Source organism: Acartia tonsa, chromosome 11 (genome assembly GCF_053477335.1).
Source record: "Acartia tonsa isolate MP-2025a chromosome 11, ASM5347733v1, whole genome shotgun sequence".
NCBI classification, from domain to species: Eukaryota; Metazoa; Arthropoda; class Copepoda; order Calanoida; family Acartiidae; genus Acartia; species Acartia tonsa.
Genome location: NC_137270.1, coordinates 5114371 through 5222574, shown reverse-complemented (window position 1 = coordinate 5222574; position 108204 = coordinate 5114371). Strand labels below are relative to the sequence as shown.

General features: G+C 34.5%; 3 protein-coding genes across 3 annotated transcripts; all 3 read left to right on the top strand.

Annotated features, from left to right (window-relative positions):
• The first annotated feature begins 336 nt into the window (after window positions 1-336).
• On the top strand, window positions 337-60665 carry LOC145331469 (pickpocket protein 28-like). Its single transcript, XM_080176149.1, has 24 exons — window positions 337-449; window positions 919-993; window positions 1675-1720; window positions 2578-2663; window positions 7486-7520; window positions 8128-8222; window positions 10513-10579; window positions 11598-11659; window positions 12625-12708; window positions 17748-17816; window positions 26220-26347; window positions 33651-33727; window positions 35932-36008; window positions 39446-39509; window positions 41185-41237; window positions 44019-44101; window positions 44455-44566; window positions 45067-45171; window positions 45769-45874; window positions 50106-50171; window positions 52921-53021; window positions 53737-53822; window positions 54444-54499; window positions 59944-60665. The coding sequence occupies exons 1-24, from the start codon at window positions 394-396 to the stop codon at window positions 60081-60083; spliced, it is 1929 nt and encodes a 642-aa protein (XP_080032275.1). The 5' UTR covers window positions 337-393; the 3' UTR covers window positions 60084-60665.
• A 13482-nt stretch (window positions 60666-74147) lies between these two features.
• On the top strand, window positions 74148-97178 carry Tbp (TATA binding protein). Its single transcript, XM_080176148.1, has 8 exons — window positions 74148-74340; window positions 74734-74852; window positions 76140-76321; window positions 94755-94834; window positions 95362-95492; window positions 96042-96101; window positions 96453-96516; window positions 96966-97178. The coding sequence occupies exons 1-8, from the start codon at window positions 74210-74212 to the stop codon at window positions 97105-97107; spliced, it is 909 nt and encodes a 302-aa protein (XP_080032274.1). The 5' UTR covers window positions 74148-74209; the 3' UTR covers window positions 97108-97178.
• Window positions 97179-98817: 1639 nt separating this feature from the next.
• LOC145331467 (uncharacterized) lies at window positions 98818-106977 on the top strand. Its single transcript, XM_080176145.1, has 12 exons — window positions 98818-98939; window positions 99387-99499; window positions 99809-99898; window positions 100514-100591; window positions 101877-101969; window positions 102432-102500; window positions 102776-102880; window positions 103557-103607; window positions 103918-103969; window positions 104694-104787; window positions 106164-106287; window positions 106471-106977. The coding sequence occupies exons 2-12, from the start codon at window positions 99410-99412 to the stop codon at window positions 106573-106575; spliced, it is 951 nt and encodes a 316-aa protein (XP_080032271.1). The 5' UTR covers window positions 98818-98939; window positions 99387-99409; the 3' UTR covers window positions 106576-106977.
• The last annotated feature ends 1227 nt before the right edge of the window (window positions 106978-108204 follow it).

The following is a 108204-nucleotide window of genomic DNA, read 5'->3' as shown; positions in this document are numbered from 1 at the left end:
TTTATTCATATTAAAATTTTATTTTAATATTTTCAAATTAAATTCCTGCAATTTTGATCTTTAATATTTAGAAAGAATAATGCCTAATTTATTTAAAATTTTTATATTGCAGTGTGGCTTTGAAACCGATTAACATCCGCTGGATTAGAGCCGGTTCTCAGCCTTACTGAAAAATCAAGTATAGGATCTTATTACAAACACTTTTTCTTGAATATTAAAAGAAAATTTATAAGATTTGTTAAACTTTATAATTTTCTTATTAATATCCGCGAAAATCTGTTTATCTGTTTACAATGCGATAAATAACTATTAAAGTATTAATAAATTCATCAGGATGGTGTCCTAGGCACAAATGCCACCAGCACAAAGTTGACTAGTAGGGAAAATGACATAATGGGTGGATCTACTTGCCGACAACATCTACTCTCCACTGCAGAAGTTGGAATAGGAAAGAAAATTTTGCAAAACATTTTCAAATAATTAATCTAATATTTCTATTTCATCTTTTAGATACTCTAATCAATATTAAACAAAAATAGCTCAAACAATTTTGATGAAATGGTAAATAATAGTTCAAATTATGAGAATATGTTTACGGTAACTCTTCGAAACCAATCAATATATCCGGTGGATTAGAACAGGTTCTCAGCCATTCTGAAAAATTATGTATAACATCATATTATACCCAGTTTTCTGTGAATGTAAAAGTGTACAAGCTTACATTTAAAATCAGTTTTTATCCGAGGAAAGTTGTTTATGATAAGATGCGAGAAATAACTATTATTACATTTCACAAAGCTAATATTAGAACAAATAAAATCATAAGTAATTTTAAGCCTTTTACATTAACCTTCAACACCCTAATTTTACTGTAACATTTAAAACAAATAAAATCGAAATTTTCTTTGTAAAAACAGGTAGTGATGCCCATAAAAGATCACTACACCATCAACAGAGTGCTTTTACAAGTTTGGATTGCTCCAGTGATATAAGGTAACTATCAATAAATTGGACAAATAATTTTTATTTTAACTAAAAATAATTTACCCATCCACAGTTCTTGAATTATATTATTGATTGAGTAAAACATGAACAATAATATTTTTATTTATTAATCTCATTATATAAAACGAGGTTTTGCATAGAACACAAAATATGAGTTCAAATCTTTGTTAGATTAAAACCACAGCATAATAAGACAATAATAATTTTTGTACTGGCTGCCCTTTTCCCTTCTGCATTTACTTTTAAAAATTGGAATATTCCAAGGACTTTGTTTGGGTCTACTATGTTTTATGTTATTGTTTTTTGTGATGGGTGTCTCCTCACCCCACAACAAAATAGCCCAAAACCACTACAAGACTTGAAATTATATTTAGTAACTAAACCAGGCAAACTTATTGCAATGCATTGGACATTAATGACTTCCAGACAAAGGTTTTGCATAAACATTTGTTGGCATAAAATGTACCATAGGTCATACTATATAGATTCTTATAAACAACAAGAACAACCCCCCCTCCCCCAAAAGTTTAAATCATATAACTGTTTATTTATTTTCTTACTTGTTTCTATCCCTGTTTTATTCATGTATGTTAGTACTTTGAAAATTCAGTCCAAAATGCTTTGAACTTTAATTTGTTGATTTAATGTAAACACGAACTTTAATTTCAGTGATATGAAGTTGTCCTCCAATAACAGAAGTCAGTATGTACGTCAGGTATATTGAATAAAGGATTATTTCATAATCATAGCTTTTAAATAATTTTATTATATCTATTCAATTTAATTTTCTATTTATGAACGATTTCCACGGGGAACTAAAGGGATAAGACAATAGCCGATAAATTTATGTACAGTACATCCCAAATGACGATACACAAAATTACCCCTTTTGTATTTTAAAACTCAACTTAATAATCAAACCAATCAGAATTCAGTAAAAGTCCCCAAAGTTGTTAAGCCAGTGAATAAGGAAACGTTAATATGAAACTTTTGGGGACATTTTGGCCCGTCTCTTTTTTAATTAACAAGTAGGGAGGGGAATGGGATGGTATTGAATTATAAATTGAATGGTATCCAAAGTTTTATAAAGACAATCTCCCATTGCTTGGCTTCGGGTACTCTTATTAAATCCAGAATGGCACTTTAAAGTACAGAAGGGGTAATTTTGTGTATGCTAAAATATAATTTATATTTTGTTTAAATTCTTTAAATTATTTTTATAATGTTTTTTTTGAAATATATTTCTTGTGTGTTTTTATAGAAAGTTGTCTAAGGATACTCAAAAAAAAGTGCTTATTGAAACGTATTAATATCCGCCATACTGAAAAATCAAGTATCGTATCGTACAAAAAATACAATAAAAATCATAAAATCAATACTAGATTTGTTGGCCCCCTAGTTAATCTTATAATTTTGTATTTGACTATCCTCAGAAAGCTGTCTATAATACGATGCGATAAATAACTATCAATTAACTTTTCTATAAGACCATACTCAGAACTGGTTTGTATCCAGTGGAAACTAATTGAATTAAGAGCAATGACTGTTAACATGATATTATTGTTTGTTTAGAATTCTGGTGATAGTTTTGGTTGTTGTAATTGTTTGGTAGAGAGATGTACAGGCAGAGGCAGGCAGCAGGATAATTCTCTTTACAGGCAATCCAAGTCAATTTCATACCTGATTTTTTACCTAAATAATCTTTAGAGGTGGGCTGGGGGAAGGATTTTATTTGGCTTATATTTGTATTATTTTACAAGTAGGTGTTCAACAAAAAAGCTATTTTAAATATTGTCATGTTAATAACTTTTAAAATTTCTAAGCAACTGTTCTTTTAAATTTGTTATGGTTAATATCATATTAATAAAACTTTATATAGTTATTTCATGTAGATGCTAATAGAAAACGCCTTAAAATCAACTAGAAACAATCTCTAAGTTGTTAAGTTGTTTATAATGTTATTAGTAAACTTAAATAGATAAGAGAGAAATGAGACAGTGACAAATGTATCATCCATTATTCTGAGCTGGATCTTTAAATCATTTCAATGATGCGCCAAATCGGGGTGAGCCAACTTTCCACCAATGAGAGCACAGCATTTTACGAAATGCCGCGCTGTGATTGGCTGAAATTCAGCGCACCCCGATTTGGCGCACCATTGAAATGATTTAAAGATCCAGCTTGAATCCGTAGATAAACTAATTTTCTATAGTAAGAAAAAACGTTTGTTATTTTAACACACTTTCATTTCTATAAATGGCAAAACTTTTTTTCTATTTCTTTCAGAACATGGAGATAAATTCTTTAATTAATATAACTTTGTCATTCCACTTTCCATAGAATTCAGGGAAGGAGGGGCATTTGGCTGTTTATTACTAATAGTCCCCAATGTTTTTTTAATAACGTTTTCTTATTTGTTGGCTTAGCCAATTTGGGATACTTTTTTTAATTTTGATTGGTTTGTTCATGATGTGTTTAAATGTTTCAACCACTGATTTTAATCTACAAAAGGGGTAATTTTGTGTATCATCATTGGGGATGTATATCAATTTATAAGTCGTTGTCTAATTCCTTTAGATCCCTGGATATAATTATATTTCAGTGTCCTTTCTCTGATAAAGTGAAAACCTAAATTTCTTGTGAAGATTTCTCATTGTCAGGTTTATTTGTGGAAATATTATTTATATGAGGAAACATAATTTACTTAGCTGTCAAATAAGAGATTTTGAAATTTCTTTACAAGCTACTTATGATTTTGTTTCTTTATTTTTATCACTCCCCGTGTAAAATAAAATATAAGACGTCAACATGAAAGGATATCTGCTCAAATAAATTTAATTGATTAAAAGTGACAAGTGCTAAGTGAACTCAGAAATACAGAGATAAGACAGTGAAAGATAAGATTATCTTTGATAGAGGAAGAATAGTTATTTCTCGCATCGTATTATAAACGGCTTTCCGCGGATATAGAATGTACAATTATAAGATTAAAACTAGTTTTTTTAGCCCCGAGGTGCCGAAGGCACAAGCTAAAAAAACTGATTATGATCTTATGATTGTACATTTTTATATTCGTAGAAAGCTGGATATAATTCGGTGCTAGACATAGTTTTTTCGTATGGATGAGAACCGGTTCCTATCCACCGGATTCGAATGAATACGAGAAAGGCTTTTCTTGTTTTTCTTTTTCCTGAAAAATAAGAACCATATCTTTATTCAATGTTTGATTTCAACTTATAAGAAAATTTTCTTTTCTAGTTTTTTTTGTAGGGGAAATGTTCTATAAATAATGCCTTTCATATGTCTGTCTATCTCTTATACATCTATTTACTGCGCAAGTGTTATGGATAAAGTTAACCTCTATAATCAATAAAAGAAGTAAGTTTTTCTTTAAACATTTCCTGCAGAATATATAAAACATATTACATTGTTTTAACATAAGTTATTAGATCATTTATAATCTTACAGTCCAATAAGAGAAAGGGGACAATGACCTGTTTGTTCCACTAGTCCCCAACGTTTTATTTTAACGTTTTCTTATTCGTTGGCTTACCATTTTTGGATTAGTTGTTTGATAAATAAGAATGTTCAAATGTTTCAACCAATGATTTTGACATTTTAGATTTATAGATATTGTACTTTATCATTGTACAGTAATGTACTGAGAAAGATCTATTTAGGTTTAATATGTACTTTATGTTAAGTGCTTCATTTCATATTATTAAAAACCACAGGCTGTTCAACATTTGGCCTTCACATCAGGGTTAGGAGAATAAGTAAATAGACAAATAAAAAAAGATAATTTTGTTTGTGAAAGCAGAACAGAAACTGAAGTTTTTAATATCTAATCGTGAAATCAACATAAAATATTTTCTATTGATAGGTTCTGTAAATCTATAAGTCAACTATGGATTTAATATCACTTGGATCTGACACCAAATTTTCATGTTTTCTGATAAAGTGAAACGCGCAGCGGGCTAAAATAACAGTTTCTCCTTTCTACAACCTTATCCTTTTCTACGTAGTGGAAAAAATGAACTGACAGGAGAAATGGCATTCCCTATCTTAATATCCTCGTATATTTTACATCCATTAAGTCACATCAACAAAAACAGCTAGGTCTAAATTACTATATATAAATTTTTACCTATATTTACGGCTAGGGGAGCCGTCAAACGTTTTCTGGAGGACTAGATAATCAGCACCCTAAGGATCTTACCTGGAACCGAAAGTCATATCAATGCTTAATACAGCCATAAAAGTCTTGCTTTGTACCTTGATGACCCAGAAGGGTTTGCTGGTGTCCTGTGTCCTCCTGGTTGATGATACTTAAAAGATTTCAACTCCCAATTGTGCTTAAATAAAAAGTCAGTACATTTTTCTATCATTTGAATTGAACTGCCATTAATTGAGGGTATAAACGTCAATTAAACATTACTTACTTTACTTTTTCTTTATTGTTCTTTTTAATTTTTTTATTGTATGAGGTGTCAGTTCTTTTTCATGTCAGATCTAACTTTATTAAAACATTTTCTCAACACAGAATATTAAATACAGTGTCATATAATTTCAGCAAAATGTTAGCAGAACTGAATAGTACTACTTAAGTAGGGAGAAAACATTTGACTGGTTATTTTATGAGAACTTTTTTGAAAGCAATTTTACCCCACTTATAGTTATCAGAATTTAATGATTAATGGCTTATTTTCTTAGTTTTTTAATGCAATTAATAGAACACCAAAAAAATATATAAGTTTTCATTTAAAAAGTACGGTAAAATCTAAAATTTAAAACTTAGGTGTCAACATCTAAAAATGGTTTTAGCGCATTTTTCTTATGCCTAAATCTTCTAAGAAAAAAATTAGATTTTCTGTAGTTGACTTTGGGGGGCCAGTACTCCCTCCCTGGTTGAGATATGTCCTATCTGTATACATTTTTAGCTCTATATCTAAACTTTGAAGTGTTTTGCAGCCATTCATGCAAAAAGTTAAATATTTGAGCATGAGAAAAATGCGCTAAAACCATTTTTAGAGTTGACACCTAAGTTTTGAATTTTAGATTTTACTGTTTTTTTTTTAAATAAAAACTGAAATATTTTTGTTGTTCTATTAATTGCATTAAAAAGCGAAGAAAATAAGCCATTAATCATTCAATTCTGATAACTATAAGTGGGGTAAAAATGCTTTCAAAAAAGTTCTCATAAAAAAAACACACTGTATAATAACGAACAATTGGCTGAATAACCTTGGGATGTTAATCTGTTTATTGGTTAATTTGTTATCCTTTTAGATTCCTAATCACTTACTTTGAATTCAGTCTAATTCTATTGTCTTTTTGCAATTATGAAAACTTTGCAATTTGCAAATATGTACAGTATGATACGGAAGTTATTGCACATATGTTAAATATCTCCCATCCCAGTACAACTGTCCTATTGTAATGGATATAGGATATTCGTGGATACTATAATAGGAGAAAAATTGTCGTCAATTTAGCTTGCTAACATGGAACTCATTTATAAGACTCTTCGTTCATCCAATTGGAAGGAAGGGGATGGGGTGAAGGGTTGGGAATGTTTGAATCGCTATTATAGCCCACTGCGTGTTTCACTTTGTTAGATAACATGAAAATCTGGTGAAAGTAATAATATATCCATCCCAGTAAACTGTCCTGAAGAGATGGACAAAGCTTTGCCGATAAAGTTAACCAGTAAGTTGCTTTCTTGTCAAAATACTAGCATATGATGTCTGAGGTTGCAAAGCAGATACGTGATTATTGGTTCATTTTAGCTACAATTTAAACAGGGATGTAAGGGGATAAGAAAATGTCAGATAAAGCAATGAACATTCTCAATGATGATACACAAAATTTTGTTGAATTTGTTGTTGAAACGTTTGGACACCCAACATAATGAACCAACCAAACAAAATGCAATAAAAGTCCCCAAAGGTATTCAGTCAACTAATAAGAAAATGACCACTCCCTTCCTGGGTATATTTCTGCTGTATTCTAAATATCAAATTAAACCTTGGTTTTACTTTTATTGTTTTAATATGTTTAAATGGGCTATAATATGGATTTGTAAAAAGAAAAGTGCAATTTTGCGGTAACCTGGGGAGGGAGATGATATTGGCAGAAAAACAATTTTTAACCCCCAATACTTTTCCTAGATAATACTATGTGAGAGTTTTTAATTCTATCTATTGCGGACAAATAACTATTTGATTGCAAGGTTTTTATCTAAATCTTGTAGATGAATATGAGTTGCACCTGTTTTTAATTAAAGACATTCCCTATACGCGGACTTTGCATAAATGATTAATTTTTAACCTCTTTTGTTATTACACGGTTTAAGATTTTGGATATTTTACAATTGTAAAAAGGTATCAGAAAATAAAATCAAACTTTTTTTCCATAAAAAAACATACAGATATCGTATTACTTTGAAATGAATGTAATTAACTTGGATCCGTTTTCCAGAAATGTGTTTTGGTCCGTAATTGTATTTGCTTCAGGTAATTTGCTTTAAACAATTATATAGGAAGTGCAGCTACTCTATAGTTTTTCTTATATTTCTTCTGTGTTCTAAACTTATATAACTATTAGAGTATTAAGGTAGATTTAAACCTGCCCGGGTCTACTTTTAAATACTACTTCACTACATAAGGATTTACCTTTCCTTGCTGTTAACCTTTCAGTTTAAGTAGCATCTCCAATTTCTATTTTCGTCTGACTGTAATGCGTTTAATAAATGAGTTTTATGTGGCTTAAGTCCACTAAGTTTACTATTGTTAGGTGGTTACTCCAATGTAAATATATTAGCGGCTAATCCGCTAGAGGCCTCTAGAACCATTTAAGTAAGTAGGGGTGGATCATCCACTTTATATTTTAGTTAAGAAAAGTAAAAAAGATTGTGGGTTCTTTCTTTCAAGGGTTGATTTTTCTTCTGATGGAGGTTACCCTCCCCGAAAATAGTTATTAACCTTACCTGGACCTATGAAAGTCTCACTGTGAAGGAGAACCATTTCGGTCGAGCAAGATCCTTCGATGCAAACAAAGGCAAACAAACATCCTTTAATTTTATATAAATTTAGGATACTTAATGGTTTATATTGTTTATAGTTGTATCTGGTGGATTTTTCCTGCATGACAACACAAGTGAATTCTTAAAGTCAACTGTTCAAACTACTCTAGACTCCATGGTGCCATTATCTCAGGTAACAAACTACTCTAGACTCCATGGTGCCATTATCTCAGGTAACAAATACTCTAGACTCCATGTTGCCATTATCTTAGGTAACAAACTACTCTAGACTCCATGGTGCCATTATCTCAGGTAACAAACTACTCTAGACTCCATGGTGCCATTATCTCAGGTAACAAACTACTCTAGACTCCATGGTGCCATTATCTCAGGTAACAAACTACTCTAGACTCCATGGTGCCATTATCTCAGGTAACAAACTACTCTAGGCTCCATGGTGCTATTATCTCAGGTAACAAACTACTCTAGACTCCATGGTGCCATTATCTCAGGTAACAAACTACTCTAGACTCCATGGTGCCATTATCTCAGGTAACAAACTACTCTAGACTCCATGGTGCCATTATCTCAGGTAACAAACTACTCTAGACTCCATGGTGCCATTATCTCAGGCCATTTTCAACGCCTAAATGGTCTTTTAAAACCTAAATTGCTTTAAGTGACTTTGTGAGTTCAACTATATCATTCAACACTTATTAAATTCTTATAATAAACATTTTTATTAATAGATAGATGATTAGTTAAATGAATAAATAGATTCTTAGGCATAGTGATAGGTGGAAAATAGATAGATTAAGATTATTAACAAGGATGACAACATCCATAAGTAGCGAAGACATCCGAAAAATATGAACTATAGAGCAATGTCATAAGAAATATTAAACTAAAATAAATCTCGAAACCTCTAGAAATGTATAACGTTAAAATCTAAGAATCGATCCAGCACCCCAACCATTAAGTAAGTCTTAATGAAACTTTGAAATTTCAGCAGACTATTTTGAAAGGAGTTGGGAAAATTATGAAAACTAGGAATCGAACTAGCATTCCAATTATAAGCAAATCTCGATGAAACTCTTTAGAAGTATGCAGAATTTGAACTGAATTAAAACTGAAGCCGTCTATTTTAAATAGGAGTTAAAAAACATGAAAACTCAAAAATCTAGGAATAGACCTAGCACCCCCATTAATTGACAACTCTTAATGAAACTTGGTGAGAGTGTATAGAATGTTAAGTTATTCAACCTCCGAAAATTTCAGGCGTCTATCCTAAAGAGGAGCCGAGAAAATTACGTTTCCCCAATTTAAACTTTAACAGAAGGACAGACGGACGGACGGACATTTCGAATTATAGAGTAACTTCGCTACTAAACCTGGATTATGATTCTTAGATATGATTATCATGTTTTTTATGTTTACTATGAAATAAATTATAAATTATTGAAAAGAAATTAATTATTCAATCAAAATATTTTCTATAAAGATATGCTAATCAAAACATATTTTTATTTCTTAATAAATTAGGTAAATAATAGGTTTTTTTCCAAAATAAAATAAAAATCAAAAAATTAATTTAATCAAATAGAAAGGTTCCTATGAAAAATTACGTCATACTGGCTAACTATTGGTCAATTAAAATGTATACTTGCCTGCCATTAGTAATTTAGTCTGAGTATTGGCCTATCATTTGTCATTTGTATTGTATGACATCATTTTTTATAGGCACTAAAAAGAGCTTCCGTCTGGATTGTTTTAGAACTGTTTTGAACATAATTAATCTTATATTATCATAAATGATCTAATAATCCATAACAGGGTTAAAAATAATTTTAATATTCATTAAAATTTATGATAATAAGTTAATAATTTATGTTTAATTAACATAAATTATTAACTTATTCTAGTTAGAATCTGATTCAAGGTTTCCATTTAACTTTAATAAACATAACTATTACGTTTTAAGCATTAATTAATTTCAAGTAAAATTTATATAAAAAGACTATTTATTTCAGGGATCGGAAGCCTCACGTAAGCCGCGTGTAAGCCTCAGTGAAATCGTGATTTTATCACAATAAAATTCAGTTGGATGTATTAAACGGCTCTTTAGCAAACAATCCTTCTTTCTGAAATTTTTTTTTCTGCTCACAAGCAGGTTTAAATTTGAGGCTTATGCGCGGCTTACGTGAGGCTTCCGATCCCTGATTTATTTCGTCAAATTTGGAGATATATACTCGCTCATAAAGTAAAAAATGAAAGGAATTATTTGTGTTTATTGGCTCCGGGGACCATTTGATATTTATTTTTTATTTCTTTGGAAAGTCATCTATAAATTGATTCGAATCGTGATTTTTTTTTCAAATTAATTGGATTTTAAGCCATACTGGAAATGGGGTTTAAAAACTTTTGGTTCAATATTTTTTTTAATCGGATTAATTTAAAACAATTAACATATTTTTAATTTTTAGGTTTTATTTCCAAGCGTTGTTGTGTGTAATATCAACCAGATAAGAAAATCTTTCTTCAACGAATTAGGTGAATTATTTTTATAGCAGGTGCTAAGCTACTCTATGATTTACTCAGTTGCAGTTGAACCTAAACGGCCAGGATCCCCCAAAACCAATGTCCAATGAGTATCTATAACAAGAACTAACTATATTTTAACGGATGGAAAAGTTTAAGGCATGATAGGTTTTCTTCAGATACGTTCTCTCCGGTTTATTTCTTTAAAATGTACTAGCGGCTTCGCCCCTAGCCTCTAGGGGCTTTGCCCCAAGAGGTGATCAAAAAATTTTTCTGGCGAAATTCGAAAAAGGACCAAGAAAATCTTCAGCAAGAAAAAAATGGACAAAAGAAATCTTCAGCAAAAAAAAATGGGGGATTTTTTGTTTTTGGGGGGGTAGGGGGTGTCCCACCTCAAGAAAAAATCCTAAAACTACCACAGAACCAGTAGGTATATTCCCTGAAGAGTAGAATCCGATTGGTTCAGTGGTTACCGAGATCTTAAGGGACGGACAGACTGACAGACATCATTCTACTTTGTATTATAGATATCAACAGTTTTATTCCCTTATTAAAATTCTGTGGACTTTGATACATCCCCACTAATGATGAACAAAATTACCCCTTCTTTACATTAAAATTGTTAAAATGTTTGGACACCAACCATTATGCGGTTTTAAAACTTTGGATACCTATGTAATTTACAGTCAAAGGTCCCCTCATCTTTACTGAATGTTTAAGGTACTAAGATTAGCTCCAACCTAATTCTGGTGAAATATGCATTTTAATTTTGGGAAATTTTAAATGGTGTTTCTGTAAAAAAAAAAATTCTGTAATAATTTGAAAAATTACGATTTTGTCTAATTAAAAATTTTATTTTTGCTTTTTTTAGTAAGGTTTTTTCCAAACAAATAAATAAATCTGTTTTCAAACACATTTTTAATTGATTAAACCCTTATATCCATCTGACCAAAATTTTTTACAGATTGCTATAATTATTTTTGTTGCGTCATAGAAACTCCTTGCTGACGTTGCTTATTTCCTATTCTAGGATTTTTTGAGAACGAAACCCTGGTTCGAATCATGTATGAAGATTTCATCAAGGGAACGAAGGTACGTTTTTATACAGTAATAGGGCAATAGAAAATAATTTATGATTCTCCTGAATATTAATGATTTTATTTTTATCATAGCTATAAAGATCGATGCGAAGTTAGAGTACAAATGTTATGTCAATAATTAATTTTAATAAAAAAAGCTTTTGTATTGACTACTAAGAACAATAACAACGTATGTCCATAAGTAACGCAGCAATAGAAACTACATTATCGGGCAACAAACAGTATTATTATTTTTTTTTTTTTGGGGGGGGGGATCTGTTTTCCTTCGAGGGATTTTTTCTTGGAAGAGTGGAGATACTAAATTAGTTTTAAATCTCCCCTTAACCTATAAGAATCTTCACTGTAAAGAAAAACCATATCGGTTAGTGAGATCCTTCGCGCCACAGACAAAAAAGCTTACTACTTTATATAATTGGACTAGCGGATACGCCCTTGGAAGACTCTAGGGGCTCTTTAAAAAAAAATCTTTTTAGCCGGGTGGTATTTTTTATTGGGAGGGTGGATATATCCTCCTCAGATATAGTTAAAAAACCTTCACTGGACCTATAAGAAGCTTCTCTGTAAATGAGAACCATAAACGTGCAGCGGTTAGTTAGATTCTTTGAAACAGACAAAAATCTTACTAAATTATGAAATAGGATGAAGTAAAATACTATTCCTTAAATAAAATTAACAGGATGTTTGTTTGTGTGTCTGTCTGTGCCGAAAGATCTAGCGCTCCCAAGAGATATCAACAATAGAATTTTTTTATTGTCTTAAACCTATAGTTAAAAACGATGGGGTCCACTAACTCCTTCCACTAAAAGTGCCCCTAGAGGCTTTTAGGGGGCGTGGACGCTGGTATTAAATACAATGTTAACCTTTCGAAATAAAACTGTAATGATATATTAATAGTACATTTTAATAGTACTATTTCATCCTTTTTAATGCTAATTACAAATTTAATTAAATTTACAGGATAATTCCGACTCATCTAATTATACTGGTCTTGGTACGGAAAATGACGAACAGCATGATCTTAAAAGAAAAGAATTTTATGAGGTAACATTTTTACAGCTTAGCTCGAAACCGATGAATATCCGCTGGATTAAAACCAGTTTTCATTTACATTGAAAAATCATGTATAGCATCAAATTACAGACGAAAAATTAAACAAAAATCATAGAATTAATACCAGTTTTGTTAGACCTAACAAATATATTTTTTTATTTTACTATCCGAGGAAAGCTGTCTAAAATACGATGCGATAAATAACTAATAATATTTTCATGGCTGAGAATTTTTAGGCCTTGAAAAGAGTGTTTGTTAATCATTATTTCCAAACAGAAATAGTAATTGTTTTGGAGATCTTTAAATTAATAGGGGGGGAGGGCACTATTATTATATGTCTGTTTGTCTGTCCCTTTAGAATATTGGTCATTTTTTATTTGGTAATTAAGGATTTAAGAATGTATACAAATTAAATCGAAAAGATCAATTATGCTCTGATATGCATACATAAAAGAATTTTTCTATTGTTTTTTTTAAATCAAATTCTGTCTAGAATGCTGAAATATCTTAGACATGTTAAAAGAAATTTAATTTTATATTGCTTAAACTTTTTCTTGTCTATTAATACTAAAAAACATCTACATATAAAAGCGAAGCTTAACAAATCAAACAATTATTAGCTATTTTGATTAACTATTAAGTCTTTAAATCTTTTGCTAAAAGTGCAAGAAACCCGATGCAAGGTTTAAAATCAATAGGGCGATTCTAAGATAATAAATTTATCATAATGCCTATCCGTTCCATTTCAACCCTGCGAGTGAATAAACTTACCTCATATGTAGAAAAACTATGCACTAAGAAAGTTTTGTTTATAAAAATGCAATAAAATCCATCAAAATGTCGTATAATAAAACTTAAATTTTCTTACGGTGTTTCTTCAGGGAGGGAGGGGACATTTGGCTGTTTATTACACTTGTCCCCAAAGTCTTATAATAACATTTTTTATAAGTTGGCTTTAACTACCTTGAGGCCTTTTATTGAATTTTGATTAGTTGTTTCATTTAGTTTAGTGTCAAAACGCTTCAACCAATAATTGTAATCCACAAAAGGGGAAATTTTGTGTATCATCATTGGGAAATTAATTGAACATCAATTTATCGGCTATTGTCTTATCCCTTTAGATCCCAGATGTGTCTGACAATTGACAGATAAAGTAATATAATTGAAAACACCAATTAAGAATATTTGAAAATAATAGTCATTGAGGTTAATATGTCATACTAGAAGCTACGCCCCTAGAGACCTCTAGTGGCACTTTAAATGTTTTTTTTTTCTTTCAAATATGTCTATGTTGCGTTGAACTCTCTACGCAAAATCGAGTATAGTAAAAAATCTTTTGATTTTTTGTAATTTTCTAGGGAGGGTGGTGGTACCCTCCCCCAAAATAGTTACAAACCTTCCCAGACCTATGAAAAGCTATCATGTTAAGGAGAACCCGATCGGTTTAGCAGTTAGCGAAAACCTTCGGTTCAGACAAAGAAACATCCTCTTACTTTATTATAAAGATAATATTTTTTTTTAAAATACTTTCCTGTTTGATAATTAAAATTGAACACTGAAGACAGACAGGCAAAATTACGATTAAGAACAATTTAGAGAAATCTTGCAAGTAATTTGAAAGATTAATCTACCAACCTTAATTTTTTAACGTGAAAGGAAATTTGTATCAGGATTCAATTTAGCGGAGAAAAAATAACAAAGGATAAAGTAGAGACTTATATTAAATTCGGGAAATAAAAAACTTTGGAAATTCTATAATAGGGTTACCCGACCAAATATGTACCCCCCCCCCCCCCTGATATAAAGGATAATGGACCAAATATAGTCTTTTCTCTCGGTCCTACTCGGTCATGTTGGAAGGGTGACGCAAATTTCAGATCCCAAATTTTGCGATTATAGAAAAAATTATCTTTATATTATAGCGAATTAAATAGCCTTGCAAGCATCGCTTTTTTCTTACAGAGAAAAATGGTAAATCAAATTTGAAATAAATTAAAGTATGATCAAAAATAAAAGCAATACTGTATAGTTAGAGGATGAACTTTTGTTGTGTAACTTTTCAGGAATATTAGGTATATGGATCTTAAATTAAGCTTACATATTTTCTTTTTTATATAAAATTCTTACAATGTAAGCTGGTAAATATTCGGGTAAAGATTTATTTAACTTGTATTTATCTCTCCCTTCCTGTTAGTTTTGAACCTGAAAGAAAACAATTAGTTTGCATATTTAACAACAACAAATATTAACTTTTTAAACATTATTCAACTTTTTGCTAGACAAGGATGACAACATTCCTAAAAGCGAAGCCCTGAAACGGTAGGACAAACGAATATTAACACTTGTAGATTGTCAAAACTGAAAATTAGAATATAAATGTATAACAGTTGAAGCAATATTATAAGTAAATTTGTTGAAAAACTGCTTAAATACAGAATATTGTTTAAGGACATACATACATATTTTGTACTTGATTATAGAGATGCTTCGCTTATAACATTGTACTTTGTTGTTAAAAGATTAAATCAAGCGGATTATTTTATCACATAAAAATAAGTTGTTAAAAAAGTTAAAAATCAACATGTTTAAAATGGACGTACGGACATTCTGGTTACAATTATAGAGCTGCTATGCTTTCTTAATCGTACCTAACTACTACAGGAATTACCATGAAAAGTTTGAAATCAAAGGATAATTATAACGAGCCTAAATTAACGTAAAAAGCTATCCGTTACAGACGTTAGGACCGACGGTTTTACGGACGGACCGACCCTAATTATAGAAAAGCTTCGCTTTCAAAAACAGTGCCTTTTCCATAGCCTCCAGAGATATTTTTGCATTTATTTTCTATGACTTTTTATGGTAATTATCTATAATACAAAGTAGAACGATGTCTGTCTGTCTGTCTGTCCGTCTGTCCCTTAAGATCTCGTTAACCACTGAACCGATCGGATTCTACTCTTTAGGGAATATACCTACTGGTCCTGTGGTGGTATTAGGCTATTTTCTTGGGGGTTGCGTGGGTATCTATTTTTTCACAATTTTTTTTCTTATGGGGAAGTTTTTTTTTAAATTCCTCTTAGGGCAAAGCCCATAGAGGCTAGGGGCGAATCCGCTAGTTTAGAAAATAGTATATTGATTTTGGTAAGGAAAAATAAAGAAAGAAAAAAAAATGCAATACACATAAAGTACTTAGATAGGGAATAGTGATTTGTTATTCTTTTTTGTTATAGCATTAGTGGTTTTCTAATATATATTCATATTATGTGTTTTACATACAATTTATTCCTTGCACTGTTATATCAAAAACTAAAAAAAACAAGGAGGGAGGGTATTTATTTCAGCTGTTCCCAAAGTTTTATAATAATGTTTTCTTATTCGCATTTTTAAGAACTTTGTGGACTATAGCTAAAAAATACAAATGTTGAAAATATGTTTAATTTTATTTCTCCTCAACTTTAATAAAAAGGTTAAGAAGTAAAACTCTTCTTTTCTAATTAAAACTTTTAAAGACTTTGATCTGAACATTTTATCCACCAAAAAGTTTCATCAATGTACAACAACAATGAATTCAATTCATTTTTTTTTGTAATGTTATTCTTTTAATTCTTTTGCTATGCATTTTAATGGACTTGAATGTTTAAAATTATTTTTTTTTGTGAGGTCACTCTTTTCTAGGGGCGATTTCTCTTGGGAGGTTGGTTGTACCCTCCACCAAAATTGTTATGAACCTTCCCAGGACATATGAGAAGCTACCCTGTAAAGGAGGGCCATATTGGTTCGGTTGTTAGCGAGATCCTTCGGGACAAACAGACAAACAGATACACGCAGATACATAGAGATCCTCTTATATTATTATAATGATGAGGCCAAAAGTTACGTTTTTTTAAATTGCAAAAATGTTAAGATAATATAGAAAAGAAAAAAAATTTCATTGTAATTTATAAGACACATAGATATATTACAGTATTTTAGATTATTTGTATTTTTGTTACTTATGACGTCAGCTGTTTGTGTTTGTTGGCTGCGGGTTCGAGTCTGGAATATTGAAACGTATATTAAATAGATTGATTAGTCTGTATCTATGTCTATTAAGATATATAAGTTGGAAAGAATTTTAATGTTAGAGGGAGATTTGAAATCTGCATCAAATTTTAAGGATTTTTTATAAAATTCATTTTTTGTATAATTTTTTATCTGAAAGCGGAAATACAATTTAAGATAATTAATTTTGACATCTGTGATTGGTGGATTGAAAATTATCTTCGCTCTGATTGGAGAATCCTAAGTGTCGCACATCATTCAACCAAATAGAGCGCAGGTTTTTTTCCAATCCACCTATCCTATTGGTCAAAATTTATGAACTTAAATTGTATTAAAAAAAATCCTTAAAATTTGATGCAGATTTCAAATCTCCATCTAACATTAAAATTCCTTCCAACTTATATATCCTAATGTCTATAATGAAAAATGTTGTTTTCCTTGGCAGCACGGAGAGCTATTATAGAGTTTTTTAGTATTGAAGTAACTCTATAATTTCAAATATCCGTCGAATTATTGGCCCCTAATAGGATTTGGATCAATGGAGAGAATTAAGATGGGGGGGGGGGAAGAGGTATGAAACCCCCCTTAAAATTGAAATTTGGAAGGCCTTCTTTCTCTTTTTTACCCCATAATGATATTACACCCAATAATTTGTTGGTCAATATTAAATTTGCAAGCTTTATGCTCGTATATTTGTATACTCGCTCCAAGGTGTGGTTGGGGTTTTCCCATCCCCCTTACTTGTTTTTTCTTTGGAAAAGAAAAAAAAATTGGGGGGAGGAATTTTTCTTTTTTGGGGGGGGGTTGAGGGTGTCCCACCCCCAACAAAATAGCTTAAAACCACCACAGGACCAGTAGGTATATTCCCTAAAGAGTAGAGCCCATTCAGTTCAGTGGTTACCGAGATATTAAGCATCAGACGGACAGACAGACAGACATCGTTCTACTTTGTATTATAGATATCTTAAAATTTAATTTAATTTTAGGTATTGAAGAGTTATCTGATATCTAGAAATATTTCTGTCAATAAATCCATTATTTGGCAATCTCACCAGGTAACCGGTTTTTGGCGCATTTTAATAGAAATTTTTAAATATTTGTATATATAACATGGCTCGGCAGCCGCGCCACAGCCGCGTATAAGCCTCAAATTTAAACCCACTTGTAAGCATACATTTTTTGTCTGTTTTTCTATTTTTTGTCTGATAGATAGTCTGTTACAGGAACAGTTATAATATGACGATTTCATTGAGGCTTACACGCGGCTAACGCGCGGCTGCCGAGTCCTGGTATATATTATTTCTAGCTTGCCTTTAATCAGATATTGACGGCAGACATAGCCGCTAATATAAGCGTCAGATAAGATTGAAAAATCAGCCGCTAAAGTCGCATGATAATAGGAAATATAAATTTCATTCGCTAACAGCTAAAGACAGTTTTTTTCTCAAAATTCTTAGTCAAACACCTGACCCACCTGCCTTCCCTTATCTTGAAATTTATTGAAATTAGAGGGAGGTTAAATTTTCCTGAGTTATTATAGGTCATACATTTCAATGTGGCCACAAAAAGAAAAATGGCACCGCAGTGTTATCACAAGAAAGGAAAAAAATTGTATCCTTACTTTCTAATGCAATGCAGAAAAAAAAGTAAAAAAGTAAACAATATTGTCAATAACCTTTTTTTCTATATATCCTTAGAATGATGTGTACTTTTTTATTATAATTCTCATGGAGAGAGGGGACATTGGACTGTTTATTACACTAGTCCTAAAAGTCTTATTATTTTTTTATTCGTTAGCTGAACAACTTTGGGGACTTTAATTGAATTTTGATTAGCTGGTTCATTTAGTTGAGTGTTCACACTTTTCAACTACTAAATATAATGTACAGAATGTGTATCTTCGTTGGGACTGTATTGTATATTAATTTATCGGCCATTGTCTGATCCCTTTTAATCCCTGATAATTCTGAATTATATTGTGGTATCCGCCGAGGATAAATGGCAGACACCGGAGTTCAATTAGATTACGGCAGTGTGACAGACGTGGACACCTTACTATAGAGAAGCTACGCTTCTCTAGCTTTCACTAGATAATGATCAACATCTATTTTCAGTTGTCACTTTATTGAAGGTTTAAAAGATACTGAAGCTATATACAACAAACAATAATTACATGGATAGGAATAAATAATCATAACATCAAAGCATAAATAATACATATACAATGGTCAGTTTGGGCAATAATGATCCCCCATCCCTGAAAAGGGTGGGGGAGAATTAAGAATACAGTTAACCATAATAAACATGACAGATTCAATCATTAATTCTAAGCGTAGGGAGGGGGTCACTAGACCCCTTCCCCAGGACTCGGGGGAGGGCCATTGACCCTCCACCGAACCCCAGATCAGGGGTGCCATAGGCATGGCTCACGGTTGCCGAATACCACAACTCTCCCCTCGGAAGGCTGGGAGGTGGTTTCCCTACCAGACTTCCGACAGTGGTTGAGGCCTTCGGTCCGCTCCTTAGGGCTAAAATGTATACAAACGATAATGATTCAATGGAATCCTAGTGGTGAGTATCTTCTTAGGGTTGATGGGCTCCCAATGTGGGATAGAAGGCAGAGGCTGGCTTGGGTTGGACACGTTGGTCAGCGCCGGCAGGTATCAGGTTTGCTGGTGGCACAGTGGTTGCTGGAACAGTCAGCAGTGGGGCCTGCTGGTTGTTGTTGGCAGCGGCTGGGGCACTGGCTGCCAGGTTGATCGTCTGAGCAGCGGCCTGTCCTCCTGAGGGGCCGCGGGGTCTGCCAGAGGGCGGTCCTGGCCTACCTGGGCGGTCATGCCCGCTGTCAGTTGATTTCATAGACACCATTTCCTCGGCTGCTTCCCTGCCGATGGGAATGGCATCCCAGTCCACTGAGAAGTCCCGGGACTTGGCATGGTTGAGCCTGGCTCTAGCCAGCGCTTTCCTATATAAAGCTGGATGGTACAGGAACACTTGTGATATCGCATTCAGGGCTGCTCGGACTCCTCCTTGTGCTGCTGCCAGGGAAATGATGGTTAGGTCCCCCAGCAGTTTGAGGATCAACAACAGTAAACACAGTATGGCTGCGCCATCTCCCCACTCGTGGATGGCTTGTCTAAATCCAGCCCAGACATCCAGGGCTGCCTCTCCTTCCTCCGCCAGTCGGTCAATGTTGTAGGACACTATCCCATGGTCTCCTGTGGCCGAACAGCTGCCTTGCTGAACGCAGGAGCCATAGGATAGGCCGGTCAGCATGGCACTCTTGTATGCTGGGAACGCCAGCAGTTGTTGCCAGTCGTTCAACTCAGCCTGCGAATACAAGCCACCTGAACTGAAGTCATCTAAGGGTTCTGTCAACAACTGTGTAGGCGGATCCAGCGGGGGTGGCCTCTTCTTGGGAGCGGGGGTTAACTCTATCCAGCCTTCCTCCGCGTGCACAGTCAGGGGGTAGGTGGAGGAGCAGGGAATCTTGGTGGCGTGTTCACTGTATACCCGTGTCACAGCGTCTACAAAACCTGTGGGCTCTACTGGCACTTTGTCCCAACACTCCTTGTGTTCGCGGACAACGTACTTGTGACGTTGGCAGGTCAGCTGCAGCAGGATGTCTCCCCTCAGTACCGAGAACGTGCTCCCCTGGACACGCACCGGGTGGGCCGGGTCTAGTTGCTGGAGCTTCCAGCAGTTGGCCGCTACTTCTTCTGCTGCGGTGCTTTTCATGCGCGTTTCCAGGGTAAACCCAATATAACCTGCATGTATCTGTGCTTGAAGGGGAACGTCAACATCCCTGGCCGACACTCTGGGCAGCGCAGCCGCGGCTGGGTCAGCTGCCACGAACAACGCTGGATGGTTTGTGGCATGGGCCTCGAAGTCGCAGTTCACAATCGAGGTGGGGTTGGTCATGTTGATGAAAAACTGGGCCTGATGGTCAACCAGATATGCATCCATCACCAGGCTGGGCTGGAGGCTGCGGATCAGCCTCAAGGGGCAATCTCTTCCCAGGTGGTCCCACACGTAGGTTGCTTCCCCAGTGATGCAGGACAGCTCAGAATGGGGACACTCTAGGGTCAGGTGGTCAGACTGGGACTCCACCCGTCCATCCTCCACCACATAGGTCTCCTCCTTGACCAGCAGCCGTCGCTCCTGGAGCACTAATTCGTTGCGGTATAGCTGGCCCTCAAAGTGGACGTCCTCCCCCTCACAACCCACCCCCTCGGGGCTGTTGACGAGGGCGCCCACCATGTCGATGGTGAAGAACAGGGGATGGTTCAGCTGGAACGTCAGTGGCTGGGTCTTGCCTGGCAACGTGTAGACTCGGTTCCTGGCCAGGTCTCGGCACGCTTCTGGGTCTATCTTGGTTGGCCTCATGAGGGTGGGGACCGAGGTCACCTTGAGGTGACCCCATACTCCACACCTGAATGTCCACTGGGACACGGTGAGCTGACAACTGTACCCAGTGGTTTCCCTCACCTTGACTTGCTGCAGGACGTGTACTTCATGGCCAAGGGGCACCTCTTGGTGTAGGGGCTCCGTGTTACACATCTTTTCTTTATTGTAAGACGTGACATGGGTGGGGTTGGCACAGTCCCACCCCACCAGGACGTAGCTGGTTGTAGGCCACACGGCTGCCAGCAGGAGGCCCCACAGGACCATCCACCAATGGGAGAGGCTTCCAGGCAGCCATCTTCCTCGTACACGCGGCTGGGGATCTTCAGCTCTGGTCACGGCTGCTTCTTGGGACTGGACACGGCTGGGCTGCTCCTGGCTAGATACAAGTTTCCATTGAGCGTTATCTGTATGCGGCCGGGGCACCCCGATACCCTCCCCAATGACAGACTGGCAAGCGACTGGCACTTGCCTGGGTGTCGGCTCCCCTAGCCCTAAGTGCTCCCTTCCCTTGTCCAAAGCATGCCCAGTGGCATGGGGCTGAAGTGCATGTGGCACAGGCTCGCCCTTACTCACTTCCCTCCCCTGCCCTAGGAACTCAGGTGCATGGGGCACAGGCAAGTCCTTATTTTCCCAAATTTCAATCTCCCCAGCCTCTGGTGCAGGGGGCACAGGCAAGGCTGGGTTTTTACAATATCTTGGATACAACACATTTAACAAATTCAACTTATCCTGATGTTGAGCAGCTGGGTTCCCTTGGCTGGCAGGGGGCTCTGGATGGCATGTAGCTGGGCTCTCCCTGCAGGCTGGTGGCGCTGGCTGACTGGGGGTGACGGGTGTCACCCCTTCCTCTGGGACCGCTGGCTCGTTCCAGGACTCAGGTCTCTCGGTGGCGGCGACGGTTGTCGCCCCAGACATCAGGTTGGAGGCTGGCTCGTTCCAGGATCCAGGTATCTCGGTGGCGGCGACGGTTGTCGCCCCAGGCACCAGGTGGGAGGCGCTGGATAGCACCCCCCCATCATCCCAGGTGGCGACGCCGGGTGGCGTCCCATACATCGATGCAGAGGTGCTGGCTAGCACCTCCTGCCTCTCCCGTTCGGCGGCTGCCAGGACCTCCCCATACACCGTCTCAGAGACGCTGGGCAGCGCCCCTCCACTCTTGCTGGGTAGGCTCAGTCGGGCAGGTTCCATCATGTTGAGGCTAAAGGGCTGGGGCCTCAGCACCTCTGGCTCGGCTATGTTGTTGGGCTGTATCAGCTCTGGCCCCAGATGGTTAAGACTGAAGCCTAGGCCAACCCGGTTGGGTTCAGCCGCGCCGCCCAGTACGTTGATCCTAGCTGGGACAGTCCCAAACTGCGGCATCCCATCGGCTCGGTCCGCAGCTCTGGGGGCGGCTGCTTGCTGTGGTGGTGCTGGGGGCGCGCTCCCTTCCATGTGGGCCACTCTGCTGGGCTTCCCTGGAGGGGCACCCTTGTCGGCGGTGCGCCTGCGGCTGGCTACCTGGGCCCAGTCAGCTCTACAATCGGCCGCCGTGTGACCGTCATAGTGGCAACGCTCACACTTGGCAGAACGGTCACGGCGTGGCTGGGTGCGTCTCTCCTCTAGGCTAACTTCCACAGGCGTTGGGCAGTCTCGAGCTCGGTGGCCTCTCCCCTGGCAGCGGTAGCAGCGGCCTGGAACCTTGTCATCTGGAGCGACCTTCCCCATCTGGTGGAGACCCGGAGCCAAGGAGCCAATCTCCATTGGCTCCGACTCGTCATATTGGGGCAACTGGATGCAGGCAGATCCAGTCAGCCCGTCGGTCGAGTCCACTAAGCACACACCTTCCTTCAGCTGCTTAGTAACCATGGTCACGGTGAACATGGCCTTACGAGTGTACTCAGGTACACTCGTAATTTCATGGTTCATCATGAGGCGTTTTACATTGGCGTTACGAATTCCACGATTTAATTCGTCCACCAACAACTCAAGATCCTCATGGTTGTAGGCGTCCCTATACAAGGCGCACTTAGTTGATATGTACGCTTGTATAGGTTCTGTCGAGTGTTGCTTGTAATCCCTAAACGCTTGTTTAAGCGTTTGGGATTCAAAAGCAGGGCGAAATAGCAATTCACACTCGGTCTTGACCTGTTCGTAGGTCAAGGCTTGGCCTGCCTCGCCAAACAGATGGGACGCCATTTCCGCTGCTTGCCCTACCAGTGACAGTAGTAGGGCGTTGCGGCGGTTGAGGGAATCATGAGGTGGCACGCGGTAAGCCGCCCATGACATCTCAAGTCTGCGGATATGTGCCGACCAGGATTGCTTGGGCGGCCCTCTAAACTCCGGCAGATTGCTCAGCATCAGCTTGCGGTACTCGGCTGGGGCCGGCTGAGGGTCATCCTGGAGCCATCCTGGGGCTTGGTCACCTCCTGGGGCTTGATGCTGGTCCATTGGGTCAACGGTGAAACGGCGGGCACAAAGTTATACAGTACTAAAATGAATGGTTTGTCACTTGAGGCTTCCTAGCCTAACAGCCAACACTGTTTGTATCACTAGGTTGGGAGTTTAGTTGCAAAGATATAACTTAGCTGTACTTATCACTAGTTAGGTGTTGAGGTTGTAGGGTAGGCTGGTAGAGGTAGATAGATGTTGAGGGTCTGAACTGCTGTCAGGAACTGATTGGGTTTTCCTTTATCACACTAGAGCTAGAAGGAAAGAAACTTGCAATTCTTTATTTGCTAAAAATACCCCTGTTAAATGCTATGGAGTAGCTCCGCTCCGGTGTGAGTGTGTGTGTGTGTGTGTGTGTGCGTGGAATCTCCTGTCCTTGTAACGCGCGTCCGCGCCGTCAAATCCGCGCACACGGGGAAAACGCGCTCTCACCCCTCAACTCGCTCTCTCATTGGTCCGCTTCGTCCGTTGGATTTATGATATTTTCCGCACTCTGTTGCGCTACCCGTGAATGGCGCTCTGTGTGTCCGATCGCTAGCCCCACACTACAGATGGACTTAGTCTAGTGTGGGTAGGAAGGGGGAAGCGCGTGAGGGGACGGGGGTAACTCCGTCCGTTCCCCCTGTGAGGGAGGGGGGTAACTGTGTGCTGGTGTAATAGGGCCTTTTCTTCTTAATCCTAGGCTTATCTATTATATCACCCTGATTGTATTTGCCTTCAATGGAGAGGGGCCCCTCCCTTTCCCTTGGAATAAGGGGTGTATTGTTGTTGTGCTGTGGGCTTGAGATTGTTTTGATTGTATATCAGGGTCTTTATTATATTACATCTAGCTTCTATTTTTGTCCTTATCACAATTGCATAACAGATTTGTTTACCAACTCTGTTCTATTTTTAGCTGTTATCACAATACACAATAATCCAAGCCTGTTCTATTCTTAGATTTATCACAACACAACAATTTGTTTGCCAAGCTTTGCTCATAAATCTATTGTTTGGCCATCACACTAGGGTGGTAATCCCTGCAAATGTGATATAATATCTGTTTTCTAGATGGGTGGCTGCGTTGTAGCTTCTCAGGATACTCGGAGTTGACGTAGTTTTTCTCTGTTCTGGTGCACTACACTCGTATGTTAGCTCGCAGCTTGCAGCTATGTGGCATGTTTCAGCCTATCGGCGGCAGGGAATGTCCCGTCCTGCTAGCGCCGCTGATCCAAATCCGGCTGATGGCGGCAGGGAATGTCCCGTCCTGCTAGCGCCACTGGTTCGGATCCTGCTATTTCTTGCAGTAAAGTTGGCCTATTTCCAGCCGTTTACACTTATTTGGCTTGTTTCAGCCGGTCCGCAGGCCTGTTTCAGCCCTTTTGGCGCTCAATTCTCCGTTAGATATCAGCGCTGCTCGCGGTTATTCGTCAAATTTCGCTGTCTCGCTTCCACAACTGCCGGATGCAGAGTTAAACTTTGCTGTCCAGGGTGGGTAATTCAGGTTGCTTGCGTCAGTTTTGCCAGATTCACTGCTGGGAGTACCTTAGCCTCAGATGCGCGTCTGCTCTACACTTGTGGTTCGCCGTAATCTCACACAGCTGTCACCAAAGTTGTGGTATCCGCCGAGGATAAATGGCAGACACCGGAGTTCAATTAGATTACGGCAGTGTGACAGACGTGGACACCTTACTATAGAGAAGCTACGCTTCTCTAGCTTTCACTAGATAATGATCAACATCTATTTTCAGTTGTCACTTTATTGAAGGTTTAAAAGATACTGAAGCTATATACAACAAACAATAATTACATGGATAGGAATAAATAATCATAACATCAAAGCATAAATAATACATATACAATGGTCAGTTTGGGCAATAATGATCCCCCATCCCTGAAAAGGGTGGGGGAGAATTAAGAATACAGTTAACCATAATAAACATGACAGATTCAATCATTAATTCTAAGCGTAGGGAGGGGGTCACTAGACCCCTTCCCCAGGACTCGGGGGAGGGCCATTGACCCTCCACCGAACCCCAGATCAGGGGTGCCATAGGCATGGCTCACGGTTGCCGAATACCACAATATTATTAGCCTTGAGTGACCATGGTACGATATATTGTTGCCAAGGTAGAAGGGATAGATTACTTGATTTTAGGGAAAAAGAGTTTTTATAATAGTATCATAGTATCAGTAGTATAGTAAGATCATTTCCTGGTTTTTTTGAGAAGCCCTTTATAGTGCCAATGAAAATGACGTCATATTGTCTTCCTTTAAACATAAAATCTGTATTTTTCAACCAGGCATGTCAGAATATTTTTTTTGTTGATAATTACATATTCGTTTATTCCTGAATATTGTGTAAGAAAAAAGAATAATGTTGTTTGTATGATTTGATTTTGATTACACATTGGGTGAATATTATGCACTAGCGGCTACGCCCCTACAAGCCTCTAATGCCTCTACAGATAATACAATAAAAAAAATGACGTCATACAGTACAAACGACCAATGATAAGCCATTTAATTTTGATTGGCCAATGGTAAAATTTATACTGAAATATCATTGGTCATGTGTATAATTGTAAGACGCCATTTTTATAGGCACTATATAAAGCTGCTTTAAACATTACAATCTTTTTCAGTCCTGTGACGATATGTTTATCTACTCTAAGTGGAACAGTTCTACGACATGGACACATGGAGAGAATAAACGAGATTTTGGTACAGATTATGGTATCTGTTGTTGGTATACTCCACAGCTAAATTTCAGGTATATTATATAGATTATGGTATCTGTTGTTGGTATACTCCACAGCTAAATTTCAGGTATATTATATAGATTATGGTATCTGTTGTTGGTATACTCCACAGTTAAATTTCAGGTATATATGACTCTTCTTGAAGTTAAATAGTAATTAAAGTATTCATGATCTTCGCTACTTGTTGATTTTACCATCCTTGTAATTCTATAATCCTAATTGATAGAAATTTATAGATAGAATGTACATTTTATATATTAAGCAAAATATTTTGAAGATCAAATAGTTCAAATATAAGGAAAGGATAGAGATTATAACTTTTAAAAATTAAAATAAGATGGAAGTAAGTTTTTTTTTTTATTTTATGCCTAACCACTGCAAAAAGGCCTATATGATTATATTTTTTCAAATTTATTTTTTTAATAAGAGGGGGGGTTCTGTGGTCTCTAGACACTTTATGGGAAATGAAAACATTGTTTTATGCTATATTTATAACTGAATCTTTGATCGTTAAAACATTTTAACATCTTATACTCTTACATAAAAGCTAAATTTAGTACACAGGCGTTAAAGGATCAAAACCTTTTGTTATTTAAAGATTTAAAGACAAAAGAGGCATGGGTCAATTTTTATACTATGTATGTATCGCTTCGTGTTATAGACAGGTTTTCGAGGGTATTAAATGAAAAAATAAGAATATAACCAGTTTTGTTAGAACCTAGGGGCCGAAGGCCCGTCCTATCAAAATTGTTATTAATTTTATAATTTTTATTTCAATGTTCTTGGAAAATTGACAGTTATACAATGCTATTCATGATTTTTTATTGTGGTTGAGAACCGGTTCTATTCCAGCGGATATAAATGAGATGAGAAGCAATACTGGAATATTTGTTCCTATCATTGAAATAATGTTTATGCAATATTCTTAGAAACTGTTAACATTCAGCAGAATAAAAAACATCAGAAATGGATTTTAAATTCTAAGAAACAGTTGTTGCATAGTCTCGCATTTTTTTTGGGGTGGAAATACGAGGATTTTAATAATTGGTTTCTTTATAATACACTAGCGGCTACGCTCCCTATAGGTCTCTAGGGGCACTTGAGGAGGGGGGAGTCGAATTTGATAACCCAATTTCTTGTTTTAGATTTTAAAAGAAAAAGTAAAAAAAAATTTGGGACGTAATATGTACTATTTCTAATTTTAGTTTAAAAAAACAATCCTTTCTGTAAATTAATTTTAGAAAAGAAATATAAGAAAAGACAATGAGGCTTAGTGGTGGTGATTCAAACTTAAAATCTTTGTCAACCATGTTAGTAAAATATTTATGTTGCCATTTCTAGGAAGCGCAGCTTTACAATTTTGCTTCCCCCATAGGAAGTTGAATTTGACTACAGATATTACAAGTTTATCAAATACATACATTTTAATTTCATAATTATATCTTTAATATTTTGCATAAGCAAGTTCATTGGGTTATTTTAGTTGTATTTTAATTTGAAAATAAGAAACAATCGAAATATTTGAGGGTATCTAGGCGATTAAATGTTAATACCTGTAAAGAACCATTATGAACACAATGACCATAATAGTTAGTGTGTTACTTCCCCCCCCCCCCTTATATTTTCCTTATTAAAGTAATACCATACCATAGAGTGATCAACACAGTTTAATTAAACATAATATTTTTATTTGATAAGTCCAATCCACAGTGTTTCATGTTATAAACAATCTTCAGTTGGTTATAAATAAAAAGACATGATGCTTTAATGAGCATAAATTTTATACTGTTTATTAAAAACAAAAGATGATTTTTTTCCTACAGTGGAGGTAAGGAATAAGTGCGGGGGGGGTGATTTTGCATAATAAAAAGGGAAAGGTGGTGAGGTATTTAAATTTTAGCATTTAACTATGACTAATGTTTCTTATTTAACACATAAAAAGGCAATATGTACTTTGTAGTAATGAATATTAAAGTAATAGGATGTTTACTTGTGTAGCAGGGGATCTCGCTAACCGCTGAAGTGATATGGTTCTCCTTTACAGTAAAGCTTCTATATGTTATGGAAGGTTTATAACTATTTGAATTAAACTCCTATCCTAATTCTTTCCCCCCCCCCCTCCCCCCCCCATTTTTCTTTTGTTATTAGAGGCCTCTAGGGGCGTAGGCACTAGTAGGATATATATTTACCCACATAACAGCTGTATAAAGATAATATTTCTTATACCCAAATAAAAATAAATCTCTTTTAGTGTCCCGCTTCTATACTTAAAGTATTACTATGAATGTGATTGTATATAGTATATACAAACAAGGATGACAGCGTTGATTTAATGCGAAGGTCATGCAAATAATCTTAAAGTAGTTTTAGAGGCATTATATATCAGACGTGTTGTGTACGTTGGACTGTTCATTACACTAGTACCCAAATTTTAAAACTTTGGGTAGTTTTATCAAATTGTAATTGGTTGGTTAATTGATTAATTGAGCTCCAAACATTTCAACTACTAGTTTTAATCTCTATAGAGTAATTTTGGGATCATACATCAATTTATTTTTGATTAATTTTTGTGTTTTAAAAAAAATAATACGATATACCTTGCGTAGGAGTCTCTATTCAAGAGAAAACAAATTTCGATTTATTGTGATTTCTCTTGAGAGGGTGGTGGTACCCTCCCACAAAATAGTTAAAAGCCTTCCCGGGAACTATGAGAAGGTACCCTGTTAAGGAAAACCCGATCGGTTCAGCGGTTAGCGAGATCCTTCGGTACAGACACACAGACACACAAACATCCTGTTACTTTAGTATAAGGATACCAGCCGTGTTCTCTTTATGTTATTCTCTGCTTGATTTATAATTTTTTTAACTTTTCTTTTTAAAAGCGAAGCTTTTCTATAATTAGGGTCAGTCCGTCCGTCCGTCCGTCCGTAACGGATAGCTTTTTTCGCTAATTAAGGCATGTTAGAATTGTCCTATTGATTTCAAACTTTGTATGGTGATTCCTGTAGTAGTTAGGTACGATTTAGAAAGCGTAGCAACTCTATAATCATTACCAGAATGTCCGTACGTCCATTTTAAACATGTTGATTTTTTTACTTTTTTAACAACAAATTTTTATGTGATCTAATAATCCGATTGATCTGATTTTTGGTATACTGATTCCTGGGACAACAAAGTACAATATTATAAGCGAAGCAACTCTATAATCAAGTCCTCAAAATGTAAGTGTGTCCATAAACATTATTCTGTATCAACTTACAATTTTGCTTCGACATTTATACATTTATATTCTGATTATTCAGTTCTGACACTATACAAGTGTTAGTGTCCGTTTGTCCTACCGTTTCAGTGCTTCGCTTATATGGATGTTGTCATCCTTGTTTTTTAAAAAGCAGCTGTGACCTTCTAACATCTTAATTGATAAAGTTTACTTTTGTCTGCTAGAACTTGGGTCATTCAGCAATAGGGCAAGAAGGTATACATTTATAGATTTATTTTTGTAGGGAATGTTGACATTTGTATATAATAGAGTAGCTTTGCTACCAAAAAAGGAAAATAATTGTACATTGCATATAAGGAAATGAAAAATATATCAAACAAATAACAATTTTGTCCAAAAGTAGCAATGCAATAAAAAGCTAATAATATTTTATTTTTATCTAGTGGCTACGCATTAGAATAAAAAGCTCAAGGGAGTACAAGCTTTTTTATTTTGGGGGGGGGGAATTTTTAAGGGGGGGGGGTAATTTGTTTTTTTTGGGGGGGGGGCAAATTTGTTTTGCCCCCCAAAAATTTTTACCCCGGGTGTAAAATTTGCTTGGAGGGGGGGGGGGGTAATTACGCCCCCTGAAATCTGTTGACAGGGGTAATTTAATAATGTAAAAAGGTACCTACCTAATTATGAAATACTATTTAATATTTTGTATTAAAAATGCGCGCAAAGCATGCCAAATTTTAAATGTGGGGGGGTAAAATGAAAAAAATTTGGTGGTGCCTACGGCACTTCCAAATTCGTTTGGGGGTAGTAATCACCACTTTACCCTCCCCCCTTGGACGTCCTTGAAAAAGCTAGAGGGGGTTTTGGTTAAATAACTGTATCTTCTGCCGACTCTCAATTGGGTTTTTGAAAAAAAAACAATGATGTAAGTTATATTAACACAGCCAAGTAGCAGAAAACAATTTGATAGCAGACGAAAAAGGTCATTGACAAAAGGAGGGAGGTAGTTTTATGTATATCCATTTATACTTGGCTATGCGATATCTTTTCAGCTATCAACGAGATACCTCGCTACAGACAGACACACTGACACAGTCATCTTATTACTTTTATATAAGTAAGAAAATATTATGTTTCTTTGCTTTCAGCAACCTCAGTAAAGTACATTGAGAATGGATAATTTTTAAAAATAAAAATGTCTTTTTTAATCAATATCTATAATTATATGGAGAAAAAATAATCTAATTAGACGTATGTAAATATTATTTTTGTACAAAATAAACTTTTTACAATGCACAATAATAAAAGAGCTATGCATTATCATATTTTTATTAAAATGTAGAATAAATCACACAAAAAATAATAGGAAATGCAGCACTTTTATAGATTTATTTAATTTGAATAAATATTTTACACGTCCTGTTGGTAACCCGTTTGATTGAACAATAAATTTATAGTATAGATATATAACCAAATAACTACCTGGATCCCCCCGTTAAGGATCTTTTTCGTCTACTAGCAAATTGTTTTCTGCTTTTTTGTAATAATTTTCCCGACACTATTTGTTGATTTTCAAATACCCAATTGAAAGTCAGCACAGGGTCCTTAGGAAGGGGACATGCAGTTATTTAACCCCTTGCCCCTCTAGTGTTTAACTCTAATGATTTAACAACTTGGTTATCCATTATAAAATCAATCAAAAAGAATACGTGCAAAACCTTAGTGCTCAGTTAAGTTCATCAAAAGTACAAAGAGTCCGCTTATTAATTATTTAATGATCAGAATAGGAGTAGGATGGTAAACAATTTATCAATAACTCCCATGAATAAATATAAACAAAATTCAGGACTAGGCGTCCGCAACCTTATTTACCCGCATTTTTAGCCGCAACCGCCCGCCCATTTTGGATAAACAACAGCCACACCGCTAAAATACATCCTAATAATTATCTGCCACCGAGCCCTTTAACAATTGCAAATTTTGTAAATGTGCAATTAAATGATATTGTTTATTGATAAAAGTGAACGATTTTTATCTAGTATTTTAATGAAATCATAATATTGTATTTGGACCACATGAACTTTAAAAAAATAAAGGGAGAAGTAGTTTGTGCTTGTATTGCGTAAAATCCGTGAGTTAGCTTCAGTCGAAAGCGATTATTAAGTCTAATTGTTAATAAATACCATGCGTGCATCCAACCATTTAATTATTTTAACAAGTCACTTATACAATAATAATACTTTGGTTTTAAAATCTTTAATGGTGAGTTACCAAAAAAATCAGATTTGTTTTCTTCTTCTAAAAATATTGTTAAATATCTTTGGAAATAGTTATGATTGTTAAAGTTAGAAGGAATTATCATACTTTGTTTAGCTTATTCAGTTTAACTTTATCTATCTAAAAGGTTAACTATAAGTATACAAACTGTATAAAAAATTACAATGATTACAACAGCCATAAGCAGCAAAGCACAAATTAAAGCGTGGAGGAACTTAACGGACAAATTGGTTATAGATTAGCGACTCTACTGACAAAGTACCATATAGGGAGGGGACATTTTATTACACCAGATCCCAAAGTTTTTTATCAACGTTCTCTTATTCTTTGTCTATGGGCACTTTATTGGTTGTTTCATGAAGTTGAGTGTTCAAATGTTTCAACCACTAATAGTAATTTGCAGAAAAGGGTAATTTTAAGTATCATCATTGGGGAAGTATATCAATTGATTGGCCATTGTCTTATTCCTTTATATCCATTATATGGAAAATACCATTACATAAAGTAAAGCTAAAATTAAGATAAACCAAAGTTATAATTGAATGCATCAAGAAGCGTTTGTGTGCATTAGGCCAGGGATAAGACAATGGCCGATAAGTTGATGTACATCTCCAATGATGAAACACAAAATTACCCCTTTGTACAATTCAATTGTTTGAACGCTCCACTTAGTGAATCTCAACCATTAAAAAGTCTCCAAAGTTGTTAAGCCAAGGAATAAGAAAACGTTATTACAAAACTTTGAGGACTATTGTAATAAGCAACCCATTGTCCTCTCTCTCTCTCTCTCTCAAGGGCATTATGGCTATTGCAATGGCCTGATACTATATAGTTGACCATCACTATAAGAAATTAACCTTCCAATAATTATAAAAAGCTTCCCTGAAAAGGAAAAACAATTAAAATAATTTATCGATGCACACATCTTACCTTTTACATTAGGATAATTCTAACTTTAAAATCAAAGCTTTTTTATAATAAGAGTTTGTTCATCTAACGATGCTGTGAGTATTGGTGCAAAAAATATGACGTAACAAAAAAAAATAGCCAATGAGAGGCCGTTATTGACCAATGGCGGCAATGGTAGTGGACTCTCATTGGCTAATTTTTTTTGTTACGTCATATTTTTTGCACCAATACTCACAGCATCCATCTAACCGACAGTAATGGTTATTTCTCACCGTTAATCAGGAATTATAAAAAAAAAATAGAAAGCGTAGGAACTCTATTGTCGTTGCCAGAGAGTCAACCGGTCTATTTAAAACACGTTGCTTTTTTTATTTTTTTGACTGCAAATTATTTTCTATAATATATGAATATCCTCTTCATCTGAGTTTTGCAAAAATGTTTCTTAAGAAAATAATTCATAAAGCTTATAATCAAAGCTTATCTATGATTAGGTCCTAAATATAAGTATGTCCTTAAACAGTATCCTGTATTTAATCAATTTTATTATTGAGTTTTGACACTCTAATGCTCGCTTTTATGGATTTTGTCGTAGTGTTCTTACCAAAAAAAATATCAAAGTATGATAAGCCATGCGAGCTATATTGTTGTTTTGGTCCTAGGACAAAAGCAGGAGTGCCAAACGTCGGAGTGGACGCTTAACCTAATCTAACCATCTTATAGGTTTTTAATTGCCTAACCCATGGGGGTGGCTTATTTTTATATTTTTATCTTCATCTAACCTAGCCTGTTTAGAAATACTTAATTAACTTAATTGTTTAGGCACTCCTGAGTTTGTCCACTCCAATGTTTATCACTCTTGCGTTTGTCCTGGAACCGTTATTTTTACATTGTTTGATATTGTTTGATTTTAGTGCCATACCCTACGGACCTGATACTGACTGGAACTACTGGTTTGGAACTGTCACGAAAGGCGCAAAAACTGGAAAAGGTTAGAATTTAATTACATATTATTTTGCACAGTCTGGTTATGGTTAATTTATGTAACTGAAATATTTATGTAACTTAGAGGCCTCTAGGGGCCCTTGAGGTGGGAGTAGGAAGGCGGAAGTCGACCCCCACCATACTTTTTATTGTAGGGTTAAAAATAAAAAAATAAGGACCCTTGTACGAAGGAAAGCTCATTAAGTCATTGTTTGGTATTTCTTTTATAGGGGTGATTTCTATTGGGAGGATAGGGGTTTCATCCCCCCAAAATAGTTATAAATTTTCCCAGGACATGTGAGAAGCTACACTATTAAGAATATCCATATCGGTTAGCCAGATCTTATTGTAGGGTTAAAAATTAAAATAAGGCACCCTTTTACGAAGGGAAGCCCATTAAATCATTGTTTGGTATTTCTTTTATAGGGGTGATTTCTATTGGGAGGATAGGGGTATCATCCCCCCAAAATAGTTATAAACCTTCCCAGGACATATGAATAGCTACACTATAAAGAATCACCATATCGGTTAGCCAGATCTTTCTGTACAGACAGACAACACACACATCCTGTTACTTTTATATAAACATATGATATTTAATTGTTATTTCTCTTATTATTATAATTGTTTTGAAAGATAAAAAGTTAATTGATAAAGGAAACTTATCATTTATTTTCATAAGATTAAACTAAAAATAGATTAATAAAAATTTCCATAGAAGTACTTATATAACCTGGATGACAACATCCATAAAAGCAAAGCACTGAAACGGTAAGACAAATGGACATTAACACTTGTATAGTGTCAGAACTGAATAATCATAATATAAATGTATAAGAGTCAAAGCAAAATTGTAAGTAAATTTGTTAAAAAACTGCTTGATTCAGGATACTGTTTATGGACATACTTTACATTATACTTTGTTGTCCCAGGAATTAATATACCAAAAATCAGATCAATCGGATTATTAGATCACATAAAAAAAGTAAAAAATGCACATGTTTAAATGGACGTACGGACATTTTGGTGATGGTTATAGAGTTGCTATATTTGAAAACGATAAAACGAAAAAATTAACGAAAAAAGCTTTTCGTTACGGACGGACGGACGGACCGACTCTAATTATAGAAAAGCTTCGCTTTAAAAAAGTATTTTAGAGGAAAATATTTGTTATATATTGTCAAAAAATTGTCATTTTGGTAGATTGTCGTTCTGTATAATGGTCCACAGGACGTATCTTTATAGTAGAGTAGCTTCGCTTCTGAAATGAATAAGTGGGTTCTAAATTTAAAGTAACTTTACATTTACAGTAAGAGATATAAGTTTTCCGGAATTGTAATGTAGGGAGTAGATTTGAAATCTGCATCAAATTTTAAGGATTTTTTATAAAATTCGTTTTTTGTATAATTCTTTATCTAAAAGCGGAAATACAAATTAAGTTAATTAATTTTGGCATCTGTGATTGGTGGATTTAAAAAATCTGCGCTCTGATTGGATGTCGTACATCATTCAACCAATTAGAGCGCAGGTAGTTTAAAATCCACCTATCCTATTGGTCAAAATTAATTAACTTAAAATGTATTTTCGCTTTTAGATAAAGAATTTTACAAAAAAAACGAATTTTATAAAAAATCCTTAAAATTTGATGAAGATTTCAAATCTACTCCCTACATTAAAATTCCAGAAAACTTATATCTCTTAATTTACAGTTCCTATTTCTCCTTCTCGAGTTGTTATATGTTTAATTTAAGTTAGTTTGACCTAACAAAGGCATTTGATAAATTATTATTTTCTTGCTTGAAATTTTACGTTTGTACATTTTTCTTCAACATAAGTCTGTCCGTACGTTGTTCCGTTCCATTTTTTTAATGTTGATAGCAGAGCTTCTCTATAATTTACTTTGTCTGTCCGTCTTTAACGCTAAAAAGGAACTCTGTTGCTATTTAAGAGATAGATACCTGTAATTTTCGGCGAAGGTCCCCAGTATCAATGATCCTCCAGTAAAAATTTACTTTGTCCTTTGCACTGGCAGTCATGCATAAAAAAAAGACATAAATACTTATTTATCATAAAGGTTTCGTGATTTTATGAAAATTACCCTATTCTCTTTTCTATATCAACTGAACATCATCTCTATAATTCCCTTTGTCCGTTTGTCCATCCAGGATTTTTTGTGTTCCGCTATTTATGATCCGTGTTTCTTTGTTTCAGACAACGGATTTTCTGTGCTGTTTGATATAGAGTCCTATGATTACGGGTACTATGATGAAGGCAGTGAAGGTCTTAAGGTAAGAATATCATCATCATTGAAGCTGTAAATTTAAAAAGTATCTCAAAAATCAGCCATGTAATGTCATAATGAGAGAGATGAGAGGGAAAAAAACCCTAAAATAGAGATGGATTATCCCTCATTTTTATGACGTCACATGGCTGATTTTGAGACACTTTGTAAAGTTATTGGAAGCTTCAAAGATAAAAAATATACTAAAACAAGCATGACAACATCAATAAAAGTGAATCGAATGGTAGGACAAACGAACATTAGCACTTGTTAAATGTGACAACTTATTAAGCCGAATAGTAATTTATATGTCTAAACATTAATTGTCAAAATTGCTATTATACAGGGTATAGTTTAAGCTTCGCTTAAATATTATAACATATTGTCCTAGTAATCACTATTACAAAAATCATATTATATCTATAAAAAGAGACGAAAGGACTAACAAAATTTTTGCTATAATTTATTAAATCTTGTAGGAGTATCTAAACTTTTTATCGCTTTAAAGATGAAAGTATCATTATGGAAAATAAGATTAATATAGAATTCTTATTATACTTGAACGTAAAAACCAAATGATTTATTACAAAAGTGGAAATAAAATTGTAATGTAAAATATAATCCTTTTAGAATACAAATATACACCTATTTCAGAGCAGAGGGGTTTGATGAGGAAAGTATTTTATTAAGTTGGGCTAAATAGGGTCTAGAAAATACAGAGGTGGATTCTTTTTAAAAAATTTGCCCCACTAATTTGCCGCTTAGTGGGGCAAAATTGTTTTCGTGAAAAATCCACCAAAAACACATTAAAAATCTACAAAAATTAAACAAAATCATAGAAGGGCTCAAAAACTTTAGGTACTTTGATTATCATTGATTGAATCCAAACTATTTTTGCCAAAACTTTTCAACTAATACTTTTAATTCATTGCATTGATGGGGTCATAGACGTCCAAGCTTATTTTTGGGGGGGGAGGTAAAATTTCTTTTAAGGGGGGGGAATTCGTTTTTGGGGGGGGTAAAATGGCGCAAATTTTTTTTAATCCCCCCCCCCCAAAAAAAAAAAAAAAAAAAAAATTTTACCCCGGGGGTAAAATTTGCTTGGGGGGGGGGGGTAATTACCCCCCCAGAAATCTGTTGGCAGAGGTAAATTTAGTTTACCACACCCAAAATTTACCCCCGGGGTGAGATTTTTGGGGGGAGGTAATTAAAATTTTATTAAATAGTTAATATTAAAAATGCGCTCGAAGCGCGCAAAATTTTTTTTTATTAGAGATTTTTTATTTTGAGGGGGGAGGTAAATTTTAAATGGGGGGGGGGGGGGTAAAATGAAAAAAATTTTAGGGAGGCCTACGGCACCCCCAAAATCGTTTAGGGGGGGTAATCGCCCCATTAGCCCCCCCCCCCCTTGGACGTCTATGGATGGGGTAATTGTGTTTATAATCATTGAGGATATTATATAAATTCATCGACCACTGTCTTATCCCTTAGGATTCATGATAGAATCCCAGAAGGTTATTAGCTCCAAAGGCCTCAAGGAGATACGAATAAGTTTCAAAGTTGCAAGGAGACATATTATCAGACCAAATAAAATCTATAGTGTAGCTTCGCTGATAAATCTTATATCTATCTTTCGAAAAGTAATTTAATTTTTGAAAATAAGTAATCAATAGTTTAAATGATTTTTAATAAAAACTTGATTTTTTATTCTCATCATATATAATTACTGAAATTTTTATGGTTGCTATAGAAACCATTTAAACATATAACCAAAAATTTAAAAATTAACGTTATAGTTCTTTTGGATCAGTTATCGAATGGTTTTAGGTTAGATCTGCTGCGAATTGTTGCAAAATGGATACTAAATTTAAAAAATAAACACCTCCAGCTTAAGATTGATAGAACTAAAAAAATTATAGAAATTACATTGCTGAGATTTTTTTGTACTGCCTGCAGCTATCATTTTCCATTTTCTACCCCATCCCCCTCCCTCCTCCTTATTTTTTCAATTCTAAATTTCGGGGGTTTGTAGTTTTTTTTCTTTCTTTCTATACATAACCCAATATAACCAAACAAAACCTGACATAAAAAAACGAAAGCACCCTCCCTCTCTTTCCGTTTTTTAAATTTAATTTAAAATAAGGTGGGAGTGAAGATTATCCGTTAGAAGCTGCGACAAAAAATACTATTTCTTACTCAATTTAAAAAAGGGATCAACTGCAGTTCACGGTAAAAATTCCTGGTAACGAATATTTCCAAAAATCTATGAATTTTAAAGGCTGCTAGCTGCTAAACGGCTGAACGTACATATCATACCCGCACACCATTTTAAGCGGTATAAGAAGGCTTACAAATAATCTGGAATAGCCAAGATCCAATCATGCACAGGGAAAGCTTCACTGAAGAAAAAACGCGTAAATTAGGTCTTTCTTTTTCGTGCATTTCTCTGCACTGCGAGATAATTATGCATTATTGATTTATGGCTATTCCAGATTATTTGTAGGCCTTCTTATGCCGCTTAAAACGGTGGGCGGGCATGATCTGTACGTTTAGCCGTTTGGCAGCTAGCAGCCTTTAAAATTCAAAGATATTTGGAAATATTCGTTACCAGAAATATTATACCGTGAACTGCAGTTGATCAAAAAAAAGTATATTTGACTAATTACTTTTCATCTTTTATTTTATTTTACTATTCTAATTTTAAAAAGTATTACGCAATCAAATTTGGATTAGATGAATTTTCATACTTACACTTTGAGACACATAAAATAAGATTTATTTTGTAAAACCATTTTAGGAAGACTTATCTTTCTAATACAGACATGATAGCAATATCCCATAAATTGCTATGCGGTTATCCAACCGTGTAGGGAGGCAAAGTGTTTTTTTTTTTAAATCAGCCATGTGACGTCATAGAATGAGGGATTATCCATCTCTTTTTTATGAAGTTTCTTTCCCACTTCTCCTCTCATCTCCCTCAATTTTATGACGTCACATTGCTGGTTTTGGAGACAATTTGTCCCCTAACCAACCACACTTTAATTTTAAAAATTATTAGAGAAAGGGAACGATTTCAAACTTTACGCTGCGAAAAAGAACGATAAATTGTTGTTGAACCATAATGACGATAAACAAAATTCACCCTTCTATATATAGATTAGAATTAGATTAAACCAGAGCATGAGAGAACGTGCTTATAAAACTTTAGGTGCCAGTACAATTTTCAGTCTACAGTTTATAGTGTTGCTACTCTATAACCTCAGTATGTCCAAACGTCCATCGATGGTGAAGTAAGATAAATAAGTTTTAAAACAGTTTTTTTCCTATAAAATGTAGACTTATTAACATAAATCTCCTTGCGTATTTTTGATATTTTAAGCTTATGCAACAGCCATACAAAATGTATTAAAATTAAATAATGTAATAATTAAATATTATTTTTAGGTTGCTATAAACCACCATCTTGACATGCCTATTATGCGACAGAGAGCTTTCCACGTGGCACCAGGTATAATAGTTATCTATCACATCGTATTATAGACAACTTTCCGCGTATAGTAAAATTATGGGATTAAAACCCCTCGGGCCTAACAGAACTGGTATTGATTTTAGGATTCGTAGAAATAATACTGTAATACGATGCCATGCTTGATTTTTTCGGTTCTAATTTAGCGGGTATTAATCGGTTTTAAAGTCATACTTGGAAATAATAACTGATTAATAATTCTACTAATATATTCATTGAGGAAAATGAATATATTTTTGATCGTGTCTTTCCTTCAATTACGTACCAACTATGAATATAAAATCCATGTATAAAAGTAGCAGGATGCTTGTCTGTCTATTCGTGTGAAGCAAAGGAGCTTTCCAACTGCTGAACCTTTTCCCTAACAAAAATTACGCTCTAAAGTGGAGTTTAGACCAACCATTTATACATGTTTTATAAAACTTTGGGTACTAGTGTAATAATCAGCCCAATGTTCCCTTTCTACCTGCATATTTGTACTATGTTACATCTTTGTTGCATGATAGTAGAAGTTGGTGATCATAACTATTTTCGGATATCTTCAAACTTGATTTACCTCCCCCCCTCTTTTTTCCTTTCCCTATTTTTGGCGTCATTCTTGAGTCTACAGGTGTTTATACAAATGTGCCAATTTAATTTTTTTTTAAATGACATCTGTTTAATTAAGCTTTTTTTAGGTACAGGGAAGGTTTTTAACTATTTTGGGAGAGCGTATCTCCACCCTCCCAATTTAAAATCCCCCCCCCCCCAATTTTTTTTCTCAATATTTCTTATTAAAACTCAAATTAAAAAGTAGAAGGGCGGTTGACTATTTTCAGATATTTATTACCCGTCATCTTGTTGCATAACATTTAAAAATCTCGACCACTTCAAAAACAATTCATTAGTAGTTAGTACTCCAATGAATGCGCATTTTCTAGGAAGCTAAAAAACCAGGGCGGGAGAGGTCAATGGGATATTTATTACACTAGCCCCCTAAAGTTTTATAATAACATTTTCTTATTCGATAGCTTAAGAACTTTGGGGAGTTCCAATGAATTTTTATTGGTTGGTTTATTAAGTTTAGTATTTAAAAGTTTCAACCACAAATTATAATCTACCAAAGAAATAATTTTTTGTAACAACATTGGGGATGTACATCAATTTATCGGCCATTGTCTTATCCCTTTAGATTCCTGATAAACTTTAAAAACTTTACCTAAAATTACGTTCGTTCTGTTTAGCATGTAAAGTTTTCACAAAAATGTGAAGAAATAATCAAAACATTCTTAAAATTTAAGTAGATAAATTGCCTCAAATTAAATGAAACATTTTATAGCCTAGCATTATTCCGTTATTTACTATCCTGGTACGTAAAGTAGTAAGGTTTTTTGTCTGAAACTTAAGATCTCAGTAATTACTGAACCGATTGCTTTCTCTCTTTGGGGATATCTTCACATTGGTCCATTAATGGTTTTAGGCCAGTCTATTTTTATATTTAAATCTATTTTATGCTATTTTCTAGCCCCTCTCGTCTCTCGAATACAGAGCCCCTAGAGGCTAGGGGTAGTAATTAAAATTGTTATTCTTCACAAAAAAAAAACTTTAGATATCTAATTTATTGTTATGTTGTGAAAACACTTGTTACGGTCAAATAAAATGTGAAATTAAATTTCAGGAACAGAAAATCAAATTCCAATCACCCCGACGTTGTATACAGCTAATAGACAGGTTATTTTTTGTGTTTTTTATTAGCAAAGCTACTTTACAAGTTTGTATGTCTGTCTCCATTGCACTTTGTAAATATTTCACCTTACAAATAGTAAAAGTTTGATTTAGAATAAAAAACAACAATGATATAAAACAGAGAAGATGATTAAAGTCCCTCCACAGATTATGACCAATGAGAGGCCAGCATAAATTTTACCATTGGTCAATTACAGTGTATATTGGCCTCTCATTGGCTATTCTATCGTATAAAGTCATAATCTGTGGAGGGACTTTAATCATCTTCTAAAACAGATTGATCTAAAGAAGTATTTCATGTAAAGTTTAGACTGTGTAAGTTTTGCAGAGACTGTATAGCCAAAACACTGTTTACGCAGGGATAAGGGATGGGAAACATAGGAAAATATTATTTCAGGCCTATTTCAAGCCTAGGCCTAAAAAAACAGTTATGGGATGGTGCATTAGTTCGTTATCAACGCAAATGAAATAGCTGAGTGTGTGTGAAAATTTAAAATACATTTCATTTATAAACAACAAAATGAAAATTTGTAGCTACCCACTTTCCAAAAAATAATCCCTCTATTTCTGTTTTTTATATAGGTTATTTTTTTAATGTAAAACTCTGGGCAGATTTTATAATTAAGCTGACGTTATCTAACACCATTTTTATGTTATTTCTTATTTTTATTTAGAAGCAGACGATGTTTTTGCCGCGTTTTTTATATCTCCATCCGCCAATTGTCAATTGGTTGATACAAAACAGGCCGATCCTTATTGGTTTAGAGCGATAGCTACTTGGGAGCGTCCCCCAGTGACGACATTGGTAAAAGTTGCAATATCCCTTTCAAATCTAGGCCGGGACCTAATTAATGGCCAGGTTTCCTATCCCTTATCCCTGTGTTTACATAATAATTTGGACAATTTGGGCTAAAGTACGGACAACCCCTAATTTTAGAGACATAAACATGAAGGAGTAGAGGGATACACCCCACCTTTCCTTACTATTATTAGGAACTATAAAAGGAATGAAAATATTACCTTTGATTGAATATTAAAGAGACCACGATTTTGACTATTTAGATACGTTTTATATGTTTTAATTAGACAATAATAGAATATTAAGATTGTGAACATTAACTTTAGCTAATTCAACATTAAGCTTGTTCTAAAAGAATGCTTTAAGGAGTCTGAAAGTATAATAAGTCAGTCATAGTTAAATATCATACAATCCTTTAAAGCATTAAGATCCCAAAGTATTCATCACAATTTTTAATAGAAATGTACTGCAATCTAGATAACAGTGTTCACATTGGAGGTCAGATAACAATTGACAGTAATCAAATGTAAACAAAGATCAGCTGATTATAAAGCATGGTACAGCTGGTGTGGGATTGCCGCAAAACTCATTATGTCGTCTTCTTGTGTAGAAATAATATTATAAATCAATAATTTAAACAAATATAATTTTGTTACAGGAACATGTCTGTTTCCTATAAACATCCAAACCTTCTTTTAATCCCCCTGGAAAAATGCTCCCATAGAGGGTTATACATGTCCTGTCTTTTTGTTTTAGGGGTTGGGTGGTAAAAAATTTGCGCTTTCTATCCCCTATGAGTCCAAAATCTTAAAAATAAGTAATTTGTGATTTTCTTTTTTGCTTCTCAATCTTTCCTTTTTCGTTTTGTTTCAAATATTGGAAAAAAAGGAATATGTACACTAAAAAATCATGAAATAAAAAAGGTTTAATCCTTAACAAATTGTAAAATAATTTAAATTTCAAAGGAAATTTGGTTTATGTAATAATGTAATAAATGTACGTTTCCGATTATATCAAAAGAAAACATATTTTCATAGATTTTACAATTTTTTTATTTATTGCAAAATTATTTTGCAGTCTATTGATAATTTTGTTATAATCTTTAATGTTATTTTAACAAGGACATTTATGTGCACAAAAAGTATTAGAAATAGAATAACAAGGATGACAACATCCATAAAAGCGAAGCACTGAAACAGTAGGACAAACGGACATTAACACTTACATAGTGTCAGAACTGAATAATCAGAATATAAATGTATAAGAATCGAAGCAAAATTGTAAGTAAGTTTGTTGAAAAACTGCTTGATACAGGATAATGTTTATGGACATACTTACATTTTTAGGACTTGATTATAGAGTTGATTTTCTTATAACATTATAATTTGTTGTCCCAGGAATCAACATACCAAAAATCAGATCAATCGGATGATTAGATCATTTAAAAATTTGTTGTTAAAAAAAGTAAAAAAATCAACATGTTTAAAAGAGACGTACGGACATTCTTGTTATGATTATAGAGTTGCTACGCTTTCTAAATCGTACCTAACTACTAAAGGAATCACCATGCAAAGTTTGAAATCGATAGGACAATTCTAACATGCCTAAATTAACAAAAAAAAAAGCTATCCGTTTGTGACGGAAGGACGTACGGACGGAGCGACCCTAATTACAGAAAAGCTTCGCTTTTAAAAAGGCATTTTCGACTTACTAAATGTATAAGTATACTGTATATGTATGTAATACAGATAACTACCAGGATCCAGTGTTGGGGACCTTTTGCGTTTGCTAGCAAATTGCTTTCTTCTCTTTTGTAGCAACTTGGCAGTATTAATAATTTCGAAGCTATTGGCTAATATTCAAAGACCCAATTGAAAGTCGGCACAGGGTCCACGTAGTGGGGACCTACAGTTATTTAATATTGAATTATTCTGCTGATTAGATAATGAAAATCTTAATTGTTTCAGGTGTTAAGCCGTTTCACACCGACCCAGCGGGATTGCTATCAAGAACATGAAATAGATCTCATGTACCTCCCTAAATCTAGAGGGTAAGTCATACAGATTCTCCTTACATAAGGGATTAATCACAAGAAATTTGTGAAAGTCTGGTTCAGTTGCAGAAGCAGCAGTTGAAAATCCAATTATCCCAAATCCCAAATACTAATTAACAAAATCACCCCTTGTGTAGATTAAAATCATTATTGGAAAAGTTTTAACACTTCGAGTTTGTATAAACCAATCAAGATTTGATGAAAAGCTTTTAGGCCAACAAATAAGAGAACTTAAATGAAAAATAGTAATGTTTTTTTTTTATTTTAAAGTTAGCATGTTTTTCCATCTATTTATTTTAAAAAATACACTATTCTAAGACATGACTGAAATGATAATGAAAAACTTCTAGGTACCGTTATGAGATGTCAAACTGTCTGTTCGAGGCGGCCTTTGAACAAATACTGGAGGTCTGTGACTGCGCCCCTGGATTTCATATGGAGGGTGGCGACCTGGCCATAAAGGTAGTTCGATAGACAGACAGACAGACGGACAATTAGACAGATAGACAGATAGACAGATAGACAGATAGACAGATAGACAGATAGACAGATAGACAGATAGACAGATAGACAGATAGACAGATAGACAGATAGACAGATAGACAGATAGACAGATAGATAGATAGACAGATAGACAGATAGACAGATAGACAGATAGACAGATAGACAGATAGACAGATAGACAGATAGACAGATTGATAGATAGACAGATAGACAGATAGACAGATAGACAGATAGACAGATAGACAGATAGACAGATAGACAAATAGACAAATAGACAAATAGACAGGTAGACAAACATACAGACAGATAAACAGACAGATATACAGATAGATAGATAATTATATAGACAGACGTAAAAACAGACATACATACAGACAGACGGACATATAGAAAGGATAGATAGTTTAGATACATGATATACATGACAATAGAAAAAACATAATTTTTTATTATTTTAGAAATACCAAGTATGCATGGGAGCAAAGCTGGCTTGCTCTAATGAAATACTAAACAGAATGGGACAATATAATCTTGTTATGGATACTGTCGATAATCAAACAAAGGTAAAGATGTATTTTATTTATTGGTGATTTTTATTGAATCAATTTTAAATTTTGAGTGTTTGAGCAACTGTGAGGATCAGATGAATGAGTTTTTTTTCTACCTAGGAATGTTTAAGTTACTGTGAGGATCAGATGAATGATTTTTTCTACCTAGGAATGTTTGAGCAACTGTGAGGATCAGATGAATGATTTTTTTCTACCTAGGAATGTTTGAGTAACTGTGAGGATCAGATGAATGATTTTTTTTTATCTTGGAATGTTTGAGCAACTGTGAGGATCAGATGAATGATTTTTTTCTACCTAGGAATGTTTGAGTAACTGTGAGGATCAGATGAATGATTTTTTTATCTAGGAATGTTTGAGCAACTGTGAGGATCAGATGAATGATTTTTTCTACCTAGGAATGTTTGAGTAACTGTGAGGATCAGATGAATGATTTTTTTCTACCTAGGAATGTTTGAGTAACTGTGAGGATCAGATGAATGATTTTTTCTACCTAGGAATGTTTAAGTAACTGTGAGGATCAGATGAATGATTTTTTTACCTAGGAATGTTTGAGCAACTGTGAGGATCAGATGAATGATTTTTTCTACCTAGGAATGTTTGAGCAACTGTGAGGATCAAATGAATGATTTTTTCGTAACAACAAGTCTTTATCCAAACAAGAAAACATTCAAAGACAGGGAAGAATTCTGTATACTTGGTAAGTTATTCATTTTTAACAACTGTTCTATAAGTCTCGCATTGTATGTTTTTATAAACGAATGGACTGACCAATCATTGTTATACAGTTTTGTTTTTTTATGAGAACTTTTTAAAAGCAATTTTACCCCACTTATAGTTATCAGAATTTAATGATTAGTAGCTTATTAATTTACCCAAAAGTATCTATATTAATTTTTAGCTCTATATCTCAACTTTGAAGCGTTGTACTTTTAAAAAAAACGGAATATTTTTTGTTGTTCTATTAATTGTCTTAAAAAAACGAAGAAAATAAGCCAATAATCATTAAATTCTGATAACTATAAGTGGGATATAATTGCTTTCAAAAAAGTTTTCATAAAAAAACTGTATAACAATGGTTGTCCGTCCATCCGTAACAGTTAGCTCTTTTTGTTAATTTAGACATGTTAAAATCGTTTTTTTTCAAGCTATGGGTAATGATTCTTACAATAGTTAGGTAATATTTCTTATGACATCAAGGACACGGTTTTAAGCGCGCGAAGCATCTCTATAATTATATCCTAAAAATATAATTATGTCTTTGTACAGAATCTCGTATTTTTGCAATTTTATGTACAATTTGTTTAGACTTACAAATAAATGTTCTGCTTATTACGTTCTAACACTATACAACAGTTTTGTTCGTTTGTCCTTCCTTCTGATGTTGTCATCCTTGTATTCTCATTGTCTAAATTGAAAAATGATTTCAAATAATTTCAAGGAATAAAAAGCATGATAATTCAAATTGACCGTTCGCCCATTCATGATTTTTTGCTTCCATGTATGTTGTCTTCTTTGTTTATATCTTTTAAAGTCAAGAATGAAGACTTTTTAAAGTGTGTTGAAAAAATGTTCAGTTCAGTTCAGGCGCGTCTCTCTTTTGGACTGTGGAGTCCAGAGAATACGGCCACCCTGCTCCTCCATGAATTCCTTTTTTTGGCAAGTGCTTCAGCTTCTCCCCATGTTAATTCCAAATTAAAGAGGTCCTTTTCAGTGCTCCGCCTCCAGGTCATTTTTGGTTGTCCCCGTTTACGTTTACCAGTGGTGGGGTTCCATTTTAAGCACTTTTTTGGAAACCTATTTTGTTCCATTCTAAGCACATGTCCTAGCCACCTTAGTCTTTTAAATTTCACTTCTGCTTCAATACTATTGCACTTGGTCTTAGCATACAGCTCAATGTTTGATATTTTGTTTGGCCAGAATATTTTGCAAATTCTTCTTAGGCAGCTATTGTGAAATGCATTAAGTTGATTTGTTTCAGTTTTCACAGTTCTCCAGCATTCAGCTCCATAAAGAAGAACTGATTTCACATTGCTGTTGTAAAGTCTGATTTTTGTTTTCAGGGCAAGTTTCTTTGAATTCCAAACGTTGTGTAGACTGTTGAAAGCAACCCTAGCCTTATCAATCCTGGTTTTAATATCAGCTTTTGAGCCATTTTCACTGCTGATAACACTCCCCAAATAGGTGAATTTGTTGCTTTGTTTCAATTGTTCACCATTTATTGTTATAGTTTGATCAGGGTTTGTAGGTATATTCATAATTTCAGTCTTCTTGACATTAACAAAGAGCCCGACTTGTCCTGCGTATTTGACTAGTCTATCTGTCTTAGCTTGTAGATGTTTAATTGTTTCTGAAATCAGTGCCAGGTCATCAGCAAAGTCCAGATCTTCTAGGTGTCCTAGTATGCCCAGCTGGAGACCACGTTTTTTGTCCTCTGTGGTTTTCTTCATCACCCAGTCTATGACCAATATAAATAGAATAGGTGATAAAATGCATCCCTGTCTAACTCCAGTGCTTATTTTAAAGAAATCAGATGTCTTATTGTTTCCAACTGAAACACAGGCTTGGAAGTTGTCATAAAATTTAGTTATCATAATTATCATCTTTTCAGGTATACCATAACTTCTTAGTATTTTCCAGAGTGTTTGTCTGTGTATGGAGTCAAAAAAAATGTTGAAAAAATGTTGAAAAAATGAGGCTAATCTTATTTGTGTAAACAAGGATGACAATATTTGAAAGTAGCTCAACACACAAAAAAAATTATTAAATACTTAATGAAAAATAAAGTTGTAAATGGCATACTTATTGATAAAGGGAATCATCACTAAAAAACTTAAAAGATGTCTATCTTGATTTGCGAGTAAAAGTAAGAATATAAGTCAAATTCACTCTTAAAGTTCTAAATGAAATTTTAGAAAGACAGACATACATACATTATCATAGTATAGAATCGCCAATAAACACATAGAAAACAAAATAATCTTTTGATCAAACAAAAACATTTTAAGAAAGACAAAAACAATTCCAAAGAAGTGCTTTAGTGTGCTAATGTGGTATCCGCCTAGGTTAAATGGCAAACACCCGAGTTCAAATGACTACGGCAGTGCGAACAGACGTGGACACATATATTATAGAGAAGCTACGCTTCTCTAGCAATCACTAAGTAACAAACAGAGTCTATTCAGATGTTCCTTTATTCAGGGTCTAAGGTTTACTAAAGTTATATACAACAAACAATAAATACACAGATTGGAATAAGTAATCATAAACAGAATCAATATAAATACATATACAATAATCAGTTTGGGCAATAATGATCCCCCATCCCTGGAAAGGGTGGGGGGAATTAACAATACAGCTTAACCATAATAAGGCTGTCAAAATTTATCATTAATTTTAGGCATAGGGAGGGGGTCGGCTGACCCCTTCCCCAGTACTCGGGGGAGGGCCCTCGGCCCTTCTCCGAACCAAGGTCAGGGTTGCCATAGAACATGGCTCACGGCTGCCGAATACCACACTAACACATTCTACACAAATGTGCCACATTTAAAAGTTAAACAAGGATGACAACATCCATAAGTAGCGAAGCTCAAAAACTATAAATAGACAACTGGAAATGATCTATAGAGTATGTAATAAAAAACTTCAATAACAAAAATCACGAAACCTTTTAAAATGTATATTGTATAATGTTTTTTTGAAGCATTAAGCTAATAAGAAAAAACGTTAAAATCTAAAATTCGATTTAGCACCCCAAAAAAAAGTAAGTCTTTAAAAAACTTGGTCAAAATATGAAGAATGTTGACTTAATTAATCACTAAAAAATCCAACTGTTTATCTTGAACAGGAGTTGAGAAAATCACAAAAACTTGAAAAACTAGGAATCGATCTAGCACCTTAACCAATAAAGGTATCTTAATAAAAATAGGTGGAATTATGTATAAAGTAAACTTGTTCAATCCCTGAAAATTTCAACTGTCTATCTTGTATAGGGATTGAAAAAATCATGAAAACTTAAAAATCTAGGAATTGATCTAGCACCCCAACCAATAAAGGCATCTAAATAAAACTTAATCGAAATATGTAAAATCTAAATTTATTCAATCCCTGAAAATTCCAGCCATTTATCTTGAACAGGAATCGAGAAAATTACAAAAACGTAAAAATCTAGGTATCGATCTAGCACCCCAATTAACAGACAGACGGACAAAACAATGTATAGATTAGATGGGCATATGTCATATGAATCTTCACTAAAAATTTCAGCTGTCTATCTTGAATAGGAGCCGAGAAAATCACGTTTCCCCCATAGCGTTACGGACGGACTGACTGACGGACGGACGGACGGACATAGTGAATTATAGAGTAGCTTCGCTACTAAAAAAGGGATTTTTTTGGGGTGTGTAATTTTTTTCTAGGGAAAAGGAGGACTGAATCGGTTCATGCAGTGGTCAGCTAGCTACACACACACACACACAGACTGACAGGAATACATTCTGTTGCTTTTATATAATGATTTTGCCTTATTGAGTAAAAGAAATATTTGCGGATTTATCAAGACAATATGCGGCACGTTAGCCACATTCTAAATGTTTTTAACAATTTTTTAAAGCGAATTAATTTTGTCTTTTCTTGTGGTTACATTTGGTACAAAACTAATCTTTTTTTGGTGTGTTCATTAAGACATCGAAAAAAGCTTTTAATTTCTACCAAATAAAATCGGATAAAATATAGATATCAGTCTAATAATTTTTTGATGCCATTAATAATTTTAATTAATTTGGTCTTGTTTGACATTCCTATGAAATGAATCTTAATATCAATCTTAAATAGTTGGGGAGAAAATATTTTTTTAAAAGATTTTAGTATTCATATCACTCAGCTTTTTTGTCAACCTCTATTCCGATTAGGACTATTTATTTAAATTTTAGGAAGAAAATTGTTGACCTCAACATGTGCTGGATATAAAAGGCTTCCGTTAGAATCAACTTTCCCAGGTTAGCTGATTTTTTTACAGGAATCAATAAGAAAAGACAATGACCGATAAATTGATGGACATTTCCAATGATGATATACAGAATTCCCTCTTCTGTAGATTAAAATTAATGGTCAAACATTTGAAAACTCAACTTAATGAATCCACCAATCCAAAATTCATAAAAGTCCCCAAAGTTGTTAAGCCAATTAATAAGAAAACATTATTAAAAACTTTGGATACTAGTGTATTAAATAGTCCATTGTCCCCTTCCTTTTTTGATTTTTGATATTGTAAGAGATTCTCGCATACCCGCATAAAATATTCTCCCAACTGGCTTTTATAACGATTATATATCTATGGCAAATGCAAACTTATAATTAGAATTTTAGAATTTCTTATTAATTAACGTAAAAGGTACAATAACTTTAATCTATGATTGTAACCCGTAAACAATTTACATCATCACTTTAGATCAGGTATAGAATGGATTTAGATAATGGGTAAAAATTATCGTCACTTTACGTTGCTAACATGAACATTATTTATTGGTCAGTTCTTTCATACAGTAGCTTGCTTAATCTTAACAACTTTGTGGACTTTTATTAAATTTTGATTGGTTGGTTCATTGAGTTAAGTGTCCAAGCGTTTCAACCATTAATTGTAATCTAAAGAAGGGGTAATTCTATGTATCATCATTGGGGATGTACATCAAATTATCAGCCATTGTCCTATCTCTTTAGACCCCTGAAACAATATATTTATCTGGTATATCAAATATCAATTATAATGGCTAATGCACTTTAATCAGAAAATACACTAAGAATGTAGATGCCATATCTAGGGATTTACTAACAGATAAAATTAGTGAAAAAAAATTAGTGTATTTTAGGAAGGAAGGAGACATTGGGCTGTTTATTTCACTCGTCTCCAAATTTTTATAATAACTTTTTCTTATTCGCTGGCTCAAAAACTTTGGGGACTTTCATTGAGATTTGATTAGTGTGTTCGTTAAGTTGAGTGTCCAAACGTTTCAACCAATAATTGTATTTTACATAAGGGGTAGTTTTGTGTATCATCATTGGGGTATTTACAAAATTTTATCCCTTATTACCTTATATCACTAGTTAACTTACTTATTTCAACATGGGAATGCGCAGTTAGCTTTAATCCTGCGGCGATCTTTCCTTTTTCCTCTGGGGGCTTTCCTAATTCTTTTCTAATTTGTTTCTAAAGTTCCCTTTATGATATAATATGATTGCTTTAAACACTTTAAACCCTTCAAGAAAAAAAAAGTTTGCGGCACAATAAACTTGACTGGCAGATAACTCAATTTACTTGTCCATTTATTCTCTGTGGATAAAGTGACTCGTGTAGTCGCCAAGATAACGTCAATTTTTAATAACATATCTGGGTGTAGATAGTATTCATAGACAATGATTGTTCACTACAGCTTGTATATAAAACAAGAGTGCAAACGGACTTAAATACGTTGATGTAAATTCTTAATAAAGTAGCAGGATCTGTGTCTGTTTGTGTATACCGAAGGATCTTGCTTACCACTAAACTGATATTGTTCTCCTTTACATAGTAGCTTGTCGTAGGTCCCTGGGAAGGTTTACAATAATTTTTTGTGGAGGGTAATACCACCCTCCAGAGAGAAATCGCCCCTTTAAAAATGCTCCTGGCATTTGAAAGTAAGGGTGGTCTCCTCCCCCCTACTTCTGAAACTGACCTTATCAGAATAAAATAAATGTTTCTGTAGACATAGAATAGTAAAAGGGGAACGTATAAAGGATACAAAACTCATGTATAGTAACACAGAAGAACAAGAAAAAATTTGCTAGCAGACAAAAAAGGTCATTGAAAAAGTGGGGGAGGTAGTTATCTGTATATACATCTATACTATATATTTTTTAACAACCTTAATTGACGATTAATTTTCCCCTGTTAATATATCCACGTATTCTATATCCATTGATATTATAAGACCAAAGTCTACTGTTTTGTGTGAATAGCCAAATCTTGACAACATAGAGACATGTATTATTTATGTATCCTTGATATCTCAAAAATGTGTCTTTACAGAATCAAATATCTTACATAATTAAATGATAACCACAAATAGATTTTCTTAGCACTCATTACTTTAAAAAAACATCTACATGCAGAAGGGGATATTGAAAAGAAACTAAAATAAAAACAATTTTTTTTTGATATTGAGGCGAAGTCCAATCTGTCGATTCCCTTTTCTCCCATCTCTTTTAAAGAGATTTTCTTCCGCCCCTTCCCTTTTTCTTTTCCCTTTATATGACGTCATATAGGAATCGTCTTGCTCAAAAGTGGGACAGATTGGGCTTCGTCAATATTGAGAGTAACTGTGTTTAGCGCCCTAGGAAAATGGGGATATATGTCACAACTTTTGGCCTACCTATTCTACTGACGCCATAGTAAAGGTAAAAAAAGGGAAGAGAGGAAAGAAACCTCCATAAAAAAGAGATGGGGTATAATGTATTTCCTGACGTCAATAGAATAGGTATGCCAAAAGCAGTGACATATATCCCCATTTTGCTAGGGCACTATAGACAGCTACATTAGAGGGGGGTAAATTTATCATACATCTAGCTAATATGTCTTATTGTTGTGTAAATGCAATTTTTTTAAAAACATATCTTTAAATCAAAGTAAATTTTTTTGGAACCCATATATGGCATTTAAGCCGTTACAGGGCTTTTAATGTACACTCATACCCATATTTTTTTTTATTTTAGAATTGTGCACAGCCCTGGAAAGTTTACCTGACTTCTTGTACCAGTGCAGGACTAATAGATGGCACAGGGAAAGAATTCAAGATAAACAAGTGGCCCTAAAGGTATAGTAGATAGATAGATTGACAGACATACAGATGGACAGACAGACAAACAAACAAACAGACAGAACTAACAGATGGCATAGGGAAAGAATTCAAGATAAACAAGTGGCCCTAAAGGTATAGTAGATAGATAGATTGACAGACATACAGATAGACAGACAGACAAACAAACAGACAGAACTAACAGATAGCTAGGGAAAGAATTCAAGATAAACAAGTGGCCCTAAAGGTATAGTAGATAGATAGATTGAAAGACATACGGATAGACAGACAGACAAACAAACAAATAGACAGAACTAACAGATAGCTAGGGAAAGAATTCAAGATATACAAGTGGGAATAAAGGTGTAATATAGGTTGATTGATAGACAAATAGACAGACAAACAAACCTTACATAAGACAGTCGGATAGACAAACAGACAGAAAGATAGTCATACAGACCAGAACAGACACATAGAGTTGAGTCTCTAAATATAAGAAGGTTTCGTGATTACTTTGATTGGTCACCATGACCGCTGTAGTTGGAATTCTGCAATATTTTCTTCCCGGTCACAAATTGCCCAACATGAAAAGTCATTGAGTTTGTGATCTATATGTTGAATAGAAAAAAATTGTATCAGAACAAAGAGTCATGTGGGCGAAAACGCCCTCTCACCCCCCCCCCCTCCCCTCTCCAGATCGTTTAGGGTTAAATAAATCATCTTTCTATTTTAGATTGAGAACGAAATATATGAATATGCTCGAAGTAACCTGGCTATTATTAATATATTCATCAAAGAACCTTATTCAAAACGATTCAGGTATTAAATGATTTTAAAATTGGGGACCTGCTTCATGAAACTAATTCGCAAAACTAAAATTTAAAACTTTTATAAACAACCTAAGCAAAATCTTAATAATAGCTTCAATATATATTTATTAGTTGAAAATAACAAAACATTTTCTAGGCGTCATTTTATTAAGTTTCATCTTTTATTTATTTTGATTCAGCTTTCTAATACTTGGTTTTATGTAGTTATATATATAGAATATTTTTATCATATCAAATATTGGTTATAAGGACCATTTCTTATGTCCAGTCTAACACTGTTTCAAAATTTCCCATATATGTCAGATAAGTCAAAGTACTGTTAATTTGCTAAAAAGTACAAAACATTTGGACCATTAATTTATAAGATCTTAAGCTTCAGACAAAAAAATCCCTTACTACTATATATTATAGGACTAGGGGCGATTTATCTTGGGAGGGTGGAGATACCCTCTACAAAAATAGTTGAAAACCTTCCCTGGACCTGTAAGTAGCTTCACTGTAAAGAAGACCCTTCTATGTTTAGAGGTTAGCGAGATTCTTCGCTACAGTTCAAAAAATCTAACTACTTATATAAAAATGATATGTTGTTTAGTTATTTTATTTATTCTAGGAAAACAGAGAAAATGAGCAGGATAGCTTACATTGCCAGTTCTGGTGGTCTTCTAGGTCAGTAACAAAATAAACAAGGATGATAAAATAAGCCGTGTGACGTCAATAGATCTATATTTTTTTAAAGGGTTTCCTTTCCAAATTCTCCTCTCATCTCTCCCTTTTATGACGTCACACGGCTAATTTTTTCAGCCACTTTGTCGAGTCTCTAAGAATGACAACATTTCAAAGCGAAGTTGATAAATTAGCATATCAATATGAAATGTACCAACCAAGAGCGTGCACAGGGTTTTGACTGGGGGATTCGTAAAAACTTTTCTCGTATTCATTCGAATCCGGTGGATAGGAACCGGTTCTCATCCATACGAAAAAACTATTTCTAGCATCGTATTATATCCAGCTTTCTACGAATATAAAAATGTACAATCATAAGAGTAAAACCAGTTTTTTTAGCCGGTGCCTTCGGCACCTCGGGGCTAAAAAAACTTGTTTTAATCTTATAATTGTACATTCTATATCCGCGGAAAGCTGTTTATAATACGATGTGAGAAATAACTATTACACTTTTTGAGAAGCACCCCTAGAAAAGAATGATCCCCCAACCCCCCAAAAAATATTTAAAAACACAAATAAAAAGGGGGTTTCATTTTTCCTCCTTTTCTTTCCCCTAAGTGTCCCTAGAGGCTTCTTGTGGGTTAATAAATATCATATTTAATAATACAGATTTTAAACATCTAACCTTAATAGCAGCCAAGATTTTTCATTTCTAATCTAATTCAGCTAGCAAACATACAAAGACATATTAAATTATATAGAAGCTTCGCTTCTAAAAAATGCATCTAAAAAATGAATTTATCACCCAAATATCTAGCTAATAAATTATCCAAATATAATCGTGAAAGAAAGATTTCTTACTATTTTCTTTCCATCTTAAAATAATAAACAGTATTTATCTGAGCTCGGGGCTCCGATAATTTTCAATCATTGATATTGGAAAGATTGGGAAAGGGTGAGAGAATAAGAATGATTTAGTACAGAAATATAAATAAACATAAATCGAGATAAACTTTCAAAAATAAAATAACAAATTAAAGGATAAAATATTTGTTAAATATATTTTTTTTGATAATTAATTTTTAGACAATTTAAACTCTTGAACTAACAGAAAAAAAAAATAATCTAACCTAACCTAAAATAACAAAAGCCATTGGTCTTTTGTAATTTAGGTCTTTTTATACTATTAGGTCATTTGTAATTTAGGTCTTTTTATAGTATTAGGTCATTTGAAATCTAGGTCTTTTTATAGTGTTAGGTCATTTGTAATTTAGGTCTTTTTATAGCATTAGGCCATTTGTAATCTAGGTCTTTTTATAGTGTTAGGTCATTTGTAATTTAGGTCTTTTTATAGTGTTAGGTCATTTGTAAGATAGGTCTTTTTATAGCATTAGGCCGTTGTAATCTAGGTCTTTTGTAATTAGGTCTTTTGTAGCAACGCCTTTTATGAATACTAGTTTCTGCCATGGAATAAATGCCTAGATATTAAAGTAAATAATGTACAATATTATCAATCTAAATAAACGCTATTCATCAATAAAATTGTACATGGGCACTTATCATCAGGGATATAAAGGGATAAGACAATGGTTGATGAATTGAGGTACATCCCCATTGCAAAACATTTCCCCTTCTGTAGATTATAATTAGTGATTAAAACGTTTAGACACTTACCTAAATGAACCAACCAATTAAAAATCATTAAAAGTCCTGTCCACAAAGTTGTTAAGCCAAACGAACATGAAAACATTAATATAAAACTTTTGAGACTAGTGTAATAAACAGCCTAATGCCCCCTCCCTCTCTTACCAACCATACTTTGGAGGAGCAGCTACTCTATTCTAGGTTAAGCCTGTAAGTTCTTCCGTGAACAAAAACGGAATTCACTCAGCTGTTATTTAAGATAGAAACAAGGATGACAACATCCATAAGTAGCGAAGAACAAAAATCATAGATGGGAATACGTACAAGTAGATTAAAAGGGTATTTATTAAAATCAAGAATAGATTTATTGGATAAAATAAACACGAAACCTTGTTTTATTTTGTATGATGATGATGGTCAAAGTAAATTACATTAAAGATGCACATAACAATGGGGAAAATTATTTTGATCCTGATATCCCAAAAAAGTTGGATAAAAACAAGGATGACAACATCCATAAGTAGCGAAGCACAAAAAATCGTAGATGGGAATACGTACAGGTAGATTTAAAAAGTTTTTACTAAAATCAAGAATAGATTTATTGGATAAAAAAAATATGAAACCTTGTTTTATTTTGTATGATGACGATGGTCAAAGTAAGTTATATTAAAGATGCTCATAACAATGGAAAAAATTATTTTGATACTGATATCCCATAAAAGTTTGAAAATTGGATCAAAATAAACAAAGATCTTGGGAAATATGTAAAACATATAAAAATAGCCAAAAACCTGATAAAAGGCAGTCTGGCCGCCATGGTTGTTTTCTTAAAACGACAAAAAATTAATTTTTAAATCCTTAAAAACTTTAAAAATTTGGAAAATCGGACCATATACACTGAAGATATGGAAAAAAGTGTTAAATATATTTATAAATAGCCTAAAACCTGCCAAAAAGGCAGTCTGGCCGTCATGGTTATTTCCTTTAAAGGCGGGAAATTTAATTTTGATATCTACAACTGAAAAAATTTTGAAAATCGGACTATAAACACTGAAGATATGGAGAAAAATGTTAAAAATATAAAAAAAACAGCCTAAAACCTGCTGAAAAGGCAGTCTGGCCGTCATGGTTGTCTATTTTAAAAGACGGGAAATTTAATTTTGATATCTATAACTGAAAAAATTTTGAAAATCGGACCATACACTGAAGATATGGAGAAAAATGTGAAAAATATAAAAATAGCCTAAAACCTGCTAAAAAGGCCGTCTGGCCTTCATGATTGTTTCTTTAAACGACAGGAAATTTAATTTTGATATCTGTAACTGAAAAAATTTTGAAAATCGGACCATAAACACTGAAGATATGGAGAAAAATGTGAAAAATATAAAAATAGCCTAAAACCTGCTAAAAATCGGTCCGACCACAAATGATGTTTTATAGTCAATTGTGCTCCTTAATAATGGGAATGTTGTCAAAAAATTTCAGCATTCTATCTTTTATAGGAGCTGAGTAAATCCCATTTCCCCCATAGCGTTACGGACTGACGGACTGACGGACTGACTGACTGACGGACGGACAAAGTGAATTATAGAGTAGCTTCGCTACTAAAAAACAAAGATATGAGAAAATATGTAAAACATATAAAAATAGCCAAAAACCTGATAAAAGGCAATCTGGCCGCTATGGTTGTTTTCTTAAAACGACAGAAAATTAAATTTTTATATCCTTAACTTAAAAAATTTGGAAAATCGGACCATATACACTGAAGATATGGAGAAAAATGTGAAAAATATAAAAATAGCCTAAAACCTGCTAAAAAAAGGCAGTCTGGCCGTCATGGTTGTTTTCTTTAAAAGGCGGGAAATTTAATTTTGATATAAATAATTGAAAAAAAATTGAAAATCGGACCATAAACACTGAAAATATGGAGAAAAATGTGAAAAAATATAAAAATAGCCTAAAACCTGCTAAAAAGGCTGTCTGGCCTTCATCGTTGTTTTCTTTAAACAACGGGAAATTTAATTTTGATATCTATAACTAAAAAAATTTTGAAAATCGGACCATAAACACTGAAGATATGGAGAAAAATGTGAAAAATATAAAAATAGCCTAAAACCTGCTAAAAAGCGGTCCGACCGCCAATGATGTTTTATAGTCAATTGTGCTCCTTAATGATGGGAATGTTGTTTAAAAATTTCAGCATTCTATCTTTTATAGGAGCTGAGTAAATCCCATTTCCCCCATAGCGTTACGGACTGACGGACTGACAGACTGACGGACTGACGGACGGACGGACGGACATAGTGAATTATAGAGTAGCTTCGCTACTAAAAAAGAGACATGGCCATATTTGGATCAGGGTTAGACTTCCAGCTCATTTTTAGTAGCGAAGCTACTCTATAATTCACAATGTCCGTCCGTCCGTCTGTCCGTCCGTAATTAATGAATTGGGGGAAACGTAATTTTCTCGGCTCCTATAAAAGATAGAGAGCTGAATTTTTTTGACAACATTCCCATCATTAAGGACCACAATTAACTATAAAACATCAATGGCGGTCGGACTGCTTTTTAGCAGGTTTTAGGCTATTTTTTATATTTTCCAAATTTTCCACATATCTTTGGTGTTTATGGTTCAATTTTCAAAATTTTTCAGTTAAAGATATCAAAATTAAATTTCCCGTCATTTGAAGAAAACAACAATGACGGTCAGACTGCCTTTTTGCAGGTTTTTGGCTATTTTTATATTTTTCACATTTTTCCCCATATCTTTGGTGTTTAAGGTCCGATTTTCAATTTTTTTCAGTTAAAGATATCAAAATTAAATTTCCTGTCGTTTGAAGAAAACAACAATGACTGTCAGACTGCCTTTTTGCAGGTTTTTGGCTATTTTTGTATATATCACATTTTTACCCATATCTTTGGTGTTTATAGTCCAATTTTCAAAAAAATTTCAATTAAAGATATTAACATTAAATTTTTGGTGTTTTAAGAAAAGAAACAATGGCGGCCAAACTGCCTTTTAGCAGGTTTTTAACTATTTTTATATGTTTGACATATTTCCCCATATCTTTGGTATTTTTGGTCCAATTTTAAAACTTTTTTGCATTAACAGTTTCAAATTTTTTCCCCCCATTGTTATGTGCATCTAGTATGTAATTTACTTTAACCGTCTTCATCACACAAAATAAAACAAGGTTTCGTGTTTATTTTCTCCAATAAATCTATTCTTGATTTTAATAAATACACTTTAAATCTACTTCTACGTATTCCCATCCACAATTTTTTGTTCTTCGCTACTTATGGATGTTGTCATCCTTGTTAAAATTGTAAAAGTTGAATTCTCTGTGGCTGACGCGCAGCAGTATTTTTTATATTAACTTAACGGCTTCGCCCCTAGCCTCTAGGGGCTTTGCCCCAAGAGGTTTGACCAAACAAATTTTTCGTGTTTTAGATTTTAAAGAAAATTTTTTTTAAAAATTTTTGGGGAAAAATTTTTTTTTTTTGGGGGGGGGGGTATTCGACCCCACTATTTTAATTTTAGTTTTAAAAAGAAAAGAAAAAATTTTTAGGGGGGGTATTTTCCATTTTTAAAGGGGGGGTTAGGGGTGTCCCACCCCCCAAGAAAATAGTTATAAACCTTCCCGGGACCTATGAGAAGCTACCCTGTAAAGGAGAACACGGTTCAGCGGTTAGCGAAATCCTTCGCTACAAACAAACAGTCAGACAAACAGACAAATAGACAGACAGACATCGTTTTACTTTGTATTATAATAGATATGCAGCTAAAAATATTCTTTTTTCAGGGTTGTGCATGGGATTTAGCTTTGTGAGTCTGGCTGAAATCATCTACCATCTATTCATCTGTGTATCTCTATTTTTCAAGAAAAGTTCTCAAAAAGCCAAGATGAAGAAACGACGTAGGGGTTGTCGTGGCTATAGCTAGAGTGATTCCTGAAGACATTGTGTTGCATCAGTATGAACCCACTTAGCCTTTACAGAAATATTATAATTATACCTTAACTTTTCAAGAACTCAACTCATATAGAAGTTAAAAACTTCAGTAATAAGGTATAGCCAACAAGCGAAATAAATCTAAAATGATATTTGAGGGGCAGATAAAAAGGTCGTCTGTACTACGAAGCGTTGCCCCCCAAAGATCAAGAAAAAATCTTCTAAAGTTACCAATTATTTTTTAATTAATTCAGTTGTTGGAAAATAAAATCTTTGCTTGGAAATCCTACAATTCTTTAAATCTTATAGTTCAAGGCTAACATACAAAAGTTATCAAGTATTTGAACAAGAAGCTTTAAATTCTCACACTTTTCTCATAAGTCTCGGTTTATCTATGACTACTGAAATCAAAACAGATATGGATATTAAATCAACGATTAACAAACAAGTAAGAAAGCGTTGTCAAAATCCCAAAAACCGACAACAAGATCAAAATTAAACAAAGAAATAATTATACATTATATGTTCTCAGGCATATTAAATTTGTTGTGATATAGTGAAGAAAAAAAACAAAGTTATTTAAGAAAAATACATTTATTTTTGTCAGAAAATAAATTAGACAGTGAATAAATGTCAAATGATAAATTTGTTATTAATCATAATATCATAAAATCATTAATATTTGTGTCTATAGAAGAGATTCATTATTTCATATTATATCATTGTGTTACAGCAAGGGCATTTATATCCATAAGTACCGCAGCCACAAAGGGTTTTTTTGTTGCCTTTTTTCCGTAAAGTTATGTATAATCGTTTAGTCAAATGCGCTTTTTTAGTCAAACTGTTCTTATTTTATGACCAAATGCAAATATATATATATGTTTATAAAATGGTCATAATTAAGAACTGTTTGACTTAATAAACGAATTTGACTACACAGTTACACACAACTTAACGAAAAATTTGCAAAAAAATTACCCAATATGTTAAAAAAATTGTTGTAAAATATTAGGGTAAATCCTAATATATAAAGTGGTAAGCTTTTTTTGTCTGAAGCGAAGAATCTCGCTAAACCTATATGTTTCTACTTTACAGAGAAGCTTCTTATAGGTCATAAGATGGTTTTTAAATATTTTGTTTTTATAAATAAGTCTGGGTATGGTTTTAGGCTATATTCCTGTGCTTACACATCCTTTCCAATATATATATGAAGCCCCTAGAGGCTAGGGTTGCAGTCGCTAGTACTAATATATTGTTGATGGTCAGACATACTCTAGTCAAAGAGTAGCTGCGCTACCTAGATTATTACAGAACTTTAATGAATTGAATTTATTTTGAAAAATAATTCTATATGAAAAGTATATCTAATGAAATTATTGTAAAATATATAATAAAATAATCTATTTAAAATCGCCTTTAAAGTTTAATATCTAATGCTTCATTGTCAAATATTCAATAATAAGAAATGAAAATTCATATAAATTTTTTAATCATCCAGTTAAGAAAATATTTATCTTACAAAAATACTAATTTTCTCTTTAATTCTATTATTAAAAAGTCAAAAACAAAATATTTTCTTTTTAAAGTTGGGTCTATTTATTAATTAAATCTTTTGTTCTTATAATTATTGATATAAAACAAGTAAAATCATGTCCATAAAAATCGCCGAAATTAAAAAGAGACCAAAAATATTTTAAAAGTAAAAAGTAATAAAAACTTGTTTAAAATTATTTTATCACAAAAAAAAAACAAAGAATTGGGGAGGGAGGGGACAATGGTCTGTGAATAATAATGCTATCCAAAGTTTCTTGACCAAATTATGGACATGCTAATTCTTGTTAAAAAAAATAGTAAAGATATATCCACGAAACTCTCTAAAAATATTATTGATTTTCTTACTTTAACACTTGACAAAACAAGTTTACATAGTAATGATTAACTATTTATTTAATAATACTGCAGCTTTTACATGTATCATATAAAAATGCGTATTTTTTGTAAAAGTGCTTCATTATTTTTTTTTTCAATCAATCTGCTATCGAACTCTAAAATACTTTTTGAAAAAAAAATGCATTTTGAATGTTTAATTTAAGTCAGGTTGGATTAAGTAAGTCTTGAAAGATCTTTTTGGGGATAGGGTCCCGCTTGGTTAGGGGTCTCCGAATGGACGTTGCAACAAAAGATTTAATTTTACAAAAGACCTAATCCAACATTAGATTCACTCCCACAAAAGACATAATTAGAAAAAATAAGTTAATTTAGGATAGGTTAGATCAAGTATATTTGATATAAATTTGTCCATATCCAATAATCTAACCTAAGTTGATTAGGTCTTTTGTAGGAATAGGTCTTATGTGATTAGGTCTTTTGTAGCAACGTGTCTGAATGTGCAACAAATAATCTTAAAAGTGATCGCTTAAGATCCAGGATGACAACATCCATAAAAGCGAAGCACTGAAACGGTAGGACAAACGGACATTAACACTTGTATAGTGTCTAAACTGAATAATCAGAATATAAAAGTATAAGATTCGAAGCAAAATTGTAAGTAAATTTGTTGAATAACTGCTTGATACAGGATAATGTTTATTGACATACTTACATCTTTAGGACTTTATTATAGAGTTGCTTCGCTTAGAATATTGTTGTTTGTTGTCCCAGGAATCAATATACCAAAAATCACATCAAACGGATAATTAGATCACATATAAATTTGTTGTTAAAAAGTAGAAAAATCAACATGTTTAAAATGGGCGCACGGACATTTTGGTAATGATTATAGAGTTGCTACGCTTTCTAAATCGTACCTTATTACTGCAGGAATCACCATGCAAAATTTGAAATCGATAGGACAATTCTAACATGCCTAAATTAACGAAAAAAACTATCCGTTACGGACGTACGGACGGACCGACCCTAATTATAGAAGAGCTTCGCTTTTAAAAATAAAATATGGAATCAAAGTAATCTTTATTAACAAAATTAGGAAGAAGACATTGAATTGTAAATTGGACTGGTCCCCAAAGTTTTATAAACATAATTTCTCATTGGTTGGTTTAAAAACCTTTTATTTAATCTTAACTGGGTTGTAAAAATATGCAGTTTAAATTACAAAAAAAATCTATGAGTTTTTAATAAAAATCGTTGAAAACAAATTTATGTTGGTGCGTTTTTTTTATTTTTTTTTTTTTTTTGCATTTCAATTAATTTGTGATGTCTGTACAAATAGTTTATTTATGAGATTCTTATTAAAACCAGAATAAAGTAGGAAACGCGAAGAAATATATTTTGATGACAAATAATGATTAGACGGAGAATGTTCGCATGATTTGATGCTGTACGTATTGGTGCAAAAAATGGGGACAAATTGTTTTGGCGTGTGACGTCATACCCCCATCTCTTTTCTAGGGGGTTTCTTTCCTCCTTCCCTTTTCTTTCCCCTCACTTGTGACGTAAATAAACAGCCCCGTCAAATCAATTTAAAAATTGTCCCCATTTTTTGCACCAATACGTACAGCATCCGTAATACTGAAAAATCATGTAAAGCATCATATTACAGACATTTTCCACGGATATTAAAATAAAAATCTTAAATTAATACCAGTTCAAGTAGCCCGGGACTTCGGCCCCTCGGAGATAACAGAACTGGTTTTAATTTTAAAATTTTTCATTTTACTATTCGCGGAAAGCTGTATATATGATGCGATAAATAGCTATTCTTCGTATTTGTCACTTATTCCGACGTTAATAATAAAATTGTTTCAAATAATAATAATAATAAATATATTCAAACTCGCTATTGTAAATAAACAAATGCTATAAAATTAAAATTATTTATACTATAAAAATTATAATGAATAAATAAATTATAAAGATTTGATTTTGATACTTTATTGACTACTATTGGGGTGGGGGGGGGGGGGTATTAAATTACTTTTTTGTGTTTGGTTGTTGAAGATAAGTTTTTTTTTCAGGAATATATCTTAAAGATGTTGTTACATATCCCCCTCCAAAAATTGTTGAACGATCGATCCAGCCATTTACAAGATCTTAACGGGCATACAGACAGACAAACCTATTATGTATCATGTAGAAATCAAATTCGCAGAAAGAAGTCGATAATAAAAAAGAAAAAAAATATAAAAAAACACCCTTTAGTTATTCGAAACACATTCCTCTTTATTAAAATAAATGGAGAATAATGGGTGATGGAATATTTCACTTCTCTTTATGCCTAACCTCTGCGGGGAGTGGAGGGGGCTTTATTCCTGAGGCGCCCATACCTACGGTGCCCTACACCTTTGTGGCTATCTTGTACCCATTATAACTTGTATAAAACCCGCGACCGTGGCTCAACACGTAGCGCATCCGCTCGTCGTCGGGAAGGTGATAGGTTCGAATCTCGGTCCGACACCGCGTCATAACTACAGACGTTAAAAATGGTTCCTACTGCCGCTATGTCAGGTGAGCGACATAAAGGGTAAGAGTAGGGGGAATGCCTTGGCCCAAAACAGGCGCAACTCACTACCATGCACAGTTAGGACTTCTCAGACAAAAGTCGTGCAATCAAAGGGTTGGTTGTCTGATGGGCATATGGACGCTTTACACCGCAGTCATAGGACTTAGGGCTGACAACCCTATCCCATATCCATAAAAAAAAGCCACATTGTTACAGAAACACTGACAAATTGTCAGCGGCCTATGCTCCCCCTGTGGAGTGAAAAGGGCTTGTTACTGTTTTTAACTTGATCTAAAATTATACACAAGCACACAACTAACTAATGACCCCGCCCTTCTATGATTTAAACATTATTTAAAACATAGTGTATAGTTAGTGGGGGGCGGAGGCAGGAATTCTTTTCTCGACTAGGAACTTTAAGGGAAAGCGCCATTAGTTTATATAAACTGTCCTACAACTGTTGATGTTATTATTCCCAATTAATCTGTATTTTGGGTAGATGCCAATCAAGAAAGTGTTTCCTTAATCCCCCCCAAAAAATGGTTAGCCTCTATATCACGGGGCACCAAGTAGTAAGCAGCTTATAGTGCCTAATAAAAATGACTTCATGCAATACAAATGACCAATGATAAGCTAGTATACATTTTACTATTGGTCAATTACAATGTATAACTATACAGGCCTATCACAGGTCTTTTGTATTATATGAAGTCCTTTTTTATTAAGCACTATATGCTGCTTCGCTATTTACCAAAACTGACGCTATCGTATTTACATTATTATAGGTCGGTATTTCCCATTTAGCAATCCATTGTTAAAAAGTAATTAGTGTTTTTTTCTTCCTGCAAAAAATAAATAATTTAGAAGCAACATAGTTAAAGCTTGTGAATAAACATTTCAAACTCTTTGTATTTAAAAGGAATTGAAAATTATGGGCGTTTTAATTCCAATATGTTAAATCTAAATCACAAGCAACCCTTTTTTATATAAAAAAGCTTTGATTTCCTGTTTAGATTAGGTTATCAAATGTTAGATGACCCTGCAGGGAAAGTACCCCGTTAAGATAGGGTTTAACATGAATAAAGCCCCTAAGAGAAAGCACTAAAATATTGAATCAATAAAAAGAATAACTCTACCTACTGAAAGCAACATCATCCTTTTATACAGCTTAGGTTTCCCAAAATCCAGAATGTACTAACTTTTTGCAGGGGGGAGGTGATGATTATCTCTAGGGGGGCTTGGTGTCGCTTCTTTTTCATGCCTTCTCCACTTACCTTGAAAAACACTCCACCTCTCATCATTTGAGTCTAAAAAGACCATTTGCCCTATAGACAACCCACCCTTTGATTGCACGACCTTTAGAAGTCCTAACTGTGCATGGTAATGACTTACGCCTGTTTTTGGCCAAGGCATCCCCCCTACTCTACTTATTTATTTTGCGCTCCTGATATAGCAACAGAAGAACCTATTTTAAGAGTTGAGTGAAAAAGTGTTTCAACAATCGATGAATTGAAATTTTATTCTTTCCGTAATTGTGTATAAACACCGGGATAATTGATTTGTGTTCTGATTGTGTCCTCTTATTTTTCTCTTCTTGATTAACCAGGGATATCAAGGGATAAGACAATGGACAATAAATTAATGTAAGTACATAATGATACAAAAAGTTACCCCTTTTGTAAGTTAAAATTATTGGTTCAAAAGCTTGGACACTTTTAAGTTTTAAACCAACTAATTGTAATTCAATAAAAGTACCCAAAGTTTTTAAAACTAACAAATAAAAGATCTTGTTTAAAACTTTGGGTATCAGTGTCCTGATTCTTGTTGTCCCAATCCCTGCAATGATCAGGGATCTAAAGGGATAAGACAAAGCACGGTGAATCTATGTACATCCCCTTTGGTGATACACAAAATTACCACTTCTGTAGGTTACAATTAGCGGTTGAAACGTTAAGACACTCAACTTAATGGACCAACCCATCAAAATTCAATAAAAGTCCCCAAACTTGTTAGGGCAACGCAAAATGAAAACGTTACTATGATCTTTGGACTCTAATAAACAGAACAATGTCCCCCCCTCCCAGGTTATTATTTAGGTAACATAAATAAATACAGAAAAAAAAGCTTTTTTTTATTTGACGTAAAACTCATACATTTGATAGATTTATATATTGAATAACTGTCCGTCTGCTGGAATCTTTGTAGAATATACGTGGATGATATAACAGGAAAAAAATTGTCGTCAATTTATGTTGCAATTTTTGGATCAACTGCAGTTCACGGTAAAATATTCCTGAGCTGGATCTTTAAATCGTTTATAGGTGCGCTGAACCGGGGCGATTCATTTCAGCGTACCATCAGATTATTAATACCAATCTTTAAATCGAAATAGCATGGGGCGAATTGGCGCGGCCAGTGGCGCGGTACCAGCGCGCCAATGGTACGCCAATTGGTGCACCAATCCAGGGTGATTTATTTAATAAATAAATTTTTTTTTTTATTACTTTAATATTTTATTGCAAAACTATCGTGAAAACATTTTTATAGTTATTTCTAAAATAAATTCTATATTGTTTTATATAAAATACCATACTGACACAGCATTTTATATAAAGTACCATACTGACATGGCTTAAGTAATAAAGTTGTACTGGCAGGGATCGATATTTTATTGAGTGTCGCCAGCAAACTAGCAACACCGCGCCGAAAATCTTTTTAAAAGCCATGTTTTATAGCAGTAGATGTGGCGCACCATCAGCGCACCTCCGGTTCATCTTTGAATCGCCCCGATTCAGCGCACCTCTAAAACGATTTAAAGATCCAGCTCTGGTAACAAATATTTCCAAAAATCTATGAATTTTTAAGGCTGCTAGCTGCCAAACGGCTGAACGTACAATTCATACTCGCACACCATTTTAAGCGACATAAGAAGGCCTACAAATAATCTGGAATAGCCAAGATCCAATGATGCACAGGAAAAGATTCACTGAAGAAAAAACGCGTAAAATAGGTCTTTTTCGCGCACTAATTGCGAGATAATTATGCATTATTGATTTATGGCTATTCCAGATTATTTGTAGGCCTTCTTTTGCTGCTTAAAACGGTGTGCGGGAATGATCTGTACGTTCAGCCGTTATGCAGCTAGCAGCCTTTAAAACTCATAGATTTTTGGAAATATTCGTTACCAGGAATATTTTACCGTGAACTGCAGTTGATCCCAATTTCCCCCCGCATTTATTGGTCAGGCCGTTAATTATAGAACATGAAAATCTGGTGTACGATCCAAGTAATAATATATCCATTTTAGTGGATAGGTTGGAAATTTTTGTTCCAGTTTACGATTGCGCAGCTTATATCTATAATACAAAGTAGAACGGTGTCTGTCTGTCTGTCCGTCCGTCTGTCCCTTAAGATCTCGGTAACCACTGAACTGATCGGATTCTACTCTTCAGGGTATATACCTATTGGTCCTGTGGTGGTTTTAAGCTATTTTCTTAGGGGTGGGACCCCCCCTCCAAAAAAAAATGAAAATTTCCCTTCCAAGAAAAAAAATTTCTGGTGCTGCCCATAAATTATGGGCAGCACCAGAATTTTATTTTATTTTTTTTAGAATTACCTCATGGGGCAAAGCGTCTAGAGGATAGGGGCGAAGCCTCTAGTGTAGCTATTAAACGTCATTCTGTAATTTGTAACATGTAACTTGTTGATTCACATATCTAGTTTGCCTGATGGCTCGAAATAGGTAGAGCTAAATATATAAAGAAATTAACAAATATGTACATATATATTTTATTTATTTTCTAAGATTTGTACCAATCTGTGCATGAAACAAACTTAATATTTAAACACTGCAAAGTTGGTAATTAAATATATTCTTTTTATAGGTACTAGCGGCTGCACCCCTAGAAGCCTCTAGTGGCACATTAAATGTTTGGATTTTTCTTGCGTTCAAGTTTCTACGATATGTTGTGTAAGAGTCTCTTTATACGATACCTCGCAATGTTACGTAGGATTCTCCATACTTAAAATAAAATTTCGATTTATTATTATATTTCTTGGGAGGGTGGTGGTACCCTCCCCCAAAATAGTTATAAACCTTCCCGGGACCTATGAGAAGCTACCCTGTTAAGGAGAACCCGATCGGTTCAGCGAATAGCGAGATCCTTCGGTACAAACAAACACACAGACACACAAAAATCCTGTTACTTTAGTATAAGGACTAGCGGCTACGCCCCTAGAGGCCTCTAGGGGTACTTGAGAAGAGGAGAGTGGAATTTGATAATCCAATTTCTTATTTAAGATTTTAAAAGAAAAAGTTTTAAAAAATTTGGGGGGGGGGCGGAAAATTATTTTTTTTGTGGGGGGGTCTCCCCCCCTTAATTTTTAATTTTAGTTTAAAAAGTAAAAAAAAAATTTGGGGGGGGGATTTTCATTTTTTGGGGGGTTGGGGGTGTCCCATCCCCCAAGAAAATAGTTATAAACCTTCCTGGGACCTATTAGAAGCTATCCTGTTAAGGAGAACCCGATCGGTTCAGTGGTTAGCGAGATCCTTCGGTACAAACACACAGACTCACAAACACACAGACACACAAACATCCTGTTACTTAATTATAAGCACTAGCGGCTACGCCCCTAGAGGCCTCTAGGGGCACTTGAGGAGGGGGGAGTCGAATTTAATAACCCAATTTCTTATATTAGATTTTTTTTGAAAAAGTAAAAAAAAATTTTTTTTTTGGGGGGGGGTATTTTTAATTTTTTGGGGGGTTGGGGGTGTCCCACCCACCAAGAAAATAGTTATAAACCTTCCCGGGACCCATGTGAAGCTACCCTGTTAAGGAGAACCCGATCGGTTCAGCGGTTAGGGAGATCCTTCAGTACAAACAAACACACAGACAGACACACAAACATCCTGTTACTTTAGTATAAGGATATACAGTACATACTTGCTTTTCTTTCCATTTTTGGTTGTTTTACATTTACCAATAAAGGCTGTGCTCTAGTTTCGGTTTAAAATAAAACAAGCACGAGAACATCCATAAGCAGCAAAGCACAATAGATTATAGATAGAAAAAGGGTTAAGAGCGGCGTGTCGGAGCCGTTTAATTTTGATGCGGCTCCGGCTCCAGCTCCGGCTCCTACCTTAAAATTTTTGTTCATTATTGAATTTGATAAAATAAAATAAATAATATGAAATATTTTGCTTTCATTTGATGAAAGCTATATAAAAGTAGAAGGATGTGTGTCTATTTGTTAAGTAACAATAGTTTTTCAGTTTATTATATGGAAATAGACCGTTGCCAAATTATAATATAACTTTAAAAAATCATTTTTAGCTAATCTGGAGCCGGAGCCGTTTTTAAGGAAAAATACGGCTCCGGCTCCACCGAAAATGTTGCTGCTCACGGCTCCGGCTCCGAAACGCTGGATAAGAGTCTAAAGATTAAATTTTCAGTAGTCATGTATCAAGAATAATTTTATATTGAAAAAATCACTAAACTTATGACATTTATTTGGCCTTTTTACTTGACTGTCAGAACGACGGACCAAGTTGTATATTGTAAACTTTGTGACTAAACCTTTAAAAAACTATCTTGAATAGCATCTGAAAATCACATTTCCCCCAAACGATACGAACTAACAGACGGACAAAGTGAATTATAGTTTAGCTTTCCTACAACAACAACAAAACTTAACCTTGCCCTTTTAATGATACCCAAAACAAGGATGACAACATCCATAAAAGCGAAGCACTGAAACGGTGGGACAAACGGACATTAACACTTATATAGTGTCAGAACTGAATAATCAGAATATAAATGTATAAGAATCGGAGCAAAATTGTAAGTAAATTTGTTGAAAAACTGCTTGATACAGGATAATGTTTATGGACATACTTACATTTTTAGGACTTTATTATAGAGTTGCTTTGCTTATAACATTATACTTTGTTGTCCCAGGAATCAACATACCAAAAATAAGATAAATCGGATGATTAAATCACATAAAAATTTGTTGTTAAAAAAGTAAATAAATCAACATGTTTAAATGGACGTACGGACATTCTTGTTATGATTATAGAGTTGCTACGCTTTCTAAATCTTACCTAACTACTAAAGGAATCACCATGCAAAGTTTGAAATCGATAGGACAATTCTAACATGCCTAAAATAACGAAAAAAGCTATCCCGACGGACGGACGGACCGACCCTAATTATAGAAAAGCTTCGCTTTGAATAATTATAGAAAAGCTTCGCTTTTAAGAAACAGTTAGCGATATAGAAAAAACCACATAATACAATTAAACAAGAAGGCTTAGTTCTTTTCTAGGAATACAAATATATCCATGTATGAAGGCAGGGATCTAAAGGGAAAAGACAATGGTCAATAAATTAATGTATATTCTCAATAAATGTTTACAAAATTACCCCTTCTGTAGTACAATTACAATTAGTAGTGTTAAAACGTTTGGACACTCAACTTATGAATCAACCCATCAAAATCTTTTTAAAAAATCCCCAAAGTTGTTAAGCCAATGAATAAGAAAACGTTATTATAAAACTTTGGGGACTAGTGTAATAAACAGCCCAATGTCCCCTCCCTCTCTGGTATGAAAGTGATTACTTATCAGATGCAAATCTCCTCTATATTTTTATCAGATTGTCCTTCAGACTCAGTTAGTAAAGCATAGCAACTCTATAGTTGTGACCAAAAGATTATAGAAATAAATTGAATTCTTCTGGTTTTTTAGACTTCAAAAATCTTGTATAACGATCAGAGCCTGGAACATATAAGCATAGAATTTGTACTCACAAGTTACAACTACGATTTTAAAAAGTAGGTATTATATATTGAATTTAAACACTTTCATTTTAAATGGTGAATTTCCAAATATAATTTATTAAGCCTCAAACTTACTTTATTTATTACTGATTAATCATCTTCGCTTTATATTTATTCTAATACTGTGTATATGTTTGTTCATGTACAATATGGAAAAATGGAAAAAATAATACCTTTATTGCTTACTCAACTTATGTATTTTTACATCTACATTAGCCCAATAAATAAAATGCCTATTACTTGATTACTTCGTACGGGCGGGATTGCAGTCCAGGACCTTATCGACTTGATGTACTGTCCAGGTCCTGGTCCAGCAATCCAGGAGAACTAAGGATGACTGTAACGCACCCTTCTCTGTCCAAACACCCAAGGATATTAGGCTAAGTAACATCCATCAGACAACCAACTCTCTGTGATGCACGACATTTGTCTGAGAAGTCCCAACTGTGCATGGTAACGAGTTGCGCCTGTTTTGGGCCAAGACATTCCCCCTACTCTAACTATTTATGTCGCGCATCTGACATAGCAGCAGTAGGAACCATTTTTAACGTCTTTAGTTATGACGCGGTGTCGGCCCGAGATTCGAACCTATCACCTTCCCGACGACGAGCGGATGCGCTACGTGTTGAGCTACGGTCGCGGGTAATAAAATGCCTAACATAATTATTTTATATCTTTACAATCAAGTGAAACAAATCAGTTCAGTAGATGTATTGAGATCTTAAGCTTCAGACAAAAAAAATCTTTACTGTTAATTATATAATAGGAATTTTCTTATCCATTTCTATATTCCAACTAAATTGTATCTACGAATTTATACTTCCTTAAAGCCAGGAAGGGAGTGGACATTGGGCTGATTAGTACACCAGTCCCCAAAGTTTTAAAGTAAAATTTGTTTCATTTGTTGTTTTTCTAACTCTTCGGACTTTTATTGAATTTTGAATGGTTGGTTTATAAAGTTGAGTGTCCAAAAGATTCAATTACTAATTATAATCTACAAAAGGTTTTTTTATGAATCCTTATTATTAATGTACATCAAATTATAGGCCGTTGTCTTATCTCTTTAGATCCCTCAAATACATGTTATACATAATACTTCCAAAACGTAAACATAATGTAGCTAACCTATAAAGAAAGAAAAAAATAATTTTGAATAAGCAAATATGAAAATTGTGATGATTTTAACATTTTTATTATAAATATATTCATATTTACTATATGTATGGTTTAATCTGTTTTTATAAGATGGTGATTAATGATCATATAGGTCGGAAGTAATATTATTTGTCTGAAGCTTAAGATCTCAATAATTATAGTAAACCGTTGTGGTTTTCTATTTTAGGTAAGCTTTACATAGGTTCTACGATGGTTTTAGACTATATTAATTGTATTTTTAAGTTACTGAATGGCTTTTAGCTATTTTCATATATTCTCACTGCTCCTTTGAATACAGAGCCTCTAATTGCTAGGGGCGTAACCGCTAGTCTATAATACAAAGTAGAATGATCTCTGTCCGTCCATCCGTTCGTCTGTCCGTCCGTCTGAAGCTTAAGTTCTCGGTAACCACCAAACCGATTGGATTCTACTCTTCAGGGATTATAATTACTGATCCTGTGTGGTTTTAGGCTATTTGTTGGGGGATGGAACACCCCCAACCCCCCAAAAAACAAAAAAATTACCCCCCAATTTTTTTTGTATGTTCTATAAGATTAGGCTTTTTTTATAATATAAGTCTTGATTTGGTTTTATGCTATTCTTTACCCTTTCATGTCCCTTCTAATATAAACAGGGGGGGGGGTAAATGGCTTGTATCATTATTTTAGCCAGCTGCGAATATCGCTTTGTATGAGTACATGAAAATTTGGTGGAACATCCAAGTAATAATATATCCATTATAAAATATTAATATAGAAACGACGACATTTATATAATATCCATAAGTTAGAATGCCGCGATACATTATCAATTATTAATGTTGTTGTGGTTTCCTTATTTTTTCCGAATCTCATGATCATTTTAAAGATTTAAGCTTTTTTTACATTAAATTGTTATTATTAACCCTTGTTATTTAGTTTTACATGAAACAAAAATCATTATTTTACCGTTTTGCATGCTTTAAGAATAAATTTTGAAAACAACGTTTAATTAAATTAAACGGACTTTAGATGTGTTTTAGAGAATTCGATTATATGACATATGCTTAAATACAAGTCACGTGTGGCTTTAAAACCTATTAATATCCGCTGGATTAGCTGGATTATAACCGATTCTCAGTCATACTGAAAAACCACAAATGGCATCGTATTACAGAAAATTTTCCACGAATATTATAAATTAATATCATAGTGACGCTAACAATTGAATTTTCATAATCCAAGGAAAGCTGTCTATAATACGATGCAATAAAGAGAAGTGTAGGTTTCTGGTAGAATCCGTAAAAATGTGTGTTTTAAGGCTTAAAAATAGTAGTAGAACGATAATACTCACTAAATATGTGTATTTCTTATTGAAAAGAACTATAGACAAAATTTTTTTTTTAAGTTAACATAAATTTTTATCGTTCTACTACTGTTTTTAACTTATAACACATAACCTTTACGGATTTTACCAAAACCTACCCCTCTCTTTATTCTATGTTATTATCTTATGAAGTAACCGTAATTACTTTCAGAAATAAAAATAAATCTGAATAATAGTTAAAAAGGTTTTTACTACGAAGCGTTGACCCTCCAAAAATACCTATCCTGCGCTTTGTGTGAAATAATATTCAATATAGCTCATGTAATTTTCATAGATATACCTAACAAAACTCCGCCAAAATGGATAACATGTTACCGTCGCCCTCCCTGGAGGATATAGACATAGGGACCCCCCACCATCCTCTGGAAGAAGATCAGATGATTGCCCCCTCGGCCCAGGAACAACAGAATCGTGGCAATAATGTTTACAGGAACTTGTTGGTTTCATTTCATCTTTTTTTTTTTGCAATTGTTTAACATAATTTTACTCAAGCTGATTGATTATTGACATACCTACCAAATTCTCTATAATTTTATAATTGGAGAAGTAGGGTAGGGCAGAAAAATAGAATAAAATCACTATAAAGGCTCCAAACGATCAAGCAGAACATATTTGAAGCTTCTCTTATATTTTAAGCGCCAGACAAAAAAAATCGTAAGGTACTAATTAATAGGTATATAGGAAAAAGGACATCGACCGTAAATTTGATGAACCTAATTTTTTTAGAGACACATTTAATTCCATCTTGTTTTTTGTTATTAAAGTAAAAGCATAAAAGTAGAAGGTTAAGAAATACAATCAAATCAACAATGTTCGAAATTAGTTTCGGTTTCACCCCCCAGAATATGTTAAGTTCTGGTTCCACCCCTCATAATTTACTGGGAAGTACACCACATAACCTTCTGTCCTCAAGCGGAGCCACACCAAGAGGCCTTGATCAAGGTAATAGTATTTTAATGAAGAATAGGATGGCAAGTTTTAATTTTATTTGTCAAAGAAGATCTTCTTTGTTATTTGTTCTTATGTTAAGGTTCAGAATCATAGATTTCTCTCAGATAATTCGATTCCTTAACATATGAAAATCCACACCAAAATTTAGATTTTCCAGATTGGTCTCTTAGTTCATTTTAAAAATTCTCATCATCATTACTTAAGTTATTTGAAATATAACAAGGATATTTTCAATAACAAACTAACAAACATTTTGAAATTAATAACAAGGATGAAAACATCTATTAATACCAAAGCACATATAGAATAAAAATAATGAACAAAATATCTAGCTTGAAAGGTCAAAGGGACTTTAAATAATTAGGTATTCTTTTATGAGTGGATAAGTACCTATGTGTCATGGAAACTTTACAAAAAAATTAAGCTTCATACCTTTAATAGTAGCTGAGAAAATTATGTTTCCCCTTAGCCAAACAGACGTACAAATCAATTATAGATAATCATCACTGCTTATATAAAAAAAGGGAAAGGGCTTATCCATATTACGAAAGGGGTAGATTTAAGTGAAGGGAGATATGTTTACGCATATGCGCTTTACACTCATCGAAGAAATCGACAGATATAAAGTTAAGGTATAAACATTTTATACCTTGTAAAGCTAATAATATAACATAAGGGGGGGGGGGGGGGGTTTAATGCAACCATCTCGTAATCAATGTATAAATGGCACTTATAATTTGAATTTCGATATAAAATTTTGCATGAGTAATCCTTGGTAGGTCTATTTTCCCTAAATCGAACAAAAAGTTGGAAAAGTAACAGCTAACGGCTGGCAGCTTAGCCGCTTAGTAATTTTTTGGCTTTTTTCTATGGAAATAAATCACGAAACCTCTCTCCACATAATGCTCTTTTCCGATCCAAAAAGTTTTTAAACGATTCTAGCCGGTAGTTGCTGGTACAAGAAATCTAAAAAAATATTTTTTGTATCATTTCACATGATTTAAAGCAAAAATATGTTTTAAAATGTTGATTTCTACGTAATTTTTGACAGATTTGCCCTAAAAATAGCCATAAAACGGCTAAACGGCTGAGCCGTTAGCTGTTACTTTTTCAACTTTTTGTTCGATTTAGGGAAAATAGACCTACCAAGGATTACTCATGCAAAATTTCAGATCGAAATTCGAATTCTAAGTGCCATTATACATTGATTACGAGATGGTTGCATTAAACCCCCCCCCCCCCTTATGAATTGCACTAACAGCAATTTAATTTTTTTAGGAGGTCTACTAGGCTCTACAACACCGCAGCAGCCCGCCCACCACTATGCCCCAGTGCCAACCATCCCAGCACCCCCCTCACCCGCCATGCAGTCCATGCCGACACCGGTGGCCAACGACATCGTACCTCAGCTACAAAATATTGTCTCAACAGTTAACATGGGCTGTATTCTAGATCTCAAGGAATTCATAAAAAAAAGCAAAACTAGTTAGATTTTACTAATCATTTCTATTCTTTTTCTACAGGTATAATTATTCGAAAAATACTTAGCCATAAATTGTAAAAAATTTTCTAAATGAAAAAAAATCAACAAAAAATATAGGGTAAAGCGGGGCGATCTCGGTTTTGAGGTGAAGTTGGTATTTTTTTGACTACCTTCATTAAATGACATTTTTCTCCATGTTCTAATCGACTGACAGAAAAAAAACATAAAATCAAATTTGTTCCTTATTAAATTGCCTACAAAAAAGTATAAAATTTTTGTGAGATGAATTTTTAGGGTACTTATTAAGTCTTAAAGTCGGACGACAAAAAAAATTTTTTTCGATTTTTTTGCTTCGGTCGGAAAAACGGTAAGTTGGACAAAAACTGGTAAGAGCTAGAGCTTAGAAGTCTTCAGGGGACTTATTAAGAATCTAATAGGCTATCCATTTCCGTTTAAAACTTTAAAAAAGCTTGTATAGTTTTTTCTAAAATCGACTAAAAGTGAAGCGGGGCGAATTCGGTTTTTTCACTTTTTATACTAACTTTTTCAATTTTATATAAAAAAGTGAAATTTTCGAGAAAAAAAGTCAAATTTCTCGTACTTAGAAAAAATTTTTTTTTGTAGAAAAAATTGTCCGATCTTCATAATTTTTTTGTGAATGCTCTTTATTACATTTAGCAACTTTAACCTTTAGGGCATGCTGTAATTAAATCAATGTGTCATAGGTTTTTTGAAGCTGGAAAATCGACCACAGATTTTGCCAAACTTTCTCTTTTTTTCAACTTGATTTTTTTAGGAAATTTTGCTAATAGAACTAATTTTTTTTTAGCCAAATCTATGCAAAATTGCCTGAATTTTAAGGATCAGGCCTTTAAAGTCATAAAAAGTTATTTTTTCTAGTAGTATTTTTATGTTTTTTATCAAAAAAATTTTCGAAAAAAAAGTCAAATTTCGCGTACTTCGGAAAAATTATTTTTTTGGTAGAAAAAATTGACCTATCTTCATAATTTTTTTGTGAATACTCTTTATTACATTTAGCAACTTTTACCTTTTGGGCATGTAAAATACGCCATAAGTACCTTTTTAACATTAACACCATAAGAATCTAATACCACTGCACATGGCCTAGCCACAACATACTTTCAAACTCTCTCTGAAAATAAAACATGAAGATTAAACAATGAATAGAAACAGAAGGTAAAAACCCCAAGAGTGTTTTTACTCTCTGAAATATAGATAAACATAATTAAGTATTAATATTTTATTACAACAAACATAGTTAAAACTTGGCCTTCCTGTTACTACACCAGGTCATATAACTTGATCTTTTACAAACATTAATACAGATATCTTTGGCCTTCCTGGCACTTCAGGTACACAATAAATCTTTGGGCTTCCTGACACTTCAGGTATTAAATAAACTCTCCATCTAAAATATGTAGACACAATGAATCACAAACATTTATATCAATTTCTTTTTGTGACTCTTTTTCTTCCCTCCTTCATACAGAGAAACCAAAGCATCATACTGTTCTGAGATTCTGTCCAACTCAGCTTTTACTTGCTTGAAGCCATCATTAAGATAATCTTTGTCAGCCTTCAGCCGCTCAACATGGTCATCTAGTTCTCTGTTATCATACCTAGACGCTTCAAGATCATTCTCCAGATCTTCTATGATCCTGTTCTTTTCCTCAATGTCTCTGTCCAGATCATATACTTCCTTCTCATAGTCTTCAGCCTTGTCCCTCCACTCTCTACTTTCATCTTCCTTCCTTTCACATCTATTTCTCCAATAGTCTCTGTCAACCCTTAGCCTGCTTACGTCATCTGTAAGGTTGTCTATTTCACGCTCTAAAGTCATCATATTATAATTTCTTTCTCTGTCCTCTGGACGCAAACTGATCCCTTCATCAGTTGAAGCTCTTGATACAGTTCTGCTGGTGGATGTTGAAGATGCACCAGAATATGCTGCTTGAGCAGCAGGGTCTGCTTCCATATTCAACCGATGCGCCACAGAAGCTCTCACCCTAACTATCATTGGATCATGTCGGGTCACTAGTCTCACGGCAGGTGTCCTACCTCTCCTGCTGAGCTGATTCATAGCTATTTCATTTACTGAAGCAGGACGCTCCCTACAGTGCTCAGGGGCTAAACCGCGACTAATTAAAATATCAAGCATGTAATCATCTGTTCTCCACCCAGGTGTAACATGTAGCGGCGGCGGGATTACTTCTCTCACACCCTGAGGGCTTGATGGCCTGTTGATGCTACAAAAACCAGTTTTGAATTGTTCAATCGTAAATTTTCTGATCTTTGCCAAGCCCTCCGATGATAAAGTTCGTCCTAGCCCCACCTTTGTTCTGTACTCTTCCCACATTGGGCCTTTACAATATAATGTGTAGCCACTACCTAAAGGTTTCATCAAAAATCTGTGCAAATTGAATGGACCCATGTTGTCCCGCAGGGTTTCTCTCCTTATGAAAACATTAAGCTCACCTATCTCCGGACAAACATTACAATGTTCCGGGACAAAGTGATATTACCACCAAGTACCTTATGGAACAGGTTCTTTATACGCTGCCAACGCCAATACTTTATTCCCTCATCTTTAAGCACTCTCAAGTATAATCTGTAATATGACAATAAATTAAAACCCCAAACAAGTTGGTTTCACTTCTGCAATATGTATATATGTAATAAAAACCATAGACAAATAATAACGCAATAATAAGTGAGGTACACATCAATCAAATCATAGATAAATATAATTTTATTAAACATAAAATTACACAGCACATATATAAATTAAACATTGACAATCAGCATTCTTGTGATCACAAAGACCTAAACATAATAAAAACATATCAATATATAAAATACAAGCATTAACTACCACTCCTCCTGTTTCTTTCTTCTCCTCCTCTTTCTACTCCATCTTCTCCAGCCTCTCCTTCTTGCTCAACCTCTCCTTCTTACTCTCAAACTGCTTACTATGCATGACCTCCAACATCTCCATAAAACTCTTCCTCTCAGACCTCCATTCTTCTCTCTGCCTCTTCCACTCTTCAGTATCAAGCCACTGCTGTTCTCTCTCTCGCCTAATCGCCCGGGAATCATCCCTAGCCCTCGCCTCAAACACCGACACCATACTCTCTTTACGCCGCACATCTTCTCTGGCCAACTCAAGCTCCTTCTTGACATTGTCACGCTCCTTACGGACACGTACCAAGTCCGCCTCCACCTGCTGCACCTGCGATTTCAGGCTTGAAATCTGCAGCACCATAGACCTGGCAGTCCCAGCCTCCAGCTCAACAGTGGTTATTAAATTACCGCTGGAGTCTCTGGGCGCACGCCCTCTGCCCCGGCCTCTACCCTTCGCCGGCCTCGCAGAAACTGCCGCCTCCGCCTTGTCCTTTCCACATGACATGGAACGGCCTCTCTTGGCACCTCTACCTGCCTTCACAACAGGCGCCACAGCCGCCTGGGCAACAGACACAACGCCCCCGTTGACCACCGCACTCTCCTGCACCTCCTGGACATCCTCCACGGCCTTCACCACCTTCTTTGCCTTCTTGGGAACAGACATGGTGTACCCCAAGGATTCCAAAAGTTCACAGCTGCTACGGCTCTGGCAATAAGCCGCCGTAGCCCATAGTGGCAACGGCATCACGTCCTGGAAAGGAACGGATGGCGTGTGCTCCACGTCGAAGCCGCCAGCATGTAAACGCAGAAGTCTACCTTCATAGCGTTTCATGCCCTCAACCGACATCTGCGCCCCTAGGCCCGCGTCCGCGGAAAATTCCGCATAGCAGGGACCATAGACCACCCACTGACGGGATTGGCGCGCCATAAAGGTACGGTGCAAATTAAGAACACCGTACCCATGGGAGACCGATTGGGTCCAGATGTGGCTGTTGACGGCCTGGACGTGTTCCCAGTACATAAAGCTGGCGGGTATAAACCTCAGGGTTGGTATTACAACCTGATGTTTAGTCCCCAAGAACAGCTTTATGACCTTGTCGACAAGACCACAGATCTTGTCGACGGGAAGCACTCCAATTAGATATTGGACGCCAGGTATAGACACCCGCTGGGGTGTACTTCTACCAACTATGGACTGAACTAGGTCCAGTAACTGAGACTCAGACCGCTCACAACATGTGATCCATGTGACGTCCACCGGCCAGCCAAACCCCTCTTCGACGTCGCTGATGGTGGTATGCGTGGTGCCCTCCATCAATTGCACCTCTCTTTGAATCATAGCATCCATGGCGAGCTAAAAATTAAAATAACACTATTTAATGTGTCACAAAAATAATGATTCTCGTCCGATGGTATGAGTCTTAAAAACTGAGTTATGCTTGTAGAAAAAAATTAAGTTAGATTTAAAAAAAAAAAAAACTTAAAACTCAAGAAATGATGTTAAATTCGTCGTGAAACTATGGTTTTTAATTACTTTAATTACTAAAAGATAAAATAAAAACACATATAAAGTCATTTTTAAAGAAACTATTTCACTTTTACGAAACAAAATAAATTTACTAATTGTGTATTTATAAAAGCAAGTATTTAACATTGCTCGTAAACAATAAATCATAATATTAGAACTTGTCTTTAAAAAGTCGATAAAATGGCAGTTTATTACCTTAGAGTAGTCAAGAAAAGACTAGTGAATTATTCTAGTGTGTAAACTGGAATGATTTATTATTGAAAAAATACACAAAAAGTAAAATATTCTATTTAATTCACATTTTTAAAAGAATTTTAACTGTTTCCGTAATTTTTAATACACGTAAACTGATTTTCACGCGCTTCATGCCGCGTTCATTTTTATGCGTATTTTAGCATAAAGATACAGCCATTCTTGAATCTATTTATTTGATAAGAATGAAAGTTGTCGCCTAATATTTGTTGAGCCTTAAAAATAAAATACGTTTCTAAACGCATATTCGTTAAACAAAAATTGTTAATGTATTAAATAACAAAAATATTCATAAAATAGATTTTTATTTACAACAAAAGAAATACTTTTATGTACTTTAGGCTTAAAAAAAAAAGAAACTTGACATGCATTCAGTGACTTTTTAGAGTCCCTTGATTGCATTGAAGATTTCTTTTGGAATCTTCCCACTTTGCATAGATTCTACCAGATTCTGACTGTTAGCTCCAAGCTTTGTCAGCGGATCTGCAATCTGATACTTTCCTTCAAGCCAAATCAACTGCTTCAACTCATTTGCTTTCAACATCTGCTTGATCACACCAATCTCTCTCCTCAACTTTCTCTCTTGCACATCTGTAGTAGAATGCACACTCTCAAAAGTGTCCTTGTTGTCTATGATAGCTCTAACTGGTATGATACCTTCCTTGCCCAACAACTGCTCTAGGGTCCATTTAAAAGCAATTGCAGCATCAAGACCTTTTGTCAGACTGATGGCTTCTGCTGCCAATGTGGATGTAACCACTCTATCAATCTTGTTTGCCCTCCAGTCAATAGGAGCACATCTTCCATCTTCTGGTCTAACTAGGAATAACACATATCCTTGTGTGCTATCAGTTCCTCCATTCAAGTTTCCATATGATGCATCTGTAAACAACCAGATCTCTGATTTGCTTATATCCTCCATGTTTGAGAAACGAAGTACTGCCTCATTCTTTTTCAAATTAACTAATGAGGTCTTTGCATACTTCAGATCAGCAACAGTGCCTCCTTTAAAATGAGTAGAGCATGCAATCATGTTGAAAGAAAGATCTGGACGTGTAGAACGCACAGTCCAGTTTAGTTGACCTGTCATCTTTCTCAGCAAAGACAGTTCATCAAAAGTCATGTCTGCCTTTGTCTGCTTCATTCTCTGTGGATCAAACACTGGAATTGTTATTCCTTCTACATAATCAGACTGGTCTAAGGTTACACCATTCTTGTCTTGATTAAGCTGAAAGCCTGTGTACATGAAACTTCCACGCTCAGATTTGCCAACCATAAAGGTGTTCAGAATTTGTGGCAATATAGTGGTGTGAAAATATTCACCTCCTGCATTCAAAAAATCATCAACGTGAAGACCAACCAAAGCTTCCAGTTCTCCATCTTTCATTAGAAAGAACAGTCCTGAATCATAAGTACACTTCTGGAAACCTAATTTCGTAAGTACATCTTCTACTCTTGTGTACCATTGTCTGCTTGCATCTCTCAAACCATACAGACATTTGTTTAGGAGCCACAAAATGTCAATTGCATTTGCTTCTTTTGGAGGTTTAACATACACTTTTCTTTCCAAACGTGTACCTTGAAGGAAAGCACTTTTCACATCAACAGTTTCTATAGTCCAACCTTTAGCTGAGGCAATGGTTAGAAGTATCCTCAAAGAATATTTCTGCATTGTTGGCGATTCCTTGGGATGCTCATCTTCCTCTTGAAATCCCCTAGCTGTCAGTCTGGCTTTGACCTCCTTGCCTTTCATGGTCAATACCCATGTGGTGGTAATCCTATTTTGACCTTCGTCCTTGACCTCTTGATAAGTGTCAAAATCTTTAAGCTTTTGTAGCTCTAAGTCTTTAGCTGCTATGCATTCCGGAGAATCTTTCATCTCTTTTGGCATCATTACTGCTAAAACTTCTTCATGCACCCAAGTTGCAAGCACTTGTTCTTCATTTAGACTAACTAGGTTATCATTGGCTTCTGCAGTTATCTCTTTTCCATTATCAAGTCTTATATCATAAGCCTCTTCTTGTTCTTCTGGTGGAGTCTGCGTTTCTTTGCGCACTTCTTGTCTTGCAAAATCTGCTGAGAACTGCTTGCCTGAATCCAGTTTTACATTGTACCAATGCTTATATTTACCTACTCTCTTGCCAGCTTGTCCCAGAACAATGCCTCTTTCCCATTTACCATTTTCCTTGAACTCAATCCTTTGATTGGTTTTAAACTTTTCTGGACTTGCTAGAGTTTGGCTAGGTTCACTACCATTTGTTGAATTAGTTGGGTCATTTGTAACTGTTGTTGTATTTTCTGTAGAATCTTCGTTACTATCATCCTCTGTAACGTTTTCTGCTTCGTTTTCTGCTTCATTTTCAGCTTCCTCACTAGCTTCCTCCCTTGCTTCTTGAAAGTTCTCATTATCTTCATCAGATGATTCCTCCATTTTGAATTGTTCTCTCTGATCTTTCAATGGTGATTTCTGCTCTGACATCTCACCCCTCTTGATCTTCTCAAGTTGCTCTTCCTCATCCTTAAGCCTTTCAGACAGGGTCTGTCCTGCTGGCCAAAGCCTGTTTGCACTAACTCTGACATAACTTGATGATGTCCTGATTCCAATTACCTTTCCATCCTGGAAGATAACTTTAGCTGGTCCCAGCCACTTGTCATCCTTGTCTCTTCTGTAATATACTAGCTCTCCAGGCTTGTAATCTCTGTTCACTGCTCTCATTTTTAGCCTCAGTGCCAGTTTCAACTTTTCACACTTCTCTGCCTTAGCAAAAGCAGCTCTTGTAGCATGTAGGGCTTTTATGTTTTCTATCAAAGCTCTACTTGTTGGCTCAACCTGAGATGCTGGGATGGGATCTGTCATAATACTAGGCAGTCTTGGTGCTCTTCCAAATGTTAGTTCAAAGGCTGTATAACCATAAACATTTGTCAACGAGTTCTTTACTGCACATGCCCAAGCAATCACTTGCTCCAATGGCATTTCAGGATGATCTCTTTCTAGACATTCACCCACATTGTCAACAGTTGAGTGTGCCTTTTCCTGATGACCGTTTTGCCAGGGGCTGCAAGCGGCTGTGGTTGCATGATATATGTTCAGCATTGCACATGCTTCTTGTACCGCTTCATTTACAAATTCGCCTCCATTATCCGTTAGAATTATATCAGGTGCAGTAAAATACCTGATCCAATCCGAAAACAATTTGTCAACAATTGTTTCAGGTTTCTTGTTTCTAATTACTGAGCCCACTGTATACCTTGTAAACATGTCCACAAAGTATAGCACATAATGCTTGTCATCCCATTTCTTCAAATCCATTGTGAGAATGTGATTGAAATCCTTTGCCATAGGAAGGCTAACTGCTGGCCTGTCTGGATTGCGTTTTCTCAATATACAACCCTCACATCCATCTATTATTTTGTCAATCATTGCACTGAATTTTGGATCCCATTGCTCTGCTGACTTCAACAGATTCACAAATACTCTCTTCGGCCTGTGGCCAAACTGCTTATGCAGTTTCTGCAAAAGTTTCAGCTGGCTTTCTGTATTCTCTTTCAACATATTAACCGCGTATATCTCCTGCATTAGCATTGTATCATGATGTTCATTGTCTCCAAACAAATTGAGAATGAAATGCCCTGCTGATGTTGTATCTACTCTTATGGGCTTGCCGTTGACTGTGGCTGTGTCATCTGCCATGTTTAGTGAGATACCTAGCTGTTTCATGTGAGTCTTGGACATGAGCAATGGTATATCGGAGTCAATTATATCAACTGAGATGAGATGACGTTCTCCTGCCACTATGATAGGGATTGTGTAAGCTTGCATTGTTGGAAGTATTCCTTGGTTTCCAAATTGAAAAGTTTTCTTACTTTTATAAGGACCTTGGATTTGATTCTTGAGCTCACTGGGAACTGACGACAAAAATATGTCCATCCACTTCTTTCCAGCCACGGATGCCGTGCAACAGGAGTCTAATGCAGCACAATTAATGGATTCTGCTGTAAACCTGCTTAGCTCTTCTTTGTTCGTTGTGAACAGCACTTTTTCAATCTGATCTGGTTGGCTGTCATCATTATCATCCTCTGGTTCTTGCACAACTTTCTCAAATTGCGATAAAAGTGCGTCTTCTTCGTCGGAGTTTTGTGTTTGTATTAAAAACACCCTTCCCTTTTTACGGTTCGTGTTATTTGCGCTATTTTGTCCGTTGTTTCCGCTATATTGTCCATTTAATGATTTCTTATAATCTGGACAATCCCTCTGAAAGTGCCTGAATGAACCACAATATTTACATTTAAGTGGTTTACCAGTAGCGGGATTTAGCTGATTAACGTTGGCATCCCTGTTATTGGGAACATTGCGCGCGCCATTTTGAGCTGTATTGGACGACGACTTTCGCGTATTATTATTATAATTGTTATTATTATAATTGCTTGTGTAATTCTTTTTATATGAATTATTCTTTTGCCAAGCGGCGAAAGCTTCCTGGTGGTCCGCAATAAACGCATCGGCGTTTGACTGCACTGGCTCACCCGTACAAATGTTGCCAAGGCTATCTGACAACATTTCTTTTATCTTTTTCTTAACTGCGTTGTACATTGTCCCTTTTCCAGCTTCTTTTTCGATATCCATCACGGCTTTAACTAACGTAGCCTGTGTATGATCGAGTTTAGCTGCTACCGCTACGATAAATGCGCTACACGTATCCGTAAAAGTTATTCCCGATTGCTTACATTTATTGTAGTATCTCTCATGTTCTTTCAAATAATCCAAAATTGTCTGTCCTGGACGTCTTCTGTAGTTAAAAATCTTTTCAAACGCTTCAAGTTCGTCTATCCTTGCCTCTTTACCTATGTGCCCATCGAGAAAGGCAATGACCTTGTCTACACCCAGCGGATCTCCTATTAGAGACTCGACAGGGTGGACGTTAAAAAGGTCAGTCTGAATCAAATTACCGAAAGTAATTGATTCATCAGGGACGGCGTATGCCAACATCGCCCCTTGCTTCTCGGGCTTATAGTCCGTTATCCCCTTCCATAGTAACACATTATTCTTGTACGCCTGGTAGGTTTGAAAATTATTCAGATTCGGCGCCTCCGCCCCTACCTTACAGTTTTCCGCCATTTTTGCTTCCCTGCTTGGGGTTTTTGCACACCTTTTTACAGGCTAGTTAACACAATCCTTATTAGCACACTACTTTTTATTGTAGTTGTTATTGTTGCGCTACTTACACCTAGCTATACACCTTTATTTAGTAAGGATAGATAGGCTATTATTATTGTTGCGCTATTTATAGCATCAATCTGACAAAAGAAACAAACACTAATTTACTAGCTGCGCTACCTATTCTTTATTATAGGCTTGTTAACAATATTAAAACACACTCTTTGCGAGCTCTAATAAGGATTTATTATACTTAATAACACTATTATCTTTATTCAATAGTTTAGCTCACTGGACAAAAGACATAAAGTATAGGTTCATAAAATACTTGGAGTATTTCAAATAGTGCCGTAGATCTTTTTCTTATAATTCTCCCTTTATAGAAAATTATAAAAATAAAACGCTCTGCTACTACTGATATTACCACCAAGTACCTTATGGAACAGGTTCTTTATACGCTGCCAACGCCAATACTTTATTCCCTCATCTTTAAGCACTCTCAAGTATAATCTGTAATATGACAATAAATTAAAACCCCAAACAAGTTGGTTTCACTTCTGCAATATGTATATATGTAATAAAAACCATAGACAAATAATAACGCAATAATAAGTGAGGTACACATCAATCAAATCATAGATAAATATAATTTTATTAAACATAAAATTACACAGCACATATATAAATTAAACATTGACAATCAGCATTCTTGTGATCACAAAGACCTAAACATAATAAAAACATATCAATATATAAAATACAAGCACAAAGTACATGGTAGGTACCTGTAACTGATGAACTCCAATTTTTCTGTTCTCTTCAAAGATTGTGCGTAATTCCCCTTCAATGACTTCACGAGCCAATCCTCCTGCGTAACGTTGATATATGCTCACAATTATTTTTTTAGGAACAATTGTGTCTCTTATGATCCTCAAAATCTCTTTGGTCGTATCAAAAATAGATGGCAAGTGCAATGTTCTCCATTCTATACCCAGATCCTTCACATTCCAATCACTCGGGGGCATGTTTAAGTTGGAGACGATTATCTGTAAACATGGCTTACCTTTCTGCTTGACATTCACGGCTACGGGAATTTCATTTGAGTTACCTTTCACAGGTTCTGGTTCTATTGTCATTTCTATGTCCGGGGTGTCATGAGTTTTCTCCTCTACAATAGGAGTAAAAGGCTCCTGGTTGATATCCTCCTCAAAAACAGCTAGTTCCTCTTCTTCTCCAAAAATCATATCATGCTCCTCAATATTTAAATTTAAATCGCTATCCATGTTGAAAATTCTGCAATAAAAACAAAACAAAAATCAATCATCACTGTATTTTAAATATGTAGTGATAATAATAGACTGTGGGTATTTGATAAAAATAGGGATAATAAAATATAAATTGCAGCAGTGCCAAAACAAATATTTATATACAAAACATACTTTAATCTTACAAGCTAAGAATAATTCCTTGAACTTTCCATATGCCAATACAAAAAAAATGTAGGGGAAAATAAAGACAAAAAAAAACTTCTTATGATGAATAACTTTCATCATAAATAAATTAAACACTTAAACCGGTCTAGAATTAAACTTAACAAATAAAAAAATCTTTTTTTACATTAGCAAATAAAACTTTTAATAATGAAGAAACTGTTTAAGTAAGAAAGAAAATTATTTCCATTCGATACGCATGCCGTTTTGTTTACATAATTGATGCGCCCGTGTGTGTGTTGTGAATTTGTTAGTTTGCGGCATTTATATAGTGATCCCAGATGCCCTAAAATGGCGCGATTTTTCTGTAATTTCGTACTTTTTGGCATATGGATAAAAAAAAAACTTTAATTTAATTAATTAGTGCAAGATCTTCTGCACTAATCCTACCTTCTTGTAAGATTTGCAAAATTGGCAGTTTATCTACCCCTTTTTTGGTTAATACATCTGCAATCATGTGTTTCCCACGGATCCATTTTATTTCAGTGACCATCCCCTGTTCAATCTTTTCTTTCACCATTGCAATGTCAGCTCTTAATTCTCTCTCAGTCACTTCTGATTCAGAATATTCGGCTATTCTGGCTGATCTGTTGTCTGTAATTGCCTTTATTGGTAAATCAAACTTTCCATTGGACAACTCTTTTAGTTGCTTGCGTATTCCAATAGCAGCGTCTAGTCCCCATACTAGAGTTAACGTCTCAGCACCTAAAGTGCTGTTCACTTTGCGTTTTATCTTGTTGCTCTTCCAATCAATGGGGGCACACAGACCTGTTTTAGTATCTACTATCAGAACAATGTAACCTCCACAACTGTCAGTCTTGTCGTTAAGATTTCTGAATGCAGCATCACAATAAAGCCAAATCTGTGCATTAGCTAGGTCTTTGATAGCTGAGATTTTTATAGAGGCATTGGCTTGTAGAAGTTTGGCAAGAGTCTTTTGCGCATGTGCAAGATCTTTCACTTTACCTCCTTTAAAGTGAGTTGACTGTTCTATTAAATCAAAAGAGAATTCTGGCGTTGTTGCTCGGACAGCCCAGTTCAAAATACCTGTAAGCTTCCTTAGGATAGTTAGTTCATCTTGAGTCATTTCATCCTCTTTCCTAAGTAATCTTTTGGCATCAAGATTAGGAACATCAATACCTTTGACGTAGTCTTTTTGGTCTAGAATGATACACTCTGCTGTCTGTTTCATTCTGAAACCTGTATACACAAATTCACCTACTTCAGCTTTGCCAACTTTAAATAGACTTAGAATCTGTGGCATTATTTCTGAATTAAAAAAAGTATTACCAGCATGCAAAAAATCATCCACATGCAAACCTATAAATCCTTGTAAACTCCCATCCTTGACAAGATAAAACAAAGCTGCATCATGACTTGACTTCTTGAAACCCAATTCTTGAAGCTTTCCTTTGACTTTTAGATACCACTGTCTTGAAGCATCTTTTAATCCATATAAACATTTAAGAAGTTTCCAAATTTTATCAGCTATCTTCGCTTCTTTGGGGGGTTCCACATGAACTATCCTCTCTAAACGTGATCCTTGGAGAAATGCAGATTTTACATCTGTGGTCTCTATTATCCAACTCAAAGATACAGCTAGCAGAAGTATCATTCTCATTGAATGTTTCTGAAGGGTTGGAGAATCTTTGGGAAATTCTTCTTCTTCTTGGAAACCACGAGCTGTCAATCTTTCCCTGACTTCATCCCCTTTTTCTGTCAAGACCCAAGTGGTGGTAATCCTATCCTGTCCTACGTCATCAACTATCTCATAAGTATCAAATTCTTTTAGTTTCTCTAATTCCTTGAACTTTGCTTCCATGGCTTCAGGAGAGTTTCTTCTCTCCCTCGGTACCATCACAGCTAACACTTCTTCATCAATCCAACATGTTAAAGCATCTGCATCATTCATGATTCTGATCTGTCTGTTATTGAGATTATCTGTTATTGTATTGCCATTGTCTAGCGTTACAATCCACAATGCTTCATCATCCTCTGTTCTTGTACGTTTCGGGTCTGAGTCATCATCAAGTATCCTTACTTCACGTCTATTGAGATCCTCATTAAAAACATATCCATTATCCAGCTCCACATTGAACCATCCTTCATAAGGTCCTTTCCGTTTTCCTGCTCTATCAATGACTGTTGCTGGCTCCCATTTTCCATTTTCTCTTATCTCAATTCTGTCTCTCCTCACTACTTGCATTCCTGCTTTAATAAGATTTCCATATTCATCCTTGAGATATACCTTTCTTTTTCTCTTCTTTTGATTATTTTCTTTATCATTTTCTGATATAGGTGGTGCATTTGTTGGTTCATTTGATGTTTCTTGTGTTGGTTCATTTGATGAATCTGAATTGTTCTGTTCTATTGACTCTAGGGTATCAGAAGCTTCATCAATTGTGTTTGCTGTTTTTGAGGTTTCCTCCACATCTGCAGATACAGTTCCTGATCCATCACTATGTCCATTGATGTCTTTGATAAGGTTTCCATTACATTTGCTCCTTAATCTTCTTCCATAATGATCATCATTATCATAATCAAAAAGTCTCTTTTTCTGTCCTGCTTTCATCTCCTCACCATGTTGCTGAATTTCTTGCTGTCCTGCTTTAATCTCATCACTTTGTTGCTGAATTTCTTTCTGGATTTTATCATTGTCATCTTTTTCTAGGTTATCATCCCCATTTTTGTTGAATTCTTGTCCAACTTTCAGCACTCTGTTTACACTTGCTTTGTATCCTACACCATTCTGTACTATAGATAGTACCTTTCCATCCTGGTATACTACACGAGCAGGACCTCTCCAAAACTCTTCATTTTCACGCTTGAAATAAACAACATCATTCCTATGAAAAACAGTCAGATTACACCTAATTTTGCTCTTTAATGCTCTTTTCAACCTTTCACATTTATCTTTCTTCGTAAAAGCTTCTCGGGTAGCATAAATTGCGACAACGATATCCTTGAAACTCTTTCCTTGGTTATCATTATCCCAAGTAGCCGGGGGATCATTCAAAATATCAGGTAGTTTGATGTTTCTGCCAAAAACCAATTGATGAGATGAGAATCCCATGACATTGTTCATTGAATTCTTGGCCGTACAGGCCCAAGCAAGGGCTACTTCTAACTTGATTTGCGGCTGATCTCTTTTGACTGATCTTGTCATGACGTCAACTGTGTAATGTGCTTTTTCCATCATGCCGTTTTGCCAAGGACTTTCGGCACCAGTACAATCAGTCCTTATATTGAACTTGGCAGCAAGCGCTTTGATCTCTTCATTCTTAAATTCACCACCGTTGTCTGTGAGTATTAATCCTGGTGTACCAAAAATCTGAACCCAATTCATAAGCAACGCATTAACAACATCTTCTGGTTGTTTTCTTCTTATTATCGTAGCTGTAATGAATCGCGTGAAAGTGTCCATGATATATAAGATATAGATATTGTTTTTCATATCCCATACCTTTATATCCATAGCAATTGCTTCATTGAAGTCTTTGCCTAAAGGCATTGCAACCACCGGTCTATCAGGGTTTCTTCGCCTCATTAGGCACCCCTCACAATTATCTACAATGTCATCAATCATTTTTGAAAATGAATCCTTCCATTTTCCTGCTCCTTTTAACAAATCAACGAATGCTCTTTTCCTTTGATGCCCGAATTGAGCATGGATCTTCCTCAATGTTTTGAGTTGCACTTTCTCGTCTGCATTGTCAAGATCAACAACATGAGCTTCAGATAGTATTACATCATCATCATGAATCAGATCTACAATGTAATGACCTGCTGATGTTGTCTCTAGAATTAAAGGTTTACCTTTTATAAAACCTTTATCTTCTGCTAGATCTAAAGCTATTCCTAACTTTTTCATATCACTCTTTGAAATAAGTAATGGAATGTCTGAGGTAATAGTGTCAACTTCTAGGATGTTCAATTCCCCTCCTATTCTTACCGGCAATTTGTATCTTCCTTTAGATTTTAATGTGCCTTGATTGCCAAACATGAAGTTCCGTTTACTTGGCAGAGGCCCTTGAAGCTTCTCCTTCATTTGCTTTGGCAGAGAATTGACATAAATATCCATCCATTTCTCACCTGCGACCGTGCTGGTACAGCAGGTGTCAAGCGCACCATGATTGATCGTTTCAGATGTAAATCTACTTAATTCATCCTTATCTGCAGTATACAGATTCACGCAGAAGGCACTTTCACTATCAGATTCATTCTTGTCACTTTTTGCATCATCATTGTCTGACAGTTCAAAATAGACTTCCTTTTTCTCATCTGAGCCCTTTTCAACCATTAAAACTTTTTGAAATCTTTTGTTTCCTGCCTTGATGATGTTCTTCTTTTGTTCCTTGTTCTTGTTTTCTTGATTCTCAAAAGCATGCTGACAGTTTTCTATCAAGTGCAGAATGCTTTTGCACGCTAAGCATTCCATAATCTTTCCGTCTTTACCTATTGGGTTTGCTTTGCGTCCTCCATAAGATCCAGAAACTGCGTTTGATTTCTTGTGATCATTGTTGCCATAGTTTTTGGTCTTTTTATAACCTTTTGAATATGAGTTTCTCCCTGCTGGGGGTTTCCAACCTTTGGCAACTAATACTTCATGCTGTTGTTCAGACATTTCTTCTGACAGAAAAGCACTTTCTTCTTTGACAGAGATTTCTGACAGAGAATTTGTTAGCATTTCTTTCAGCTTTGTCTTCATTCTTTCGTAAAGTTTGCCCTTGTTTTCTTTGAATTCTACTGTGCCATAAATAACTTTTAGATCTCTATCTTCAATCCTGCCGGCAATGAGAAGCATGAAAGCCAGACAGCTGTCTGTAAATTCCATGCCCATTTCCTTTACTTTTTTCATTCTTCTGTCAAATTCCAGAATGTACTCTCCAAAGTCTTGTCCTTGTGTTCTATCAAATCTTGTGAAGTCTCGTAAAGTCTTAATTTCTTGTAGGATCGGATCTTTCTGAAGTCTCTTTTTAAGGTATTCCATTATCAAAGTAACTCCTTTTGGATTATTTGTAATATTTTTAAGCCTAACATTTTGTTGGACTTCAGTTCTTAATCCTTCAATATTGAATCTAGATGAGTTCATGGGTATTTCCATGAATAATGCTGGTCCTTGTTTGTGAAGTGGAAGATCTGTGGTTGCAGACCACATCTCCACACACTCTTCAAAATCATCATAATCATTGAAATCATCTAATTTTGGAATTTCTATGTTGTTTCTTCCCCCTTCATAATATTTATATTCTCCTCTTTCTTCAATTTGCGAATTTTCAACTTTCGCGGTTTGCGATTTTTCCCGTTCCTTCCGGGTCGTTGTTTTATGTGACTCTTCTTTGTCCGACATTTTTATCTGAGATCCCTGTCTTGGGGTTTATTTGATCTTTTTACCTTCTTAATATATTTTTTTTAAAAATTATTTATATAAAAAAAAACTTTAGGATATGCACTGATTTTTTTTTAAAGAAAAATAAATAAAAAACGTAATTTTAAGTAAATTAATTTAATTAGAAAAGAAATTAAAAAAAACTTGCTTACGTATTGCCTTACTATCTAACAAAGAAGACGACATTTAGAAACGACATTTATCGCGAAATTTGTTGCCTTTAGTAGTATACTACTTTCCCGGCTTTTGTGTTAAAAGAAATAGATTTGTTCTTTTTCTATCCTCGTTCCGCTTCGAAGAAGAAAATTTATATTCTTTTTATCTAGATTTTTTATTAAAACGCAATTTGAACTTATACTAATGTACGCTTTGATCTTTGTAACTTAAAGTTACTAGCTTGCTATTACGCTATTAATAGACTTTATAAGAAGAACTTATTCCTTGATCTTCATTTGTTTCCGTCTCGCTTTACGAAAATAATTGTTTATTACGCTATAAAAGTTCTTTTCTAAACCAATAACACTTTGTTGGTTTCTATTAGAGCTATTATATTTATATACGTTTGACGCCTTTAAACTATATATAAAATAAAAGCACTTTTACTCTTTGATCTTTCTTTTTCCGTTCCGCTTTACAGAAAAAGAGTGTTAAGTTCTGTTATATTTTTTTTTTTTTTCCTTTTAGAAGCCGCTATATATAACTAAAAGCTTATAAAAAAAAAAACTTGAACTTCATGACTTCCAAGAAGTCACTATTAAACGCCTTTAATTATGACCGATAATTTTTGCTAAGATTCAATCTATTAAATTGCTTGACCTTCGTGCATTCCTACTTTTACCAAAAAAAATAAGAAAAAAAGAGAGATGATTTATGTGTTCTACTATGCCATGTGTGTTTTATATCAAAAACTTATGATGTGCCGTAGACCGTTTTACAACCGTTGCAAAGCTGCTACCATTGTAAAATACGCCATAAGTACCTTTTTAACATTAACACCATAAGAATCTAATACCACTGCACATGGCCTAGCCACAACATACTTTCAAACTCTCTCTGAAAATAAAACATGAAGATTAAACAATGAATAGAAACAGAAGGTAAAAACCCCAAGAGTGTTTTTACTCTCTGAAATATAGATAAACATAATTAAGTATTAATATTTTATTACAACAAACATAGTTAAAACTTGGCCTTCCTGTTACTACACCAGGTCATATAACTTGATCTTTTACAAACATTAATACAGATATCTTTGGCCTTCTTGGCACTTCAGGTACACAATAAATCTTTGGGCTTCCTGACACTTCAGGTATTAAATAAACTCTCCATCTAAAATATGTAGACACAATGAATCACAAACAGGGCATGCTGTAATAAAATCAATACGTCATCGATTTTTCGAAGCTTGAAAATGCCCTACCGACTTCGCCTCAAGGCGGGGCGAAGTCGGTGCCGTTTTAGAGATCAATTTTGACAAACTTCCCAAAGTCCTAGGTTTACGTCCTTTTAGGACCTGATCGACTTTTCCGAGATCTTTCTACTGGTCTTGGTCCCATTTAAAAAAAATAATTTTTACGATTTGCAGGTTCAAAAAACCGAAAAAAACACCGAGTTCGCCCCGCTTTACCCTAGGTACTTAATACTTATGCCTTGCTTTATAAATGAACCATTTAGAAAATTGCCCTGCAGGCCAGAAATGCTGAGTACAATCCAAGACGTTTTGCTGCAGTCATCATGAGAATCAGAGATCCGAGGTAACTTATTTATATCCATAACATCCATTTTTATCACTTTTTTTCCAGCAAGGAATGGGATAACATGGAAAAAATATTTTCAAAACTCTTTAGTTTATTCATATTATTCCCCGGCCCCTCCCACACATTATTTTAGTTTTTTTCACCAAGAAGGGGGAGAAAAAAGGATTTATCTTAATTTTTACATTTTTGCCCCCAACAACATAGTTTTTTTATTATCTGTACCTCTCTTTCTTGTTTATATTTTCTTTTCTTTATTTTTCTGTATTTTTTCTACTCTTCCTTCCATTTATCTCTCTCGCTATTCTTCCTTTTAGTCTCGCTCCTTTTTTTCCGTAATTATATCTGCTATTCTCATACTTTATCTCAACATATCTTTCTCTCTTATTAGTTTCAAAACAGTTGCCTTCCGTCAATATGCCTCTAAAAATTGACTTTTGAATGTCTGCCATTAATGGTTTCACACCCCTTGTGAATTGCTGTGAACACCACAGTTTTAAATTATGACAACACAAAATTGTGTTTAGAACGACGGCCCTTATCTTCCGGTCTGGTAAGATGGTGTGTACAGGAGCCAAGTCAGAAGAACAATCCAGGCTGGCCGCCAGAAAATATGCAAGGATCATTCAGAAACTTGGATTCCCCACTAAATTCAAAGGTAACAGATTATGATAAGTTTTCCAATATGGCTTCAAAACCACTAGACCTAAACTGGTTCTGAGCCATATTGGAATATCTTGTTTCGTATTAAACCTACGCACTTTTGAGTTTATTAAAATTCCCCCCCCCCCCTTCCTCAAAAAAATAGATACCTTCAAAAAATGTTATGTTCTTTTTTCAAACAAAATAAAAAATTACAAGTTTTATTGAAGCAAGCATTTTGTAGTAAATACCATAAAAAATTATTCGACGTCGTCTTTTCTCTGTAACCAAGACAGAAATAACTTTAAATAAATGATAGGTAATAGGTAATGGATTTATTATTAACTGGATCTTACACTTTTTACTTTAATAAAAGTAAAAAACTTTAAGCTTTCTAAAATATCGATCCCCCATCCAACTCTTTTACCTCATCCCCTTTCCTCCTACTGGATAAAAGAACTGACTAATATTTGATTTCTATGTTATTAGCAACATAAATTGATGACAATTTTCCCCCTGGCAATATATCCACGTATATTCTATATCCACGATAATTTATTTTTAGATTTCAAAATTCAGAACATGGTCGGCAGTTGTGATGTTAAATTTCCAATCAGACTGGAAGGTAATATTTTTATTATATTTCAATTTAAACCTATATGGTTCTCTATTATATTGTAGCTTCTCATAGGTCCTGGAAAGGGTTTGGGGGAGTGACCCACTACCCACCCAAGAGAAATTGCTAATAGAGAAAGGGACCCAACCCTTTCCAAAAAATCTTATTTAAACTAAAATTGAAAATGAACAGGGTTGACTTAAACCTCATCCCTCAAGTGCCCCTTTAGGCCTGTACTTATAAAGAGATAGAAAGATTAACAGGTTGATTTAAAGGAAGTAAGTGAGAAAATTTTTTTAAAAAAAGGCTATTTTTCTATTATTATTCAATGATTCCAATTTCTATTATTTTTTTTTTTAGGTCTTGTATTAACCCACAGTCAGTTTTCCAGCTACGAGCCAGAGTTGTTTCCTGGACTTATATACAGGAATCATTCACAATTAGTTTTGAAATTAAAAGGCAAAGCTTTTCTACAATTAGGTGGGGTCTATACGAATGTTCTTACGTAACTGTAGCTCTTCTCGATAATTTTGCAAGTTTTGAGAATTTTTCTGTCGATTTCTAACTTTGCTTGATGATTCCTTTTACAGTTAAGTATGATTTAGAAAGTGTAGCAACCAAAAAGTCTACAAAATGTCTAAACTTATTTTTTTTACTTTTTTGACAAATTTTGCTATTACATACTTCATTAATATCTTGTGCCCCTAACATACAGACAAACTCATAGACATCCTGGTCCTTTTTTATAAGAATTATGTATCCGAAATATTCATCAATCTACTTCGATTGCTTTGATATAATGATACTTATAATAATATGGCAGGTGTCCTGACTTAAAAATTAAATGCATACGATAATTGTGAACCTTTCTTCTAGAATGGTGAAGCCAAAAATTGTTCTGTTAATTTTTGTAAGTGGTAAAGTCGTGCTGACAGGAGCCAAGGTTCGCGGGGAGATTTATGAAGCTTTTGATAACATGTTTCCAATTCTTAAGAATTTCAAAAAGCAACAATAATATTTTTTCATTTTTTTATATTATAAATACCTTTATTTGTTGTACTTTGTCATATTCTATTTTAAAAATAATCGTTTAAGGGAAACTCGACAATTTAAAAGAAAATTAAACATAATATGTATATGGTGTAATATTTACATGTGATCTCTAATATTTTGTTTGTAAGTGGAAATCATATATTTTCGATCATTATATCATGCTTTTAAAAAGATTTTAGATACATAGCCAAATGATTTTTTGGGTTAATTTATTTGGGGAAACTTTTTTTACTTGGCCATATTCTTTATAGCCAGAATGTTGGTTGTACAAAAATATTTTTTAAGGAGGGGTAGTTATCTTCTATGTGTTATTTCTATTTTGGATGTGGTCTTGTTATTAATGGAGTGTTATTTCATTGGTGCTTTCATACAATTTGTTGGTTGAGCACCGATAACCCCCTTGCCCCTTGCAATTGGAATTAAGGGGGGGGGGGGCATGCCTAAATCCTGCGGGGGGCCCTTACCCTGTGCTACCCATCAACCTTACCTGACACAAAGTTATAACCCCCAACACCCCCCTCCTTTTTAATTTCTTTAAAATCATTTTAAAATAAGGGGGCGGGGGGTTTCAGTGCCTACTAGGGTATTTGTGAGAAAGCGCCATATCATCTATGTGTACCTGCTATTATAGTAAACAATTTATAGATACAAGCAAGAAATACGCGGGGGAAAAGCTATTTTTTGCGCATTTTTTGGGCGCAGTTAGTGCATTAGGTCATGAATGACTTTTTACGATATTTCTGGGCTTTGTTACAAAGCTAGCCGATTTATTGTTATTCTCATCAGCCGTTAATGGCCATTAAGATATACCGCGTATTTCCGACTTAATGTTTCAAATAATATTATCATTATCATGGTAAGGAATTTGAAGAACATATTTTATGTCTTTTCTTGCAGATTTGTTATTTACCGCATCGTGTTATAGACAGCTTTTTGCGTATATTAAAAACTACAAAATTAATAGATTGATTCAAGCTTTGTTGGCCCTGGAGGCCGATGGCCCGAGCCAACTAAGCAAGTATTGATTTTATGATATTTTTTTATTCGGTGAAAGTTGTCTTTTATACGATACAAGATTTTCAGTGTGACTCGAAACCGGTTCAGGGGTGTATATTCTGCATGGGATCCCCGGCTCAGGGGGGGGGAAAAAAAATAAAAAATAAGTGGTTGGAGGGAAAAAAAATGTAAAAATTAAGAAAACTGAAAACATTTTTTCCATTTCGCCCCTCTCCTTGGTTAAAAAAACTAAAAAAATGTGTGGTAGGAGGAATAAAATAAATAAAATATAGAGTTCTTTAAATATTTTTCTATTTTCCCCCCTACTTTTTAAGAAAAATCTAGGGGGGAAAAAAAATAAAAAATTTTGTAGCAGGGGAAAAAAAATAGATCTTGTGCAGAATATACACCCCTGAACCGGTTCTAACCCAGCGGATATTAATCGGTTTCGAAGCCAAACTGGAAATCTTTTTCTGAGCCATGCTTGTTTATTTTTATTTATCTATTTGAATGAAAATTATTTCAATGATTTTTTTTAAATCCTGAAAATTTTCAAACCAGTTTTCTTTTTTTTCGGGTAATCTTTAGTTTTTAGAAAATTAAAAGATTTAAATTATTATCTTAGACATGGATACAGCTTAATTCTATATGTTGTTAAATAAATATTTAATGTTTCAGAAAACAAGTATCAAAAAATGTTTAGAATTTTTTATTTTATATAATTTAGGATAATAAGTTTATCTTAAATACCGGTGTCAAATATGAAGATTTAATTGAACATAATTCTTTTTGGTTAAGGTGAGATTCATTTTTAGCAATCATATGTTTTATTTTGCATAAATTCTTTGCACACTTGGATATTGAGATATGGAATTAACCTAAGACTTGACTTTTAGGGTGAAATGCATTACATTTAGAAAAAAAGAAACCCTACAAACTGACTTACAAAAAAAGGGCCAAAAAAGCTAAAGGACTTCAGTCTCAAACTTATGAATTTCGATGGTCAAAAAAGGTTTTTAATTTTAATTACAACTTGTTCCTATCCTACAAAAGTGAAGAGATGTATTATCCATTTGTCTTTCCATCTCTTTTTCTTGTAACTTGTAATGAGAAAAGACAATGCTTGTAAGGTTGTAACATAAGAACTGAATATTTTCTCTATAACTCACTTTGTTTGTTTGTCCATTTCATGATTTTTTTGGTGCTTCGCTACATATGGATGTTGTCATCCTTGTTTTAATCCAGGTAAAAAGTTTTGAGATTCCCTGATGAGTGTTTGTCAGCCATCCCCAGAAAAGAAGAGGAAGGTGGAGCAGGAGGACGAGGTTAAATCTATAGCCTCAGACATGGAGTCAGAGGTAGGACAGAAAAGATATTGGAAGCCAAAACTTTTAGTGGCGTCATTTGTTTGTTTTTTACTTCTCTATGAAGTACCTACCAATTTAAAACGTTTATCCATGATTTCTGTGATTTATGATTGAAATTATTTTTCTGAAATGGATTACTTAACAATCACAATTAAGACATTTTTTGGTTTATCTCAATAACTGCCTTGAAAATTACAAAATTCTACAAAAATGTTTTAAGTACCTTAACATGTTTAATGCACTTTGTGCAACTACCTCTTGGATGGTTTATAACTAATAAGACTTTTTTTATCTATTCAGAGTGGTCTCCAACAGGAGTTGCCGAAACTAAATGAACTCTTGGCTCCAGATGAAATGCCTCCATTCGCCTTTTCAACCACAATTCCACAGGTTAGGACTTGTTCCAGAATTGCAGCTTCTATAAACATACTATCTACCTAAGGAGGCACCTAACTATCTATCTATCTAGGTATCTAAACATCTTTCTATTTAGGTATATTATATATCTTTATACCTATATATTAAGGTATTTATATATATAGGTATTTTAAGTATCTTTATATCTAGGTACCTAGCTTAAATAGGTTCTGTTTATCTAGGTATCTTAAACATCTATACAGGGGTGTATATTCTGCACAAGATTTATTTTTTTTTCCCTGCTACAAAATTTTTTATCCCCCCCCCCTAGTTTTTTCTCTTCAAGTAGGGGGTGGAAATGGAAAAATATTTAAAGAACTCTATACGTATTTTATTTATTTTATCCCTCCTACCACACATTTTTTTATTTTTTTTTCACCAAGGAGGGGGGGGGGGGGGGGGGAAATGGAAAAAATGTTTTCAGTTTTTTTAATTTTTACATTTTTTTCCCCCTCCAACCACTTTTTTTTAGTTACCCCCCCCCCCCCTTTGAGCAGGGGATCCCATGTAGAATATACAAGCTTCTGCATCTAAATATCTAGTTATATTACTTTTAGTTATCAATCTACTATCTATTTATCTATCTAGGTAACCACCCTACAGTCAGGAGACCTAACAACGACCATACCTGTCAATTCACAGATTGTTGTTCCAGTTTTGCCAGAGGTAATTTTTTTCTCATATTCATTCGAATCCGGTAAATAGGAACCGGTTCTCATCCATACGAAAAAACTATGTCTATCATCGTATTATATCCAGTTTTCTACGAATATAGAAATGTACAATCATATGATTAAAACCAGTTTTTTTAGCCGGTGCCTTCGGCACCACGGGGCTAAAAAAACTAGTTTTAATCTCATAACTGTACATTCTATATCCACGGAAAGCCGTTTATAATACTATGCGAGAAATAACTATTACCATCTAACTTGGGTTACCGTGTGGGTATTTAACCCCCTGAGAAAAAAACCAGTGTTCTGGAGCCGGAGCCGGAGCCGGGAGCCGGGAGCAGCAACATTTTTGGTGGAGCCGGAGCCGGATCCGGAGCCGTATTTTTCGTTAAAAACGGCTCCGGCTCCGGACTAGCTAAAAATGATTTTTTAAAGTAATATTATAATTTGGCAACGGTCTATTTCCATATAATAAACTGAAAAACTATTGTTACTTAACAAATAGACACACATCCTTCTACTTTTATATAGCTTTAATCAAATAAAAGCAAAATATTTTATATTATTTATTTTATTTCATCAAATTCAATAATGAAAAAAAATTGATATATTAATTTTAAGGTAGGAGCCGGAGCCGGAGCTGGAGCCGGAGCCGGAGCCGGAGCCGCATCAAAATTATACGGCTCCGGCACACTGAAAAAAACTATACAAAATTACTCCCAATTTACTTTATTTTTTCAAGGGGGGGGGGGGGGGTAATGCAACCATCTCGTAATCATTTATTTAATGGCATTTAGAATTCGAATTTCGATCTGAAATTTTTCATGAGTAACCCTTGGTAGGTCTAATTTCCCTAAATCGAACAAAAGTTGGAAAAGTAACGGCTGGCGGCTCAGCCGTTTTTTTTGCCTATTTTCAGGGCAAATTTATCATTAATTACGTAGGAATCAACTTTTTATAACATATTTTTAGTACCAACAGCTACTGGCTAGATTCGTTTGCTCTTAAGAAAGCAGAAAAATGGCAAAACGGCTGAGCCGTTAGCCGTTACTTTTCCAACTTTTTGTTCGATTTAGGGAAAATAGACCTACCAAGGATTATTCATGCAAAATTTCAAATCGAAATTCAAATTTCAAAAGAAAGTGCCATTTAATCATTGATAACGAGATGGTTGCATTAAAACACCCCCTTATATTGTTTGTTGACTTAATTTATAGCCTTATCAATAAATAGAGGTTAGCTTTATATCTATCTATCTAATTTTCTATCTTTCTATGTAGTGTGTTCCCTTGATAGCACAAGTTCCTGATGTGGTGACAGAAACCATGACCAACACAACCCAGAGAAAAAGCACAGATACACTAGTAACAGAGGTACAGTAAGACAGGTCAATGTGGAATACGCGCAGGTCGAATTTGGACACGTGACGTGACGTGAGTTGGGTTAAAATGATATTCCTATAAAATTTACTATAACTTGTAAGTTGTAACTAACAGAGCCTAAGAGGTGTATTATATTTTCTTCCCCAATTCATAAAAAAGGAACATTTCTGTATTTTTTTTATATTCTTCCACTCCCTCTCCATAACCTTTTTATTTAAAGTGTCCTTATTTGACCTGCGGCGTAATTGGGACGAACCTGTCTTACGGTATATTTTTATTTTTAGCGTAGCTTTTTCATAATTCATTTTGTTACCTTTTGATGGCCTTAACCAAAAAATTAAAACTTGTTTTGATCTGATATTTATTGATTTTAATGATTTAAAAAGCGAAGCTACTCCATTCTTATTTAATCCCAGCGGTAAGTACGTCAATTCATTTTTTATATATTTTCAGGAGGTGAAAATCAGTCAAGTGCTGCCCGGGTATGCTCCCTCCTATGCCAGTGATTATGTTCCATCCGAGGTATGTAATCCTTCTATAAAAGTTACAGGATGTGTGTCTGTATGTATGTATGTACTGACTGAAGGATCTTGTTAACCACTGAAATTATATGGTGCTATTTTACAGTAAAGCTTCCTACTGGTTATGGGAAGTTTTTTTGAACTATTTTGGGGAGGATATAGCCACCCTAAAAATGTTTTCTAATAAAATATTGTTTTTTTTGGAACAAAAATTGTTTTGTTAATGGAAGGGGTGACTTACTAATGTTATATGTTATAGTAGGTTTTTATGTTTAGATAAATACAGAATCGTATAATTCTTTTGTGAACACCCTGTCCTTCAACGTGTCCCGTTATCCTACTCTGACAGAGATTACCGACAGCAAGAATTATTCTGCTAAAGTAAGTACATAAGTTAGTTTCTTTATTTTGAGTGGATGGAAGAATATGTACCAGTATATGCTTATCTTAGTTACTACATAAAAAAATGAAAATAATCATGGATAAGTAATACCTGCGAACGTGGCTTATTTCGTAGCGCATCAGCTCGATGTCAGGGAGACGATGGGTTCGAATCTCGGCTGAACACCGCATCATACTCATAACTAAAGACTTAAATATTGTTTCTTCTGGTGATATGTCAGTTATTTGAAAAGATATTTAAAAGTAGGTGTTATGCCATGCATTAGTCCAACAGACAAAACTCATTCCCATATAAACGACCCCTTAAATAGTGGATGTAAATATTCATTTATTTCCCGGGTATGATCATTTATATCCCGGGTATCATTTTTAGAAGATTTTTAATTTTTTTTGGGAGATTTTAGAATTTTTATTAATTACCTACTAAAAGAAAGAAAAATTATACCAGGGAAATAAATGAAATTTAAAAACCAAAATTAAACCACATTTTACTAGCATATAAATGAGTTTTTGTTTAAATGAGAATGATATTCCTAAACAAAAAACTGGACAGGAATACCCCATTGCCATACACGGTCTTTCAAATGAAGGTCGTGCAATCAAAAAGTCGTTTGTAATGTTTGATTCATAATAATATTGATGTATTTTTTTTTAGAAAGCTTCAGCGGGCGACACTCCAAAAACAAAAGAGGAAGCAAAAAAGACGGTAAGTCAGTGCAGTGGTGTCACAGGGATTTGCAAGGGGAGTAGTTTTACACCCCAATTAAACCAAACTCGAGGTTTTTCTTAGGTGGGCGTAATTTAGAATGAAGAGGGGTGTTATATTATATATATTATTATTAGGGAAGGGGGGGGGGGAGACAGAGAAGTGGTAAGGGACTTAAATTTTATTAATCGCTTTCACTAATCTATGGCATCTATGGGAAGAGTCTGTCAGAAAATGGTCAACTATATTTTGTTTTGTAGTGCAGTTTCTCTAAAAAACAATTTTTAATAGGTGTATTTTTCAATTTTAGTTTGATTATGTACCAGCTGAATATTTGTCTGGACAAGATACTAGTGTTTCATGTAAGCTTTAAATATTTGATTACAACTTGTTATTTCTACACTTATTTTTTTAAAATATCATAAATAAGTACCTACCTAGCCAAAAATCTTATGTTTGGTATTTTTTTTCCATTGATTGATTGATTGATTAGCCATAGTTTCTTAGAGTTTGGACCTAAGTAGTCATGGAGTAGGCTGAGACACTTTTGTATAGCCACTAGGGCTATCAAGCTCAACGTTCAAGCACATTATGACTTGACCCGCTATCTCATGAGAGCTACTCATTATTACCTCACCCTCGCCGAGTATGGCAGGTGTCCCAAGTTAAGTCACCATAATGAATGACGCTCACCGCAGAGGAGCTTGGGATAAGGGTAGTACTGATATTATGTACGTGACTATTGAGTATCCAAACTTACTCAATAATCCCCTTCTTACACAACCAGGGGAAGTTGCATGAATGTATTTAACTGAGAAATTCGAGTTGCCACATGGGGACTAGAACTCGAACTCTCATCACCGTAACTCAGTGCGTTACCACTAAGCTACGACGCCCCTATTTTTTCCCATCCATTTGATTGGTTAAACCAAAAAAACAATCAAATTTTGCCGCCTTTAAGGGAAGGTGTTTTGTTTTTACTGTTTTTTTTTTCAATTATAAAAATATGGGATCTTACAAAATATATAATTATTTACCTATCAGATTTTCTAAAATTATTGGTTTTGATAATATTTTTATTTTCAGCCAAGACTTATAATTCCATGTGCGCCCTGGTGAAGCCTGAAGTTCTTAGTAGTGGTAGAGTACTAACTACTATGTGTGTACCAGTTTATCAAGGGTAAGTATTTAGTAAACCTCAAGTTCATAGTAGTGGTAGAGTAATAACTACTATGTGTGTACCAGTATATCAAGAATAAGTATTTAGTAAACCTCAAGTTCATAGTAGTGGTAGAGTAATAACTACTATGTGTGTACCAGTTTATCAAGGGTAAGTATTTAGTAAACCTCAAGTTCTTTGTAGTGGTAGAGTACTAACTACTATGTGTGTACCAGTTTATCATGGGTAAGTATTTAGTAAACCTCAAGTTCTTTGTAGTGGTAGTGTAATAACTACTATGTGTGTACCAGTTTATCATGGGTAAGTATTTAGTAAACCTCAAGTTCTTAGTTGTGGTAGAGTACTATGTGTGTACCAGTATATCAAGAATAAGTATTTAGTAAACGTCAAGTTCTTAGTAGTGGTAGAGTAATAACTACTATGTGTGTACCAGTTTATCAAGGGTAAGTATTTAGTAAACCTCACAAGTTCTTAGTAAAGTAGAGTAATAACTACTATGTGTGTACCAGTTTATCATGGGTAAGTATTTAGTAAACCTCAAGTTCTTAGTTGTGGTAGAGTACTATGTGTGTACCAGTATATCAAGAATAAGTATTTAGTAAACGTCAAGTTCTTAGTAGTGGTAGAGTAATAACTACTATGTGTGTACCAGTTTATCAAGGGTAAGTATTTAGTAAACCTCAAGTTCTTAGTAGTGGTAGAGTACTAACTACTATGTGTGTACCAGTTTATCAAGGGTAAGTATTTAGTAAACCTCACAAGTTCTTAGTAAAGTAGAGTAATATGTGTGAAGTTTGAACCAGTTCATCAAGGGTAAGTATTTAGTAAACCTCAATTTCTTAGTAGTGGTAGAGTACTAACTACTATGTTTGTACAAGTTTATCAAGAGTAAGTATTTAGTAAACCTCAAGTTCTTAGTAGTGGTAGAGTAATAACTACTATGTGTGTACCAGTTTATCAAGGGCAAGTATTTTTAGTAAACCTTAAGTTTATATATCAATTAAGAATAGTTATTATCGCATCGTATTATAGACAGCTCTCGGCGGACATAAGAATGAAAAATTATAAGACTAAAACCAGTTGTTCAAGGGGTAGATGGTCCGGAGTAACAAAACTGGTATTGTTTTTATGATTTTTGTTTTAATATTTGCGGAAAATTGTCTTTAATACGATATTATACATGTTTTTTCAGTGTGACTGAGAACCGGCTTTATCAGGTAGATATTTATCGGTTTCGAAGCCATATTGCAAATCATTTTATAAGGGACAAATTAAACTTTCTTCACATAAAGAAATTAAATATCTATGTAGTATGACAGATGGACAAGTTTATTCAATTATTGAATAAAATAAAAACGTTATTTCAATTTATTTAGAGATGAAAACATAATGAAGAGAAATGAGTCAACAGAAACAGATTTGGAGGGAAGTAATGAAATAACCAAGGAGGACCTGGAATCTTCAAAAGATGGGGAGGACAAGAAGGTTGATGATAGTCAGGGATAAATGAATGAATTGTTGGGAAGATTTTCTAATTTCTGTTTTAAGTTTTGAAGATTTTTAGTGTCTAACCAGTAAAGCATTCCAAATTTAAGATGAACCGACTTACAGAATACATAGCTCTCTAGAATCTATATAGTATCCTACATATTTTCTAACGTCATTCATTTTTTAAAAAATTAGCAGGAAAATTGTGAGAAAGACAAAACAGCTGTTGCTGCAGCTGACAATAAAACAGCTGACAAAAATGATGAAGAAACAAAAGAAAACGCGCCGGAAAAGAGCTGAAAAAATTATCCAAATATATATTTATCTTTTGTGTTGAAATTCCCGATATAAAAAAAAAACCCTGAAAATTGGTGAACAAAAATGTATTAAAACTCTTTCAAAACCGTGAAATGTTTGCTATACAAAAAGAGAATTTAAAATCATCAAAAAAATCATTGAATAATATCATAACCACCTATTTATAGAAAAATCTCATTCCAGATAATTTACACGAAAAATTGTTACAAAAAATCTACACAAAATGAAAAAGACAGTGCATAGGTAATAATATTGAGAAAAAAAAACATAATAAAAATAAAAGAAATCATTAAACTTAAGTGAAAAATTATTTTATTTCGAAACTGAGTGAAAATTAGCTGTTTTTATATATAAATGTATGTTGAATAAAAAAGGCTTAATAGATATTGCAATTTTTTGCAAATATTTTATGTTTTGGGGCAGTTTTCTTTCATAAAGAAATACCCCCAAATACTATTTTATATCTCTTATAAAGCCCATCTTTTAAAACTTTTTATAAACCGTACCCATTGCTGATCTGTCGAGTCTTATTCTTTGGAACCTCAAGTTTTTTTTCTTAAAAAAATTTATCTCTGAAGATATTTAGATTTTATTTTTAAATTATAGTATTTTTCGTTTTTGCTAGGTAATTGTTGCGAATACTTTTTGGAGAAAATATTGATAGTTTTACGTTTAGGTTTACAGTGTCTTTTTTTTCGCTTAAAGTAAAAAAATTTGTTCGATTTATCAGCCCTAAAACCTTTAATATTTTAACTAGTGATGGGAATCCGGATCCGGAATCCGAATCCGGAATCCGCCCAATTTTCGGCCAAATTTGGAATCCGAATCCGGATCCGGAATCCGTTTTTTATAGCGGATTCCGGATTCTAAATTGGTAGGCTAAAATTACCGTCTTTTTTCTTACAACTCCCTCTGTTTGAAGGCAAAGATCAAAAAAAAAATTTTCTACATAACAAATTTTAATAATTACTAATGTGATGTAAATGTTTTAGTTATGCTGGAAGTCAACACTTTAAACAAATCAAGGCTTCAACCAAGTAACATAGTGATAAATTAACGAAAAAAGCTATCCCTCTGTGATGGACGGCCTTTTAAAATACTGCTAGAATCCGGAATCCGAATCCGGAATCCGCCAAAAATAAGAATACGGAATCCGCAAGAATCCGTCACTTTTTTTGACGGATTCCTTCAGAATCCGGAATCCGAATCCGGCCCAAAAATTCGACGGATTCCCATCCCTAATTTTAACATACCTACTTTATTTTACCACACAAAGAAAGAAACAAAGAATCGCTGATAATTAATCGAACAAAACCTTTCCAGTATGGTTCAGAAACCGATGAATATCTGCGGGATTAGAACCGGTTCTCAGCCAATTTGTAAAATATATTGTATTTTAGACAACTTTCCACGAATATTAAAATTAAAACCAGTTTTGGTAGCCTGGGCCTTCGGGCCACTTGGGATTAAAATAAAAAGTTTTTTATTTTAATATCTGCGGAAAGCTGTCCAGAATGCGATGCAAGAAATAAATATTCTTAGGTATTAAAAATACATTATCAAATCAAAATTGTGAATTTTCTATGTTACTAAATCTTAATGAAAATATTA

Coding starts and splice junctions, on each gene's coding strand:
- LOC145331467 (XM_080176145.1), top strand. CDS start 99,410: ATGAGTGTTTGTCAGCCATCCCCAGAAAAGAAGAGGAAGGTGGAGCAG. Junction 101,970..102,431: donor CAGATACACTAGTAACAGAG/GTACAGTAAGAC, acceptor ATATATTTTCAG/GAGGTGAAAATCAGTCAAGT. Junction 106,288..106,470: donor AGAAGGTTGATGATAGTCAG/GGATAAATGAAT, acceptor TTAAAAAATTAG/CAGGAAAATTGTGAGAAAGA.
- Tbp (XM_080176148.1), top strand. CDS start 74,210: ATGGATAACATGTTACCGTCGCCCTCCCTGGAGGATATAGACATAGGG. Junction 74,341..74,733: donor CGTGGCAATAATGTTTACAG/GAACTTGTTGGT, acceptor GTTCGAAATTAG/TTTCGGTTTCACCCCCCAGA. Junction 74,853..76,139: donor ACCAAGAGGCCTTGATCAAG/GTAATAGTATTT, acceptor TAATTTTTTTAG/GAGGTCTACTAGGCTCTACA.
- LOC145331469 (XM_080176149.1), top strand. CDS start 394: ATGGGTGGATCTACTTGCCGACAACATCTACTCTCCACTGCAGAAGTT. Junction 2,664..7,485: donor CAGGATAATTCTCTTTACAG/GCAATCCAAGTC, acceptor TCCGTTTTCCAG/AAATGTGTTTTGGTCCGTAA. Junction 39,510..41,184: donor AGCTTTCCACGTGGCACCAG/GTATAATAGTTA, acceptor ATTAAATTTCAG/GAACAGAAAATCAAATTCCA.